We start from the raw sequence: 144,179 nt of genomic DNA on the forward strand, positions 1-144,179 counted from the left end.
GACCTCTTTGAAATGAGGTGCTTGTTTTCTTTCTTACTTGCATCCATTTAATGAATCTGAAGTTACAATTTGAGAATGGGATCAAAAATGTGATGCAAAGTTATCTTTGAAATAACACGTGTACACCACAGATGAATTTTAAACATGTTGTTGAAGATAAAGGCTGAAGAAGCTAAAGCAACAACAGCTATTTGATGCAATTCCACGATATAATAATTACATTTCTTCTAAGTCAATTCTATAGATTTTAGATGGATGACAACAGACTTAGGTGCTTTCCCCCCCAAAAAAAGCCCTTACAAAATCCCTTTAAAATTTCAATGAATTATCATTTTTAATGTGACCAAGGGGAAAATATTATTAAAGAGGTAAATTTTTCCTGCACATTTAATTAATTTCATTCCATTTAAGAGCAGCAAGCAACTATATTTAGTAATTGACTTCCAGTCTTCCAGTCAATTTAAATATCTCTTTAAGGATGATGCTGGGAAAATTAATATGTGATGATTTAGCATAATTCTTAATGACCTTGTACAGGGCTCCCCCTCAAGGGAAGACATCCACCAAAAAGCCTGTTAACTGTGATGCAGTGATATTTAGCAGGAAAAAGGAATTTGGAAATCCAAGACATAATAGCAGTTACATCTATCTTGAATTTATTTCCCATCACATATGAATGTTCACATCCCTCCTTTGAAGTTTTGATGGGTTTTTCTTGTTATCTTCGTATGAAGATCAAGGTTACTGTTAACTGGAATTTCTAGAGTTTCTTTATTTTCTGACATTTTAATAGTAGTTTTGTCATTATTGTCACTACAAAGCCAGCCACTGCAGGATGAAAGCTTCTGCATGGAAGACTACAGACTGTAAGATATCATGATGATCCAGTATAGGATGGGAGATGCTTGTTTTTTGACTTCTCGATATAGGGATGAAAGTAAGTGATTGGTGCAAAGTTATGTAACCAGTTTCCATATCTTAAGAAGGATTAGAATTGAGACTTCCTTGTTTCTTGTCCATCAGCCCATCAGCCACTATACTGGACTGTCTCTGACATCTAAACAACAAAGAGTATAAGGGGATTGGAGGCTAAAACATATGAAAAATGGTTGCAAGAATTGGGTATATCTAATTTAATGAAAAGGAGGACTAGGGGTGACATGATAGCAATCTTGCAATATCTAAGGGACTGACACAAAGAAGAGGGGGGTCAACCAATTCTCCAAAGGACCTGAAGGCTGGACAAAAAAAAACAAAAACGGATGGAAACTAATCAAGGAAAGATCCAACCAAAACAATTAACCAGTGGAACAGTTTGCCTCCAGAAGCTGTGGGTGCTCCAATGCTGGAGATTTTCAAAAAGAGATTGGATAGCCATTTGTCTGAAATATTATAGATTTTTCCTATTTGAGTAGAAACTAGAAAACTCCCAAGGTCCCAACTCTATTATTCTCTTATCCTTTGTATATATTTACGTGTAAATACTGCATTTGCTTGACCCTCTACATAAAGAATGACACAGAAGAATATACGGAAATCCTAGAAGATACTTGTTTTCCTCTGAAGCCCACAATTTGAGGATGCCCACGAAAATACTTCAGCTCGTAGGTAGCTCATTTTTCTCAATTTCCATCTGTAATGGAACTTGTTGCCTCCAGCTGACAGCAAAGGATGAATTCTTTTAGATGATCTGCCACTAGCGCATCTCTCTGGAACTCGTTCTGTCACTTAAAAGAGAGAATTGTATAGAAAGTTCTGTTCCCTATGTTGCATCTTCCCCCTCCCCCCTTTTTAAAAAAAGATATCTCTTTCAAGCTCTGGTATTCTTCACCCAAGCTTAAAGTGCCCCTCTATCCCTCTGAAGCCAATTTTGGGTGGAGAGCCCTCATTCTGGGAGAAGGAAGAAGACAGAAACCAGAGGTATTGTTAACAATGATGGACGTATTTGGATTGGGCTTCCTAAAAATAGCCAGATTAAGTTCTAACAGATGTGGGCAAGCTTTCTTTAATGCTCACAATGTCCCATTAAGTGGTGCAACCACTGAACTAGTCTCTCATGATTTATCTTTTAGTAAACAGAAATCATCTCCCAAAAGCATCAAGAGAAAACAAAGGCTTGCCAACACCAATGCTTGCCAACATTTTCTGGCAAGATCCTTAATTCTGTTTCTTTGGAAGAGTTTGAGAAGAAGTTGGATAACACCTTTAGAGCAACCACTGAAGTTTGGTTGGTCCTGAGCCAAGGACTGGACACAAGGGCTTCCATGTCCTCTTCTAATTCTAGAATTCTAAGGAGACATGCACAGAAGCTGGCATTTCTTGAAGTACATCCGAGTAAAGATTTGAAAGACCTATTGAAAGCTGGAAGAAAACTGGAGCAAAATGAATAGGAACTAGTTCAACTTATTCTTTGGGGACTTGTTTATTACGATTTGGTTATTAGCAGCTGTGTTTTGTCCTTTACTCATGATTTGAGGGATCACTTGAGGAAAATGGTTGGCAAAACTTAACAGTTTTGCACAGAGCAGTTGCCTGCAGAAAGTATAATTCCTGCTAATAGCGTCTGTGAATTATATGGCACCCAGGGGATTCAGCTTGTTATTTATGAATCTACCCACAGAAGAGGATTCAGAAACTCAAGGAATCCATGCTAGCTGAGGATATGGCAGTTGTATCAGTAGGCGAAAGCATAGAGGCTCTGCCTCAATCCCAAACAACATGGTAACAGAACAATCTTTTATCATAAAATAATAATGCAAGCTCAAATCTTATCTTACTAAATTTCCCAACCTCATTAAGAGTCACCACCAAGTGTGAAATCCATTGGCAATGCCCCTAACAATTACATTTTAGCTACCATGGATGTTGAGGCACTACACACCTACATGCTTCACAAACATGGATTTCAAATCCTCAAGAGCCTCATCTCTTTGGTCAACACCTTGCTGCAGACATCCTACCTTTGGTTGTATCATTGTTGTACAATGTTGTACATTTTTACCAGTTACCCATAACTACTTTACCCATGACAGCAACATACACACTTGCTTCTGTAAAGAGGAGAGAGTGCCCATCCTCCAGGAGAAAGCATGCATGTGTGATTGTGTGTTGGAGACCTAGAGCAAAGGGAGATGAGGCTCAAATTAACACCTAATAGTAGCTGCTTCTGATCTCTCCAAAGCTGTCACTGGCATGCTGTCACCCAGCTACATTTTAAATTAAAGCCCTTTAAGTGGCTCATTCTCTTTGTGTAGTGAAAGATTATTAGTTTCTGTCACCCAATGACTTGAATTCCTTCTCCATGTAAAGCTAGTGGGGGGCACATGACCTTTTCAGTTCAACCCTTGCTGACTTACTACTTATTCGGCTGTAATTTCTCAGCATCTCAATAAAATCTGGGTGGCTGGGAATTGGGAAATAGCAGTACAGAGAGAAGAAAGAAAGAAAGAAAGAAAGAAAGAAAGAAAGAAAGAAAGAAAGAAAGAAAGAAAGAAAGAAGGAAGGAAGGAAGGAAGGAAGGAAGGAAGGAAGGAAGGAAAGAAAGAAAGAAAGAAAGAAAGAAAGAAAGAAAGAAAGAAAGAAAGAAAGAAAGAAAGAAAGAAAGAAGGCTCTGAAGAAGAATCAGAAGGAAAGCAATGGAAGACCATAATCCCAAAGGAAAGAAAGAAGTGCATCAGATTAGCCAATTTGATGCACTTCTTTTTTCCTTTGGGATTATAAGCATCCGGCACCCCATTCCAAATTTCCATCAATTAACCATCCTCAAAGGATGGAAGACATCATGTCTTTGGTCTTCAGCACACATGCACACACCTTCTGGAAGCATTAGTATGAGGGGCCACCTTGGAAGACAACTCAAGTCCTACTGGTAATAGAGAAAAGACAAAGATAAGGTCATCATTTAGAAACCAATTTGCACTGGCTGTGGAGCCCTGGCGATCAATATATTTCTAGTTTAAAGTCAAGGTGCTTGGGAGTGTGAGACTTGTGATAATAAGTAGAAATGGGGAAGAATCTTCATTTCTAGGAAGCTAGCTTCTCCCACCACAAATTCTTTTTTAAAAAAACCAGTTTTTTAATGGAAACCCCCTTCTAATGCAACCCTCCTTCTCAAACAGGCCAGATCTCAGTGAATACATTGAATGATGGCTTCAAGGTTTACTGACTCTCATAGGCTGAACTTTGCTGGGAAATCCACCACTTTGGGCAGAAGACGATGGAGAAGGCCCTTGTTTTGAGGATGATAGCATCCTGCTTAAGGGAGCTGATAAAGAAAAATGAGAATCCAGTTTGAAGATCCAACACGTCATTGGCTCAATGTTGGATTAGAACCATCAAGAGAGATAGCAGTAGATAAGTTCGATCTTTGGTGCATCATGCGCAAGGTCTTTGAAACTGCTCTCATCCTACATCACATGACCTCATGTTTTAGCCAGAACTTAATAAGAGATCTGAGATTTCTCATGAAACCAGCTGTGATACCTATTCTTCGTTGGAAGAAAATTGAGCATCTTTCAAAAACGTCTAGTGGTATCTAAAGAAAGGTCTTTCTGCCTTTCTCTTTGTAAGCTTTCAAGGAGCACAGTAAACTCTGTGCACCTGACAAATTGAATGATGATCCACCAAAACTTATGCAATAATAAATTTGTTCATATTTAAGGGGCCATATGACTCTCTTTTAGATTTACTTAGTCTTTGCAATCATCTAGGGAGCCTCTTTTCAACAGAGGACAGAAAAATAGCCCCAGGCCATTGTTATGAACATGTAGGTGTCATATTTATGATGTACACATTTTTAGAACTGGTTTGCCTCTGGGTAGCTTAGAGTTCTGCCTTGGGCAACCATTGCATGTTCTTCTGCAGTTCTCTAACTGTGGGATAACCAAGATGTAGATCTAAATCAGGGAAGTTCAGGAATGTGTTTCAGGTGCATATTAATACATATTTAGTAAGAAAGGACATTTGCTTCTGCAGTCATATGACATATTACACACTCTTTACATGACCCTTCCATGTGTTACTTGAATGCCCCAAGTGTCTCATGATATCTGTGTTTCTCTCTTTCCAACATTCATTTTTCTCTTTGGTTTTGTTTCTTTTCTCTCTCTCTCTCTCCCTCTCTTTCTGTTGCTTCCTTTCTTTTTCTGCCATTCCCATCCTTCTCTCCTCCTCACTTTTCTTCATTCTCCATACCTACTAGATTACCTTACTAGGTTATCTTTGTTACTTTGAAATAGTCATTGGCAGAGAAATTTCAAGAAATTCTGGAGGATGTTTTAAGGGCACCCATTGTCATAGAATTAAATATTTCCTTCACCAGGAGGAGGAGAAAGAGATGTTTAAGGAGAAGATTAAGGAGAAGGAGAAGGAGAAAGTCAGGCTGAAGTTCAAAGTTCAAATTTTGGACTGGACTTTTAAGCTCTAATGCACTCCCCATTAACATTTGTGATGAATGGTGGCTCCACTTTGGAACAAGGTATTCAAGATTTGCAAAGAAAGCACCTTTGCCAGAGAAGTGTGCCATCCTTTAACATAAAGGATTGTTCCACACAAGGACTCAAAACCTCCTGCATTTAATTGAGTCCACAATATGAAAAAAATCCCCCCCCCAAGCTTTAGCAAGAAGAAGAGAAAGAATATCAAAAGACTCTAAAAAGCTGTCAAAAGACAGAAGAGGGAAAGGAGGAACTACTTGTTATAATACATAAATCAATTTTCAGAAACTGGTATTTTGGGAGATCAGAAAGAAACCAATGGGTTCAGCTAATTCTTGGAACATTGGATCCTGAGACATGAACTTGTAATGGCTGGTTTTGAAACGGAGCTTATTCCACATATTAATGTTGCCTTGGTCAACTCATTGTTTTTGTACACGCTTATGCTCTTTGGAATTATATACCAATGGTTTGGAAATTTTCAGGTGGACAACAGAAATGGATATTTTATCGTGGCTGCCTTTTGCACAAAAGTTATTTCACACGCTGATTTTTTGCTTCAGAGGGATCATTGGTTTTGGTAGGCTTTTGAATTATATACTAATGACATGGAAACTAACAGGAATACAATACAAATAGATACTGCAAGCTTTTATGATCACAGAAAATGAATCTGCCAGGTTGGACGGAATCCCTTTTCCATTCTTTGTGAAGACTTTGCTTGGTGTACTTCAAAACACATTTTGAGGCTGGGAGTCCCAATTAGAGGATGATTTAAAAATGCAAGCTCATCTACTGATGTATATTTTGAGATGACAGTTATTCAAACTGGGGCAGAAGCAGAGGAAAAAACCACAAGGCTGGTCATCTGAAAGCAACACAACATGAAAACAAGATCCGCACCGGGATGGCAAATTTGGAAATCGTAAGGAGGAAAACAGTTGGACTGCATGACCTACAAATGAAACGGGAGAATAATTTATCAGGTGTTTTTTTTTTCAAAAGCAATGGTTTCTTCATTACATAATTAGTGGTCAGGTTTTCTGATGTTCAGAAATGCCTATGTAGATTCTCAGTTATCCAAGTCATGATTGTCCCAAAAGTGCTTTTTCAAAAGGCAGTTGATCTTTATTTTTCCTTGCAGACTTTTCACTTTCTCATCCAAGAAGCTTCTTCAGTTCTGACATGATGTTCAGGAGGTTTCAAGCATGTGTGTGCATCTCTCTCTCTCTCTCTCTCTCTCTCTCTCTTTCTGCGTGTGAGGGAGGGATGGAGGGAGGGATGGAGGGAGGGATGGAGGGAGGGAGGGATGGAGGGAGAGAGGGAGGGAGGGAGAGAGAGAGAGAGAGAGAGAGAGAGAGAGAGAGAGAGAGGGAGGGAGGGAGAATAGGGAAACCAGATTGCTTTAATAATGCCAAACTATTTTTACAATCACTGCTGGAATTTTCCCCACCTGGTCACTGATTCATTCCCAATTTGCTTTTTGCAGTCATTTACAAGCTTCATCCCTTCTCCTCCCTCCTGTGAAATCAGTAATCACATCTTTTAATTTCTTTCCTTTCCTACCGAGATGACAAGTGTAATACTTTTTTTTCCCCTTCTGTTTTATTTTTTCTTTTTTTCCCACCCCAATGCCATAAATGATATTGTGATAAATTTCAACTAGTTTGGAGAAGGGAGAAGGCAAAATAATGGTGTATGATCACAATTTCCTGCAAAGGAAAGGGCTCCTTGCCTTGCTGAAGAACTTCAGTTAGAGAACACCACTGCGATAGCAAATGGAATGCTGAGTCAATCAGACTCATTAGGAAACCTCTGGTATCTGAGGCTGGATCCAGGTTTCCTTGCAAATCATCTCTGCTTTCCTTTATTTCTTCTTGCTGTCAGAACTTCCTAAAAACAGAACAGAATTTCCTAAAAAAAAAAAATCTTATGCATTTCATTAATGTTCCATATTTTAACCACGGACTAAACCCCCCCCCCCCGCTAATACAGTATCTCTGTCCACAGTGGATTGTCTGTTTTTCTAACCTTTCCACTTTGACCATCTCAATAACTTGACCCTTTTAAGGCATCCAGCTAGAAATCTGGAGACTGTGGATTCTAATTCCACCTTGAACATAAAGCCAGATGGGTGACCTTGAGCCAGTCATGTTCTCTCAGCCCTAAGATTAGAAATGTAAGGGCCAGATCTTCTGAATGCTCCAAATAGGTTGGATTTCAATTCTCACGATCCTACAATCAAATTGGAGGAAGCTAGTTTTCATGCAGTGTTTTGGAATTGGTTGGAATTATAGGATATTCAACAGCAAAACAAAAAACAAAAAATAAACCTCAAGCTTAATTGACCTCCATTGCATTTACACAGAAATTTGAATAAATTGTATCGTTGCTGGAAACACAATGAAATTAATGCTGCCTTTAAACATTTGTACAGCATATTTTAATTGTTCCATTTTTAGAATACATTATTACAAGTAATAACTCAGCATTGAGATATCATTTAATCTTCAGATGCTCATGTTCTTTCAAACTATGTACCTATTGCCTGGAAATTGAAATCTGGCCAAGGAAAGTGATTTTTTTCCCCTACCTTATTAACAGCTAAAATATATTCTTCAACATTTATAAGATAAATGTATGGCCCAAACTATTCAATGGATAGAAAAACTGCTTTTATTAGCAATTTATGAATGAATTTCATATGGATGTATATTAGCTATGGATAATCAGAATAAAATATTTTATTCTGTTTTTTGAAATGCTTATTGACTTTTACATTGCTTATTTATCCAGGTATATATGTCTTGTATGTTTTCGTTTCTTTTTAGTTTTCTTTAGGATTTATTTTTTAATTTGTGTATAACTTTCTGCATCATTCCCTTTTTTACCTTTTTGCTTGTCTTTCATAGTCAATTAATATTAAAAAAAATGGAGCAAGGGTCGAGAGTTCCATTCACTTTATCCTGGAAATAACTGCTATCCACAAATTCGTCTTTAAACAGAATAGTGTCAAGACTTCATGGCAAGATTTATATTCTGTCCCGTTGGTCAAATATTGCAGTCAGTCAATAGTTAGGTGACATGTCTTGTGTTGCTAAACCTCTGCAGTGAGCATTGTAATGAAAAGTCATAGGAGTGGGTCATTCAGCTATTCTTTACTTTCAACTCTTTTTATAGGAGGATTAGGCAAATGACCACATTCAGTTATGCCAGTTTAGCTGACCAGTAAAGTTAGTGGAGTCACGTCTGCGACTCTGCATTTGGTGCTGAATGGTTTAAATGACTGGGTCAAGTTGACCCCATTTTCCCATAATGCACTTACCCTTCCATTTACCAAGTTAAACATGTTGTAGAAACAGGTCTACAGTATGAATGAATGCTGATTAAAGTAAATTTGTGCTCTCCAGGGTACTGAAAATTCAACTATGCACTTTTTGAATTTTTATTTTCAGCTTTCCTACCATTGGGCAATATAATATTATAGGCTTTCATGATTTATTAATGTCACTGCTTGGTCAAAGATTGCGATCCATGGATAAATTTTGCCGTCCAAAACTATATATCTCTTTAACCCTCCTGATTTTAAAGATGTCGGTTGGGGAGCTATAGTTGGGAATCAAAAGGAGAAAATCTTATTGCATGAAGGAAGCCCAGTGGCTTAAGATTAGATCTGTTTGAAGTTTGTTTACAGTCCAAGACCAATCATTTAAAATGCATGAAATAGAATGTGTGTGTGGGTGTAAGAACCAAGGATAGGAAGAATATTGATGCTTTTGAATGTTGGTGTGGGAGAAGACTCTTGAGAATATCACGGACAGCAAAGGAAAAAAAAAAAACCAATGAACAAATGAACCCAGAGTTCTCACTTGAGACTCAAATTATAACCAGGCTCAAATTATCCTACTTTGGATATATTATGCAAGAAACCAGCTTTCTGGAAAGTTTCTAACGCTTGGAAAGATGGAAGGAAAGAGAAGAAGTGATGATCAGTACCAAGATGGATGGACTCTGTTAAGAGTAGTGATGGCTGCACTGTTAGGGCACTTGAAAAAACAGGTTAGGGCAGGGATGGGCAACCTTGGCTCTTTTATGACTCATGGACATCAACTCCCAGAATTCCTGGCTGGCTCAGGAATTCTGGGAGTTGAAGTCCATGAGTCATAAAAGAGCCAAGGTTGTCTACCCCTGGGTTAGGGATAAATCACTGTGGACAAAAGGCTGCTAAGAGTAGAAATGAGTTGATGATATGTATAATCCATTAATCAATTAAGTAATCAGATATATCTCCTATAGTTAGAAAACCAACTCTTTGTATGACCGTGGGATGACCTTTTTCCCTTTCAGAGAGCCCAAAGAAGATTGCAAAATTATCCATTGCTATGGCTTATAGAAGCCATATGATTAGACTTCAACCAATTTCAACCAGTTTCCTGATTCCGAAACAATTGGGTGGCCATCAAAACACACAATAAATGTATTATGGGTTGTGTATATTTACATCTTTTGTGTAAGGCACCAAAATGTAGGAATCCAAAATAAGGTTGATGACTATAGTGAGACATTACAACATGGTTGGTGCATTACAAAGATACCGTTTCAAAAATATTGTTGTATACACATACATCCCTGGGAAGTTGTATCCCACTGTGCTTAGGAAACCAAGAGGATTAAAACATTATTGGTGTCATTGCATAGATAAAAAGGGTATTATTGCTGAATGGTAGGAATTATTTACTCTAGAGATTTACAGAAAGAGAAAGCCAGCATTGCTAGCAACAATTCAGTCAGTCTTCAAAGAAGCTGGTGATAAAACTTTTGGCACTTCAATCTCTTTCCAGGAGTGAGAAAAACATAAAAGAGTAACATCTCAGGAGTAGCTTTTGTTTATTTTTGTAGCCATACAATTCAAGATACGACAATAAAATAGGATTCCATTTGTATAATAGTAACAAAACATTCTCCTGAGCTGCATCCAAAGGTTTATTTCTCTCTCTCTCCTGTGATTTAATTGGCTTTTCATGGATGTACCCAAAACTGGAAAGTAGGGATCCATCTAAAACCATATAGGCATCAAAATCTCCTGATGCTTATAAAACAAGTGGCAAACTCTGGCATTTTGTTGAAATATTTTTGTTTAAAATCAGCCCATTAAAATATTCTCTCCGGTTCTGTGTTTTTTTTTTAAAAAAATGATAATCACATGATGTCTTGCATGAAGGTGCAATGAGATAGATGAAACATTTGCCAGTGTGAAGCCAGTTTGATCTGGTGGTTAAGGCACTGGGCTAGGAATCAGGAGACTGTGAGTTCTAGTCTCACCTTAAATATGGATGCCAGCTGGGTGACTTTGGGTTCATCACCAGGAGACAGGGAATTCTAGTCCTGCCTTAAGTATGAAAGCCAACTGGCTGACTTTGGGCCCATCGCCAGGAGACAGTGAGTTCTAGTCCTGTCTTAACCATGAAAGCTGGTTGGGCTTTGGGCGAGAGTTCCTCTCTCTCTCAACCCAATTCATTTCACAGGGTTGTGGTGAGGAAAATAGAAGAAATATTAGATATATTCACCATCTTGAGGGGGTCTATAAAAATATTTAAAGTGGGAAATAAGTAAATAACAAATAAATCAATAAATAAAGCATCCCTCAGGAAGGGATGTAGCCATGGGGTTGCTAAAATGGCTCGCAATTCCTTTCCCGGTAGCTGGTCTTAAAAGATCGAGGATCTTTCTCCCTTCAAAAAACCAGAGCAGGGAGAGCTTGTGGGTTTTTATTATTTTTTTTTGTGTTTGTGTGTGTGTGTGTGTGTGTGTGTGTGTGTGTGAAGTCTCATGCTGTTGACTGGAGCATAATTCCAGGGGAGTTTGAAAAGGGTTGAAATGGATGACAGCATCTTTGGTCCCGCCAAAAGGCTTGCAGCAATACAAACCAAGGGATTCTTGAAGGAAAGATATAATGGAACCGTTAATGCTTTTAGTGGCCTGCTGCTGTTGTTGTTTTTTTTTCCTTCCACCAACAACAAACAAACAAACAAGCAGAAAAGCATTTCCATCTGGGATTCCTGCTGCTGTCACTGCTGCTGCGGGCGTAGATAGGAACAATCCATTCTCCAGGACTGCTAAATTGTCTTCCCTGGCCTGGAGATAGGCAAGCTTATCTTCCGGATGCAGACAAGAGCAGAGTTTCCGTAAAGGAATTCTCCCTCCTGCAATTACATCTGAACTTTTGAATGGAGAGGCCCTCTAGCATGCCTTTGACCTTGCAGTCCCCAAGGTCTGTTTCTTGGAGTACCGAGTCAGAATGCAGAAGGGAGGAAGGAATCTTGTGTTTTTTCTTCTTCCTTCTCCTCCTCCTCTTCTCCTCCTCCTCCTCCTCCTCCTCCTCTTCTCTTCTCTTTTCTTCTCTTTTCTTTTCTTCTCTTCTCTTCTCTTCCTCCTTCTCCAACTGCTCTCTTCCTTCTCTTCTTGTCATCTCTTCTCCTCCTCTTCCTCTTTTCCTCCTCCTCTTCCTCCTCCTCTTCCTCTCCTTTAAACTTTGTTCCTTTATTATTCAAATGGTACACCGACAAAATAAGGAATAGAAGACAGAAAGGTAGTTGTAGGTCTCAGGAGAAATAAACAAGTGTTGTTTTTTTTCCTCAACCGAGAATGAGAAAAATGTGGGATGCACTTCCTTCAGAATTTTTTATTATTATTATTCTGTACTCTGTTTCTTGAATCTGATGGAGGGGAACTCTTTTTATTTATTGATTTGCTCGGGGCTTTTTTTTATTTCTGGAACTGACACTCTTCCAGGTTTATCCTTTCAACAATAAAGCATTGGATATGTTTGCTACTTTGAGTTATTTGTAAAAATAATAAGGCGGGGTATAAATAAATAAATAAACAAACAAACACATGCATACAGTACATATATGACAGTCCACATGGATGGACTCAGTTACAGGGGCAATAAGTGCACAATAGACCAGATTAGGAAAGGATTGTTAAGGAGAAAGTCTATCGATAGTTGCTAAGAGCTGACACTGACTTGATGGCAGATAATCTGTAAATCACACTTTTGACTCTAATAAGAAATCAACAAAGTGCCCTGGCATCATGGCAGATATACTGACATCATTACAGAACAGGCCCTCGTTCGATTGGACCTAGCCAAATCCTTTTGGAAATAAATCATCTATCATTTTCACCCCTCTCTCGAGCGAATAGATCTTTCCTGTAAGGAAACTATTTTTCAAAACACAATGTATGGTTGCAAAGAGTCCACTAAGGAAATATGCATGAGTTTCTCTGCATTGTTAATTTTTGTGGCGTGAACAGGTGTGAGTTCAGGGTCTCTTCTATTGCATTTCTTGAAAGTAACTAAGGATGAAAATTTTAGTTACTAGGTAACAAAGACCTGGGTAGCCTATAAAAAGACCTAATCAAATACAAGAACAACAACAACAACAGTTGCAATTAAAGTATGCTAGCATCTTGGGCTTCTGTATAACTCTGCATACCTTTGTTCTACTCAACAAAGAAAATGTGGATCGTATTGTGATGCTTTGTTGGGAACAAGGCCAGAATATGAATATAAACAGAGAAAGGAATTTTCTTTTCCTAAAGTTATGACACTGAAGCATCTCTCTTCTTTTCTGAATTTCTTCTTAGATGAAAGAATGTAATAACATAGATGATTTTTAGAAAGAAAATGAAATGTATTCTTCTTAACTCTTCATTAATACTATTGTGAATTAAATTTGCAGTTCTATCATTGCCTTTAACATGTTTATTTATTTTTTATCACCAGAGATAAAATACAAAATAAAGAAAAAATAAGAAAAAAAAAAAAACAGACTAAGAAACGTCCAACACTAACAACAAAAAGAGAGAAAAATAAAACATGTGTACAAAAAAAGCAACGCTGGCTGGGGAATTCTGCGAATCTTAAAGTTGCCAAAGTTGAGAAGCACTGCTCTAAGTCATTGGAATAACTTTACTACAAAAGGCATTTTCAAAGCTGACTTGAAGTTTCATTATGAAGTGACGGACTCTCAAACATATCTTCCTTGAACGACATGGTGTGTAGAAATCGTAGTCTAACACAAGGGGAAACCACCAGCACTATGACAGCTGTTTGAATTGATGGAGGAGACTTGGGCTTGCAATCAAGCTGTTCCTAGTTCTGCTCTATTATTTATTGCACTAGGGGAAAAAAGAAAAAGGAATTAAAATCCTGTCACGTAAAATCCAGTCTTATGACTGTACAATGTTGATCCAGCACATTATAAATGGATCTACATCATTTTTTCCAACAAGTATTGACTGTTCATATTTCTCTATTGTCAGAATATGTTCATCAAACATAACCACATTAATTAATAAGCTACGCATCAGTATATTGGTGCCAATATATTACCGCTAGTATGTAATGCCAATCATTCTGTCAGGCCCCGATACAGTGAAAATCAGGCATCTTATGCCAGAAAGGCAGAACAATCTCAGGGGTTGCCACAAAGAAGAGGGAGTCAAGCTGTTCTCCAAAGTGCCTGAAGGCAGGACAAGAAGCAACAGATGGAAAATGATCAAGGAGAGAAGCAACTTAGAACTAAGGAGAAACTTCCTGACAGTTAGAACAATTAACCAGTGGAACAACCTGTCTCCAGAAGTTGTGAATGCTCCAAAACTGGAAGTTTTAAAGAAGAGAGTGGACGGCCATTTGTCTAAAATGGTATAGGGTTTCCTGCCTAAGGAAGGGGGAGGTGGACTAGAAGACCTCCAAGGTCCCTTCCAACTCTGTTATTGTTATTATGCTTAGAAAGATTTCAGCTTACACAGCACATAGGTAAGGACCACCTTGAATATTGCAAAGCACTATGAAGCGGTATATAAGTCTAAGTGCTATTGCTATTCACTAACTATATCTCAAAGTTAGCATGTTGACCTAGTAGGGAAGGGTTAAAGAATCAGAAGGTCATCCAGATGAGTTGATCAAAAACATTCCTAGGACATGTTGCAACCTACATTGTGTTTGCCTTTTTCCTTGTCTTGTGATGTAGTAGGCCAAAGTTGTACAAACTCCAGTTCTGCTTTTGCTCAGGGCTGCTCAGCAAATGGATGATTTTTTGCTAGGAGCCTAAACTGTTTTGTTGGTTGCATGCCTAATAAACTGATGTTGTATCTTCAAAGTGATTTGGTTGCTTTAGGCGAGCTGGTTTTGGCTACAACAATTGGCACAAATAAGACCGCTAGCAAGCAACTCCAAGTCAGTATCTTTGTAAGCAGTGGGGGTTGCGGGGGAGGGGGGAAGGGAATTGACATCCACTCAGGCTCCCAGAGGCTTAGTTGGCTTTTAATTAATCTGATTATTCTTAACAGATTTTCTAAATACAAGAAATTGGAGGTGGCACTTGACTCGGAATTAACTCTCACACTAATGAGTACGACAAAGGCAAGATGTGATTGCAGGTAATATTGCTCACTGTGAATTAAGCAGAAAAGTTGTAGAATTAGGAAAGAGTGGAGAGGTTCATGGATGAAACGAAGGAGGAGAATTTCTTTTATTTTTTCAATCTGCAGAAAACCTTCCTTTAAAGCAGGGGTCCCCAACCCTCAGGCTGTGGACTGGCACCGGTTCACAGCCCGGCAGGAACTGGGCTGCACAAGTAAGCAAAGCCTCATCTGTGCACACATGGACTGCAGGCAGCACACAAAACTGGTGCTGCTTTGACATCCATTATAAGGTCCATAGGTTTCTGAGTCTATTAAAGGCATATCTTTTTCTAAATTTATGATAAGAGTATTATCAGCATGAACAGCTGGTCAAGTGTCTTGGAGAAACAATATGGCAATTACAATCAGAGAACTGTTTAGCAGTTTTATTCTCCTGCTTACCCAGATAGAATATATTATTATTCTATAGCATTGGACTATGCTTATTTTATGGTGAACACCACATTTGGAAAACAGCAGGTGTCAATGCAGTATTGTGATTCTGTAAACTGTGGCTTTGTTCCCAGAATGGGCCAATGAAGTGCAGTAAAGTGGGCCATGCATGCTCCAAAAATGGCTCAGTTGATGCACTCAGTTAGAAGTTAAATTAATTCCAAGAACTCAACTAAATCTTTCCTTATCATGAACTAGTGACCAGAAAGGAATTCCTCCCATCTTCTCCAATCAAGGCAAAGTCCTAGAGAAGTCCTGAAAAAAAAAAAGAGACATCTCTAGACACTCTGTCTTTATGTCTGTAAGTTTCAATCACCATCTCAAAACTACACATAGGGTACAATTAGACTAAAAGTGGGTAGCTGGTGTGCTTGCCCCTCAAATCTTGTGTGTGACCCCAAAATCCTAATTCTACTAATTTCTTCCCTTCTGGAGGAAAAAAATAAAATAAAAAGACAGAAAATGGGAAGCAAAATGGCCATTCCCCACAGTGGTGGGAATATTAAAACATGATCATGACATAGCAGACTTCAACATCCCTTGACATGTGCTACACTAGAGTAGGTCAACTGAAATGCTGTTCCTTCTTTCTCAGATTGTCCTAAACTTCCCTTAATGCATGTTTTAAATTTTTATCCCTGCAATGAAAAGCACCGATGGTGCAATTCCTTTTATCTGTATATTAAATGCAACATTTCTAATTTTGCACTTCTACACAACTTCACCAAACGAAGACCCAGATATCTGTCTGAAATGCACAACTTCTCCAACAGAAGTTTTGTGTTAAGCATTGACTGCAAGGGAAAGTAAAGATAAAACTAGCGGGTGGATAAAATTACATCCAAAGCAAGCAAGAAGCAAAAAAAAACTTGTACAAGAGGAATTTGGTAAACAAAAAATGCACAGATTTGGAAGAAGTATCTCCATCTTTAGAGCCACTCCACTCTCTTTTGGCCTTTAGAAACAATCTTTTGTTGGTTGGTAGAAGATAGAGTGTTACTTTCTCTTTATTAGCAAACATTTCAGAAAAAAATATCAATGGTGGCCATATTGTTCTTGACAGCTACAGATATATAGATTAAAGGCTTGTTAAAAACAGCCCTTGACGTGACAAAACATAATGGTTTTGAAAGAGACATTGTGTTAAGTTATGGCAGAGAGAGTGCATGTTTCATGTTAAATTGCCTAGAAGGTAATAGCACACTATAAGGAATTGTAATGATCCCATTGAAACTTCATCACAACCTTCACTGCTTTTGTGCTTTTCTCATTTGTGACTATTTTACGTGGTTCTGTTCTTTAAAAGAGAAAGGGGGGGAGTTGTTTCACACAACGACAGGTGTGAAACAGGAATTGGATATTTGGGTTGTTATAATTAGCTTTTCTTCAAGGTAACTCAAAATGTAAACTTAATAAACATAGCTAGATTAATTTGAGACCCCTTCAGTCCACGGTCCTATATGAATGTGTTCTGGATTGCTACTTGTATCCCAAATTGCTCTTCACATTTCTTAATTACTGTATTTAAATTAAATTAAAAGGGAAAGGGAAGGAAGGAAGAAATCTAGATTAAGGGAAGACATTTTTGGTTTCACAAGAGGTTTTTTTTTTTCCATTGCGAAAGAGATTTCTCAGATCTAATTTTCCAGGTGCTTGAGGACTATTTATTGATTTGTCTTCTAACTCAAGTCAATCTTACCAGCTAGATGAGATGAAATATGCTGGGCTTGTTGGCTGGAAACCTGGCAGCTCAGGTTCGAGACCCCAGCTCCACATGAAAGGGTGAGCTCCCTTCCTCGCCTCAGCTCCCGCCAACCTAGCAGTTCAAGAGCATACAAATGCAAGTAGATAAATAGGTACCACTTTGGTGGGAAGATAACAGCGCTCTGTGATGTCATGTTGGCCACAGGACCGCAGAAATGTCTTGGGGCAGTGCTGGCTCAATGGCCTTGAAATGGGGATGAGCACCAATCCCTAAAGTCGGCAACGACTAGTGCAGGGACTCCTTTGCATCTCACAAGTCTAAAAGTACAAATCTTATGTGCAAGAAAGAGAAAGAGTGTATCTCTTCTTAGTCCTGTTCTGCCCATTCTTCTTCTTCTCTCATCTAACTGCCCCCTTGTCCGCATGTCTTCCCAAGGTCTTTTCTGCGTTCCGTTACACTGATTTTTTTTGATAATAGATAATGGTATTTCAGCTGAAGTGAAATTTTCCCATTTATTTTATTCCTTCCAGTTGTGGAGCTAGTGAACCGGTTTGGCTTAAACTTGCTAAAGGAGACCTCATTTGCATTCTCGCTTCTAGTTACAAATGAGTGGCCTTGGATTTCAGGATTTCTATAAGCAAATCAAATGGGATTTGTTTGCTGACATTTTCTATCCTTGACAAATTCTTTGCTGGAGTTTCACTGGTGCTCAGCCTACGTTTGTTAATCTTTGATAGGAAACTGAGATTCCGTGAAGACATTCAGAATGGGAGGGAGGGAGAAACAGAGAGACGAAGAAGGAGAGGAAGAGAGAGGGAGGGAGGGAGGGAGGGAGAAAAAAGACAGAGGGAGAAAAGGAGGGGGAGAAAAGGAGAGAGGGGGAGAGGGAGAGAGATGAAGAAGGTGAAAATAATGAGAGGGAGAGAGAAGGAGGGAGAAAGAGAGAGGAAGGGTTTTTCCATCAATGAAATCTTCACTCTGGCAAAGACTGGCATAGTCAGATGTTTACATAAGACCATCCAACATTATTGGCATAATCCAGGGGTCCACAATCACTGGTCTGTTGACTGGCACCAGGCCATGGCATGCCAAAACCCGGGCCGTGCACACAAGCAATACATGAAACCACGCCCCTTCTGGTCTGCATAAACACCTTTCTTCACAGAACCGGTCCCTGGTGCCCAAAAGGTTGGGGGCCACTGGCACAAACTATACGGGTATTTGTATCAAATGCATTGAAAGGGTGCAGCTAGCATTTTCTGCTTTTCTTTTTTAAAAAAAAAAAACCAAATCATTGTTCTGTTTGTCTTTCCTTAATTATAGCTTTTAGCCCAATGATAATCCTGTCTGACTGAACTCCTAAAATATCCAGCAAAGTGGGCTCTAATACTGTTGACCTTGCTAAGGTTTCCACATAGTGTTTGCAAGGGGGATACAGTCAAAATACCAAACCGGCTAATGTGAGTTCTGCCTTCCCCACTTTTCCGCTTGACATGCACTAACTTTAAAACCTCCTAATATTGCAAATTAGGAGACGAGGCGACCCTTGTCAAGGCTAGCATAGCATTGTTCAGTCAAGTACACCAAGTGTGTACATCTGTACATTTGCATGAATGGAGGAGGGGAAAAAATAACCTAAAAATACTTTCACAAAAGGGAAACGGTGGAACGGCATATATAACCTGATGGCAACTCCAATTATAGGTTTCAGCTCAGACTATTATGATCCTGAAGAGGAACAACACGGAGGTGAGAGCTAATTGCAGGAAAGTCAGGACTCTGCTTTCAGCTTCTAAGTAAGAGAATGTATTGGGAGAAAATGTGGATGCATTTCCATAGGAAAGGGGAACTTCTTGGAAAAGCACATTGGTGCATTCATGATTTGGGTTTGTGGGTATATGTATATGTGTATATGTAGGTAGGTAGGTAGGTAGGTAGGTAGGTAGGTAGGTAGGTAGGTAGATAGATAGATAGATAGATAGATAGATAGATAGATAGATAGATATTCTTGGGTGTGTGTGTGTGTGTGTGTGTGTGTAAACCAGGCTGAATATTGTTTCTTTATATTTAGACTAGCATTACTATTCAATGCAATCTGCCTTAGACTTGACCAGTGTTGTACTGCAAATTTTAACATCTCTTCTTTCATAATCTTTGTTTAGGTGTATTTTTTTTTTCTTCCTCTAGTCCTTTCATAGACAATAAATTACTTTGGATCCAACCCTAACCCAATGTTCTACAAAATACCAAAGAATGGCAGATTTGATGGCAATAGTCAGTTTAATATAAATGTCACTAGTAGGGATTAATTTTCTAAGGTGAAGAAGAATTTGGAGGGAAATACCATTTGTTTTGTCTCGAGAAAGAAAGGAAAAAAAGAAGGAAGGAAAGAGGGGAGGAAGGAAGGAAGGAAGGAAGGAAGGAAGGAAGGAAGGAAGGAAGGAAGGAAGGAAGGAAGGAAGGAAGGAAGGAAAGGAGCATTGGTTCCTGGATATCTCAATGAATTGATTAAATTATTGGAATCTATATATCAAATCTCTTGTGAATTTTCACCAGAGGACTGTTGACACATGAGATTAAATCTGTAGTAGACTGTGAAAGGATTAGAAAACTGCTTCATGAATCAGTATTTAAATCAGAGGGATGTCACTAGTGCAAGAAGGAGCTATCTCAATCTAAAATGTCCTCATTCATTTATTTAGACCTACTGACCCTATTAACCTGAAACAGACTTTCAGAGTAGCCATCACTCCTGGGTGTATTTTCAAATGGTCATTTGAAGTTATTGTAAAACAAAGCAGAACAAATGGCAGAAAGGCCAGCGTTCCTTAAGAGTGTTCTTCTCTTCAGTGCCAAAAAGGGGGGCAGAGTTTCATGCTTACCTGTAAAGTAATTCAGGTTTTACAGTGAAGAAGAAATGGGGCTGCACCAACAAGAGAAATATCAAAGACTGACAGATGGTTCAAAAGCAAAGGAATAGCCGGGTTTGCTTGACGGAGTCCAAATGCAAGTCAAATGTGTTCTGTGTGACATATAGAAACAGAAAAGAAAAAGCTTCCCATTTACTAAGAGGTAATTAAGATGTAAGAATGCATTTATTAGTGGATGCTCTGCAAAGCGACGGGCTAGCGTAGAATTGCACACTTTGGAAAGGAGGTTAATTAATATGGATTTTAAATCATGACAAACCAAGTTAAGGTAATTAACTTTTGTAGTGAAAACTCTATCATTATAAGGGACACTTGCATCCAAATCTTTAGGACTGAACAATTGGTTTTGACATTTGTGCCTTTGTTTTGCCATCTTTAAGTAGCAATTTAGACTTCAAAGACATTTTAGTTGTGGGCAGATAAGGAGGAAAAGTGAGAGAGAGAAAGAGGAAGATCTTCCTTCCTTCCTTCCTTCCTTCCTTCCTTCCTTCCTTCCTTCCTTCCTTCCTTCCTTCCTTCTCTTTAAGTTATCAAAGTAATCACAGAGAATCTAATTCTGTGAAGTAACAAAGGTTCTATTGTACATAGAAAGATACAGAACAAATAGACAAACCTACAAAGAGCAGAAAGTAATAACAGGGAAGAAAAATATCATGCATTTTTATGAAAATGAACTTTGAGAAAATTGAGCCAAAAATAATGGGGGTGGGGGGGGGTTGCAATAAGGCAGCCTGGTTTGAGAACAAACACTCTGAGAAGGGAAGGGAGTAAAGATTGAAAATTTTGAAGGGAGGGGAAGAAAGGAAGGAGAGGGAGGGGAGGGGAGGGGAGGGGAGGGGAGGGGAGGGGAGGGGAAGGGAAGGGAAGGGGCAACTGGAATGAGAGATTTTATCCAAATCAGGGATTATAAAACCCATTTCTGTTTCTTTCTTGGCAAGGCATCATATAAGTGTTTAATTATCTGTTTACAGGCCTACAATATCCTGGAGAGAGATGGAAGAAAGTAGTAAAGCTGAAAAAAAATCTCTGCAAAATTTGGCATTTATAGGGTACTTTATTGAATCAAATTTCTAAAGGCAACTTCATTGGTGGCCTTGTCTTATTTTTTAAAAATTTAACAAGTTTGCAAGCCATTGTCAATAAATCCTACTACTAGCCCTTTTATTCCATTCCCCCTCCCCTTGAAATAAATTGGGAAGTTGGTTTAGAGAACACAGAGTTTGCTTGTTGCCCAAAGGAAGGAAATATTTAGCATCATTTTCCCGGGCATTAGTGAGGAATGCTACATTATTCAGAAACTCATATGAAAATTATCATATTTCCAAAATGCAGCAATGCCTGTTGATCTAATTATGTAAATGTAATTATACAGGTTTCATAGTCATTAATAATGGTAAAACAACAAGTTTCTAGGAGGTCCTACCTTATTCCATTTTTTAAACCTATGTTTTTCCCTCTTCCCAGCACTGAAATGATTTAGAATCCTACCTACATTTCCACCCCCCCCCCAAAAAAAATCAAATGAATAAATTATATGAATACCAGGAAAGGTTAAACATGTTCAAGCCTAGTTGGAAAAAAAAATTAAAATAAAATCAGCCTGATGAATATCCTAGCAATTGCTCCCTCCCTCTGTCTCCTGCTTACCAATTCTCATTTATTTTATTGCCATTTTACAACATGCCTCAAAGCTACACGACACAGAACAAAATTCATTCTTCAGATATTTGTTTGCTAAAAAGCCTTAATATTTATTTTGTGGTTAGAAGAAGCAGCAGACAATCTGTTTCCCATCAGGTTTTCGACTGCATTCTGTTGTGCAATTGTATCCTGCGACATTGCATCGTTATAATAATTGTTGTGGTGTGGGATGATCTGCAGCCATTGCATTTTGATCCAAAATTTAGAGAACTAGAGATCAGCAAAGGTGTTGCTTAGCTCTTATGAGGCAGAATGCATAAACCTGTTTTTTTTTTTTTAAACCACCCTGTTTCTGACTTCCTTTTGCAACAGGACCCAGTTTTGCCCTGCCATGGTTCAGAATAGAAACAAACCCAATTTGTAATCAGACTATAAAGACTTTTGACAATCAGGTTTATTAGTGCCAGTGGCCAGGAGTAGTGAAATGATATCTTTTAACAATATTTAGGTTATTGGCTTATGTTCTGTAGTTCAGCATATACACGGGTGGTTGCTGTACAGGAGACTAATATAATAGCAGAATTATTCCATCAGAATGGAATAATCAATATCACAAATAAACACGCTGATCAATGAGAATTAATATTTATTATTCCCTGCCTATTAAGAAGAGAGTATTAAGAAAAACACACATAAAAGTCAATCAGAATAGAGCTGGAAGAGACCTAGAGGTCATTTAGTCCAACCCTCTGCTCAGGCAGGAAACCCTATACCATTTCGGACAAATGGCTGTCAGTCTCTTCTTAAAAACTTCAAGTGTTGGAGCATTCACCGCTTCTGGAGGCAGGTGATTCCACTGGTTAATTGTTCTAACTGTCAGGAAGTTTCTCCTCAATTCCAGATTGCTTCTCTCCTTGATTAGTTTCCATCAGTTGCTTCTTGTCCTGCCTTCTGGTGCTTTGGAGAATAGCTTGACCCCCTCTTCTTTGTGGCAGCCCCTCAAATATTGAAACACTGCTATCATGTCCCCTCTAGTCCTTCTTTTCTCTAGACCAACCAAACCCAAATCCTGCCTATAAAGCATAGATTGGGGCCAATTATTCCTCCAGGATGGCATATTCTATCACAAATGGATACCCCAATCAATAGGAATTAATATTTTGCCCATCAAGAAGTGAATATCTTAATATCTTGCCCATCAAATAGTGAATATTAGCAAATGTACATATATAAAGCCTAGATCTGGACCAGATGCATGCATAAGGGCACAGTTTCAAAATCATATGGGCTAGTTTCATACCAAGTAATGTATGCTGGAGACTTTGAGTAATACACTATGTAGTTTCGTTTCACTGTTCAGTGTTTTAATTTGTGGAGGGACAGAATCAACCTCGCTTCAGGCTTCTCAGCAATTATGCTGCTCTCAAAAGGGCAAACCGTTAAAAATAGAAAGTCCTTAAAAATAGAAAAGACCTCATCTGATTTGGTTTACTTGAGCATGGATGCTTGGTTCTGAAACATAAAAGAAACAACAGCAATTCTATAATGATATATCTTCGACAGGTCCCATCCCTTCATCATGTCCTGTCTTTTAAGCATTTTGAAGGACACTTGGGGGTTCGTGACCTCTTTTTTTCAGCCCTTAGAATCTTTTGAAGTAGAACAGTAAAACACACGAACTGACCATAACAGAGATCTGAGACATGTATGAGTCCAAGCAATTCGTATTCTCCAAATTATTATTTTCTTAAATGACAGAGAAAGAGATACACATTAAAAAAAAAAAATACGGTCTGGCTTTCAAATGGAAGACAAAACAAAATCATATTAAAGGAAGCCCTGGAAGCTTCTCAATAGAGCTAATATTAATTTTAATCCTACATCTTAAAATTGTGCTCTCTTGCTTTAATTTAGTTTAATATCAGCCCCTATTACTATATTATTTCTATTATTAAGAAAACAACTCACCAGCAAGCTAGCATTGTTACCAGTGTAATGACTAAGTCCAAATTCAACTGAATTTCAAGCCGTTCTGTGGAACTAATTGGCTATTCTTGCCAAATTAGACCCCTATTAAGGTTATGTAGCTGTAAACATTGAAGAATATGCTTCAGGTAATGAAAAAAATTGAGTGTCTCCTAGCAGTGAAGGAAAATTGATGGAAGGAGAAAGGTTGGGCATTGGGAACCAATAAACACTCAGTGCTGATTAGTGAGCTCTTAAAATTTCACAAATTGGGCTACAAAGCAAGGTACCCTCCGATTGCTACAAGAAGGGGGTTGTGGTGACATATGGTGGTAGGGAAATGCACCTTAGTCAATTTAATTTAGCTGAAGGACAGCAAAAGCTTAAGCAGGTTCAATGGTGGAAGGCCAAGAAGATAAGGAGTTAGGCTTATGATCTTATGTTCATGCAGGAATATGACTGTAGAAGAAAATAACATTGTCCATACTTACTAAGAAACAGATGGTGGAGAAAGAAGACTATAGAAACAACGGCAATACATATATTTTATGTATTTCCATTGTGATATGTATCTCTTCTCATCTTTCTCACCTTCTCCTCTTTCCTCCTTCTCCTCCTCCTATTGCTATCTTATGATTTATCACTAGTTCTTTGTATCTTATCACTTTGTTGTTTGTATGTACACTGAGAGCTTATGCTCCAGAGACAACTTCTTTCTGTGACCAATCACACTTGGCCGATAAAGCTATTCTATTCTATTCTATTCTATTCTATTCTATTCTATTCTGTTCTGTTCTGTTCTGTTCTGTTCTGTTATTCTATTCTATTCTTATTATTACTACTATTACTATTATTATTACAGTTATTTCCAACAATGGGAGCTGGTATCTGCCAACATCTAATGGAACAAGGTTTCCCCTTCTCTTGGTCTACAGAAAGAAAGGAAGGGGTCCTAAACATATGGATAACCAGGGTAACTGAGGAATAATTCATTGTGAATGATAGAGGAGAAAAATCAGGTAAATCAGAATAAATAGAATTAGTGATTGTACAGTCCTGTTCAGGAATCACTATTGGGAAACTGCCACCTAGGCTGGAAGGAGGAGTCAAGTGAGGATCTAGCTTGGAGTCATTGTGCAGCTGCAAGTGGAGTAAACCTGACCTCCCCCAAGATCCATGAAGCCTTATCTGGTCCTTCCCAGGAGAAGACAAGCAGTCTGGGGGGGATTCTTGTAACATACAATAGGTGATAGACAATAAAGTTACTAACTTTAGCTATTCACAAGTGGCTCTGGTTGCTTGTGCTTGACAGCCACTTTCATGAAGTGAATAGCTAAAGTTTGAAAGTGTATACTTGGAATTCAAGAGGCGCATCAATTTAATTATCTTACTTAAAGCAGAACAAATGGCACAGACTAACTGTTGTCAATCAAGGACAGATCTGGAAGGAGTTGCAAAAATGGGGGCATCAGAAGATAAGAAGTGCATAAAGATTATTTATGCATAACAATTTACATCACATGTGTAGCTTAGGAGACATGCTCCCCCCCAAAATGGGGTGAATTAAAGAAAACCCACAAACGGGTGCACTCTGCACCCTTTTGCAAGGCCTCAGCATCTTTTTGGCATCATAGTGACCAGAACTGAGTGAATTGACCTAGTTGATCTAGCACCCCATTGGTGCTATTGAAAAAGGATGCTGAACTAAACAGGTATTTGATCTGGTCCAACTTCCAGACTCTTTTAATTTTTTTATGGAAGAGTAGATTCGATTCAACCTCTCCCCTCTTCCATTTACTTGCTTGTGTGATCCAGAAAAGTAACTCTTATTCATCTGAGCCTATTTCATGTAGCTGTTCAGATGATAAAAGGAAAAAGCAGGAGACTTGCCTCTGCTTTTGATTCATTACGGAGACACTAATGAGCACAGTTATGCATGGCTTAATTTTTTTAAAGAAAATTCTGAATAAATCTTCATTAACTGCATTTGGATATGAGGCCATAATATTTTAGATGTAGCTCCAAGCTGGAGAAAATAGGGGTTTATACCCTTTGCACATGGTAGACAGGTTGGAACCCATTTAGGACTAGTAAGCAGGGGTCCCCAAACCCCGGTCCATGGATTGGTACCAGGCTGTGGCAGGCCAGCAACCAGTCTGCACAAAGTCCCATCTGTGGGATGCAGGCAGCACACAAAACCACATACTCTCCAGTCCACTGAAAAATCTTTCTCCGTGGAACCAGTCCCTGATGCCCAAAAGGTTGGAGACCTCTGTAGTAGAGAACCTAGAATGAGCTGGACCTTTGACCAAAGGCAGGGCAAGACACAGCACAGTTCCTAACACTGCTCTGATAAACCTATTTTTGCTTTCCACTCTGTCTGCCAAACACACTGTGTATTTTATTGACTGTTTCCATGGTAGAAGAAAGAGCTAAACACACAACAGTTAGCACCACCAACTGTTTTTCCATCAGAAGATGCCACTGTAATTAGCATGTTAATTGCACCCCAAATATGACTGAAATAATATCAACAAGTCACATTATCATATCTTGGGCAAGAGAAGAAATAATCTTCAAATTGTTTAAGTGTTTTCTGGGAGTGGGGAAATCTGATTGAGGCAGGGTGATAGCTTGAGAAAATTAGTCTCAGTGACTGCTGTTGTGGTTTTGTTTCTTTTTAATCTAGCGGTTTTCATGTTGGAGCTTTCAGGTTTATCATGCAATTGGAGAACTATGGATTAGACTTGTGTTGTTCCTTGTTGAGGAATATAGGATATTGTGTGGCTTCTCTTTTGGGTGGATGTTGTGCTCGGACTGAAGGAGAACAACTGAATCCATCTCCTTTTGTTGGATGATAGTGTTGTACTTAAGAAGGAAAGACAAATCCTACATGATGGTGTGGTGGCCCAGTGGTTAGAATGCAGTATTGCAAGGCTAACTCTGCTCACCTTGCCAGGAGTTTGATCCCTTCAATTCTGACCGGCTCAGGGTTGACTTGGCCTTCCATCCTTCCAAGGTCAGTAAAATGAGGACCCAGATTGTTGAGGGGCAAGATGCTAGCTCTGTAAACTGCTTAGAGTGTGCTGTAAAACACTGTGAAGCAGTATATACAGTAAGTCTAAGGGCTAGTGCTATTATATATATAAGACACACACATATATATACACACCAATATATATATTGGAGACCTCTGTAGTAGTATATAGACACATATGTGTAGTGTATGTGTAGTATATACACACATACAGAGAGAGAGAGAGAGATGAAGCAGGAGAATTTTCATCTCTTTTCTCTAGACAGTTATTCACATCTCAGTAAAGATTTCAGTCAGCCCCACTAGATAGACCAGGGTGGGGAATCTACTTCATAGGAAAGCTAAAACTATCTTTATTGAGATGGGCTATAATAACAATTATAAATATACAATTGAATGTCTGATTGTGCTGGATGATGTTCATCTATTTCACTTCAAATGTTTCTGGGCTTCCAAAATGTGTTAGCCTCTTTTGCCTTGGTTTCCATCAAGATGTCAGCCCTACAAAACAGGCCAAATCATAAAATAGATGTCCCAAAGGTGCTTTTTCAAGAGGCAACTGGACTTTTTCCTTGAAGACATTTCGCTTCTCATTCAAGAAGATTCTTCAGTTCTGACTGAATGGTGAGGAATGGAAGGATTTATATTCCTCGCAGTCACCTGGTCCTTCCATTCCCCACCATTCAGTCAGAACTGAAAAAGCTTCTTGGATGAGAAGCGAAACATCTCCAACACCTTAGAAGCAAGTATCTCGTAGAAGGAGCAGGTACCTCAAAAGGCATTCATCCTCTAAACATAATAAAAAATGTGTTTTCTAAATAATAGGACTGAAGTGATTACATTAGCTTAGCATCAATGGTCTTCTATTGTAGGTCATTTAACAGGAAGAACCCTGGATTGCTAATTGCTGTTAATATGCATTCATTACATTCACCATGACAACACTTTCAATATTGGGACAATGAACTGGATGAACCAGCTTTGTAAAGAATGAAGGGGTTTTTTTTCAACTGTAAATATGTAAATTTGGAAGCATTTGAATAGGTCCTGTAGGCCGTTTTGCCTCAATGGTGATTTATGAACTTTTAGTGTCCTGTCCTAATTACTAAAGCATCATGAGGCCTCCACGTTCTCCTGAAGATCAGAACAGGGTTAAAACTCATAATTCTTATTTGACAGGGAAAAATTCAGAGTCTGTAAGAAATTGCATGTGTGGGCTTGTTTCTGTCTATAAGGTACAGGAACTATTTGGGAAGGTTGATGGAGGAAATTCTTTTAAAGTGATCCTCTATAGAGGCAATCAAAACATGAATAAGGAAACAAAAAGGCTTGTTCCCCAGAACCCAATGCCCAGATAAGCAGAGATTAACCCCAAGATTAATAATCAAGCAGTAAACAATACCTTAATCAAAGAACTACCAACTCAGACACACAATTGAATGATGAACATTAACCTAATCAAGGAATCACCAAGAACAGTACTGAAAGGCAAACCACTAGTATTTAAACTGAGAGCAAACCCCACTCCCTTCTAGCACTGATGATGTTACCTAGTTGGGTAATGAAATGTCTACAAGAAAACAACCAAGCTCAGAGACTACCAAGGATCCCTTATTCAACCTGGAACTACAAATATTCTCTTCTATTCGATCCTCTACAGCAGGTGTGTCAAACTGCCGACCTGCGAGCTGGATGCATCATGTCAAAACTGCACCCATCTCATTGCTGGCAATGCAAAAAAAAGCTGTGATACGTTGTGACACGTCATGTGACATTGTGAGTTTGACACCCCTGCTCTATAGAAATGGTGACAAGAACATATTTAGGACAAGGGTTTTTTTTTTTTTTTGGCTACCTGAGGACAAGAATAAAATGATTTCCCCTTTTATGCCAAAAGGTAAGTGAAATAAAAATTCACATTTTTTTAATTCCAAAAGATAAGTTTGATTAGTAATTCAAACTTCCTTCAACATCAACACTAACACCACTTACCCTGAACAGAGAGGTTGACTCTGGCTATGAATCAGAACAGACACAATACTAAACCTATGTTTATACATCTGGTCCAGGGAAGATTGCAGAATTAGTGGTGATATCACCAAGGCAACTAGAATGACCTGGATTCATTCCCTGTTCAGAATTTAATACAAGCAAGGATCACAACTCTTTCTTTAGTGCCAGTGGTAAGCAATTGTCCTGTAAAATGTTGTCTAATTACCACACAGTTTGGCTTTTCTAGAGTAGACGTGAGAGGCAAATTGTACTCCCATTTTGTTCACAAAAAACACCAAATGACCAAAGAAAGAAACAAGGGGAGCTCAGCGGTTTATGTGAGTTCTGATTCACTGGTTTAGGAAAAAAATCAGTGTGGCAGGAAGGAAATTGCACTATTCAAGAAAAATGAGGAGTCTAATGTATTTCAGGAACTGCTATTTAGTATCCTTTCTGAATTATGTCACGGATTGTAGGAGAACAGCAGGTAGAGCTGAGAGGGCAGAGTTAAATGCACCATCAGCTTAGAATCTGTCAGTCCTGCCTTGACTTGAACCCTAGGCAAGAACGATCCATGACTTCATTTTAAGAGTAAGGTAGAGTTTTACTAACGACAAGTGAAGTACAGTAATGCAAAGCTAGGTCTGAGGTTCCTGTGACAAGTCCATAGTGAAACCCCCCTGTTTCTCCCATCTGGCCTCCCGTTAGTCCCTTTATATCCACTCATATTCATATAAGTAATTTTTGGGATGGTCATCCTTGACATGTAACTGCATACTTCTCTCTGGCTGGATATCCTTGAGGTGTTTCTCCAGCTGGCACAAAGTACTTGAGAATATCCCCTTCCCCCACTCCCAAATGGCTTCCTTCCCCCTAGAGCCTATGGCAGGCTGGCACTGAAGCAAGCAAAAGTGGGCATGAGGTGGCAGATCTGACAGAGTCGTTGAGTTCTCACACTAAGTCCAAGTTCAACCCTTTCTGAATTCTACTGAGCTTGATCTTAATTAGGTGAACTAATTGTTTGCGATGGGCCGGTTTTATCAAAAAGATAATACAGATCAGGGTAAATAATTCATTTGTGCCATAAATTATAATTTCTAGTGGAATCCATTCTTCTTCTTTAAACATTCCAAAGCGATTGTCATTTGGAGAACCTGCAAGATACAAGTTGGCATTTGAACTTGGCAAAAAATTCTGTCCCTTAACACCCGTTCATGATGTATGGAAACTCCTTGTAATACTTTGTTATTATATTCATGGCTGCTTTGACAGACCTTAGGCCTTGCACCAATGCCACATATTCTATGTAAGATCCTGGAAAATGATGTCTGATCAATCAGAATAGAGCTGGAAGGGACCTTGAAGATCTTCTAGTCCAACCCCTTGCTCAGGCAGGAGACCCTATACAATTTCAGACAAATGGTTGTCCAGTTTCTTCTTAAAATCTCCAGTATTGGAGCACCCACAACTTCTGGAGGCAAGCCGTTCCACTGGTTAATTTTCCTCACTGTTAGGAAATTTCTCCTTAATTCCAGGTTGCTTCTCTCCTTGATTAGTTTCCACCCATTGTTTCTTGTCTTGCCTTCTGGTGCTTTGGAAAATAAGTTGACCCCCTCTTCTTTGTGGCAGCCCCTCAAATATTGAATGATGTTCCCTCCTTGCCCTCAAACCAATTAATTAAAAAAAAAACCATGAGGAACATTAGCAAAGGCATAAAATGGTCTAGCCAACCTCAGCTGATCTCAGAAGCTTAGCAGGATTGACTCTGGATGCCCTTGGATGGAAACCAACTTAGAATTCCAGAGTTGTAGGCTAAATGGGGAAATTGAAGAAAAAAAAATTCTAGATTTGCTTGTTTTTTTTTGGGGGGGGGATAACTGTTGGTGCTGGATAACTACTTTGGTAGGCCAGCCAAAAAAAAATTATGGTATGAGCCGTCAGAAATCAAGCTTGGCTGGAGGGCATTTTTACCTTTCTATTTTAATTAGTATCCTCGGCATGTAACTGAGAAGAAGATAGAGAGATGCTGGCATTCAGAAGACACTTTTCATCAGATGGATTATTTGACATCAGAACACACTTCTGTGACCCCACTGATGAATCCTTCTTCTGATTTTAACCACTTTTTCTCTTTTGCTGTGCCCTCTGGTTCTCTGTTATCTACCCTGGTTTACAAAGTTCAGACCGGAGAATCAATGTCTACCTTAGGTAAACCTCAACATCCCTTCAGGATAAATTGAAGAGTAAGCATCTTAGTGAACATCTGATGCTTTGCTTTTAATATTAATGGGACAATAAACAGGATGATAATGATGATTAGATATTTTAGGTAGCAACAGCTTTACAGCACATTGGCTACCCAGCTGTAAAAGGAGAAATCGTGGTCTGTTTGTGGACCTAGGAAACAATTGGCTTGGCTCATTAAAGTTTCTGTGCCAAACACATGAAGTTTTAATTATGAACATTTTGAAATATTCATGTGCCTGGTTTTCCTTATTCTGGTACCGAAATGAGATAAAAGTTCTTTTGAAATCCGATGACATAAAACATTTGATACTGACACTGTGCGGTTACAGAGTTGTGAGTTAATTAGTGTGAGTGAATATTTATTTGCTTGTAGACTAATTCTCTCCCTTGGAGAGATCTTGGGCAAAAATAAATAAATAGAACAGGAGTTTATAAGAAATTGACCTATATTAACGAACAATATTAACAGGGAATAGTTAGGGGTACTATAATCCTCACTTTGAGATTTAAACCTTCTGCTTTCAATTCTAATTCCCTGTTAGTTTGATGTTCTTTGTATGTGAATTTTTTTTTTCAATAAAGCAGCCAGACCTTGAACGAAGATCTTAAAGAAAGCATCAAATAATGCCCCTTGAATGTGGAACGACAATTGGGGCAATGGGGCTTGGAATGTCTGGCAGGCAGGAAGAGGGCAAAGAAATCTCTCCCTTAACAGTTCATAGAAAATATCCATAAGAGTATAATCTATGAGACTATAGAGTGTAGTTATGCAGACAGTTGCTTTAGTCTGGCAAGATTCTGCCTGTAGGCGAACATCAATAAATAAATTTCACAACTTCACTTAGGACTCCAATCTTGCAAACCCAAAGTAATCGTTCTGGAAGGAAAGGGATGCATTTTTCCAAGCAAATGCATTGCAAACAAATTTGGATCTGGGGGGTTGGGTGGGATGAAAATCATTAGAACCTCAACACTTGGAGACCTTTCTCCCCTGAACGAGTTTCATACTCTGCCATTTCTCCGAAATAAAATAATAGCAGTGGCCCCACGTTCATGGGGGCATATCAGCGTCTAATTGCTGAAGTATTTCTGCCTGAAATCTTACAGCTGTAAAATGTCCTAGACCTGTTTTGTAATGTCATGTTCATTTAATGAACAATAGTTTGAGCACTGTTTAGTAAAAATCCAAGTCGGTTTTGTTCTTTCTAAGGCTTGCCCTACCAGCCATAGGCTTTCTACATTCAGGTCAAACTTGAGGTCATGATAAATAGCAGCAGCAGTGAAGGAAATGATCACAACATCAGAATTAGTGTAGTAACACATTAACCTTATTCTTACTATATATCTTACTATATATCTTCATTGTTGTATTACAACGTAATGCTACGCTAGTATTAAGAATGGGGTATGCAGCTTCTCATGGCTCAAAAGAGACCCAGGAATTTGAACAGCAATTATTGAGATACGCCAGAACTTGCGTGAAATCTCAGGACCCACTTTTTGAGGAAGATTCGAAGGTTCTGAGAAAGTCAAAAGGATTGTCAAACTCACACATGGCAGAGGGCCAAGCTTGATGACTTTAAGACCTGTGGACTTCAACTCCCAGAATTCTAGATCTTTCTTGGTCCTTCAGCTGATAGGAAAGCAAAAATTCTTAACTAGGGAATTATCTGTTACCTAATCTTAAGCTCCAAATAGACATTGGTACGGTACGATGGCCTAATATCCCTATTTCAAAACGAGAACAATATACACACCACAGAACAGACTCTGCTCTCTGGACCTTTCCCTGCTCTCATTATAACCCTTTTTATGAGCTATCACTAAGGTCTCAATTCTGGATGGACAACATATTGCTCTCCAGAGAGAAGGGATAATAGCATCCACAGTTTCCATCCATGAGTTATGATCCAGTATGTCCCAAAAATGCCACTTTAACTCCTGAACCTTCCTCAAGAATGGCCAAAGAAACTCATTTAAAGACTCAGCTTTAAATTTTCATGTGTTTCTCCAATTTCCAGCAACTCCCCCCAAACTGCCCCATAGCAAACAATGAGTTTACTTAAGGACCACGGTGTTTACTTTATGCCCACTGTATTCCTTTAACGACCATGGCAAAAAGGGTGATAAAATCAGGCACAATCATACGATGATCCATTTTAATGAACAGTGTGGTGGCACAGTAGATAGAATGCAGTATTGCAGGATAACTGCCCACTGTCAGGAGTTCGATTCTGACTGGCTCAAGGCTGACTCAGCCTTCCATCCTTCTGAGGTCAGTAAAATGAGGACCCAGATTGTTGGGGGCAATATGCTGACTCTGCAAACCACTTAGAGAGGACTGAAAAGCACTATGAAGTGCTATATAAGTCTAAATGCTATTCCTAACTCTGCCCACTGCTGGGAATTCAATCCTGACCAGCTCAAGATTGACTCAGCCTTCTGTCCTTCCAAGGTCTGTAGAATGAGGACTCAGATTGTTGGGGGAATGTGCTGACTCTGCAAATTGCTCAGAGAGGGCTGTGAAGCACTGTGAAGCGGTATATAAGTCTACGTGCTATTGCTTGCTATCGCTGTTGAACTATAACTGTAATTGCAGGCTCATTTATAGTCGTAAGTCAAGGACTACCTGTCTATGTAAGAAAGTTTTCATGTCCCGTCAGGCCTCCATCTGCTGCCTCCATTTCCCCCCATTTCTAATCACTGGGCGCATTGATTTCACCAGGTCACAGAGTGACACCTCCTATAACTAATGGCGGCGAAAGAGCTTTCGAACAAAAATAAATAAAAAAGCAGCAAAACGAATGCTTCAGGACTGATGGCCATCCATTCTTGAAGGGCATACTTCCGCAAGTATTATTCATGGAAAAAGTCCCTTTAAAAATCGATAATTCTCTAGGAATGAGTGATAGCTCCCCAAATGATGGATTCCGTGCCCTGGATAAGACTTTGGCAGTTTCTTGGGATTGCCTGTGAGCAATTTAGACTGATGGGGGCTGGGGGAATTCGCAAATCTTCAGCAGGTATCCTAGAGTCCCCTAATTTTTGCACAGGTGTTATCTTCGTCTGGGGATATTTGCATGCAGTGGGCTCACACAACCCAAAAAGATCCTTCTGACTATTTTACAAGATCCAGACATTACCTGCATGATATAGCTGTAGCTTTACAGAACTCATTCCATGGAGAGTTTTGGAATTTCCTTTGAGTCAACAGTTTCCTTAAAAAAGCAATAACATCATAGATATCTGAACTGATGTTCTGGATCAGAACTGACCTAATTCCTGTTGAGTACTGTCTTCTGAATCCCATCATTTTTTTTGCTCTTTCTTAGAGCTTAACTTTGATGAAGATTATTTTTTGATTTTTAACTTTTGGGCATTTGATTGTACCATGGAGATTTTATTGCAAAGTACTGATTGTCTTCCCTGAGGGACAACCGCTTCTGAGAAACTAAAATTGAATCATAGGTAATATACTTTCAGTATCATCAGCTGAGAAACTACACCAGAAATGGATTTTTTCCCCTTCCTTTTCTCCCTGTGAGATCCCGTATGCTACTGGATCACCACTATGCAATATGGAGCAGAATAGGTGAGTTCTTGGTTTGATCCAGTTTTAGGCTTCTTCTTGCATCTTAACATTAATCTGTTTGCCTTTCCCAGTGAATAAGAGATGAAAGAATATAAGGGAATGCTAAAAGTTAAAAATGCACATAGGAAAGCCCAGAATGTCACCCAGTAATTGCACTGTAATAAATAAATAAATAAAAATAAATAATAAAATAAATAAAATAAAAAATAATAAAAATAAATCAAATTTATTTTTGATTTCAAAAATAAATCAGAAGCTGAAGACAACATCATAAAAAGTAATAGATATCAAAAGAGAGCCAAGAATTCTAGATCTTTCTTGGTCCTTCAACTGATAGAGAAGCAAAAATTCTTAACTAGGGAATTATCTGTTACCTAATCTTAAGCTCCAAATAGACATTGGTACGGTACAATGGCCTAATATCCCTATTTCAAAATGATGACAAAATACAGACCACAGAACAGACTCTGCTCTCTGGATCCTTCCCTGCTCTCATTATAACCCTTTTTATGAGCTATCACTAAGGTCTCAATTCTGGATGGACAACATATTGCTCTCCAGAGAGGAAGGATAATAGCTTCCATAGTTTCCATCCATGAGTTATGATCCAGTATGTCCCAAAATTGCCACTTTAACTCCTGAACCTTCCTCAAAGTGGTAGAATAGCCAAAGAAACTCATTTAAAGATTCAGCTTTAAATTTTCATGTGTTTCTCCAAGTAGGATTTTCTGAATTACATTGGGGGGGGTGGGTGGGCGGAGAGAGACAAATATACAAACCCAGTGAAATAATCATCTCCTCATTTGTAGGTGTTCCTTCATCCGGAAGAATTGCTTGATGACCAATTGTCTCCCAGTTGTGCTGGTGAACAAAAATAATCAAATTTTAAAAATCCGTCCTGCTGCAACTACTTGTTTTGTGAGCAAGGTTCTGCATGAGACAGAAGCAGGGTACGTTAGGAAAACACTTCAATTATTCTGCTGGAGCACTTCACAACTCCCAAAGTAACAACTCTCCCCCCCCCCCCCCCGCTCCCAAGGATAGGATTTGTAAACAACATCATGCCCAATTCCTTACTTCTCTTTTGCAGAACAAATCAGTCATCCTTCACTGAAAAATAAAGGGAAGGATTTGCAAGGAAAAAGAGGAACAGATGGAAGAGATAGATAAATAGATGTATAGTGTGTGTGTGTGTGTGTGTGAGAGAGAGAGAGAGAGAGAGAGAGAGAGAGAGAGAGAGACATAGATAGATAGACAGATAGACAGACAGACAGACAGATAGATGAAAAGAGAGATAGAAAGAGAGAGAGAAATGAGAGAGAGATGAAATAAATAGAGATTATCTGAGATAGAGACAGAGAGAAAGACAAACAGACAAGCAACTCCATCTCAATATTTAGCATGCTCAACCTGCTTCTAGTAACCCAGCATGGAATTTTCATAAAACACACAGAGACTATCTAAGTGTGTTTTGAATAATGTACTTAGGAATGCCTTATTGGCCTTTTAGCATTAAACATATGATGGACTTTAGATGCATCAAAGCCTTATCTTTGAGCCTTCCTGTATGGCAGTTGAGCAGCTCCATGGGGGTAGATCAATACTGATGCACACAAGAGCGATTCAGGTGTTTTCACGTCACAAAAGGTTCCCAAATCATCCAACTGGCTAAAGTTGTTCTCACTGTCAGGAAATTTCTCCATACTTCTAGGTTGGACCTTCAACCTATTACTTCTTGTCCTGCCCTCAGGTGCTTTGGAGAATAAGTCAATCCCCTCTTTTCTGTGTCAGCCCTTCAAGTATTGGAAGACAGTTATCATGTCCCTCCTAATCCTTCTCTTCGATGGGCTAGACCAGAGGCCCTAACCTTTTGGGCATCTGGGACCGGTTCCATGGAGAGAGGTTTTTCCATGGACCAGAGAGTGTGTGGTTTTGTGTGCTGCCTGCATCCCATGGATGGGGCTTTGGTTGTTTGTGTGGACTGGTTGCTGGCATGCTGCAGCCTGGTACTAGTCCATGGACTGGGGATTGGGGATCTCTGGGCTAGACGTACCTAGTTCCCTCAAAAGTGGAGTGATTCACGTCTGGATATGGTAATATGTCTTCAGTATATTGCACTCCAGATATCTGAAATGTGGCTTGTCTCATATCTGGATGAATATCCATCCTTGTCTCTTGGAAGTCATACATTTCACAGACCAGATAATTGCTTAATTCCAGGTGCAAAACATGTTGTGCCTTCATCCAAGGAAGTGCTAAAGGCAGGATATGCTATTTGGTCTCTGAAGGATTGACTGAAGATTTTCATTTGTTTATTTATTTAGAGGGGTGGGGAATAAAGCAACTTTCTTCCTTTCTCCCCAGCAAATGTCTCTATTGCGAGTTTATTTGCCATCTCTGCTTCCCCAGCATCGTCCTTCTGCTCAGACGTATTTCATTGGCATTGATTTCCATAGCTACATTAGCTTGCAGTTCTTAAGCTCAATTTCAGTTCATTATCTTTGGGCTCCTGGCTCTCGCTCACTTCCTCCATACAGAGATGTGGTTTGCTTTTAAATCCAGAGAGTCGAGGGGCAATTGGGGCTTTTATTTCAAGAGAGGCTCTGAGCAATTTGAAAAGCCAGGGGAATTGCCTAAATTATTTTGAGAAATATGGATTTCATCTAATGGATGTGGCTTGCATCAGCCTCAACTGGAGAGTACTTTCTTTTATATATATATAAAACTGCTGGGTGAATTGTCTTATTATGGAAGTTGTTGGTAATTCGTTGGACGTGAGTGGACAGTTCTTATTTGCAACTTCAGAAAGTTAGGCTTTATGAAGAAGGAATAGAGTCATCATAAGCAGAATGAATGAAGTTCAGCTGGGCAACGTGCTCCATTTAACTTTGCAAAGTTTGGAAAGCTTTGCCACACTGGCCTGAACTAGCAAACTGATGAAACTGTGGGGTCCTTGGTGCTCTCGGAATTTGGTGGTTTTCTTGCAGATGTTTCATTACCAAATTAGGTAACATTATCAGTGCTAGAAGGGAGGAGGAGGAGGAGGAGGAGGAGGAGGAGGAGGAGGAGGAGGAAGAGGAGGAGGAAGAGGAGGAGGAGGAGGATTGTGGGGTCCTTGGTGCTCTCAGGGTGGTTTTCTTGCAGATGTTTCATGACCCAACAAGGCAACACCATCAATGCACTGATGATGTTTATATATTTATTTACTCATTACATTTACCTAGGCTGGTGTAATGAAACATCTGCAAAAAAACAAAAACAAAAAAACACCAAGCTCAGAGACCAGCAAGGACAGGTCAACCCTGAACTACAAATAATCTCTGCTATCCGAAACTGATAAAAACAAGGCTGATTTGCAATGACAGAAAGCTTTGAAGACATCTGATAAGTAGTCTGGGTGTAAACTAGATTTAGCTGTGTTTTTCTTATCACACACCTTTCAATCTGGGGGGAGGGAGGGCTTAAAACTTCTTATTGATTCTCCCCACTTTACATAATAACATCAGGAATCCCAAAAGAGACCAGTTTGATCTGTTTAGTCTGAGCACCCCTGTCAGTGGCAGGAAGTCCTATAGGATTTGGCCGAATAAATCAACAAATAGAACATGATGGGTGTATATGTATATATTCATGGATGCCTTCCTTTGAGATGCCAGCTTTATATGCTGATCTCTGGCTTGTTTTAGCATGATGAGCAGGAATGGGACATCTTATCCTTTCTTGGAGAATGACATAACCAAAATTCAGTGTCTGTTCTCCAAACAATTGGCCCTTGCAGCTTTTATTAAAAACTGCTGAAGTTTCAAGACGGGGGGCATTAAGAGAAACTAGTGAAGAAACGAATGGAATAAATGGCTTTCTGCAACGACTAAAAATGGAGCACAAATGTAGCACAGACCAGTGATGCAATAGATGGAGGTTCCTTATAATGCAAACCTTGGTGAATAAATGGTGTTCTTCAAGGATTATCTCCTGGGCCTTTAAACCTAACCATTAATTTGCAGTCTGGATCCTGTACACAATAATACTTTTTCAGTCATCATGGCTCTCCCACCGTTCCCCTCCCCTCCATTTTAAAAATTAAAGTGAGATGGGAAGCATTTAACCACATCAGTATGAATGGATTTTTCACATCACATTAAGCTGCAATTTAAGTGGCACACTTAACTTTGGCTCAGCCCTTTGTGAAAGGGGACTGGGCTGCAAAATTTCCGATCACTACTAAATGCCAGCAAAGGGGAGACAGAAAGTTTTAACCCTCTGGTGTCATTTTTGTTGCCTAGGTCTGGAAAGCCTAAAGTGAGTATACTTTGAGGATCATGGTTTGTGGTTTATGTGCCCTGTGAACCCAGCTTATCTAGTTTGTTTATAATTTATGGTTGAGGATTTTGTAGTATAAAAACCCACAATTTTATTGCATGGGATGTGTAGGATAGTGCAAGAACCACATACATCCTATGAGATATCTGCCTACATTCTCCTCGCCTTTGAAAGAAACTTCAACATGATATTGCATCAGAAGTTATATGGGAAGAAAACCAGGATATTTTTTTTCCCCTGCATGGCACGAATTTAAATTATGACAAATTCAAAATCTCCTCCCCATCGCATCAAAGTTCTGCATTCTCCAGTACATTGCTGCGCCTACTGCTATTAATCTATAATTTCCTGCCCCTTGAAAATCAATGCATTCACAAGTGGTTGCAGGTAGCAGGACAGTAATTCTTCATCTTTAAACAGAATGAATTCTTATTGTTCATTCTTCTTTTTCTCTCCCCCCCCCCCATGCAATGATATGAAACCTCAAATGCCATATTATCAAATAGAAAAGCAACAGGCCAGGACAGTTTGAACCCTCTAAACAGATGGAAAGATAAAATCATTTTGCCACCAGATTCAACACAGCAGAAACCTGAAGGCTGTGACGAAAATCGGTTCTGGCATCCCAGATTTCAAGTGTTGCACATGGCAGCACATCTAGCTTGTGATCCACATATATTTGCATCCTTCCCATATGTACGTCTGAATCAGCTTCCAGGTGAGGATTTATGATGGACTAGATGTTCCTGAAGAATGGAGATTGTCAACAAGAGAGAGAGAGAGAGAGAGAGAGAGAGAGAGAGAGAGAGAGAGAGAGAGAGAGAGAGAGAGAGAGAGAGAGAGAGAGAGAGAGAGAGAGAGAGAAAGAAAGAAAGAAAGAAAGAAAGAAAGAAAGAAAGAAAGAAAGAAAGAAAGAAAGAAAGAAAGAAAGATTACAAGTCTCTCCTTGAGGGGCAAATACTCTCTATGGCACGAAGGATTCTGGTTTGCAAAAGAAGAAGTGATAGGGGAGGCTGCTCTGATTGTCACCCAGCCCTGATCCAAAATGCCTGCCTGGACGTCTGATAGTTGTGACAAAATGCAACAGAAATCAAATTTGATGCAGCCAGCAGAGAATCGTAAAAGATATTGCAACATTTAAGGCTATAAAACCAAATTTCTTTTCTCTTGGGTCTTTTTCAAAAGCTGGTGTGCTTCTCTGAACCCCCAAGTATCTGTAAGGCTCCATTTCCACATTCTTCTAATGATTATAGAGGTTTTTTCTACAGATGTGGCAAAGTTATCACCACCTGGTGGTTAAAAAGTATATCATACTTCTCAAACTGACCAGAGATGGAAAACATGCAGTATCTATTACTCTAAGTCTAAGCTTACTCCAGACGGGACCTTTTTAAAACTTGGATAAACTTAGGAACATCCAAGTCTCTTTTTCTTAGCACTTCTTAAATGCACACACGTGCCCAGACTGCATAAACACACCTTGGTTCTTACTTTGTCCATTGTACTCAAAGACAGTCCAATCCTGATCCCATTTTCTGAATTTTATGGCTTGAGTCCTACAGAACTATCTCTCCCTGGTGGCATCTACTCAAGCTGCCATATCCAACAAGAAAGGACTGTTTTTTGAGTCCTGTTCATTATGGAGTGTCAATTAATGGGGCCCAGGATGGCAACCTTTTCTGTTGAGGTGCCCGTTCTTTAGAACATCATAACCCCCAGAGATTAGACTGACCTTATTTAACCTTCATCCTGGTGTATCTTCAGATGGACCTGAAGACCTGGGGTCTTAGATGTGTGGTTGAGTCCTTGCAAAGGGCTTTGCTAGGTGGCTCAGAATGCCAAATCTACATAGTTGACTATGCAACCAACCTTAATGATTACAACTGATTATTTGTAACATTCAACATGAAAAATATTAATTCACCTGATCATCTCAAATCCAGAATAATTGTCTTCACCTATAAGTTCTTACTTCTAGGGATATTATTGAATGTCTGGTTTCAAGGTCTGTTGACCTTTTCGTGGGATGAAAAAGAGTGAGTGACTTCCCCACAATTTATATTAAAAGTGTTACCATTTTAAAGTTCCAGGTTGCTCTTTAACCCAAAGGCAGTTGTGCAGCCTTACAGCTTAGGTAAAACATTGCAGATATCCATCATGAACACTTCATGGTGCATAATATCTAGAAGACATCCATTGACATTTTTAAAAAACAAGTAGGTGAAATCAAGCTATTCACCAAAGCACCAGAGGGCAGGACAAGAAACAATAGATGGGAATTAATCAAGGAGAAAAGCAACCTAGAACTAAGGAGAAATTTCTTGACAGTGAGAACAATTAACCAGTGGAACGGCTTGCCTCCAGAAGTTGTGGCTGCTACAACATTGGAGGCTCTGAAGAAGAGACTGGACAGACATTTGTGTGAAATGGTATAGGATTTCCTGCTTGGACTAGAAGACTTCCAACTCTGTTATTCTGTTAAATAGAGGCTCTGAGATTTAGCCTGATAGATGTTTAATCTGAATGCTAAGGCTTGCCTTAATGCAGAACCTTCATTTGGATGGGCCAAAACCCTGTGGCTTCATTAAGACAGACATACTTGCAGGGGTGTTTCCTTGCTTTGTAATTTCTTCTGGGGGCCATTCGCTAGAGATACACCCCACCTTAGAAGTGTGTGTTTGTGAATTAAGCAGTGTTGCAAATGCAACCTTGGCAATAATAATAATTGTTTTTTTTTAAAAAAAATATTTTCAATTAAATATAACCTGGGAGAGGGTAAACATTAATAGGATTCAATTTTGTTCTCTCCACTGCCAACAGAATCCCAAATGGTTAGCTCAGAATTTTGCTTATTTCCCTGTTGGATACTCAAGGGTTTTGCTTGATTACTGGATGCAGAAAAATATTTGGTTGATGGAGAGAGGGAGGGAGGGAGGGAGAGAGAGAGAGAGAGAAGGAGGAGGAGGAGGAGGAGGAGGAGGAGGAAAGCTTCTAGAGTTATATATACACTAAACCACAGCTGAAAAACATTAGACTTAAAATTTGGCAACCCAGTTTCGTGGTTGGAATATCAATCTTTTTTTATGAATCTGGATCCAGAGATGCCTTTAAACAGCATCCTGAAATGTCGGGCCTAATTTAAGGCCCCAAAGTTTGTGGCCTCTTAAATCTCGCCAATTGCTAACTAATTATCACTTTTAATGTGACAGGAGAGAGAAAATTGTTAAGAACCTCAGTTGGAGAGTGAGGAAACCAATTGGGCTGAGATATGTTCTCCCCGTGTGAGCAAGGCTGCAATTTTTTTCCCATAGTTTGGTTTTTCATAATAGGAGTTTTTGGAGTTTATTTTTTTTTTTCCATGAAACGAAAACTAGGCTCTTTCAGGGACTGCCCTGTTATTTTTTGTGTGTTTCCTGCTTCAGTGTGGCAGAAGAACATGGCACCAGGACAGTGGTGGGATTCAAATAGGTGAACAACCGGTTCTCTGTGTGGATGCTGCTTCTGGAAGTCCATTCTGGGCCTGGGCAACAAAAAATTAGCTACCAGTTCTGCCAAAATGGTGCGAACTGGCTGAATCTCACCAGGACCATTTTGTCTTTTAGAGGACTTTAAAGACATCAGTGTCAATCTGTGTGGGGATCTAGTTATGGTTTGGAGCTTGTCATATGGTTCTCCTGGTTGATCCATGACTTACACTGACCTAATTTTATGCTTTATGGTTTTAATTTGGTTTTAACAGCTATGTGTTTTTTTTATTGTTCTTCTAAATTAGGTTTATTGGTTGTGTTATTTAGTGGCTTTTAATGAGGGCTCCTTGGTGCTCTCTGGGCTTAATTGTTTTATTGCAGATTTATTTCATTACCCAAACTAGGTAACATCATGGATGCTGTGGTTTTTAACTATGTGAGATGGTTGGTTGGTTCTATATTGGATGGATGGTTGGTTGGTTCTTTGGATGGACAGACAGATGGAATCCATGAATTTGATAAATCAATTCCATGTATACTTAGCAGCAAAGAATGACCAAGATTGAACTGTCGGGAATGTCTAAGCACCGTTTCCTCTTTGATTTAAAGAGTTGGTTCTTCCAGCTCCTTGCTTTCTAAACAGATTTAAATCAGATTTATTTGACCCAGTGCTTACCAGCTATTTGGTCTTCCAGACTCATTCATACCCAGGACATACAGTATCAGGATACGTAGCTGGGAATGAGAAGTCCTGTAGTCCTGAAAAAGTTATCAACGAAGGGTGATTTTAATAGTCTGTAGACCTCAAAATCACTTTTCTTTGACATGTTTTCCACACATGCTAGTTTGTAATCTGTAGAAATATACTAGGGAGTTGATGCTTTCTGTGGGACATGCTGTCTCTTGAGAACTATGGTTATCTGTTGACTTCCATGTGTACCCTATCATCAATAATTACAATTCTAGCTTCTTCTACCCTACCATCAATGCTTTCAAATCTCTCTTCTTCTACCCTACCTTTTTCTACTCTATCTTCCACCCTACTGTCAATACTTACAATTCTATCTGCATTTTTCTGCTCCATTAAAAAAAGGACAGCAATGTTGGAACATTAATAATTGCTCTAATCCAAATGAAAGTTTTGTGAAGGCTGTTTTCTTTCATTTGGGTCTGATTTTACCAAGGAGTGAGAGAGAAAGAGAGGAGCACACCAACTGAATTTTTGAAACAAATCTAGGAAAACAAACAAAAAAAAGATGGCAACTGAAGCCTTGTGTCATCTATAAGGCTCAATTAGAAGGCACCACTGTCAAACGAGGACAGATTTTCAAAATAAAATAGAGCAGGAAGTCTGCTTGTTTTGACCTACGAAAAAGCCGAGCAAACAAATCAAATGCAATTTCTCATTTTCTCTTACCAAAATCCAAAGGTTTTGTTTTTTTCTTCCCTGACAACAGAATCACCCTGATGTGAGCACAAGAAAAAAAAAAACGGTCACGATTACAGCACATCATGTGCAAACATTTAAGGTGGAAATTATGATGTATGTAAGAGTAAGGCACTGTTGATCTACAGTACCGGTGGCTAAAAGCTGATTTAGAAGTTTACAAGCCTTTTCTGCCCAGTAACATCTCTCTGCCTGAACCAGAAGAATAGAGAAAATAGAGAATCTAGAATTTTGATGGCTCAAGAAATGAATAAATGAATAAAATGGTTAATATCTGCACACACTTTTTTTTAACTTAAGCTCTGATTCCACTCAGCCTAAAGATGGTGAGAAGCCATATCTCCAAGTTTCTAGCCAAAGTCTAAATCTACATCCCACAGCCAATATCCCAACAATGCTACTCACCTAGGAGATTTAGTTATCTGCTAATGGTTCAGATGTTAGTCCATGATGGGCAAACATTTGTGATTCTATTTGAAAAGCAATCAGAATCCTTCTTGGGACTGCAGAAAATATTCAGGACAGGCCGTTTCCCCAACCTCTAAAATAGAGGGGCCCAATCTTGTCCAACATCACGACTGGCTTAGGAATTCTGAGAATTGGATTCTGCAAGCCTTAAAGTTGTCAAGTTTGGAGACCCCTGCTGTAGAGAGAAGATGACTTTGAGGGATCTTTGAAGGATACAGCAGAAGTTCCTACGTTTCTCCATCAGGATCACCTTCCTCACTCTTTCCCAGCGTTTCTCAACCTTGGCAACTTTAAGACTAGTGGACTTCAAATCCCAGAATTCCCCAGCCAGCTGGTTGGGGAATTCTGGGATTTGAAGTCCACTAGTCTTAGTGGACTGGGGAATTCACCCCAGTGAATTCAGGTTGGACACCTTTATTTTAGAGATGGGGAAAAACGGCCTGTCCTGAACATTTTGTGCAGTCCCGAGAAGGATTCTGATTGTCTTTCAAATGTTTGCCCATCTGGGACTAAAATCTGAGCCATAGCAGATAACTAAATCTCCTAGGTGAGTAGCTGGCTGGGGAATTTTGGGAATTGAAGTCTGCTGGTCTTAAAGTTGCCGTGGTTGGCCAGCCTTACCCTAAAGAAATCTTAGCAAAGAGCATCCGAAGAACAAAAGAGGTATTTGATCAAAAGAGCACCTGGATAAAATTAGACAAGAATACCCAGACGCAAAAGCGTGAGAAGAAACCATTAAAGCGGAATATGACCAAGCACCTTGGCAGTTATCTTAATTGTCTTTTTCCTGTGAATGTTATCCCTGTAACATGAATTCTGATTAAAGGCAGCGCAGAGACGTTCAGGGCTCCCGGTATCTTCTGCCTGCAGTTTATCAGAGGAACATATCAGTTCTCAGACGGAATTAATGAAGAGCGGGAGACGGACTCACACAGTTTCGTGTCGTTCAGAAACCACAATCCAGCAAACATAACCAGGATCTTTGCTGCATTTCTCCAGAGTTGTGAGCAAAGGTTTTCACACCCTTTCTGGGGGGGGGGGGGATCGGGAATTTAATTTGAGACTTTCTGTTGGCAAGGCCTTCGTAATAGCTCTGCGTGCATAGATGCCCCGAGTGCGTTGAGAGGGATTAAAATTAAATGGATTAAAATATCAGAAGAACTCTTGTGCTTTTGGGGAGAGGTAAAGGACATGGTAGCTACATGAAATTACAATGTTAGATAATGGATATTGAGGAGTAGAATGGGAAACGTGGGGTTCTGTCTGAATTCTTCTGGCTGTTTTCCTGTGTTGCAGAGTTGAACACCATGTGCAAGCTTGTGTTCACTGCCTTCAAATATGGTGAAGGTTGCTGGAGTTTTTTTTTATTTAGGATAGCTAGCAAATTCATTCATCCCATCCCATCTTCTATCCAAGGACATAACACAATTCTCCCACTTCCCATTTTTCCATGAGGAAGCCCTTCCCTAGCCAAGAGTGGACCTCAATCTGGGTCTTCCAAACCTTCTAGCATCTGAGGAGGCTTTCTACAATAAGCAAGGTGGTAGACATGGTATCCTTCTACAAGACCTAACCCTTTTGTGTGCACATTGGCATCTACAAAAGAGGTTGGACTTCTATATATCCACCTTCTTGCCAGTACTCCACAGATGTCAATGCTCCAACACTAGTCCAACAGCTAAGCCACAGCATGACCATCACTCAATTCACCCAATGCAGAGGGAAACTCATCTTGCTTTTTATAGACTAGACTAGACTAGACTAGACTAGACTAGACTAGACTAGACTAGAATAGAATAGAATAGAATAGAATAGAATAGAATAGAATAGAAAAGAATAGAATCTGGAAGGGACCTTGGAGGTCTTCTAGTCAACCCCCTGCTTGAGAAGGTGACCCTATACCATTTCAGACAAATGGTTGTTCAGTCTCTTCTTGAAATCTCCCAGTGATGGAGCACCCACAACTTCTGACAGCAAGCTATTCCATAGGTTGATTGTTCTCTCCTTTAGGAAATTTCTCCTTAGTTCTAGATTGCTTCTCTCCTTGGTTAGTTTCCATCCATTGTTTCTCTTCTTGCTTTGGTGCTTCTGCCAGTAAAGAGTCCTGGAAAGGAGCACAAAAGAATTCTTACCTCTCTCTTCTGTGGAACAATTTGCTATGAATAATGGCTGCCGTGGAAGGCACACATATTGAATGTCTGGAATGAGGAACGTGTTCTCGCTAGCTTCCTTACCTTGCCAGCTTTCTGATAGGTAACTCTCTATCACTTCCAGAAGCCTTCTGCAGAAAGTGGAGGAAGCTGGCTGGAAATAATCAGAATCATGCAGAGCACCACAGATTGGACAACATTTCTTCTGCTTTATTTAGCACAGTGCTCAGTTGCCGGAGCTCAGGCTCCCGAATATTTACAGCCTCATGCTGCTTCCCTCACATCAGCCCTTTAAATGGTTGCCCATGCAGAGAGCTTCTATGCAGCTTTTTTCCTGAGCAAAACATTTTCTTCCTTCAGCCATCCATCCTTGCTCTAACTGGCCAGCTGAGCCTCTGCAGGCAAGAGAAAAACATTGGAAAGACTTACAGTTCCCTTAGGGCTTGAAAACAACCCATTTGGCCATCCAACCAATGGCCGCACTTCTTTTGAACTTTGGGGAACCACCACCATGCCTGCAGTCGGGCAGAAATTAGACATCCCCACCTTGTTAAACTTTTTGCCACGTAGGATTCATCTGGCAACTTCTGAGTTTTGTCTAAACTGCCCAATCCCTGGGCGGTCATTCAAATTACACTATCTGTTGGATATCTCTTCTAAAAGCTAAGCCAGAGAGAAAACATCCTGTAACTCGGGTGAACTCAGGACCGTTGGTGATTGGTGATTGTATTATTACAGAATAATAGAATTGAGAGGGACCTTGGAGATCTTCTAGTCCAACCAGTCTCTTTTAAGAAGAGACTGGACAGCCATTTGTCCAAAATGGTGTAGGGTTTCCTGCCTGAGCAGGGGATTGGACTAGATGACCTCCAAGGTCCCTTCCAACTTTACTACTATTACTATTACTAACCCTGCTCAAGCAGGAGATCTTATACCATTTCAGACAAGTAGCTGTCCAATCTCTTCTAAAAAACCTCCAGTGATGGATCACCCACAACATTTGAAGGTAGGATGAACATGTCAACAGTCCTACTGAAGTGTGTGTGTGTGTGTGTGTGTGTGTGTGTGAATGAATCAATGAATCAATGCATTGGTGGAATCAGCTCAGGTCCGTTGCTAAGTTGGATGGAATTGGGGAATGCTCCAATTTTTAGCCGAAGATTGAAGTTTTATCAGGTATCAGGACTGTTGGTGGTTGATGATAAAGGTGCCGCTGAGTGTAAGATGCAGAATACAGAACAATAGAGTTGGAAGGGATCTTGGAGGTCTTCTAGTCCAACCCCTTGCTAATTTGGATGGGATTTGGGAATGTTCCAATTTTTAGCAGAAATTGCATCAGGTATTAGATAGATGGAAAGATGTGGTTAGATCTTTCTAAAAGAGCGCAGACCTGACTTTGAGAAGCGGGAAGGTTTTATAATGGTTAAACTAAGAAGGTAGACGTGTCACCATTAGCTCAGTATGGCCAGATTAACTGGCTCATTCCACAGTCCAAAAATGGAATCAAGAGATTTTCCAAGCTCTTCCTAGAACGGTTAGGGATCAGCCTGGGATTGTGTTCAAACCAAGCAAGGGTTCTGCTAACTACCATTCTCCATTTAAAAAGAGACTTTGTGGCAATCATCTGTTTGTATTAGATAGTAACCGATGTATTCAAGAAGAGACTGTCTCAGCTTTGAGTATTTTTTAAAAGAATAAGAATATAAAAATATTTGAAAATGACTTTCCTTCCTTGTCAACATTCCACTAATGGAATGCTGGATTTGCTTAGGAGCTCTCTGATACAATCAGTGGTAATTCCTCCTGTGAAATCACCTGAAACTGTAATCATCTGAAAGGGTTCTTGTGATAGTCAGTCTGACACTTAAGAGAACTTAGATCAGGTACAATCCAAAGAAAAGACACTCTGATTCAGTCTGCCTTGAAACCGAACACCTTCTCCATTGCCAGATCAGACCCCAGCCCACTGGTCAGGCAGAGCTGGAATCCTAAATCATATTATTGTGTTATGATAAGGATGTCCAATCAGAAAGACTAACAAACCAATCATGTATCACCTAAGCTTCAAAACTCATTACAAATGTTCCAGGCTTTCTGCTGACAGCAGATCAACACCATCAACATCAGATGTTGTGATTTCTGTTGCAGCAGGTCCAAACATCTCTCTGTCTCTCTGTCTCTGTCTTTCCCTCTCTCCCTCTGTCTTTCTCTGTCTCTCTCTCCCTCTCCCTCTCCTTCTCCCTCTCTCTCTCTTTCTCTTTCTCTCTCTTCCTCTCTCAACATTCAGAAGGACAGCGTGACAGCATCTGTTGGCCATGAAAATGGAGAAGAACATCTCTCTACTCTGAGACACAATCTATTTTGGGGGGTAGACCTGACTCCTTTTTCTCTGTTCTTGAAAGCTGGCAAGGATCTGGAAGGTGTAGCAGGAGATCTTAGGTCTGGAAACCAGAGTGGGAAAACATCCCCAGAAAAAGAAGCAAGAGAACATGGATTTGTCCTGATACAACTCAAATCTACATTCAGTGGGAAAAATATTTTTCCTGAACTCTGGAAAGCAGCAACACCCGTGTTGTTTCCTTCCAAAGTTTTGCCCCCTTGCCTGGATTAAAAGTATATTTACATATTGGATCCTTCCCTTACCTGCACTTGTTTATTGTTCTTCCTCAGGGAAAACTGCTCCCCATTACTTGGGCAGAGATAATCCCTTGCTTCTTTAAATCCTTATGCCAAGGAGAGCTAATGGGGGAATGAGAATAAAAGAGCTTCTTAATGAGCTGATTCCAACTTGCATTAAAGGGAGGGGGGAAGCAAACACCATTAAAGATACAGAAGTTCTTAGGTTGCTCATAAAACCCAGCTGTTAACTGGGTAGCAGACGCAGTTGAATGGAGAGACTCTTCCTTCTTTAGAAGGGAAAGGAGAGAGGATCTGACCAGTGGAACCTTGGGGGGAAAGGAAAAGGAAATAAAAGAGGAGAGAGAGTAAGCTGTCCAGGCATTGATCTTCCTGTTTGGGGGATGCTGCAACGGGAGTTAATTTTTGGAGGCTGGTGGAGGGAGGAGGGAGGAGGGAGGAGGGAGGTTTCTGTTTGCCTTCTCCGCCTCTCACTCTCCCCTTAATTCCACTGTTTCCCCCTTTCTTCCCCTGCCAGGGAGATGCCACCATGCAAGGATCCAGAAGACTCACAATCGGAAAATATGATCCCTGGGGAAAGATCGGGATTAGTCACCTAGGTCAGTTGCCCTCTCCCCACCTGGAATAGCTGTGCATTGGATCCCCTTTCCTTTCCTTTCCTTTCCTTTCCTTTCCTTTCCTTTCCTTTCCTTTCCTTTCCTTTCCTTTCCTTTCCTTTGCCTTGCCTTGCCTTGTCTTTCCTTTCCTTTCCTTTCCTTTCCTTTCCTTTGCCTTGCCTTTCCTTTCCTTTGCCTTTCCTTTCCTTTCCTTTCCTTCTCTATCTCCTTCCCTTTCCTTTCTTTTCTTTGCCTTTCCTTTCCTTCCCTATCTCCTTTCTCTTCCTTCTCTATCTCCTTCCCTTCCCTTTCTTTTCTTTGCCTTTCCTTCTCTTTCTCCACGTCCCTTCTTCCTGCCACCTGACGACCTCCAAAACGACCCGTTAGGCTTCCCAATGGTTCGCCAAGGTGGCTAGGCTTAATCCCAGCTGCTGGGGGGCTTTTGACGGCGCTCCTTCCCCTCGCCCGCCCTCCCGCGCTTCTGCTATTTCGCAAGAAACTCAAACCGAGAACCGGCGAGGCTAGAGCGACGCCCGCACACGGGCTGGGACCGCGCGGAGAAGGGAAGCGGCTAGCGGGAGGCGCAGGGACGCGTGTCCGGCGTTTCCAAGCCTCCCCTCTCTTCAAACAATCCGCCGGCTCTTTTGTGCGCGCGCACGGAGGAATAAGAACCGCGTTTCGGGCTGGGGGAGAGCCAGCGTGACCCTGGCGAGGAAAGCTGCAAGTCTGAGCGGGGGCAAGCTTCTGCCTTGGCGCCCTATGGGGGCGCAAACCAGACGCGCGCGCCGGAGCATCTCCGCCCGCCTTGGCCGTGGGAACCAGGAGCCAAGCGCGGAGCATCCCTCGCGTGGACGCGCTGCCGGCCGGCGCGCGCGTGCCAGAGCGCGGGAGGTGGTGGCTGTGGCTGTGGTAGTGGTGGTGGTGGAGGAGGAGGAAGAGGAGGAGGAGGAGGAGGAGGAGGAAGAGGAGAAGGAGGAGCGCATGCGTGTCGCCCGGGGCCACTGCGCGGGTCGTGCGAACGCGCGGTCTTCCTTGCCTGCGCGGGCCGGGGAACTGGTAAGTAGCTTAGCCCAGCGCCGTCAGCCTTTGCCCAGCTTCTCTTTCCCGGCCGGCCGCGAAGAACAGCGGACGGATGCTGCCCGCTCGGCGCGGAGGGCGTAATTCAAGCTCATCGGGATCCGCGTCTAGGAGGCAAGAGCCGCGTTCCCACCATTCGGCTTTGCGCAGGGCTCCCGGGGTTGGGGGTGATGGGGGGGGGAAGCGAGGGGGCGCTTCTCCCCCGGTGGGCTCCGGTTCCTCTGCGGCGCCCGTCCGGAAGGGAGGGGGGCGCGTGTGCCTGAGTGTGAACGAGTGTGTCAAGGGGGAGCGAGCGAGGCGGTACAAGTTCCTTGCACGCTTAGGAGGCACCCCAGAAACTGCGGGCCGGGAGGAGGGAGGGAGGCTCGGGGGTGGGGTGGGGGGAATGGGGGGGGTTGCAAGTAGCGCCGATTTGGAACTGTCCTGCCAAGTGAAAGAGGGGAGGCTCCGACGTTGGGGATGGGGGGGAGGAGGAGGAAGGAGAAGGGGGGGCTGCGCTTCGCTCCTGCGGGGAGAGCTGCATGCTTTGGGGGGGGGAATGTGCGTGGGATGAATTCCTCCTTTGCCGATGGATCTCCGTCCCCCTCCCCTTTTCCTCTGGAGATCCACGTGAAAAGGAGATGCTGGATTTTTGGGGAGGGGGCGCCTCGGATGCCCCCTCCTTCTCCATCGCTACAAAAGACGCCGGCCGATGCTCCGGATCTTTTCCCGGGTGGGCCGGCTCCCGAAGGAAGCAAGGAAAGAAGAGGGGAGGGAGGGAGGGAGGAAGGAAGGAAGGAAGGAAGGAGGGAGGGAGGGAGGGAGGGAGGGAGGAAGGAAGGAGGGAGGGAGGGAGGGAGGGAGGGAGGGAAGGGAAGGGAAGGGAAGGGAAGGGAAGAGAGGGAGGGAAACACTACAGAAACCCCCATCCTACCCTGCGCTCTCCGTTTCCAGCGGTCTCCCCCCTCCCCTGGGAACTGCCCCCTCCTCCCCGCCGCCACCGGAGCCTGGCGATCCGGGAACAGCGAGGCTGCGGCATCAGCGGCGAAGCACTGCGGTGGAGGCCACCCGCGCCCCCCCCCTCCCCACATCGCCCGGGATCTCCCCGGGATGAGGTAGGGAGAAGCCAGCCCCGCGGCCTTCGGGCTTGGGGAGGTGGGCTGTAGGGCGAACTATCCGAATCTCCCTCCTCCGTTTCTCATCCAGGCTCTCCCGTCCCAGTTGCAAAGCGGTTATGGCTCCAGAGCATCCCCGGCTCTCTCTTTTTTCCTGATCGATGTTCGCGCACCCTCCTCATTTTGGCCAGAGAGGACCATTCTTCATCTCTCTGTGGTCTCCATGCTAATTCCAAATCCTTCCTTCCTTCTTTCCTTCCTTCCTCTCTCCAACCCATCTATTTCCTTCCTTCCTTCCTCCCTCCCTCCCTCTCCCTCCCTACTTTCCATCCCATCTTCAGCCTCCCCCCCCCCACACACACACTATTTTGACCTCTACTCCTGCCTCTGGTTGTTTGTACCCCTCTGCAGGTTTCTTCATTGGGATCTATCAAGTTCCAACCTTGTGGGTTTTTTCCCCCCTTCTGGTCCACCTTATTCCTTCTTTTTTTCTTCTGTGCCACATGGACACTTCAGGGGTCTCCTGAATGTTCCTCCAAACCTCTTTCAAATTCTTCTTGGCCCTCCCTGGGAGCCCACTTTTTCCTCTTAGAAATGTGATTTTTATTATTTTATTCTTGGGCACAAGGATATTTTTCCTCAATATCCCTATTGTTCTTATTCATAGATTCTCTCTTACACGTGATCTCTCCCTTTTCCCCTCCCTCTCTCCCTTTTTCTCTCTCTTTCCTTCTCTCTCTTTCCTTCTCTTTCTCTCTCTTTCTTAGACCAGTATTCCAGAGATATTCTAGAAATAAAATATCAGAAATATTCTAATTTGACTTTTGGCTCCAGTGGTTTGGAAAAGCTCCTGGGTCAGGCAAAGACATGCAAATTAAGGGCAGCCTATTTCTTTTAAGGAGATGTGGATAAGAGCCATCTGTCTTTGGATCAGATTATGTAAGAGGTGCATGGAAAAAGTTCCAGGACAGTTTCAGTGACATCACTCTAATGAGGTATGAATTCATGTTCTCCCTACCAATGTGGGTGTCCTTTCCAGATAAGCGATTGGTTTGAAGTTCTGATCATTTGATCCCCATCAAATGATGGATACTGCAATTGAAATGGGGATCTACTCTCTTCCCACACTGCACCATTTTTAAATTCTCCTCCCCTCAATATTAAAGAGTATCGGGCATGCATCAATGGCTGGCTTAGAACTCCTAATCAATCGAATCGATCATGTATTTATCATTCATCACCTAGAAGAGTGGGCTCCTGTGTGTTCACCCTGGATCCCTATCTTCCTTCCCTCTTTCATGGGATCTCTCTCTCCCCCCCTCCCCCCTTCTCTTGACTTTGGAATAGAGTGTGTGTTGCTTCCAAGGACGTGATCAAAATCTTTCAGGGTCCATGCAAAATGGAGGGCCGCTTTGGAATGCTAAGCATACCTTGAAAGGGAAAAAAAAGGTGGTGGAGGGGAAGATAAATGCCATTGGGGGGGGGAGGTTTGTAATGTTATTTGGCTTTGCATGCCCTCCCCAAAGCAGAGGCTTTGCATTGGGAGTTGTGCATTATGCATGTGTGTCAGAGAGAGAGAGAGAGAGAGAGAGAGAGAGAGAGGGAAGGAGGGAGGGAGAGAGAGAGAGAAAGAGAGAGAGAGAGAATGTGGCACAAGAAGAAGAGACGGAGAGACCCAAAGCAAAACAAACAAAGGAGGAAAAGAAGCAAAAATCGAGAGTTCTAATTTTAAATGCAGAGTTCATCTATTCCCTATATGAATTGTCTAGCCCCCTTCTCGTTTCTTGGCAGGCAGCAGCTCCATGTGTGCATAATAACAAAATAATGTTGAATTATTGAATGATGAACTCCCCACCCCAACCCCAGGTCTTATACAATGAATCCAACTGTAGAGATTACTGAGATTTGAATAGAATTACTGAGTTGGAAGGGACCTTGGAAGTCTTCTAGTCCAGCCCCTTGTTCAGGCAGGAAACCCTATAACATTTCAGATAAAAAAAAAAAAAATCTTCCAGTGTTGAAGTATCCACAACTTCTGGAGGCAAGCAATTCCACTGATTAATTACTCTAACTGTCAGGAAGTTTCTCCTTAGTTCTAGGTTGCTTCTCTCCTTGATTAGTTTCCATCCATTGTTTCTTGTCCTGCCTTCTGGTGCTTTGGAGAATAGCTTGACCCCCTCAAATATTGGAATACTGCTATCATGTCACTCCTAGTCCTTCTTTTCATTAAACTAGACATACCCAATTCCAGCAACCGTTCTTTATATGTTGTAGCCTCCAGTCCCCTGGATTAATAACTTTATTATTGTCTTGTCTTATCAGTTATTCCTTCCATTCCAGAACGTTGGTCACTAAAACCTATGTTCTTTGTGGGTTTTTTTTAGACTATCCATCTTTGTTCTGGAACAGTAGGCTTGATCAGTGACCTGAGAAAGATGCTCCTCTGGCTTTTTCTGGTGTTGTCCAGCCCAGCTTCCTCTACAGATCCAGAAACGGATGCCTTGGTGGAAATCTGCAATGTCTGCTCCTGTGTGTCGGTAGAGAATGTCCTTTATGTCAACTGTGAAAAGGTGGCTGTTTACAGACCCAACCAGCTGAAGCCCCCTTGGTCTAATTTCTATCACCTCAACTTTCAGAATAACCTGCTGATTATCCTGTATCCAAACACGTTCCTTAATTTTAGCCATGCGGTGTCTCTGCAGCTGGGAAATAATAAGCTACAGAACATTGAAGGAGGAGCGTTTATGGGTCTCGGCGCGTTAAAACAGTTGCACTTGAACAACAATGAATTAAAAGTCCTCCGAGCTGACACTTTCCTTGGCATTGAGAACTTGGAGTATCTCCAAGCGGACTACAATTTAATCAAATATATCGAGCGGGGAGCCTTCAATAAACTCCACAAGCTCAAAGTCCTCATTCTTAATGACAACCTGATTTCTCTCCTACCTGATAATATTTTCCGGTTTGTGTCTCTGACCCACTTGGATATCAGGGGGAATCGCATCCAGAAACTGCCCTACATCGGCGTTCTGGAGCACATCGGGCGCATTGTGGAATTGCAACTGGAGGACAACCCGTGGAATTGCACCTGTGACCTTCTGCCTTTGAAGGCCTGGCTGGAGAACATGCCCTACAACATCTACATCGGAGAAGCCATTTGTGAGACCCCCAGCGATCTCTATGGGAGACTTTTGAAAGAGACCAACAAACAAGAACTCTGCTCCATGGGGACGGGGAGTGATTTTGATGTCCGCATCCTGCCCCCCTCCCAGCTGGAGCCCAGCTTCAGTACCCCCAATGGTCACACCACACAAACTACGATGCACCGGTTGGTCACCAGGCCTCCCAAAACGACCAACCCATCTAAAATCTCGGGCATTGTGGCTGGGAAGCCCTTCTCCAGTCGCAATCTGAGTCAAATTGTGTCGTTTCAGACCAGGATGCCCCCTCTGACCCCTTGTCCACACCCCTGCATTTGTAAAACCTACCCTTCAGACTTGGGATTAAGCATCAATTGCCAAGAGAAAAACATCCATTCCCTGGCCGAGCTGGTCCCTAAGCCTCTGAATGCCAAGAAATTGCATGTTAATGGCAATTACATCAAGAATGTGGAGGTGTCTGACTTTGTCGACTTTGAAGGGCTGGATTTACTCCATCTGGGCAGCAATCAGATTGTGGCCATCAAAGGGGAAGTTTTCCACAACCTGAGCAATTTACGGAGATTGTATCTGAACGGCAATCAGATTGAGCGGTTGAGTCCCGAAATGTTTGCCGGGCTGCATAATCTTCAGTACCTCTACTTGGAATACAATGTCATCAAAGAGATTTTAGCAGGCACGTTTGACCTGATGCCCAACCTGCAGCTCCTCTACTTAAACAACAACTTGCTGCGAAGTTTGCCGGCTTACATTTTCTCCCGGGCTCCACTCGCTCGGCTGAATCTGCGCAACAACCATTTCATGTACTTGCCGGTGAGTGGTGTGCTAGACCACCTGAAAACCCTGACCCAAATCGATCTGGAAGGGAACCCATGGGATTGCACCTGCGACTTGGTGGCCCTGAAGCTGTGGCTGGAAAAACTGAATGAGGGCATTGTGGTGAAGGAGTTAAAGTGTGAGACCCCCGTGCAGTTTGCCAAGATTGAACTGAAGTCTCTCAAAAATGAGATCCTGTGTCCCAAACTCCTCAAGTCATCTTTCTTCACCAGCCCGGCGCCTGTGCTGACTTTTACAACCCCTTTGGGCCCTGTCCGCAGTCCTCCTGGGGGTCCAGTCCCCCTGTCCATTCTCATCTTGAGCATCTTGGTGGTCCTCATTCTGACAGTCTTCGTGGCCTTCTGCCTCCTGGTCTTCGTTCTCCGTCGCAACAAGAAGCCTTCTTCCAAACACGAAGGGCTGGGCAACCCGGAATGCAGTTCGATGCAGCTCCAGTTACGGAAGCACGATCACGCTGGCCAGAAAAAGGACACCTTGGGGGCCGAAGCCTTCATCCCCCAAACCATTGAGCACATGAGCAAAAGACATTCGTGTGGCTTAAAAGAGGCCGAGACGGGTTTCATGTTTGCTGAGCCGGTGAGCCAGAAAGTCATCTTGAGGAACAACAGCGAGAAAGAGAAAGATCTGCTGCAAACGGATATCCGAAAAAGACTGAGTACCATTGACGAACTGGATGAATTATTACCAGGGCGGGATTCCAATATCTTTATTCAGAATTTTCTGGAAAACAAAAAGGAGTACAACAGTATAGGGATCAGCGGCTTCGAGATACGCTATCCGGAGAAACAGCCGGACCGAAAAAACAAATCCTTAATAGGAGGAAATCACAGTAAAATTGTGGTGGAGCAAAGGAAAAGTGAATATTTTGAACTAAAAGCTAAACTTCAGGGCTCCCCAGATTACCTGCAAGTCCTCGAAGAGCAAACGGCTTTGAATAAAATCTAGGCCATGCAATCTGATTTCCTACAGAGGACTTTTATTTAATGATGCAAGTGCCTTTTGTTGACTTTTCATTTCCAAATATGATACTCTCCCGATAGGCATAGAGGCAGGCAATCCAGGGGTGTGTGATAAAATTATAGCTCCAAATAGATTTTATTTCTTAAAAACTCTGCCCCATGAGGAAACGGTAGGGAAAACTGCAAAGACTCTATTGCCAAGGTGTTGCTTTATACACATATTACACTGAATTTAACCTCAAGAGGAATATATATTTTCTACCCTAACTGCAAAACTTTCATGTCCTTGTGATTTGTTTAAACAAATGCACAAGAAGAGAGAGAGAGAAAATGGGAAACAGAAGAAGCTGTTTAATGACAGAAAGAGAGAGAAAATGGGAAACAGAAGAAGCTGGTCCCTATGCTGGTGAATTTCACGTGGATTAAAATTGCTAAAGGAACTGAAATCAGTTTCAACCCTATACAAAGTGATGGATCAGCAGCCCTGTTTTAGCGATTACCAGAGATTTTACAAACCACAAAAGCATGCAAATGAAAGAACCTTCGATAGTTATGTGTAAAATTGGTTACCTTTACAGTCTGCATCTTGAAAACACTGGATTTATAATGTTAAAAATTGTGCAGAAATCTTTTTTTAAAAAATTATCGTTCATTGCATCCACACAAAAGCAATTTTGACCATCTAATACACGCCAGAAATCTGCATAAAATTGATTCAGATGAAACCCAAGTGGCAACAAGGACTGGAAGAAAAATACTTGATGTTTAAGACAAACCAACCCCCACCCTCGTGAAACTCCTGTCAACCCCCCAAGGTTGTCCAAATTTTCAAAAATTTGCTTGCTGTGTGAGCGTCTCAGAAATTATTTTTGTAATATAATTCATATTTATGAAGTACTTTGTATACTAAATAGGGGGAAATTATGTACTCCTCATAATGTATTTAAATATGCCTGATTTGTTTTCCTGGTCACAAAGGTGCATTAATCATTCAATATAATTTTAAAAAGAGAACCAATATACCAAACAGAAACTGTTGATGAAATGTATAGATTTATTTGAGAGTCAATGTGATCAGGTCTAAGAATAATAATGATGATTATGATAATAATAATAAAACTATGTTCTGTACTACTCTTGTGAAAACAATGGGGGGTCTTATTTAGATAAGTGACACCCGTTTCTGTGTCATATGTCAGTTTTGCCTGTCCTTTTTTTATTATTAGTAATGTTGGAATTTTAGGACTCTTTGAGGGGGTTAGTTTGGATGTGGTTTAAGTTGATGGAGTCACTAACAAGACAGGTTAATGATGTGTACAGACATTTCTGATTGGGTTGCAAAGTTGAATGCTGTTGATTGTGTTTCAGCTTACAACTGTCTAGGCCAGAGGCAAATTTCCCATGACATTTTGTGGCCTGAAAACTGTTTAACAACTAGCCTATCTTTTTCAGCCCCAGAAAATGATCAAACTAGAAGGGCTGCCAAAACCCTACTCATAAGTTCTCTCTGCTTTCTGATCCATTCTTAATAGATCCTCATTCTTGTGTGAGTGTGTGTGTGTGCCCTTTGAAGGTGCAGTATTCAGATGTTGTGGTTAGTTCCTAGTTTTTTAAGGATTTGGCCCCCTCTGGAGGAAGAAATTTAGAGCTGTAGTTTTTACTGATGTTCAGCTTGTAGTCAATTACAATTCCTATAAGCTTCTCAGCATGCTAATGGTGGCTTTCAGTTTGGTGTCCTGGTTCCCTGATGTCCTGATTGACTTGATGGAATGCAATGGTCCGTAATGTCTCAAAGGTGCTTTTTCAGGAGGCAACTTTCTTGTTTTTCTTTGAAGACATTTCGCTTCCCATCCAAGAAGCTTCTTCAGCTCTGACTGGATGGTGGGGAATGGAAGGATTTATATTCGTTGTAGATAGTTGGTCATTTGCATTCTTTTGGAGAGCTGTTGAGATCACTTGGAGGCTTACCTATGTCCTCGGGGTCACCTGAGTAGTGCAAATGGGTGTTGAGCCTTCTTGGCTACAGGATGTTTTCTGCCCTGGGTCCCTTCCTGGTTGAAGACAGGTGCAGGCAGTTGGGGATAAGTCTGTGTTGTCTGCATCTCAAACTGAGATGCAAATGGCTCCTGTCATCTGCAGTGTTTTCTGGAAAAAGCACCTTTGGAACAACCATGACCTGGATGATGGAGAATCTTCATAGACAGTGGTCCCTAATGTTATTTGGTCATGTTCAGATACTTAAGTGTGCCTAGATGCATATTTTCTCCCATCCTCTACAGTTGTAATTGCTTGAGTTAAATTCCTTCTGAAATCCATCATCATTCGAAGAAAGTTATAATAATCTCAGGGAAGCTAGATAATTAGCTGAGCATTAATGAATGGAAGATCTTTCCGTTGACAAAAGCTTGGACCAGATGGTGCTTCGGGGATCAAAATGTCACCAGTGGGAATTGAAATCAGGTATCTGTGCCTGGGTTTTTCGCTCCCTGGTGAAACAAAAGAGATAAGCCTCAAATTGTCTTAATGACAGAAAATTAGAATATGGAAATTGCCTTCGTATATTCAAGGAGTTTTGAAATTACTTTTTTTGGATGGGAAGAATGCTTTCAATAAGTAGAGGTCCATCTGTGGTCTGAAGTGATATGAATCAGAGGTATCTTCACCATCTGGTGCTTGCAGGAACAATGTTTAAATAATTGAATGAAAATTGAAAATACTGGAAAAGGAGGGCATTTTCATCCTGTGTGTATTGGTTTGTGGCGTCCTTGAATTCTCTCCCTCCAATCCAGGTTAGAAAGATTGGTTTGTTCAGTACCTTGTACATTGCAAAAGGCAAATATTAACAGGTGAACATGGAGGAAAACCGAACAACTCATTGGCCTGATGGACACACAGTAGACTTTGCTTTTATGTAATACAATGCATTGATTGAGGCATCCGGGTTTAGCAAAACAGGCTACTGTGGCTTATTCAAAAATCTGGTTAAAAGAATAAGGACTTGGCATCAATTGATGTATGTATTCAGGCATTGTGGTTTAGAATTATCAAGGAACTAAGTTTGCTATCAGATAGGAAAAATTCTATCATCTTACTTTATACTTATTTACAAAGAAGCTCACATTGAAGGAACACATCCAACGCAATGTTAGTGAATATTATTCAGTTTTGCAATGGGGGTGATGGAAGATTGGTGATATTTTTATCCTTTGTTCTCAAGAAATGCCAGATATCCAGGTGCATTCTTTGTACATTGTATTCAACATTAGACAAGATGCCATTGGATTCATGTAAGCTGTCAGATAGTCATCATGTAGCTCTCGAGGCCTACAGCCTTACATGGAGAATCCTGTCAACTCCACTCTCCAGGACTTTTTAGTGCTTTTTACTCATTTGTCAAAGATGGGTAAAATGCTGAACAAATAATATTGTCTTGCTTTCTCCTTCTTCTCCTCCTCTTCAAGTTCAAGTTGATAATGCTGTTTCTCCTTCAATTTAAAATAATTTCCTATAACGAACAGTTCCTTGCCCTTGCTAATAACTAGATGGCCCACGAGTGTGTCTGTGTGGATATTTTTGTCTTTAGAGTGGCCAAATTCTTTGTCTCCTCTGGGGTCTACAGCTTCCTTGGCTTCCTTTATTTCCATTGAATCCTTTTGGGAGGTTTTGAGGAAATGGCTCCTTTTCTTCTGATGTTCTTGCCTTCTTCCCCTGCAGAAATTTGTAAAAATAAAATCATCTACCCATTTTATCTATCCACAACTTTGTAGGAGTAATTTAAAAGTCCATGTGTGTGCTCCTCTGGGGATGCAGGAACATGCCTTGCAGTCTTTCCTGAAGGACTTGATGGAGTTGGATCCAGGATGGTAGAGATGGCAAAGAGGAAGTTGCTGTCTGGGAGATGTTCTCCCAGGAATTCACCTAATCTCCTAGAACTCAAAACCAGCAACAGGTACTATGTGAAAGATGTGAAAGAAAATAACTGCTCCCCTCTTGAAAGGTTGAGTCATACTTACATATATTACTGAACAATCATATCAGTCGGTTGATTTTTGTAGCTATTTGGTCTGACCTGCCTTGGTTTGGTTCTGTTCTGGAAACAGACAGCTTAACAATATGAACACACTGCATGGGCTTCCAGCCATTAATGGAGAAAGGTGCACATGCAGCATGGGCAAATTCTCATTGGTTATCAACAAGGCAGCACATTGCTTGGATTTGGAAATTATGGTGCGGGCTCTGTTGTTTCTCCACCTCCCCCTTCTTTTTCCAACTGGATTTTTGAGAGGTGACTATGTTGCCCCTGGTTTGGCTTCCTGTTTGAAATAATTGCTGTTGTTAGTAGTAGTTTTTCCATGGATATTGTAAACCATCCGTTCTGCAGTCTGATGTTGAAATATGCCATATCAGGCCATAAATGTAATAGCAGACTGTGATTATTGGTATAATGTATGTTTAGAATAGAATAGAATAGAATAGAATAGAATAGAATAGAATAGAATAGAATAGAATAGAATAGAATAGAATAGAATAGAAATTGGAAGGGACCTTGGAGGTCTTCTAGTCCAGCCCCCTCTCAAACAGGAGACCCTATACCATCTCAGACAAGTGACTGTCCAGTCTCTTCTTAAAAACCTCCAGTGATGGAGCACCCACGATTTCTGAAGGCAAGTTGTTCCACGGGTTAATTGTCCTCACTGTCAAGAAGTTTCTCCTTAATTCCAGGTTGCTTCTCTCTTTGGTCAGTTTCCAACCATTGCTGCTTGTCCTGTCCTCTGGTGCTTTGGAGAATACAGTAGTTTGACGCCCTCTTCTTTGTGGTTACATGTTGTGTTACAATAGGGGGGAAGGATGCTCTCTTTGATCTGCATATCTGTAATTATTAGTTCTGCATAGTTGTAATTCTTAGATCTGCATAGCTGCAATTCTTAGATCTGCAGAGGGAAAATGATTCCAACCGAACATCTATCACGCTAGACTTGAGAAAACCTGATGGCCATTGGTTGTTTTTCTGGATTGATGCCAAGGTCTTTAGAAACCAAACATGCAAGTTGCGTAACGTCTTGTCTTTTTTGGGTCCTTGGGGGTATCAAACTAAACAATTGGGTCATGGTAGAAAACAAACCTTTAATCCAGTTCCTCAATTTTCATCAGCAAATATGCCAGCAAAGGCTGACAGCGGTGAAGCTTTTGGGAAGCTAAGTCAGCACTTCTCCATGATCAATTGCTAATTTCGGAGCTTTCAGATTTTCACTCAGATGGGAGCTGTGCAGACAATCCTGGGCAGAAAGCCATGGGGAGAAGGGTGCTGCTGAATCAATCCAAAGGTCCATCTTAGTCAATATCCTGCTGTCAGAACCAGCCAGATTTCAAAAAATAATTGAATGTATAGCTTGGGAAGGTAGTTGCTTTGCTTTTTTGTAGATTCCTGGTTATAGATTTCATTTGTAAACAAAGCTAATAGTTATTGATAGATATGTCCCCTGACTCATCTTTTCAAAGTCAAACTCTGCAACAGGAGTTGCCAGACTTTGTTTAGCATCTACTGTTGATGTATTGTTGTTAGACTCTTGGGGGTGCATCGGTCAGCATGATTCTACTCTTTATAGAATCAGAGGAAGGTCCTGAACCCAGGGCTCTGTGCCAAATTTGATAGTAATATCAGGTTAATCATATAAATATCAGGTTTACAACATCAGAAGAAAACTGATGGACTTTTCATACACAATAATTATTCCGGGATCCCCTTGTCCATTTTTGAGAAGAGACCTCTTTTGTGGCTTCTGTTGTTAAGGAGTTTGACATCCCATCGCAAAAGGATCTTGGTTAGTTAGAAATGTAGATTGAAGAATATGGGAATTAAGTAGATCAATGCCTCTTTGTGACTTTTTCTATGAGGTCAAATGCCTACGTAACAGATGGATGGACCTGGTCTGCTTATAGTGCGTAGAAAAACAATCCTTGAATTGTAGATGATTAGAAGTGGTCTATGAATCACCAGTATGATGAAGCTGCTCAGAACACAAGGTTTTGGACTGCATTGGTGGAAATATAGTTTCCTGATATGAGTAGTAACGGTTCCAATTTATTCTGCCTTGGTCAAATGTCACTCTAGTAGTGTGTCCTTTTCGGGGAATCATTATTTAAGAGTCCAACAGTAATAGCATAATTTGGGATAATGGTGGGCTTGGCTATGCTGGATGGATTCCTACTTTGAGAAGGAGCTTGAGGTTCATACTTTAATGATCTCACCAATTCAAAATTCTATGAAGAAGTGCAGAGATCTGTCTGTAGTTCCTCTTAATAGACCGATGAGTACAATTCAACAGTGTTTTCTAGACTGGTAGAAAATGGTGGAAAGAAAGATTAAAAATAGGAGGCAGGTGAAAAGTAGTAGGAGGAAGCATTCAGGCAATAAAAGACAACTTTCATTTAGAAACGAAGGAGTTCTTCCCTGTAAATCTTGATCTACCTTGATCTACTTCCTACCTATATAGCTATGGCTGGGGAATCATAGGTTAGTGATGTGTGAAGTGCTTTAACAACCCATTGATGGGCACATCAGGTTGAATATAGCCACATAGTGGAATTGAATAGTAGAGAACAATGAAAACACAATGTCTCTGTTGTGTCAGAAAGCCAGTCTCGAGATGACATGTCAAAAGAAAGAGCAAAATTAATTAGCTGACCTTCTGCTAGACTCACATATTTGGAGGTTTAATGTCTCCACAACTGTTAGGATAAAGAAATACTCTCCCAGAGTACAGGGGAGAAGAAAGGATGGTCCTCACAATGGATTTTATTCATTTTACTGTTTCTCTGCAACTTAAATGTTAAATGCAGAAGGCTGGGAAAAGGTAGTCATCAGTTCCTCTTAAGCAGTGCTTCTCAAATAGTGGGGCGCGCCCCCCAGGGGGGGCACGAGGCTCCGTAAAGGGGGGCTCGTTTGACCTCAGCAAATACTGTCATATTGGATTTCTAGATCGGATCATCCGACTCACTCGCAAGCAGCAGCCCGACGCGGAGGACAACATGACTGCCAACGCACGTGACACATGCAAAGGACCCGATTGGATAGACATGATGCTCTATCCTGATTGGCCAAACCCGCCCTGTGACTTTTAGACCCGGAAATCGGTCCTCTGTACAGAAAAAAAAATTTTACAGTCGCGCGGGGGCGCGAAATGTTTTCTTCTTCCTAGGGGGGCATGACAGAAAATAATTGAGAAGCACTGCTCTTAAGCAAGAATGTCCAGACCCCTGGTTGTTATTAGGTGTGAGGAAAAAAATATGCACGCTTACATATATACCCAATAGTGAGGGTGTAGAATCTGAGATTTTTGCTTCTCTCATTGTGTGCTAGATGATAAATTCTGTTGCCTTTAGGGAAGGACGAGGGTTATAATTTAGCCAGCACATCTGGAGGTCCAGCTAATGCCTTAGAATCAGCAGCTCTGCTCTAATCTTTAAGACATGCTGTCTGGGTCTTGATCATTAATCAAAGCAAAAATCAGGAACAATTTTTTAAAAGCATCACATAAACAGTGGATGATTTGGGAGGCGAGATTCAGACAGGGATATTTAGAATAGGAAATAAACATTTGAGAAAGATACAATAACCAAAAGAGGTTCTGCTTGGAGATGTAGGCACTTGGTTTTTGAACATGTTGCTCTCCTTGTTTGCTAATAACAGAACAGAAAAAGAATAGATAACAGAATAACAGAGTTGGAAGGGACCTTGGACGTCTTCTAGTCCAGCCTGCTGCTCAAGTTGGAGATCCTATATCATTCCAGAGAAGCGGCTGTCCATTCTCTTCTTAAAAGCCTCCAATGATGGAGCACCCACAACTTCTGAAGGCAAGTTGTTCCACTGATTAATTGTTCTCACGTTAGGAAATTTCTCCTTAATTCTAAGTTGCTTCTCTCCTTGATTAGTTTTCATCCATTGCTTCTTGGCCTGCCTTCGGGCACTCTGGAGAATAGCTTGACTCCTTCTTCCTTGTGACAACCCCTATCATCTAGATCTTCTTTTCATTGGACTAGACAAACCCAGTTCCTGCAACCATTCTTCATATGTTTTAGCCTTCAGTTTCCTAACCATCATTGTTGCTCTTCTCTGCACACTTTTCAGAGTTCTCAACATCTCTTTTTATAATACGGTGTAGTTTTGTTCACCATATTATAATCTTGATATCCACCTTGAATAGCATAGATGACTCATTAGAAAACTCCAAATACTTTCCCAAAAGAACTTGTTTCATGTTCTTGGCTTCTAATTCTTGTTTATTTTCTTCTTCCATGCCTTCCCTGCATCCACGTGAATTTGCCTTTCCTTCCCTTGAGTCCTTGTCTTCTATCCATGTCCTTTGCTCTCCTTCATTTCACTGATAACATTCTCTAGAATATTGAGATTAAAAAAAATAGTTCTTTGCCCATTGAAAGCAGGTGGTGAAATTATTGCTGCTAAAGAACATTCACTGCTGAGTGCTGCAGAAATGGGAACTCTGTTTTTATGAGATCCAGGCTTTGCATGCCCTCAATGTCCCTCAAGCTTTTTTTAAAAGTCCTTTCAGCTGGATAATAAAACACTGCAAAGAAAAATGAAAGCACTGCAAATATTCTAGTATTTATTGGCCTACCAACCAAGTCTTTATAGGGATGACCAGATTGACAAGAGGGACGGTATCCATTATGAGTCTCCATCACAGTGTTTCTCAACCTTGGCAACTTTTATAAGATATGTGGACTTCAGCTCCTAGCAGGTTGGCTGGGGAATTCTGGGAATTGAAGTCTATATATCACAAAGTTGCTAAGATTAAGAAACTCTGCTCTATTAACCTCTCTGCCTCACTGAGGTCTCCTGGTGATTCTAGTCTGGTTGTGGATAACACTATCAACTTTCCTTTGTCAAATAAGCTGCTGAAAAGACTAGGTTTCCACATTATTATTATTATTATTATTATTATTATTGTTATTGTTATTATTGTTATTATTATTATTATATTTTGCAACTCTGAACCTGTGATTTCTTATTTATTTTGCATGAGCAATCCTTCATTGATGAATTGGTTTAATTTTGCTTTGCTTATCTGTATTTGGCACCAAGTCATATCCGCTTGCTCAGCCTTAACAGTTGCATCCTTAGCATAATTAGTCAGGACTTTAATGGAGCTTATGGCTAGGTAAACACAGGGTAGAAGTCAAGTTGTTGAAAGTGATCTCAAGAAGGCTTCCAAATTCCTGTTAACATGGGGAAAAATCCCTCACCACTGCAGATTATTTTTCCTGAGTTTCACAGTTGATCCACAATCTTTTATTGATTCAACTCTGCAGAGATCTATTCGCATTCACCGATACACAAAACTGGGACTAACTGACACCAAACTCAGTCGTATTATTAAGCAATCATGATAGAATGCAATATTTTCTCAGTGGCAACACCATCAGAGGTTTTAATTCTATATCTTTCCTCTTAGGCAGTTAGGCTCATGTTGTTTTAATTGCATTCTAGCTAAAAAGCTATATAGAGAACCAGTTTGGTGTAGGGATTAAGGCAGAGGTCCCACCCTGTGGGCTGCGTGAGTGGCTGGTCAGTGAGCATGTGTGTGTGCAATGTGCACTCAGTCCCCCCACTTGTGCTAGCATCACTGCGAAGGTCAGCTCAAAGGTGATAAGTGTGCTAGTGTCACTGCGAGCATTGTGCGTGCGCTCATGGCCCCATTTGCATCATTCGTGTGCTCGCATCCCTGTTTCCGGTACTTATGCACGGCCCTGTTCACATGTGCATGTTCACATGTAAAGACACCTGCCCCTCCCTTTCCCTCCAGGCCATCAACCCAGAAAGGTTGGGGACCTCTGGGTTAAGGCACATGGGTAAAAACCAGGAAACGGTAAGTTCTAGTCTCCCCAAGGCATGAAGCCATATAGATGAACTGGGGCCAGTCACAAGCTCTCAGCTCTAGAAAGCAGGCAATGGCAAAGCCACTTCCAAGCTCCTCCCAAAATACTTGCAGAGAGTTACTCAGGCAAGCCCCCAGGAGTCACCACTGACTTAATGGCACACACATAAAATCGGCTATTTACTAAATATTTAGCACAATCGTAAGTATGTTATTTGATGTAAATAGAATTAGAATGCAACTGAAAACAACGTTGGCATATCCTTCACCTCGAATTTGTTTACCAGGTGTTTTGCCTCTTTAGATATGTGTTGTTGAGAATTAGAGGCATGCCTACATACCACAGGGGGCAGATGTGCAAACTTCAAGACTTCTTGACAACGTTTACAGATAGCTCAATAGAATGATTATTTTTATCCCTTGCCTTTGCCTCCTTAGCAGTACGGTGTGGATTCTGCAAGGCCTGTCTTTGGCCCCTGAATAAAGATAGATACTTCAGAGTTGAAGTCCAACAATAGAGGCATCCATGCAATTTTCTTGGGGAAAATTCAGACATTTGCCATTACTTTCTTCCATTGACTTTGTACAGCTTCTCAGTCAAGATTTCAGCCTAGGTTTTGGTGCTGCCTTCCATCCAAGCTACTCACTAGTCCTACCCCTCCTTTTAAACAAGGCCAGCCTGTGACTGCTAATCAATGAATGCAGATTGTAAGCCAGGAAGTAAATCTCTATCTCTGCTGTCTTCTAATGCTGGCTGGTTTATATATTTACCGTCACAGCTTTGAGGAAGCTAGGGTAGGGGAAACGAAGGAGGAGAGGCTTGCCAATTGTCTCCCTATTTAAGAAAAAAGTAACATGAAGGATAATAACAGTCAACTGGTTGAAATGGGCTGGTAAGCCTTCGTTTATATCGGCAATATTTTTTTAGATGAAAGTGCTATGCAAATAATGAATATTGTTGGCATCCGGTGAATTTCCCAGCAGGGGTGCCACCAACTTGTAAAAGGGTATTTTTTTTTTTCATAAAAAGGCAAAGCAGAGATGAATGGATTGCTTCTGCCCATTTTTTTTCCTCTATGCATTTGCTCGACCCTTTATGAACTCAGCATACTTCATTATATTGAGCAATATTCTACACAGATGGGGGTAAAGGAAGGTGGCAAAGAGAAACTGTGTAGGTTTGAATGGAATAAAGAATCCATTCTCCATGAAAAATACAGGGTATGTTGAAATATTGTCAGGTGCGAACAACCAGACCCACACATGTAAGGTTCAAAATAGCTACTTTATTGTACTCTGCCTATAATACAGGAATCTTCCCAGACTGGCTGCTTTTGCCTGGGAAAGACCAGATCAAAAACATTTAGGTGTGTGTGGGTGTGTGATATTTGGCCCTCTTGTGTTTACGTAGGGAGTCCAGGCTGATTCCTCACTTGAACCCTCCTCCCATTAGGAATGGTTGCTCTCCAACAAACATTTGTGCATGGATATCAGGAGGGGAATTGATTTAACATTTGATAGAATCCTAGCGATTGCAAAAGATGGGGATAAAGAATGATAAACGTTGTGACTTTGCATGTTGTATAAACCCAGCAAAGTATTTGTTCAGTATCTCATGGCTTAGTATGATTCATGAACCCTTTCATGTAGATCACAGAGTTTAACTGCTTGTTGTGGCCACTTAATGTCTCATGAGAGCTACACAATGGACTGATGGTACCTTCGTATGAATTAACCCCACCTGGCTTTCTCACATTCCCCAGGGTGTCCACACAGGACAGCTCTACACAATCCTTCACACAACCCACTGCAACCTCCAGAAATACTGAATTCTGTTACAACCACTATGTCAATGATAACAGCTGTAGTTAATCTTAGATCTGCGAAGGGAAGTTGTATGACATGCATAAGTTAGAGGAGGACCCATTTAGCATTTCAGAATTCTCTACTCACTGAGAAATTGGGTGGAATATCTCCAGGTATCTTCAGGAGGAAGAGAAATTCTTCAATTACTTCTCAAGGAATCAACTTTGGCTTAGCCATAATATTAGCTCTGTTCCTGCATACAAAAGCACACAAACACACATGCGTACACACAAATGGAAAAGTTCCATCATGGGGTCTTAGCTTGAGATTCATTAGAAGTGTGGAAAGTCCAGGAGACATTAGACCGCTGGAGAGATAATTGCATAATGAAAGATAAGCCACACAAACACACCCGAACCCCCAAAATCCTTGACTACCTCATCCCTAATTAAATGCAAGAGCATGGCAATTGTCTCGAGAGATTTTCAGCAAATTTCTCTTCTCCTTTGTAAAGTCTTTTAAAGCAAATTCTCTTTTCAATCAAACCAAGTGAGAATTGTTGGGAAGAGAAGGGAACACACACACACACACACACACACAGAGAGAGAGAGAGAGAGAGAGAGAGAGAGAGAGAGAGAGAGAGAGAGAGAGAGAGAGAGAGAGAGAGAGAGAGAGAAGAATTGCTTTGCCCACTGCTTGCGCAGAGCCGTGTTCAAAATAAGAGACCTCCTTTTGCTCATGGGAAAATAAAAACATAAGTTCTCCAAATGTTTTCCATGAAATTAATTCTCAATATGCCTAGTAACAAATGTGGCAAGCATTCCTAGGGCTTGTTCCCTCCCAGGCATGCTGATACATAGACAATGCCTGGCACACAAAAAAAGAAAATAGTCATTGACTTTTACTGTTATATTTTTAGCCCAAAAGACAATTGCATTTATGCACCTTGTACACACACCCTATAACTGTCCTCTTTCGCTCTTGATAAGTTGCCATTTGCATTTGCAATTTGCTATGGCAACTTTCATGAAATCTTCCATTTTTGGAGAAACTACCTGCTCTGCAGTTGCTACTGCTCCTGGGTTGTTGTTGTTTTTTTCATTTTATAAGCTGAGTTTCCAAAGGCATTTGACACACATCTAATTAATTTCTCCTCTTGGGGTATCCTTCTCCTTCTCTTTCTTAAATCAAGGAGGACAAGCGGCTGATAGTTTTACCGGGATTCCAATTCAGTAACTCCAAGTCAGACAGCAACAGTGCAAAACCGTGGGAGGCAAAAAACAGGGAAAGAGGGCATTAACAACAACAAAAAATCTACTTTGTGTTAAGTTAACGCTCTGAAGATGGCACTGTAGCAACAACCTTCATCCTAAAATGGCTCAGCACTTGCCGGCTTTCTGTTTGGGATCTCAGAAAAGACAGTTTAATGCATGTCTTCCCTTCAGTGATATTGAAGCTCGGTTGAAGACAGAACATTGATTCTACAATTGGTTATACAATTAAGACTACTTTAGGCTTGCTTTGTTTACACCTGATGCCCATTGAGTTTGCACGGATGGAGGAGATGGCCGATCACCTTGATTTAACATCACATTTTTAATGTCTTTTAAAGAAAACAAAACACCCTTCTCCTGATTGAGTCAACGGGCTGATTCTCTGAAACAAAGGAACAAAGAGAAATAGACAAAGACATGTTTTATCTGACATCACTGATATGTCAATCCAGAAATATGGGCAACCCGCAGGGTAGAAATGAGGTCGAAACTTAATCTCACAATTGAAGGTAATAATAATAATAGTAGTAGTAGTAAAGTTGGAAGGGACCTTGGAGGTCATCTAGTCCAACCCCTTAAGTTTCTCCTTAGTTCTAGGTTGCTTCTCTCCTTGCTTAGTTTCCACCCATTGCTTCTTGTCCTGCCTTCAGGCGCTTTGGAAAATAGCTTGACACCCTCTTCTTTGTGGCAGCCCCTGAGAGATTGGAACACTGCTATGATGTCACTTCTCGTCCTTCTCTTCATTAAACTAGACATACCCAATTCCAGGAACCGTTCCTTATATGCTTTAGCCTCCAGTCCCCTGATCCTCTTTGTTGCTCTTCTCTGTACTCTTTCTAGCGTCTTAACATCTTTTTTACATCGTGGTGACCAAAACTGGATGCAGTATTCCAAGGTGAATATATATGTCTCAGGATAATGCTGCAAGATCCTCATGGAACTCTTGTTCACACAACATGCTTAACCATGTCATTTAAAAGATGCAGGGCTACATTGACACAATGTACAGAACATACACAGTTAGTTTCTTGTGAATTGCATCCATCTGGTTGGGTTGTGATTCACTGCACTGGATGAACTTAAAAAATATTCTGTGCAAAAGCAATCACAAACTCCTTTAAAGATGATTGTTGTATCCAAGTCTCATTTTTTTTAAAAAAAAGTTAATTAATTAGAAAATGGGACATGCTCCTCATTACAAAATAGATACTTTAACTGATGTTATAAAAGGGAAAATATGGAACTGGATTGGGAAACGGATGGAGGATGCCTTGTTTTCTTATTGCCTCTGATGTCATCAAGTGGATTCATGAGCCATAACTTACCCCAGAAGAAATGGGTTAATGGATGAGGCAGCGATGTAGAATAGAATTCTTTATTGGCCAAGTGTGATTGGACACACAAGGAATTTGTCTCCTGTATATAAGCTCTCAAGGTACATAAAAGCAATAAGTGATAAAATCATGATTCATCACTTAATTATTTTTATTTTTTAATTATGGGTAATTAAATTAATTATCAGTTTAATAATTTGACTCCCTGGGAAGATTTAAGACTACAAAAATCTCCATGATCACTGGACATCAATGGTTAGAGGTCAACTGGATTTTGACAGCCCAAATCTGGTAGTATGCCTGTACAAAATGCTAGTTAGAACAATAAGGAAGGACTCACACTTGAGAGATAGAGTCTCATGTTAGTCCAACAGTTGCAACTGTATTATTTGTAGGTACATGACTGAATTCGCAAATGTACAGAGAACAACAATCTGCCCTTTGGTCTTTCTACATATTTTATACAGCTCTCTTTTTATGTCCATAAATTATGGATGATATTTACTCTATAGCAGTGTTTCTTAAACTTGGCAGCTTGAAGATATCTGGACAGACATTCCCAAGCTTTGCTCGTTGGGAATTCTGGGTGTTGAAGTCCAGACGTTTCCAGGTTGCCAAAACTGAGAAACACTGCTCAAGAGAATCTATGTAGAGTAAAGGTAGCATTCAAGAACAAAAATGACTGCTGCTTAAATTCAGACAACAGGTGAAAGAAATATGGAAGGTTATCCTGACTCCAAAAATACCTAATCTGGTGCAAAAATTCCTAGTTAATGAATGACTGTTTGCACTGAAAAATGTAAAAAAGAAAAAAGAAAAAAAAATCTACTGTTGTGTATAGAAAGCTTAAGATATCGATATTTTTCAATCTAGGAAGACAGTCAGAAACGCTGATAGTATTAGTGCTGACCAATAAAACTCTCAATCAATTTTCCCCTCCAGCTGCTACCCTCCAGATATGATGGAGTTCACCTTTAGAGTTTTCAATCAAATTGGAATTGGAAGTCCAACACAAAGAAATTGTGACTTCAAGTCATGTCATTGGGGCATCATCCAAGGCGTTTCCTTCTAATGTTCTTTTCTTTCATCTTAGTCATTCCAGAAATAGGTCAAACTCTTCGTGACAAGACTGGTCTCAGGAACCAAGGCAATAAATCTGAGATATTCCTATATTACCATTTCCCCCCCTCCAAATACTCCTGGATAACCAAATAAACATATATCAAAATGCCAGAAATGCTTTTGAGCTTCCTCCTCCTCCTCCTCCTCCTCCTCCTCCTCCTCCTCCTCCTCCTCTTAAGCAACTCCTGGTGTCATGGTTCCAACAGATGAAACTCTTCAAAAGAATTTCAAGGCATTGTTTAGCTTAAAGAATCTTTCGTTTGAGAAACAAAGTATTGGCACTACATAGTCGAAACCAAAAACTAAATTCACCTCCCCTGGATACAAAGTAACAAAGCACAATTCCCTCCTCCAATAAACAGTCATAAATCACATTCCCCAATTAGCTTGAAACGCCCGGCTTTCTCCCCAGCTCTCCAGCCCAGCAAAACTCTATCAACTCTGGGCCCAATGACCTTGGGTTCCCACGGCTGAGTTATTATTGTTATGACTAGCTGGACTCTCATCCCTATTCCCCCTCCCAGCATCAACTAACTCTAAAAGCAATAGAGAAAAATGGCTGCATTTCCATCTGAGGACAAAGCAAAAACATCCAATGTTAGCAGTGTTGACACCTGGGTTATCTGTACTCCTGCCACTGATGTGATTTATCAGAAAAGATTTCTTGGTTTTTTAAAATAAAAGTACATAAAGCCAGTGATGAAAAAAACAGTCTACTGCCTACAGCTAGAGAATGACTCTGAATGCAAATAACAAATCCTAAAAGGAAAGCTCAGCCTACATCCAGAGACTTTCAGTAACACCAAGATGATACTAACCTATCTAACATAACCCACGCTGTATTCTTCTTTCCTGATATGCAAAGAAGCCTTTAATGTTTTTGCAGCTTTTTGCAAATGAGAAGTCAGCCAATGTATTTCTGGTTGCATCAATAAATGCATAATTTTCTCTTAATGGAACTGTGGTGGTACAGTGGTTAGAACGCGGTATTGCAGGCTAACTCTGCCCACAGCCTGGCATTCAATCCTGATGGGGCTCAAGGTTGACTCAGCCTTCCATTCTTCCAAGGTCAATAAAATCAGGACCCAGATTGTTGGGGGAAATATGCTGACATTGTAAACTGCTCAGAGAGTGTTGTAAAGCACCATGGAAGTGGTATATAAGTGTAATTGCTATTGTTATTGCTATTAACCCCATTCAGTTCTATGTTGGTTGGCCCCACCTTAAAAAATGTCTTCGCTTAGGCCACCACAATGCAAGAAGGAGTCAGATAGACTACAACATGTATGAAAAAGGATAATCTATGCATTAGAAACCAATAGTGAAAGTCAAGATCTATATTTTTAATCATTCTGGAATGCAAGGCACAGAGTACTGGTATTAATAAAATAGAATATTTGTAGCTCAGGTTTGAGCTGTGGGGTCCTTGGTGATCTCTGAACTTGGTGGTTTTCCTGCAGACATTTCATTACCCAACTAGGTAACATTATCAGTACTTGATCATGGAGTTAGATCTTCATTGATAATGTTTCTAGTTGAGTAATGAAATGTCTACAAGAAAACAACCAAGCTCAGAGAGCACCAAGGACCCCAAGCACTGATATTACTTACAGGAAGGCTATAATGTAACCCACTCCCAGGTTCTAATTTTAGAATTAGCATCTTCATGATCTTTGGGGGCCTGGAAGAAGCTGGTACCTGTGTAGGTTAAAGGGGAGACATTTCATGATGCAAGTTGGCTAAGAACAACAATATAATTCACTCGATATGTTCAAGGTCTTTTCCTGGGGGAAGAAGAAAGAGAGAACTAACAATAGCAAGAAGACTCCTGTAACACTGGAAACAGGCAACATCTAAACAAGATGATGGATTTCTACAGCAGGCAAGGGCTGCAGAGAGAAAGTAGAAAAATAGCACTGGAAAACCAATTTCTCCTACAGGTATCACACCTAATTCATTTCATTCCTGTTTTTGCTAACAGCCACACCTCTCTCTCTTTCTTTTAGCTAATGAGGAACATGTTTCTCTGCAAGTGTTTTTCTCACATTTCAATTTATCTCTCTAGCATCTGGTCTCCCTTTAGAAATATGTTGGGTTTTCCAAACAGCCGAGTTATGCATTGTTATAACTAATTACTGTTATAGATTAATTGTACAAAGGAGAACTCAAATGCCCCAGTTTGAAAGGCTTGTGAGTGAAGGCCAGGTTGGTGTTGGGGAGGAGAACATTTCTGTATACACTGCAAATTTAATTTGAATTTAGCTTTTGTGGAAAAAAGGTGCCACGCTTGACACAAATTAATTCAACGGAAATGGTTTTGGAGGGTAGCATTAATTAGTTTGATTTATTAATTCATGGCTAGGACAATGAAATAGATCTTGTTGACCATGGTTTCTATGGGTAGTAATATTAACAGTCGATTCAATATTACCAAGAAAGTATGGGCATTTCTTGGTTCATATATACAGATAAGAACTCTAAAATTTCATAAAACAGATAGAAGGAAACACGAGAAAAATGACAAATTATTTACCCTTACCTTAACCTGAGCAAAATCCAGATGTTTGGATTTCAGCTTTCATGCCAGAGTTGCCCAACCAGTATGGCTATGCCAAGAATGTCGTTAATGTTGGAATTGAAGTCCACCAATCTTTAGGGAGTCCACATCTGGGAAAGTCTATCTGGTCAGAAAAAAGTTAAAGCTTTAACTCTTAAAAGTCTGTTTTTGAATCCCTCCAAATTCAACCATCTTCTGATAGTTGTTTATTTCTCCATCACCTATCATTGAAAGCGGTTTAAGATAGTGTTTGAATCTGTTAGATTTTGCCAGTGAAGATTATTTAGCTTTTTAAAAAAAACAAAACAAAAAACAAGCAGTGACCAAATTTTGCAAATGTGGTTCATAAACAGGGTGGAAAGTAGTGGAGAATTAATACATTTGAATGTAGAAGAAACAAGCTTTGATTGATTTTTCTCTTCCTACAAAATGTTTAGTGAGTATAAAACTTACTCAGACCCAACCTTGTGGCATTCTTTTTTTTGTTTGTTTGTTTACTTGCCTCTTCTGTCTAGGAAAGATTGATTTACAAGGAAAATAGACATTTTTGCATCTGTTAAAGCTTTTATGTAAATGTCAGAGGGGTCACAATTTATTTATTTCCAACCTCACTTCCTAATTCATTACTTCTAACAAACTTGCAGGCATGGCCTGCCAATTTAAAATAAAACTCCATCCATCTCATCACAGTCCACGCTGATCCCTGAAAGCATATACCAAATTGCATTTCTTCATCTTTAAAGCACCTCCTTGTCTTTGCCTTTAATAAAAGAACAAACACCAACAGAATGAAGCAATAGACAGAAAAGTCAAACAACTTCCACTAAGAACAAACATGTTTTGACTGAGCAAAATTCTAAATATTCCTCAGCAACTTAATTACATATGCATTTCTTGGTTAAGGAAAACCCTAGCTAAAGCTTTTTTAAAATAAATAAATAAATAAATAAATACAAGATAAGAGTGCTACTATAAATTAAAAAGTGAAACCCACAGGATAGTGGGCGGAAAACCTTTAGAATGCAACCATGCTAGTCTGTGATAGGAATAAACATTGATTTAATAATGACCAAATCAATCAGATCTGAAACTCAGCTTCCTGCTAAGGTCCCAATGATAACTACTAACCATCGTAGGAGAACGTTGGTGGCTGGGAAGGTGTGGGGGCTAAGGGAAAGGATGAAGTTTGACTAAAGAGCTGCCACGTGGTCCAGGTTGCCATAGCAACCATTTGCCTTGGTGGTGGCAGCTCAGTTTGTCTATTTGGAGATTCCTTCTCTCCTGGCCTTTTTGAAGGATCCAGAATTTGGCAAATCAGTTAACTGATTGGGGAAGAAGCGGTTGCAGAAAATAGAAATTGCTTAGAAACAGACAGCACATAAACAGAAAGAGAGAGAGAGACTCACACACAGCTATAGCACTCATGGAAGGACCACATGACTCTTTTTTTAAAAAAAAAAAGAATCATCATCATCATCATAATTATAGCATACCCCAAACGCACTTTGGGGATTTAAAAAAAAGGTAGCTCGAGAACAGTTCTTCACAATTGCTTACAAGCAGCTTTTCAAGCACAAGGCCACTGTTCCTTCCCTGCTGATGCTCTCAGAGAAAAGACAACATCAACACAACGGGGTCTGTGCTTTCACTCAACCACCACCCCTTCTTCATTTTTTTCCCCTTTTCACTCCTGAAGGTTTGTTTATAGAGCTAGTTGTGTGGTTGTTCCCTTGACAACCAAAATGAGCATGAATTTGGTTAGGGATGGATTGGGCTGGGTTTAGGAATCTCCACCAAAGGAGATCCTCTCTTACTTGAAAGGATGAATGCCTAGAAAACAGGTTTTAAGAGGCATCCGAACAAGGAGAGCCCCCGGATTTGCAGAGGGGACTCTTCAATTGTGAAAACTGGAGGGATTTCTTCTCATGTCCACAACATTTGTGCCGGGTTTCATACCATATATATGAGCACAGCCAGGAGTAGCAGTATAGAGTTAGCTGGATGCCTTCAAATTAGACTCCATTCTTAGAAAATTATTGATTAACATCGCTATCGTGACCGGTCTCTAGTAGCTTGTAACTCTCCTAAAGACCTCTTTGATTCCTTACATCTGCCTCATCCATTATCAGCCCCTCTACTTTACCCAACTTTGACCAACATATATTGTTTTCTGGTCCATCATCCTGAATCAATGCACTTCAAGATTAAGGCATTTTCTTTCTTAAAATTATGGACTGTGATCTAGAATGTTGGTCCAGTGATATAGAGTAGAAATGTCTAAAAGAAGCCAACTGGGTGAATTTGGGTGAATCACTCTCTCTTGGTATTCACTTGTATTGCAAACACCCATGCCAGAGATGCGGAGAGAGAGGAACAGAATATGGGAGGAGGAGGAGGAGGAGGAGGAGGAGGAGGAGGAGGAGGAGGAGGAGGAGGAGGAGGAGGTTTTCAAGAAAAGATTGGACAACCATTTACACCAAATCCAAATGCTGCACATTTTTACAATAGCCGTGTTGGAAGTTGAATGCTATTTCAACTGGAAAAAAAAAAGGGAAGAAAGTTTAGGGATTTAGTGTATTGAGAGTATTTAGTAAGAGCTTAAAATGAAAGAACAAAACAAAGGAAGACAGCAGATCTCACATCAAGCATTGTCACGGTTGAGGAATCTGCCTATCCCTTTCATCAGTCTGTCAAACTTAGTTTTCTGGAGGAGTTAAAACTGACACCAAGCAAGAAAAATATGGGGGGGTGGGAGGGAAGGTGGAGGGAAAGAGTAAGGCCGTAGAAGTAGAATTCCAGGTTTGCTGGCTGTGTGATGGAATTTAGGGTGAGGGATCTCCAGGAGGGAGGGGGTACATTCCAGAAGAGTAAGAGGCAACTCAGCCAGGATACCAGGTGTGAGAGAAAGAGGGTGAAGACAGCCCTCCCTAATAGTTCACAGAGTATAGGGTAGACGCAGATAGCAGTCCTCATTACCACCGGCTTTCTACCAACTGAGCCCAAAGTTAGAAAGTCACTTGCGTCATGAAATCTGCCTGAATTGAAAAGAACTCGCAAAACTAATCTTGGGCTAAAGTAGTGGGTAATTGTCCCATTTCCCAAGGGTTTTCCTGGAAACACTTTCCTGCTGCAAATAGAGCTTTAGAAACCTTTCACTGCAACAGGGCAATAAAATTTAATTTTACCTTTTTCACCCTCTCTCTCCCCCCCATCAGGACTCAATAGAGACCAAGGGTGGTTTTAAATTGCTACCCTCCTCTAGCCATTCTTTTTAACTGGGGTGACCTCCAGCTGAATATGGCAAGTTCACATGTTAAGGATGGTTTTTATGTCCTCCAAGAAATGAATGAACAAGGAGCATTGAGTGATACAGACGGGAGATGTGCTAGTGTCAACCAACAACTGCACATTTTGCTGTCAGCATAAGCATCAATCATTACTGATGAAGAGTACAGCTGACACAGACACAAAAGATGACTTTTAAGTCATAATGTTTGGGTGGTTGCAAATGTAAATGCCTCTGTAAACCAAGGAGAAAGGAAAAGAGCATTTATTACCACTAGTAATAACTCATTTGATTTCTATAATGTTCCTTTGCCCCTCTCCTAATCAATAAAGCAAATTTGGCACTGAACTCCTGCCCAACCTTCTCAATCTCGATCAATAAAAGTAAACTCTGTACTGAAAGACATATATATATAGAACTAGCACACATTTTCCAGATAATGGAAAATATCCAGCTAATTGTATTTTTCATCTACAAGCAGAGATAGACTCAACCTGACAGAACAATCAACCACTGGAAACACTGGTCTTCAGAAGTTGTGGGTGCTCCGTCACTGGAGGTTTTTAAAAAGAGACTGGACAGCCATTTTTCTGAAATGGTATAAGGTCTCCTACCTGAGCAGGGGTAAGACTAGAAGACCTCCAAGGTCCCTTCCAACTGTGTTATGTGGCATGTGAAATGTTTTCAGTGTTCAAAGCTACAATAGAAGATCTAAGCATACAGACAGATGATTGCCAAGTGATATTTCTCTTTAATTTCATTGCCTCCCAACTCTTTCCAAGTTTATTTGCCTTCCCAGACGAGCGCTGACTCCAGACAAGTGGGCATGCTCCAAGGGAATAATAGGAGACACAACTGTTGTTGTAAGTGCGGTCATGTGATGTTGCACCTCAGCGTCACTTAGGGATGAAGTTCTTGGTCCCAATTAACCTTTGATAAACAAGGACTGCCTGTAGAACAAAATCACAAGTGGTCTGAAATTCCTATTCCTGGAAGGTTAGCCTCTCAAAGCTTTTACCAAAGCAGAGCTGTGGCTTTATCAACTTAAGATATTTATTCCACCTACTTCAGTCTTTCATTTCAAAAAAGAAGAGGAGGAAAAAAAATGTGGTTTGATATAAATCCAGGCTGTTTATTGAGATGGTAGCAGGCTTCTTAAAAATTTCTGACTTGAAAAGGTCAATAAGAAGATAGTGGGGTGTTTTTTTTTTTTAAATATGCCAAGCGATTAAGGAACTTGAAGCCATTCAGAATTTTTAAAAGCTGCAGCTTAAAAAGACAGCTTGTCGTTCCCATTAAGTGACATCCTTTTGCTCTAGAGCTAATTATGCATTTTCCTAGAAGAGACCAGCATAGTTTTAATTCTCATTCTGCATTAAACATCTTACTGCAGTATACCTGACTGGGATTTGATATACCCTCTCTATTTTCCCTCTTTCCACTGGTCGATAAAATATGGTTTTTATGACCCAAAGTGCTTTTTCAAAAGGCAACTGGATTTTCTTTGGGTTTTTTTTTTTTTTTTTTGTGGACATTTCATTTCTCATCCGAAGAAGCTTCTTCAGTTCTGACGAAGTCATCAAAACGGTAGCAATCAGAACTGAAGAAGAGATGTCACAACACCCAATGATGCAAGTCCATCATTTGTGTCCCTTGTTACAATTACATCTTGACCCACGCAGCCCCATTCTGAGGTCATCAAAGCTTCTAGGATACTAACATTTGCACACATGCACAAACTAAAGAGGGACAATAGAAGCGGAAGAACACACACCTACCCTCTCTTGTACTGTTTCAAGTATTTACACCAAGTCAGAAAAGCCGAAAGCTAATAAACAATGCCTGAGGAATTACTTCTGGAAAAGATACACGAAGAGGGAGTAACAGAAAAAACTACTTTCCAAACAAGGCATTTTTAAAAGAAAAAAAAGGGGGGGGAATGAAGTGTGAAATGAAGGGAGGAAAGGAAAAAAAGATGGGGGAGAAACAAAATTGGAAGGAGGAACTGGATAAATCAAAAGGAACTTGACATGAGAATATTTGTTTTTTTTTTTTTTTTAAAAAAAAGATGATTGTTTTCTGGAGAAAACACCCAACATGCCCACTCAGTCGAAAAAGATCATGAAAGAAATGTATTGTACTAGTGACAGCAACATACCTCCCATCATCTCTCCAGCCTCACAATCTGCTAACTTGCCAAGGGGCAGAGATTAGGGTATCTTATCTCAGTTTATCTTTGATGGATGACTTCCTTTTTGATTGCAAGTCTTCCCTCCCTACTTTTTCCTCCAGAGCTGCTTCCTGAACCAGTCCCTTGGGCTCAGCTTCCCAACCATCTGTGAAAGATGGAGCTCCTTGGAGGTTAAAAAAACAAAAACAAAAACAGGGAATCTAAATTAACTTCTCCTCTATCAGCCTGAGTAATTTAACAACCCTCCTACTCAACCCATTCCAAATCACGTTCAGGATTTGTGCCCTACTGGACACACAGTCCTGAAAAGTAGCCGGGGAAACAAAATAACCAGAACTGATTGAAATCTAGGAGTATTGAAGCTGTCATTTTTTTCCCCAACCACTCAGCCATTCCTGGTCAGCTCATTAGTCAACCAGACAGTAGCTAATTGTTCATGCTGGCTAAACTATGGGGACCTTTTTGTTCTACATGAGGAAAGAGATGGTAGGATTGCACCCTTAGGCTGAAATCCATCTCCGTGCTACCAATCCTTTCCCCATTTGTTCCGCTAAAAAAAAAAAAAAAAATCAAGGGTGTGGAAAGTGCAATGTGGTTTTTTTGTATTGTTAGGTACTTTTCTCTTTTATACTTGGGGGGTGGGTCGGTGGAAGAATCAAGACAGTTTTGTTATGGCTTCAGGCTAGCATTTAGCGAATTCAGGTTATTACAGCACGCACGGCAACCTGGGATCTCCTCTAGAGGAATTCCACCGAAATTGTCTTTCTCAGCTTGTGAATATTACATCCTTCATAATTTGGCTAGGGACTTAGTCAACTACTTAACAGAGTTGTCTGGAAGAATGCCTGAGAAGAACCCAGGGTGCTCCCAAATATTCTTATTAAAACAAACCAATGCAGTTTTTATGAAGGCCTACTACATCCCTTAAGAAAAAAGAAGGGTCTTCCATCAGTTATTTTATGGTGGGGGAAAATCTTGCCTACTCCTGTGTCTGATCAAGGAGAGAACCAACCTAGAATTAAGGAGAAATTTCTTGACAGCTAGAACAATTTATCAGTGGAACGACTTGCCTCCAGAAGTTGTGATTGCTCCAACACTAGAAGTTTTAAAGAAGAGACTGGACAGCCATGTGTCTGAAATGGTAGAGGGTTTCCTGCCTGAGCAGGGGGTTGGACTAGAAGACCTCCAAGGTCCCTTCCAACTCTGTTTTTCTGTTAGATCTATCTGGAGATCAGTGAGAACTCTGGGTAATGTGGTCTCATAACCTACAGAGGTTACCAGATAGGGCGAGAATTGTTTAGACAATATCATACTAGCTTTCTTAAGTTTGAGTAGCAAAACCGTCCTCTTCTACTCTCGGACTACATAATCACTAGTCATGGGGGGGGGGAAATCTCATAGCTCAGGAACATCAGAAGCTGCTGGGACTTGTTGAGGAACATCTACAGGCTCTTCCATTATTGTTCCAAGTTCTGGATTGGAATGAGGTCAGTATAAAAAGGCAGAGCCAAGACATAGCAATGAAAAGAATACACACATTTTATGTTGATTTTTTTCTGTGTTGTGTGACTCAGCTGCATAATTGTGATTTTTATTCTCCTTTGTTTTTCTCCTTGATGTGTCAGGATTGTTGTTTTTTTTTATCTAGGTATTGCTATGAAGTCTTGCTCAAATGCACTAACATTTGCTGTTCTCCCCCATCTCATCTCCCTCCTAAAAAAAGAATTGGAGAAAGCAAACTTAATTGAAGAGGGGAAGTAAGGATCTAACCAGCACACTGTGTATAAAATCAATTCCAACCAGTAATGAGGTAAGCAGTGGTATCTCTCCACTTCAAGCTGTAATTAAATCAAGAGTTGTGTTTGTCATGCTATTTTTGAAACTGTCACACACTTCAGAAATCAGAGATGCTACAGCCTAAGATTACTAAATATGAAACAGCAACTTCAGTATACATCGGCAATAACACCTGGCTGAGTGGATGGTGCTTAAACCCACTGAGAATACTGGTTTGCTTTGCTTTTACACAACAGGGACCAACAACCGAGCTAGTGGAACCTGTCACTATCAGCTGAAATGTCTGTGATGAGCAAAACAATAAAGCCCAGTGGTGACATTCCAGATGTTGATGTACAGTTCCCAGCAATCTTAGACAATGTAGCTAAGACTGAGAATTGGTGGGAGGGATAAATGATCTTTTCAACACCATCTTGAGTAACATTTCCCAACGTGGGCAACTTCCAGATATGTAGTCCAATTCCCAGAATTCCCCAACCAGCGTGCCTATTGTTGAAAATTCTGGGAGTTGAAGGCCACACATCTGAAATTTATCCAGGTTGAAAAATGCAATCACAAGGAAAGACCTCAAGGAACTTTCCCTTCCATTGTTACAACTTTGGTGTTGCCAGCACTGATTATGTTACTTAGTTTGGGTAATGAAACTTCTGCAAGAAAACCACTCCAGAGAACACCAAGGACCCCTCGTTTCAACCCTGAGCTACAAATATTCTCCTTTATTGGCATTATTACTTCCTCTCTCCTCCCCTTCCTGTTTAGGAAATATGGACACCCAGGAGGTCTTTGCAGTGATGGGAAGATACTCCATTGAAACCAAGACCACCATCAGCAACTATTTCCATCTCTTTATCAAATCCAGTTGGCTCAAGACAAAATGAATTCTCCATTAGCTTGAGATCAATTCAGACATCAGAGCCTTCTTCTCCAGAAGAAAAAGGAAAGTCCTTTTTCTCACAACAACGTCACCTTGGCAAAAGTGAGGTCATCAAATTCCTCAGCTACCATCAATACATCCCCATCATCTTCAATGAAACATTGAAATCCAATCTCAGAACAGTAGAGAGGGGTTTACTGAAGTTGTTGGTTCAACAATGAATTACTCCAGGGAAAGAAGATAGAGTAAAATAAACCAGGGAGTTATTGTCTAATCTCAACACTTGTTCAGATTTTGTAAGTAAACATATTTCACTTGTAAACATTCTTGGTACATCTCAAAGCTTTTAGTTGTTCCCCTGGTGAAGGGTAATACATTTTGAGAGAAGGAAGAGGTCATTTCTGATCCATAATTGTGCAAGATGCACCAATCACGTTCAGGTATGTCTGGTAAAATATAAAGAAGGAAAAGAGGAGAGATGATTGCAGTGTTCCAAAATTTGAGGGGCTCCTACAAAGATGAGGGGGGGTGTAAGGACCCACCCCACTTTGCATCTTAAGAAGACAGAACTCTTGGAATAGCTCTTCCAACAGGAATCCTTTATTAAGAGAAAATGGTTGCAGGCATGCTAGACAGGACTTGGGGTTCAAGCTCTCCCATTCAAGGTTTTAAGGGGTTCCACAGTAGTCCCACCCAATCAACCCCCCTTCCAGTGATAGTTTCAAGTATCACAATTCCATCCCCTTTCTTCTTCCGTCTGGATGGAGACTTCAGATAACTACATGAAAGGCAATTACTCTTCTTTGATATGTTAATTAGAGGCCACAATAAACACACATTCCGTCCTTTGAAGTGTGCTGAAGGAAGTGAGGGCCATAAAGCCCCTTTGCTCTCCCCCTTTTCTCCCTCTTATGGCAGAATCCAGAGAAGGCAGAATTGGGAGTTTCTATGTTTGATAATTAAAGATGAAATATAATTGGATTCTGACAGGGGGGGTCAAACTATTTTCCAAAGCACTAAAAGGCAAGACACGAAACAATGGATGGAAACTAACTAAAGAAGCAACCTGGAATTAAGGAGAAACTTCCTAACAGCGAGGATAATTAGCCAGTGGAACAGCTTCCCTTCAGAAGTTGTGGGTGCTTCATCACTGGAGGTTTTTAAGAAGAGACTGGACAGCCATTTGTCTGGAAAGGTATAGTGTCTTCTGCTCAGTTAGGAGATGGACTAGAAGACCTCCAAAGCTCCTTCCAACTCTGTTATTCTATTCTGGACAAGAAACAATGGATGGAAACTAATCAGGGAGAGAAGCAACCTAGAACTAAGGAGAAATTTCCTAACAGTGAGAACAATTAACCAATGGAATAGCTTGCCTTCAGAAGTTGTGGGTGCTCCATCATAGGAGGCTTTCTGCCTAGAATCCAATTGTGTTCCTGTTTAAATTTTGAATTTAAATTATTTTAGGAAATAAGGTAGCTTTCTCCTGCTAGCGGCTTTTTTACCATTTCTATCACACTTGACAATAAACCTTAATTAAAACTTGGAAGAGTAAGGGGGGGAAGCACAAACGCATTATACTTTTTAATGGAAGAATATTTGAATTAAAAAAGAGATTGACATTTTTAATCCGCTCCATAACCAGAAACTACTGGAGACTTTTAATTGCATGCTTTTGTGCTGTTGTGTTGCCAGAGTTGTATACCAAACTGGGCAAAATACATCAAGTCTCCAGGAGAAATTGATATTTCAATGTAAATATAATCTTGATTAGATTCCCTTTGACTGAATGCATTTTTCATCAAAACCTCTTAAATTATTTGATTAATTTCCATTCTCTATTAATATTAATGCTGGCAGAAAACCATAAAAACAGCAATTAAACTCAGGCCTATTAATATGATTAGAATCTATTGAAATGCCACATACCTTGGAATACACTTGGCTAAAATAGAAGTGTAGGAGAACATAATACTTTCATTGATGTAAATCCAGTCGGCTTCAGGATTAAGTGTGTCAGCAGTTGCTAAATCACTGATCCAGAACTTATACATTTAAAATGAATTAGGGGAAACCTTTATCTGCTAATACTAAGGCTAAAACTAACTTACTTGTATAGTAATACAAATCTCCAGCCAATATTTATAAAGCATCAAAAATGAATGCAGGATAGTCATCACCTCCCTCCCCAAAGGAAGGGGCAAATTTCTTTGTAATGATCTTATAGTAAACCAAATTTTAATGCTTAAGATAGAGAGGGGGCCCCAACCAAAATAAGTGGAAATATCCATTTGTTTTCCTTCTTCTACACACATATTTACCTGTAGTGATGCCCTCTGTTTCTTTTCAGTCTTCATGAAGCAGGCAAGAATAGATGGTTCTTTATATGATGTCTAATCTGAGCTCTTCTGGCACGGTACGTAGCTTTTTAAAAATAATAATAATTGTTTTTATAATTATATTTATACTGTCTGTAAATCACCCAGAATCACCTTATTGGTGAGATGGTGTCAGGCGTAAGCAATCAGAACAGCATTGAGGCTGACCTCAAGATGAAGACCCAGATTGTTGGGGGCAATATTCTGACTCTGTAAACCACTTAGAAAGGGATGTAAAGCAGTGTGAAGCGGTATATAAGTCTAAGGGCTAGTGCTATTGCTAACTCTACCCACTGCCTAGAATTCTATCCTGACTGTCTCAAGGTTGACTCATCCTTCCATCCTTCTAAGGTCAATAAAATGAGGACCCAGATTGCTGGGGGGCAAGATGGGTGACTCTGTAAACCACTTAGAGAGGGCTGTAAAGCACTGTAAAGTGGTATATAAGTCTAAGGACTATTGCTATATCATTTTTTAAAAATGGTATATTGGAGAGAAGAAAGATCCATTCACTCCTAGATTTTCTCAGCAAGATCTTTTATACCTCTTTTATAATCACAACAATTCTTGAGAGCCTTATCATCTGTCAAATACAGTCGAGGGGTTTGTCTCTGTTATCCTTTCCAGGTGGGTGTTTATAAACTATAAATCCTCCCGATTGTCCTTTTAATCTGCCAAATTCACCAGGAACCTACAAACGTTTCCTCTGCTGCTTTTCCTCTGCTATCAAGGAACTCAATAATGTGGAAATACGAGTTTTCCTGCTTTACCTGTGTCAGATATTGGTAAACAGAAAAGACTGCTATCTTGAATCACAGGCTCTTTCTTCCTGCGAGGCTCTTTCTTATCAGAATTTTTAATTGGGTATAAAGTCAAAAGGAATTGTTTTGTTTTTTTTTTGGCATTGCTAAATTGCTATTGTGAACACTAAAAATAATTGTTACAAGCCTGTTCAAATATTTGTAATCTGTTTATGGTCAACCCAAGGAGGTCTGGTCTTCATGCAAAGCTAAGATTGTCAGAATTTCATCAGTAAAGCAGAAGGGAGATTGAACTGTCTGTCTGTCTGTCTGTCTGTCTGTCTGTCTGTCTGTCTGTCTGTCTGTCTGTCTATCTATCTATCTATCTATCTATCTATCTATCTATCTATCTATCTATCTATCTATCTATCATCTCTTTTAAAATACTAAAGATGTGAATCCTGGGCATTATGCTAACAAATAAAAGAAAAAACGAACACCAGGATATAATAAACCAGCCTGTTTAATATAAACAAGCCTGTGGTTAAGAAGAGTTACTAAGCTTTCGTCCGGCCAAAAAACTGCCAGCGTCATCAAAGTTAGAATAGCAGGAGATTGGGAAGGCAGCTCATATAGCTTCCTGCCTCTGCGCCCGGCTCCTTGAGCATGTCATCGGCCCATTGATTGTGTTAATCCTTATCCCACTATCTATCTATCTATCTATCTATCTATCTATCTATCTATCTATCTATCTATCTATCTATCTATCTATCATCCCATTCCCCTGGATAGTGAACATCAAATTGAAATGCAATTAAAAATACAATCAATACAACAATATAGTAGACAATCAAACAGTGAAATATCTGATTCCTGTGATAGACATCAAGACTGAAGAATGCTAATGTTTCAGTTCATGTATTAGTCCAATAAATGAGATAGAAGCAATTTGCTTAAACTGAGAAACAAATATAATATTTAAAAATCTCCAATTTGGGTATTTTAAAACTGTAAATTTGCAGTCTTAATCTCTCTTTCTTTCTTTGATTATGTCATTTATTACCATTCTGGCTCCACTAAATGGAAGGGGGTGAAAGAAAGTACCAATCATACAGTAAAGTCACAAATAGTTTCATTTTTGAGTCCTGTTTCCTCAATATTAGGAGAATGGAATTAAAATGTGTTCTGCGTTATGATGAAGACCTATTCAAATATACCCAGCTGTCATAAAATCTTACTAATGTCCAATGGAGACTGGGGCCACCCTGGAAACCAATGTAGATACGGTACAGGGTTGGACACTTTTCCCTAGTTTGTGATTAAGCTGAGCACTTAACTGGAAATGAAGAAGTATTGGGCAAGAGAGACTCAAAGCTGGAAAATACAGTGAGCCAAATGGCTGCATAGTAGTAGAGAATTAGGAGTTTAAATGAGATTCATTAGTTGCAGATGTTGTTGCAGCATTGGGGCCTGAACTGCCATTGTAGCTTAAAGCTCTAGTGAGAAAATTGTTATGTATATTTCAAGGAAGCATGGGAGATGAACATCTTTCCTTCCTTCCTTCCTTCCTTCCTTCCTTCCTTCCTTCCTTCCTTCCTTCCTTCCTTCCTTCCTTCCTTCCTTCCTTCCTTCCTTCCATCTTCTCCTCTCCTTCCTTTCATCTTTCCTTCCTTTTTTCCTTCCTCCCACCCTCTCCTCCTCTCCTCCTTCCTTCCTTAATACAGAGACTATTTAAGTAACATACATCCAGACAACTGCTGCCACACGCCTATCATCTCAAGTGATAGCATCTTCTTGTCTCACTGTTTCCACAGTCCTCAAAGGTTATTGGTGGGGACAGTTGGACTGCTTTTGCCCTTGATCCATCAGAATCTATTTTGGCAACCATTGCCATCTCCTTCCCTGATTAGTCCGGTTGCAATTATCAGCATTTATCAGGATGAATAATTAATGCCTTTGCTTACTTTAATCTATTATTGATTCCTGTCCACCTTTTCCATAATGCATGTGACTCTTAGGCTGATTTGTTTTGTTTTGTTGATTTATTTTCTGAGGCTTCCTTCCCTTCTGAGCAAGTTTGGTACCATCAATGGGACCAAGATGTTTGAATTGGTGAAACCTATCATTACAGCCAGCATATATCTTTAATTTTGGATATGGTTGATTGTGCTGTCAAGTGTATTGATTATTTTAAGGCTTGTATTGATTATTTTACTCAGTTTTCTCCAGCTTTCCTAGTCCTTAAGAGGTTTCTCCTATGGAAAAGGCTGGTTGGAGAAGACTTGGAAGCAGAGCAACCTGAAGCAATATAACCACTTCCCTTTGCTTTACATTGTTCCATGGTGAGCTTTGCATTCGTGTTGCAATCAAATATGTGCTTGTAAAACTGTATATCTTGTGCTATGTTCTTGGTACACTTGAGCATTCCACGTGGCTTCAATGGATGATAAATTTAAAATTTAGCAGCCTCCAGTTCTTAATAAATGCATTCAAATAGCGTTTGAAATGGACATTTCAAATGGACATTTTCTCATACCCCGATTCTGCTGAAGGATGTATATTCAGCTATAGAAATCTGCGTTGTCTGTACCAGATGTCTCTTGGTAGATTTAACTTAATTTAGTTTGATTTAATTTTAGTGTAATTTTACAGTTTAGAGGCTGCCTGACTACACAAGACTCTGGGTAGCTTACAACTTTAAAAAGAAGACAAATAGTTTAAAATAGCTAAAGTCACCGATATCCAAATAAAATAATTCATACCCAATGAAATGAGTTAAGCTAATGAACTATTAGTAATCAATCAGAATAGAGATGGAGGGCATCTTGGAGGCCTTCTAGTCCAACCCCCTGCTCAAGCAGGAGACTCTATACCATTTTTGACATGTGGCTGTCCAGTCTCTTCTTTAAAACCGCCAATGATGAAGCACCCAGTCAAGCTGTCCCACTGGTTACCATAATTGTTCTCGCTGTTAGGAAGTTTCTCCTTAATTCCAGGTTGCTTCTCTCCTTGATTAGTTTCCATCCGTTGTTTTGTTATCTTGCCTTCAGGTGGCTTGGAAAATGAATTGACCCCCTCTTCCTTGTGAAATACTGCTAGTCCCCCCTAGTCCTTCTTTTCTCTAGACTGCCATAGCCAGTTCCTGCAAACATTCTTCATATATTTTTGTTTCCAGACCTTTAATCATCCTAGTTGCTCTTCTCTGCACTTTTTCCAAACTCTCAACATCTTTTTTTGTAATGTGGCAACCAAAACTAGATGCAATATTCCAGGCGTGGTCCTCCTAAGGATTTATAAGGCAGTACTAATTCTTCACGTGATTTTGATTCTGTGCCTCTGTTTATACAACCAAGGATTATATTAGCTAATCTTCCATAATAACACTACTCTTAACATCGAAAAATTCCATTCTTAGTTCTAACATCCTATCCATTTTCTCCAGTAAAAGGCTATAATCAAACAAGTATAGTTTTATATGACTAGAGCAGTGGGATAAAGAAGAAAGATGGAGGAAAAAATATAAAAATCTCAGTTGACAATGTATAGTAATACTTCTATTTTCTGAATGACTCTAGAGAGGGCAATTTAATCTAGAGCTCAATTGAAAAATTAGCAATGCTTCTTCTGAGTTGCCTTTTTAACATGACAGAGAGTAGGATAAGTGCCACATTTTAATGTAAATTACTGAGATTAGATCCTTATCAATTTAATCATTTGAAGCCTTGTCATTGCCATCACAGTATCTATGAAATGATTTAAAGTCAGGTGGGAGAGGAATATGTTCCAAGGTGTAGGGATGGCATTTTCTGAATATTCATTAATTGATTCCAGCAGATTTTTTTTTAACCACTCATTTTCATCAGAAAGATGTTAAAAGCTGACAAATATTGCAAAACAGTCATCGTGGATATTAAATCTTGGATTGGCCAGGAAGGACTAGTCTTTCCACCTGGGCGACATCATCGGCTGAATCTCAACCTTTCATGTATACCATTAGCTCTATTATTGAATAATGGACTTTTCTGTACAGGAATATGTAACTTAGAATTCAGCAGTTTTATCGGACCATCAAGACTGTGGGGTCCTTGGTGTTTTTTGAGCTTGATGCTTTTTTTGCAGACGTCTATGGAAATTCTCAATTAACCAGGTCGTGGTTGTCCCAAAGGTGCTTTTTCTAAAAGGCAACTGGACTTTCTTAGTTTTTTTCTTTGAAAATATTTTGCTTCTCATCCAAGAAGCTTCCTCAGTTCTGAAAGACAACAGAAGAAGCTTCTTGAATGAGAAGGGAAACGTCTTCAAGAAAAAGCAAAGTCCAATTGCCTTTTGAAAATGCATCTTTGAGCTTTCAAAGAAAAAACACACAAGAAAATCCATTTGTCTTTTAGAAAAAGCAACTTTGGGACATTTTATTGCAGATGTTTCATTATCAAACTAGGTAACATTATCGGCACTAATGATGTTGCCTAATTGAGTGAGGAAACTTCTGCAAGAAAACCACCAAGCTCAGAGAGCACCTGAGCACTCCCTCAGGAGTTTAATCCTGAGCTGCAAATATTCTCTTCTATCCCGCCTTTAACAACAATAATGGACTCTCATTTGCTGAAAGTTTTCAAATGGGGGATCAATCAATCCCTATCCCTGGTGAGGACACGTGGGGACTTCACTGGAGGATTCACAAGATCCCTTTCATCTCTTCCATTCTATGATTTGATAGACAATCATCTTTATTTGATAATACCCCATGTTTAGCTAGATTTTCATGACTAAGTCATAGTTTTGGGCCCTATACAATAGTTGGCATTTCCTAACCACTTCTGCTGGTCATATTTCATTCAAAGTTTGATAGTCTATCTTCCTTGGTGCCAAGCAGGTTGGCCACTATAAAATGGCACAAATGTTTGCTTGGAAAGAAAGCCCACAAGTTGTTTTGCACATAACAATAACCATCATATCCAGCCTGAAGGACTTTGGTAAAGAGTCTCTCTTTTCGTGAATGGTCCTGTCTCAGTTTATTACAAAGATACCATCATTGTATGTGGAAGAAATCCTTTCCTACTACAAATCCTTCTGCGGTTAGAGTGAAAACTAATACAAATTGACACTCCAGCATTTTGCAAAGAGAACACCACCACTTTCAGAAACTAGCCCAGCACTCAACAAGAGAATTAGTGATGGCTTTTTGCATGTGGCTTTGTGGTTTTCAGATTTAAGAGAGTAGGCAATAAAAGGCTGTTTCAATGTGAGCGGTGCAAAACCAGGCAAACATTTCATATCAATAGTTCCCTTAGCAGGTCGGTTCAAAATGACACCATCCCTTTCTCCTCCACCAGTTTGTTTCTTAAATTTCTTCCAAGCAAATGTATAATCAGGAGTTGTATTCTTTTCATGTCCTTGAGATGGAATTAATGGACACTGAAATGAGGGCTTTGCACATCTGTTCTTCTCTCAACTAGTCGGAGAGTTCTGTTCAGGCTCTTCAAGGTTTTTGCCTAGTGTTATGTTTGCCTCGTTCTCAAATTATTTCATTTCTACAGAATTTCAGGATTTCAGATCAATTTCCCCAGTAGAACAAAAAATAAAAATCATATAAACCATAATAGATTATTTTAATTAAATCAACTAAAATTTAAACAGCCTATCAAAATAAAGTATCGTATAAAATACCAAAGATCCCACACAATTAAAGCCAGCAGATTAATAATGAATCTGTCCTGAACACGTGGCTTTGCCCACACGTGGTTGGTTTTTTTTAACCTTATGAAAAGAATGGAATATTTTATTTGTAATGCAAATTAATCTGAAGCTGTTAACTTAAATGAAGCATAACAAATTCCAGCCTTCTAAACCGACAGCTCTATACTTAACCAATATTTCACAGTTTTGGACACTGCAAGGACTTCTAATTGGAAAATTATCCATTCTGGTCTGATCCAATATTATTTAATCAAGCCCTTAGCCATCATGGCTTGCTTATTTAACACTATTTCTGGTATCTCTAGTATCATTGGGATTATTACTGTAATTGTTAATATTGCCATTCTCAGCACCACAAATTACTGTTTCTTTTGCAGCAATGGCAAGTTCACAAAATATTTTTTTTTGTGACACAAAAAGGCCTTTTCTGTTCCAGTTCCTCTGCAATACCTCAGCTAACTTCTCCTTTTTCTTGACGGTTGAGCATCATTTCATTGTTTTGAGTTGCAACCAACCTTGAGTGATATTTCCTAAGTTTGCTTGAGGAACTTGAAGAATTTTAGAGAATTAAAAGATGATGCTTGAGCCTAGCCAACTTAATTTCCTTAATTTCTCCCTCACCCCGATTCAATCACTTTTAAAGAATCTATTTAACAATTAGATCAGGTTGGAAAGGAAGCTTGGTGAATAACCAGGAAGATATCTAGGGGTCACCTCTATGGATACCCCCTGGGCCAACTCTGCCCTGCATTGCTTTCAACTTCTCTTATTTGTCTGCCCTGCAAGGGATTTTTCTTCTCCTTCTAAACTCAGTGATATCACCGCAGAGTTTCATTACTGGAAGAATTCCATAGCCATGTTTTGATTATTCTTTTGAGGATAAAGCTTAGTGATGGGATGAGGGCATGACAAAAGACAATTGAAATTTAACACATATGTAAAGAACAAAACTGACGAAGATCAGATCTCTCTCTCTCTCTCTCTCCCCCCCCACATCTCTACTTCTCTATCTATCGCTCTATCTCTCTATTTTCTACCTCTATCTCTCTACTTCTCTCTCTACCTCTCTCTATCTCTCTCTATTTCTCTATCTCTATCTATCTATCTATCTATCTATCTATCTACCTATCTATCTATCTATCTATCATTCAGGTTGCATTAGAAGTTTCTTCGATAAGGAAGGCCCAAATAACCTCTTCCATAAACAGCATGATCATTTCATCAATAGAGAAACAGACTAGCCATGTTTTCCAAATGTCACAGCGTGTTTTAGCAGAGCACTGGACAATTATAGCAGTAGACAGAGAAAATAATTTAAAAAACCAACAACAGCTGATCCATCTTTTTTGGAATACCAAAAGCAGGGGGGAAAAATCCCTACATTTATTGAAAGTGAGGTAAAGAAAACCTTTATTCCCAGTTGCGTACTTCTTCAGTTATAATTCTTGCTCCCAATAGCTTCCAAACATGTGCTGATGAGAGACTCTGTAGAAAAACACCAGGTGTGCGATAAGTAAGTTATGAAAACAAGAATAAATGTGGAAGGGGAAAAGAACAATACAACAAAAAGGATGTAAATCTGCAGTTTCCCCAAGGAACCATTAGTGTGTATTCCAGGATATGATATCACCAAATACAATATACCATATATGTGTGTTGAAAAACTAAACTTTGAAACCCATAGAAATGGATCAGCAACTGCTTGCCAGATGGTTGCAAAACACCATCACGTGAGCCCCGGGGATGCTGCGACCGTCATAAATATGAACCAGTTGCCAAGCATCCAAATTTGTTTACATGACCATGGGGATGTAAGTGTGAAAAAAGGTAAGAAGTCACTTTTTTTCAGTGCCATTGTAACTTCAAACGGTCACTAAATGAACTATTGTTAGTCAAGGATTATCTGCAGAGCTCTTACATACCAACCGTCTAAACAGGATCATCTCCCTGGATTCCATTTGTTTTTTAAATAGCATCTTCAACCTGGTTAGTCGTGCCAAACAAAAAGATTGCTATTTTACAGAGAAAGGTTTCATGGAGGTTCTGAAACATCTGAAAAAAGTCTGGTAGCTGATTTTTTGTTGCCCAGACCCAGAATGGACTTCCAGAAGCAGCATCCACACAGAGAACCGGTTGTTCACATATTTGAATCCCACCACTGCCAGGAACCATATTTGTAGAGCAGATTACATCTGCCACCAACCACTCTGGAGTTTGTCTTCCTTTTTCCCATCAGATTTCTTGTCTATTAAAAGAAAGGGAGAGGGGGATAGCTCAGGCACTTAAAAGATAAAGTGATCACAGTGCCTTGGTTGAAATGCTTTAAATTTAGAGGGATTTTTTTATCACGTCTTGTTATGTCTTGTCATTTCTACCGCGAGGGTTTATCAGCTTTTCAACTGAAATCTCTCTTTTCTCTAATACCTAAATAAGCAGGACTACAGAGAGCGCTTTTCACCTTGGCATTAAGGATGCACGTCATTAACAGCCAGTTAGTAAATCCAGCTTTTCACCACAGGTAAGCCATTCAACATCTCTAGCCCTGGTTTTGCATATTATGTTCGTCACTGAGTCAGCCAGATGTTCAGACTGAATTTAGCACTTTTGTCCACCTATCGAGTTCTTCCCAAGGACCTGGGATAGGCAGATGTGGATGTTTGATGGTCTTACAGATATCATCGCAGGATGTCAGCTGCTCCGAGCAAAGCTGCCTTTTGCAATTGACCAATGCTGATTCTGTCAATGCCAATGCAAAAATGACAATCAATTGCAAAAGGCAGTTTTGCTCAGAACAGCTAACATCCTGCAATGATACTTTTAACACTATCAAATATTGAATATTGTTATCAAATATTACTATCAAATGTATCTGCCACCTATTTCGTGGTTCGAGGCATATCGAATTGCCCAATGCAGTTTCGATGTTAATTCCTATTATTTGGTGGCAGCCTGGTGGTCTGCTAACCCCACCACCACCATCATCACATCCTCAATTAAGGCCAGAATGGAGATGTACTTGGGGCTGCCAGGATGGACCAGGCTCAGGTTGCCTTGTATGCTGACTGTTCATTCAGCAGCTGTTCAAAGTTATGATGGTACTGAATGGGGTGAACTCTCATTACTTGCCCCAAATCCTGTTCACCTCGCAGTTCGAAAGCATGCAAATGCAAGTAGGTAAACAGGTACCACTTTGGTGAGAAGGTAACAGTGTTCTGTGCACTTTTGGTATATAACCATGTTGGCCACATGACCACAGAAAATGTCTTTGGACAATGGTGGCTCCATCAGCCAAGAAACAGAGAGGAGCACCACACCCTAGAGTCAGACACAACTGGACAGGGAAACTTTTACTTTTATCTTACTTAATATGCATTTCCCAAATGTAAAGATGGAATAATATTTGCCCATCAGGACCATCGCTCTACAAAAATACAATTTACCAAATAAGATCACAGCAATTCTTTTTTCCCTCTCCTTTTGTAGGGAGGGGATACTTCCAATAGCTTTGCGTATCAACTCCGGGGAGATCAAACGCTGAGTCAACTAAGCTGGGATTCTAATAAAGGCCTTGATCGAATCATTTAAATTGTCAACTTCTCCTGCGCAGTGGTAATAGAATAAAAAAAAGCAATAGGGTGGCACATTGCTAAAGTAGGGTTCATTGCTGAGAAATCTTCAAGCTCTGCAATCTATTTATAGGGATTCCTGGCCTGACAAATGGCAGGAAGCCATCTATGAAGATGAATTATGGAAACTGTATACATCAACAACATCTTACCAGTATTTTCTGTTGGGTGGGGAAGAGAGGGAGAAGTAAGTGTTTCTGACATCTAGCAAGGAGAGAAGGATGGGTCAATTTCAGCAAAAGCACTATGTATATATATGAGCTAACAAAAGGGGAAATGGATTAAGATGAGAAAGAAAGACAAATTAAATCCGGGCTAGGTCTTCTCCTTTGCAGAATTCAGTCCCAGGTGGTTAAAAAAAACATGCATTCAGTTGTCTGTTTCCCCAGACTTCTACTTTCAGTGAATTCCATAGAAAGACATTAGGAAGGAGTGTTTTCCATACAACTTTTTCAGAATCAGAAGCAAAAGATTGAAAGTTATCTAAAAGAATATTAGCAGTAACCCCCTCTACCATCTCCAACAAGGACAAGGAAGGAAAAAAAGAAGGAAAGAAAGAAGGAAGGAAGGAAGGAAGGAAGGAAGGAAGGAAGAAAGAAAGAAAGAAAGAAAGAAAGAAAGAAAGAAAGAAAGAAAGAAAGAAAGAAAGAAAAAGAAAAGCAGCCAGAGAAATTAGACATTCTAAAACACTGATAATTACATAGAAAACTGAAGCCTTCTTTATAGAAAGAGGATATTTCTGATAGACTGTAAGTCTTTCTTCTCCTTCTTCTCCTTCTCCTCCTCTCCTCTCTCCTTCTCCTTTTCCTTCTCCTTCTCCTACACCTTCTCCTTCCCCTGTCCCTTCTCCTTCTGCTTCTCCTTCTCTTTCCCCTGCCCTTCTTCTTCTCCTGGTGTCTTCCGGTCAGTGTGAACTCCTGGTGACTGCCTGACCATATCCCTGAAGTTTTCTTGGCACTATTTTTTTCAGAAATAGTTTGCCGTTACCTCCTTCCTAGGGCTGAGAGAGACGACTGGCCCAAGGCCACCCATCTGGCTTCATGGCTAACGTGGGACTAAAACTTACAGTCTCGTGGTTTCTACTCTTGTTGCCTTAACTATTACATCAAGCTGTCTCCCAAATCACTGACAACCCGATGCAAAGAAGTCTATATTCTTCAGGAAAGAATCTCATTATTGAATGACTAAATTCAATGTTCTCCAAGTTACATTACGGGGGAAAAAAACCAATCTATGCTGGTTACAAAAATAACACAAAATCCCCAAGTCCAAAAATTCTCATGGTATATGATCTTTAAAAGTTGTGTACTGTTTTGCACATCTTCAGATAGTCTGTTGAGGCTTTCACTCTCCTATTGATTTGGGACTCTTATCAACTGATAGTTCTGATGGCAGAAAGCTATTACTTTTCTACATTGCAGCCCAGGAATCCAAAGATATTGAAAAAGTCTTCACTCTACAGTTATAGATACATAGAACAAATGGAATGTCTATTCTTTATTATCTTGGAGGTTGTTAACTTCATGAATGAAAGACCAAGCAAAGAAACCTAACACGGATCACCACCTTCTTTTTAGAAACAATTTTCTCCCCTTCTCTTTTCTTGTACCTGTCATGAGAATCAAACAGATTTTTGATAGCCTAACTGACCTCTGAAATATCACCGTGTATTTTCTTTCAGCACGGACTTGTCTTGCCTACAACACTTGTTTCTTCCTTTTCATTGTGCTGTAGTTTTGATACTCACCTGAAAATAACACCCTTCAAACATTTCCTGAACACAGTAAAAAAAAAAAAGAGAGAGAGAGAGAGAGAGAGGGAGAGAGACACAGAGAGAGATGTCTTAATTTCCCTTGGCTAAATTGAAAATAGGGATTTTCATTATTTAAAACCTGAAGGATTAATAGAGCACTGCCTGTTTGAATGATCAGGTATTATGGCTGGAAGGGTGTAGCTCCTCCATTGATCCAAACCCTTCATTCAATTCAACATATTAAGTTGGCTCAAACTGTTGATTTGATTGGAAAAGTCCATTTGATTTACATTTGAAGGGGAGCATTTGAATTAAAAGCACCAATTCAATTAATCAAAAAGCATGGGTGGGTATGTGTGTGTGTGTGTGTGAGAGAGAGAGAGAGAGAGAGAGAGAGAGAGAGCACACGCATGCACAAATGGCAATCAAATCCCTAAATTGACTCAAAGGCATCTAATTAGATTCAACTCATTGAATTGATTTAATGGATTCCCTTTGAAGATTTGGACCCTTTGGCACATTATTATTTTTTTTTTCCTCCCTAAAATTGTTGTCTCAAACTGCCGATTGGCATTTTAGAAGAATGTATCTGTTACACACAGATGCACAATCTGGAATGCACAACAGTTGGTGAAGATTACACATACACACACACACACACACATACACACTTTCTTTTCCATTTCATCTTCCTTCTTATTACATTCTTTCAACCACCTCTTACGGTGAATGTTCAGGAATTTTGTCAGCAGCTGCCCCCTTCTAGCTCATTCTGGAAGCAGATCACAAGTAATATGACACATTTTGAAGCAGTGTGTCATTGTGCTTCTATTTAGTTCTGGGCAAAGCTTTATGCAGAACGTGACAATTTAACTCCTGTTTGCATCAACCAAATACTTTCACCGTAATGTAAATCATATTACAGTGTTGATTCCACTCTCAGCATCTAAGAGAGAATAGCATAAAATTTTATACCTCTTTTGGCTATGTATCTATCCATCTGTGGTGAGCATCTCAACATTGCCTGAATGCTGTTTATTTGATTTACAAGGCTTTGGCATTTGGAATTAGTGACCCCAAAATAATAGTTAGAAGCACATGGATTTGTACCATCTGAGCAGCTGAACACAAGTAAAATTATATATGTCCTTCCCCAAACAGTATAGGATTCCCCATGGTTGGAGGTGACCCCCTTATTAGCTATGGTTTCATAGATTACTGCCGTGAGCAGGGAATTGGATAATAACATTCCAAAACACTAAAAATATCCTGGCTCAAGATATGAACTGGAACTGATTTACCCATTTCTTATTCTGATGCAGATTTTGGTCCAAAATAAATTGTATCTTTTCCCTTTCCCATAGCTTAATTGAAAAAGCAGAGAAGGGGAGCTCATGACCAACTATTTGAAATTTTGAAAAGTCATGTCTTTGTAGGAGAAGGACAGGCAGAGTCTGGGGGCAGAGTCTGAGGGCAGAGTCAAGAGAGGAATCAGCCTGGAGTCCTTATGTTCCCACAAATGGTCTAAAGCAAACCCCTCTTGAATTCCATTGACTTATTTAGCACCAGTTTAATGATGACCGTTAGTTGACTAGATTATTGTGTATGGGCATGAGCAATAGATCAGCTTAAGTGGAACTCAATGTGTGGTCCTGATTCTTCACTCCTGACAGTCTTAAGGTCATCAAGAGAGTTGGTGGCTGGAATTTGAGATGGGGCTGAACTCTGGATCCTGCAGAAAGTTTTCATAGCTGTTGCTTTCCCAGTACAAACGTAAAACGTTTAATTGGATTCTAAACTGGCCAGTGAAAGTTAATAAATAATATACATCCACCTTTGTCTGGTACAAGAAAGCAAAGGAATGATTATCTTAGCAATTTTCTGAAGTTTTCTTGTGATAAGAATAATATATGAAGAAGGGGGGAAAAAGGAGGGGAATGTCAACAGGTAGATCATATCGCTGGAATTGGGAATTAATTTTGTAGGCTTTCCAGCCTGATATGCATAGAAATAAATCTAAGAGAAGGCATCGGAACTTCATTCTAAGTAAATAAGATTTGGTTTGTAGACCTCCAAGCAAATGCCAGAATTCAGCTCCATCATTGACAAAATCTCAGACAATGGGTGTCACACTTTTCTGAAAGCCATGAGGGTTGTTTTTGTTGCAATTATTATTATTAAGGAGCCATGGTGGTCAGTGGTTGGAATGCAGTTTTGCAGGCTAATTCTGCCCATTGCCTGGAGTTCGATCCTGACCGGCTCAAGGTTGACTCAGCCTTCCATCCTTCCAAGGTTGGTAAAATGAGGACCCAGATGTTTGGGGACAAGATGCTGACTGTGTAAACCATTTAAAGAGGGCTGTAAAGTACTGTGAAGTGGTCTATAAGTCTAAGTGCTACTGCTATTGCAATTCTTTCTATTTTCTACTGCTTTTCGTCCACAATCACAATACTTCCTGCTGACCAACGACACCCTGGGAAACATGCCAGTGTTCTGCAGACTGAAATTTAGCATTCTATGACTGCTTCTGTATCTGTTTTCAATGTACAGGTATTTTAGTAAATGTAAATCTAAGAGGGCTAGCTAGGAATTATTACTATTATTGATCATCGCACAGTCAGCCAGATGTTCAGACTAGATTTAGCATTTTGTCTATCTATCGAGTCCTTACCCTATTATTATTATTATTATTATTATTATTATTATTATTATTATTATTATTATTATTATTATTATTTTGCAAGGAAAAGGCTCTTGCAACCTGGTGTGATTTGAAGCTGACTCAGCTGATGAAAAAAAATATATTTGGAAGAAGGTGGGGATAATTTTATGCATCTGAAGAGGCCCTGAGGAAATCTGAACTCTCAGAATGATAAATTATAAGTATCCCTCAGGCTTGTTCGGTTTCTCTCTTCCTTCTCCTACATTCTGAAGAACTAAAATTATCCCTTTGAGCTATGTGCCTCTTCTGTTCTTGCAGACTACTTTGGCGATGTGAGAATGTTAGCAAAGATGTTGCTGGATTGGGCTAAAAGACACTCGGGTCCAGCATCTTCCTCAATGCAATGGCCATGAAGATGTGATAGAAAGTCTAAAACTAGGATGAAAAAAAACCCCATCTCTGACTCTTCTTCTCTAATAAGAGATATTTAGAAGGATAGTTCTTGTGACTATTTATGAAGCATGGATTTCAGCCAACTTTTAAACAAAAAGCAGTCCCATATTCAGATATTTTGGAAATCACTCCATTGTTATCATGGTCCTCTCTGTATCTTTGAAAAATAACATCTAGGTTTCCACTCTTAGAAAAAGCAGAAATGGGGAATATCTGTCATCCCAATTATGTTGATAAGGACACGTTACTCTGATATTGAGCATGGCCATAACTGATGCTGTGCCCAGAGCCTAGGTGGCGCAGCAGTTAGAGTGCAGTACTGCAGGCCACTTTAGCTGACTGTGTTCAGCAGGTCAGCGGTTCAAATCTCACCGGCTCAAGGTTGACTCAGCCTTCCATCCTTCCGGGGTAGGTAAAATGAGGACCCAGATTGTTGGGGGCAATGTAAATATATATATACATTGCTTACTGGTGTACACCGCTTAGAGAGTGCTTGCACTTAAAGCGGTATATAAGTCTCATAAATAAATAAATAAATAAATAAATAAACTGTCCTCCCCTTCCTCTTCCATCATCACCATCATCATCTTCTTCATCGTCACCATCATCTGCTGGTCACTATCAATAACAATGATAAGGATCTGGAGGCTAAACTGTAGAATAAATGGTTAAAGGAATGGGTATATCTAGTCTAACAAAGAGGAGAAGCAGGGTGTCTTCCAGGATTTGAGGGGCCGCCACAAAAAAGAGGGGGACCACCTCTTCTCCAAAGCCCCTGAGGGAGAATAAGAAGCCACGGATGCAAACTAATCAAGGAGAGAAGCAACTTAGAACTAAGGAGAAATTTTCTCACAGTGAGAACAATTAATCAGTGGCACAACCTGCCTCCAGAAGTTGTGGGTGCTCCAACACTGGAGGTTTTTTAGAAGAGGTTGGACAACTACTTGTCTGAAATGCTATAGGGTCTCCTGCTTGAGCAGAAGTTTGGACTAGAAGACCTCCAAGATCCCTTCCCACTCTCTTATTCTGTGTTCTATGTTCTAAAATATCAGTTTTGCCCAATGGTAACCTTGCAACATTAAACTCCACATTCTTATACCCGTGTGAGGTCCACAGCCTATCAGTCATCATATGTTCCAAATTAATGTTTAAACAGGAGTTTATGTTTAAGCAGCTTGGATGTCAATCTATCTTCCTTCTCTCCACTTCAGCGAACTCAGATGAAGTTATGCAATGAGAAGAGAAATTATGTGGAACTCTTTGTTTATGACTGATTGGATGGTAATGTGCAAAAATATATTTTGGGAAAAAAATTCCCAGCTCCCATTCAAATCACAGCGGTTTGTTTGCCTTTATAGATCTGGGTGCCTGGTGTTGTCAGGCCGTGCCTGTCACAGCCTAGAAAGAAGGAGGGGAGGAAATGAAAAATAGGTTTGGAGCTGCTTTTTAAATGTCAAATTTACATTTTAAAATATTTGATCTTGATGCGAGTCATAAGCCTGTACTCAACTTTGAAATGAGTAGGCAACATCAAACATCTCGGGTAGATATATTCCAGAAATAAAGTTAAGTGTAGACCAAGAACACATGAACTCCACAAAACTGGTTGGCCGAGACTGATGATAGGATATGTCTCTGGAAATTCTCAGTCATCCAGGTAGTTGTTGCCCCACTGCGTACATCAACCAACACAATATGCATGCATACTTTAAACCCAAAAATACTCTACAGCAGAAACTTGTCCACCCCAAGGTCCACTCCGGACCCAAACTGAGCAATGTGATATATGCAGCACAATGCAGTGAGCCAGGTGCAGATCTGTACATTGGAGAAACAAAACAACCACTTCACAAACACATGGCACAGCATAGGAGAACAAACTCATCAGGACAAGATTCAACTGTCCATCTTCATTTGAAAACAAAGGCCCCTCTTTTGAAGACAGCAAAGTCCACATTCTGGACAGAGAGGATTGCTGGTTTGAAAGAGGGGTCCGAGAGGCCATGCATGCAAAGACATGTACGTCTGACATCATCTATCTCCAGTCTATAACACAGTCTTTTCAGCAGTTCCAAGCAGGGTCCACACTCATTTGCGCTATTCAGGTGACTCTGAGGGCACAGATAAACTTCCAAGTGGCCTCAACGACTCTCAGAAAGAGGGCTAACGTCAGAGGACTGCAAGGAATAGAAATCCTTCCATTCTCCACCATTCACTCAGAGCTGAAGAAGCTTCTTGGATGAGAAGTGAAACATTTTCAAACAAGAAAAAAGAAAGTCCAGTTACCTTTTGAAAAAGCACCTTTGAGTTGATGGTAGGATACTCCACACAGTTGCATTATCTCTAAGAGTGATTAGATTGTGGTTGGCTAGCTTATAGAATAATGCTGAGATTAATTAAACAAATAGGATTGAGGGCCCACAGTCTCTTCTTTGTCATCCCTTTGTGTTTGCCCTGGTTTCTTCATGGATTATTTACCTCCTTGCCGTTGCATGCCCTGTTTACAGAATCAGGAAAAATGCTGTTTCTTCTACAGATTTGGCCACGATGCCTGTGGTGATAAGAGCCCCGATATTTTCAGCAGGAAGCAGCTACGCTCTTAGGCTCTGGCCTAATATAAATTTTAAAATAATTGTCTCTCACTTTGAAAAACCCATCTATCTAACCATCCATCCATCCATTTATTTTCCCTTCTCTGCGTAAAGAGATTCACTGTACATACATCTAGGTTCAGTAGAGTAGAAATGGAAACTATAATCCACTGGTTTTCTTCTTGAAGAAGAACAAAACGCTTCCTTGAATGTGCAAGTTGATTTTCCACTAAAATAATAGAGTTTCTTTGACACTTGATTTCTCCTCTAGAAGGAGATTGGATCAGGCAGGGGCTGAAAGGATGGTGGTGGGTTCAAAACACTGATGGCTAATTTAGAGGGTGGCAATTCTGCAGGACCAAGTCAATTCATTATCTCAGAGATGTGTTCCTGGCCCATAAGGACACAGTTTCAATTTCACAGGTAGCATTGAAACTTCTTCCAGATTACATTACAGATCGGTTGAATTTATCTTGGCTTGTCGGCTTTAATTATGGGAAATCTAAAGGCATTATTAATACGATTCATGCACAAACACAAACCATTTGGAACGGTCAGAGGGAAATTAATATGTAAAGAAATGTAATTTGAATGCAATTCCTCTGATGCTCAGGTAGGTGACTGGACTGTTAATTTCCAACTGCAGCCACTGAGTAACATTAAGGTTTATTTTGCTGAGAAAGGGGGGGAAAAAAACTGGAGTCTAAGCAGAAATGGCAGGTCTGGAATTTGTGCTCTATAAATTATGCTGATAAAGAAAGAAAACACGGCTGGATTCTCTCTCCCAGCATTCACAGGGCTGGGATATAAAATGGGATGGTTACAAATGAAAGTACTCAGCATAGAAGGCACCAGACTGGATTTGGTCGCAGGTAGCTCCTTCTTGCTTTCAAGAGACCACATCACAGAATTAAAACAAAATGGATCTTGACAAGAATAATAAGGTTCTTGCTGGAAATCTCATGCCACAGAAGTAACTCTTGGTTGAGCAATGTGATCAGTTTCCTTTGGTCAAGCATGTGGGCTGTTTATACTGGAGAGAGAGAGAGAGAAAGAGAGGGGGGGAGGGAGGGAGAGAGGGAGAGAGAGAGAGAGAGAGAGAGAGAGAGAGAGAGAGAGAGAGAGAGAGAGAGAGAGAGAGAGAGAGAGAGAGAGAGAGACTGATGACTTCCATTAGTCAATAATTGGCCATGAACCAAGAGGTCCACATTTCAAATAATGATGACTGGTTAACCAGTCTATGGAGATTCTCAGTCATCCAGGTCATGATTGTCCCAAAGTTGCTTTTTCAAAAGGCAACTGGACTTCCTTTGTTTTTCCTTGACTGAACTGAAGAAGCTTCTTGGATGAGAAGTGAAACGTCTTCAAGGAAAAACAAAGTCCAGTTGCCTTTTGAAAAAGCACCTTTGGTTAAGCCGTCATTGTTCAGCCTTATCCAGTTACAATCTGACCTGCTAGACCACAAGCACAGTCCAGTCTCAACATCCTGCAAATGGTCTCTTTTCAGAGGCTGATTATTTTCTACTCATCATGAAATAACCTGTACTTGTTTATCTCTGGCTATGGCTGATTCATAGCCTATTGATTTACATTCTAGCAGCCAACCATGCCAGCACAGAAAAATGCTGGACACTATGAAGACTGGATCTGAAGATGAGGAGGAGAATTGCCTCTGGCACCAATTCAGCTTGATGTCAAGCCAGCAACTGGCTTCACCAGACCTGATGAAGGGTAGGTGTCTCCTCCACCCTGCTTTGGAGAACATCAGCAGGTGAAGATGGAATATCAAAAGAGAGAAGCACGGAGGTGCTTGTCTAAGTCAGGAGACAGCTGGACTTGACAGGACTGCCCAAGAATGACTTCATGAAGGAAGTCAGCTCTGAGAAGACCCTTCTGTGTGTGAGTGGAGTCAGCGTCAGTATGTAGACAGGACCTTGGACTTGGTCAAGTCATTGGAACAAGTCAGTAGGTCTTTGTATCTTCCCATTCATAGTGATCCTATCTGAAATAGGATTGTTGATTGACTGATATTGTTTCTGACTTCTCCTCGTATCTGCTGCTTTTGATGCTGTCTTTCTGGTGGGTCTGCTTGTGTATAGAAACGCAGGTTAGATTTATGACTTCAAAACAAGACCAACAGATTTACTACCAACCTAACACAAATAAAAACTGGGTTTTTGAGATCATGACAAACGCTGTCTCTTAGCCCAATGTTCTTCACAGCAGTGATGTGGGGGAAATATTTGAAGGAAGGAAGTGTATGATTTTCTAGGAAAAAATGAGCTATTCATCTAATAAATGTATATAAAATAAATATAAGATAACCTTTATTGTCATTTCTCTGTATACACGATGGAACATATTAAAATGAAAATCCAATGTCCACCACCTACCAAATAATGTCACCATCTCAAGGATAACAGCAACAACAATAATAACAACAACAATAACAATAACACATATTTCTATACTGTCTGCATTTTGTGAATTTGGAATTCCTTAAACGTATGCCTTTTTACTAAGCAAGTTCCCCATATGCAGGTTTTTCTGCATAATTTTCCAATATATGTATTATTTATTCTGTCAGAACTTTACCTTCTTAATAAATATAAATTATATGAACATTGGAAAAAATATACACTGTTTTGCCAAAGAGACACTGATTTTTATGAACATTGCTACCCAAGAGTGAATGGTAGCGTCAGATATTTTTCATTGCTGCTCTATAATCAATCAATCTATCTATCTATCTATCTATCTATCTATCTATCTATCTATCTATCTACCTATTTATTTACTTATTTATTTCACTTGTATCAGAAGCACTGAGGCACTTCCAGGTTAAAAGGATTAGTCAGTGATGTCACTGTTGCCCGAGGAACACCCAGTTGGGGGCTCCTTTCATGTCCCCGGCAGGAGCTGGAGCAAAGAATAGGAACTCAACCCTTCCTCATGGCAGCTCTCGGTCTCAAACGTGGCCTTGCTTACCTCTTGCCCAGCGTTCCATCCACTCAATCCACCGGGCTCCAATTCCTTGAGGAAAGAATGAGATAAAAAAAAGATGACAGATAAGATCAAAAAAGGAAAGCCAAAAGGTGTTTTTGTTTCTCACTTCTCTTGTGTGTAAGTATATATTTAAAGAAGCAAAGCCAAGAAATTACTCCAAGGTGTTATCAGATGCTCAGTGCATACCACGGCTACTACTACTACATTAATTTTTTAACTTACGGGTTCTCATCTTTTCAGTTTTGCCAAACACCTAAGCACCTGCTTTTCCTAATTAACTGCATCTATTAGTGAAAAACCACATCTCTTCAAACTTCACTAATCTGGTTATTACACTCATTTATTCATCTTAACTTGTAAGCCACCCCAAGTCCCCTTGTAGGGGATTTGGGTGGCATGAAAATTTAATCAATAATATATATAAATAAATAAAATTATTTCACTTTCTCTACAACGCAGTTGATACATCTGGAGTGGCTATGTATATACGTACTTCAGTTGAAAGACACTTTCTAATCCAGCATTAAAGGCAACCTCTGTCTTTTTAAAAGGAATCTCTACACGGAAGTTGAGTCAACATTTAGTGACTAGACCCCAACAATTTTTTTAAAAACCCAATGCGTGATCCCATGCAAATGACTTCCACAATCTGGTGCCATTCTGATTAATTTTTACCTGTAAGTTTTAACTTGATTTTAGCTTTGTTTGTTAAACCAAACTTTTATTCATGTGTTTGCATGTGTCTTTTTATGTCCTTGCAAACTGTCAAGAATCACTGAAGCTGAGATGGGCAGTGTAGTAGAAATTTAATAAATAAAACAAAACAAATAAGAAATAAACATTGAGCTGAATGTTTAGTGTTCCAACCCATCTGATTCAAAAGGTTTTCCTTTGGCTCTTGATTATTCATTTTAGGTTTCTTGTTTTTTTAAAAAAAAAAGAAAAGAAGAAGAAGAAGAAGAAGAAGAAGAAGAAGAAGAAGAAGAGGAAGAAGAAGAAGAAGAAGAAGAAGAAGAAGAAGAAGAAGAAGAAGAAGAAGAAAAAGAAGAAGAAGAAGAAGAAGAAGAAGAAGAAAAAGAAGAAGAAGAAGAAGAAGAAGAAGAAGAAGAAGAAGAAGAAGAAGAAGAAGAAGAAGAAGAAGAAGAAGAAGAAGAAGAAGAAGAAGAAGCAATGTTCTACGTTGCTTCTCTCCTTGATTAATTTCCTTCTAAATCTATCCCAAAGAATTAATGTATCATGAAAGCAGTGGTGTGCTATATAAAATTATCGGGTGAATAATTGAGATAAAGAATGCAGCAGTGTTTCCACAGATGGCAACGAGCAAAGAATTCAGACATTTTCTTTCCTTGTCTGTCTTTGGCTTTCTCTTTCTATAAAAGTGTCTATGTTGGAACCACCTCTGGAGACGATTATCTCATTTACATTTGGATTTATCTGTCACTATTAAATTAATGTAAAATTTAGCCTGATTCATTCAGTTCCATACTTCATCCCAAGCCACCCCCTCCCTTTAGGTTTTATTTTATTTTCTTTTTATTTTTTAAGTTTAACTTTCATCCATTTAAATACAAATGAGCAGAGGAGGGCAGGGAAATGAATTTCTCTGTCTTTTTGTCAATTAAATGGAAATCAACGATGTTCTCGGCCATTTTAAATTAAAGCCCGGTTATGACAAAGATGATGCAGAAATGTTTCAGGGAGTATCCTTGAAATTAAAAGCTTTGCTGGCTCAGGAAGATGGCACTGTGTCAGCACAGGACTGGACTTCATTATCTCTAGGTAGCAAGGAGGCTCAGCTTCATTTGATTGCCTTAAGAGCTGTCGCTGGCCTATTTGCATAGGGGAGAAGCTTCTGTGAGGAAGATTTACATTTAGTTGCCGTGGAAAGATGCCTTCATCAAAGTGGCACAGGAAGTCAAAGAAGCCCACAAACTAGAGAAGCATCTCATTTTAGTTCAGAGAAGTTTCTGCAAAACCTTCCCTCTCCAGCTGGGGTCCAGCTGCAGGCTCCCACCGTCTGCTGATGCTAGGAGCATTGTGGGAATTCAGTTAGTTTGTGAGACTTACAAGAGTTTGCTCCCATCGCAAAAAAAAAAAAAAAATAGATTTTTCCATCATGGATGATAAGCATGATCAAATAGGTGTATTCATGACCTCCACTGCAGTGGTCTAAAAGTTTACATTCATTTGAGGTATGTCTAGATCAATGAAAAGAAAAACTAGGGGTGACATGACGGCAGTTTTCCAATATCCAAAGGGTTGCCCCAAAGAAGAGGGGATCAACCTATTCTCCAAAGCACCTGAAGGCAGGACAAGAGGCAAAGGATGGAAACTAATCAAGGAGAGAAGCAACCTAGAACTAAGGAGGAATTTTCTGACAGTGAAAACAATAAATCATTGGAACAGCTTGCCTCCAGAAGTTGTGAATGCTCCACTGGAAGTTTTTAAGAAGAGATTGGACAACCATTTGTCTGAAATGGTACAGGGTTTTCTGCCTGAGCAAGGGGGTTGGACTAGAAGACCTCCAAGGTCCCTTCCAACTCTGTTATTCTGTTCAGTTGAAAACAAAGAATTGCAGGCCATTTGCTGAAGCGTGAATTCATAAAGATAGCCAGTTGTTCCCTTCTCCCTCCCTTTCTTCCAAAATGCATTTAGTCTAAGCACTAATAGACTTTGGAGAGCCACACAGAAATTTTCAGTGTTCAGATAAGGTGATTCCCTCCAGAAAGCGCCATGATAAGGGAGCCAAAGAGAAATCCTGAACTGAAAATGAGGCAGGCTGCCACAAACATTTGTTAGATAGCAGAGCAGGCTGGGGGAAAAGCGTGTTATTAAGAAGGAAAGGCAATAGATGCACTCCGATGGTGATGGAATTGTCAATATTAAGGGCACCAGCGTTCCATGTTTGTGTTCAGAAGGAGGAAAAAATGAATTAGCAGAATGAAAAAAAAATGTAATTGGGTGGCAGCAAAATAACTGAACCCATTAGAAAAACCGCAAACTCAGTGAGCTGAAAACACAGCGGGAGGTTTGTATTAATCTTAATGTTGGATCGCTGTAAAACAGGGTATGTGTTTCATTGCCTCCAAGCCAAAGTGAAATCACAAGACATGTAATGCCAAATAGGTATTCTTACTCTCAGCAACCCTCCTGAGGGATGGAGATATTCCCAGGAGAGCATTTTTGCTGTGGTTTCTTAGAAATTGAACTAAGTTTCTTTCCATCCTAGGATTCTTTAATTGTTGGGGTAGCAGTAGAAATCCTTAGTGGGGTGACATTGTGTTGAGTTTCCTACTGAAACAGCCACAGAAGTAAAGTCAATTCTCATGTCACCACAGGGAGTCCTGAAATAGTAGGAAAAAGCCCCTCTATATGTGAGGTTTTTTCTTCACAGATCTTGCTTTTCAGCACGAGACAATGTATTTGTGTCCAGAAATGAAGTGTGAATTCACCAACATCTGCCAATGTTGACTTTTGCCCAACAGCAAAAGCAAGAATTGATCTGCTGGTCATGTAAACATGCCCTTCTCATGATGATCTGAAATGAGTTGAAGTCCTAAAGACTTTCTGGAGAGTCTTCTTCAAGTAGAATTTGCACATCCTTCACAACAGAAGAGGGAGAAGATCCTTTTGAGTCTCACTCCAAATAAATCCCAGCAGAGTTGAAACCTGGAAATTAACTTTCTCCTTAGTAGCTCCCTAGATGATGCCTCCTAAAGTTTGGTGTACCCCCCATCCTGATCATGTTTTTTGCAGATGTGAAGCTGTCAGGCCCACGCAGAACTAAGAATGCTACATGGAATTACTTCTGAGTAATTTTCTTTACTCTTCCTCAACTATTGACAGAAAGCTCCCCAAACCAAAGCAGCTGTTTGCATTACTAAAGAGACACTCTGAGGACATCTAGGGAGAAGACCTCTTAACTCTCTTCCTCCTGACCAAACAATCTAAGCTTTTTGCATCTCCTTCCTCCCTCCTGGGAATCCAGGCTACATTCCACCACAGAGGCTAATTATCTGAAAGGAAAGGTTGCTTCTGATTGTAAGCACATCCTTGATCTGATTTCTATATATGCATGTCCTTTGTTCTATGAAGCACTAAAAGCAGCTTAGGTTCCAATATTCCAATTAGAACTTTAACTGACCTTGCCAATTGCTTGACCTTCAGACCGGCATAGTTTGGCAGTCCTCCAAAGAAGAAGGAGGCTGGGAGTCTTTTTGGTTGATTGGTTTTTCTGCTTGTTTGCTTTAATGATGATGAGGGATGTTTAATCTTTCTGAGTGCTCCACCTATCCATGGAATCGTGGATTCAGTACTTAGCCTTGTGAAATTCAGTTCTGAGCTAAACCAAATGATAAAACTGTAATAATTATCTGTCATTTCCTCTAAGCACTGAAGAGGCCACATTGTTCTCCCAGTTTATTATTTGATGCTGCTAAAGATATTCCATTTTCAATCCAGCTGGGAAGCTTGTGAGAAGAGAGAAATTGAGTCCAGCCTTTTTCTACTACCACAGCAATTAATGCCAAGCAGGATGAGAATCGTCTAGGGGAAGACTAGATTGTGCTCTATCTATACAACAGATCCCCAGGTGTGCTTTGCTACAATAATCTCTTCTCTTCTAGCCTGCTCTGATAACCCAGAAGATATTTTTATAGCCAGCTAATCAAATGACAAGATTCTTTGATGCGGAATTTTTGCCTTGCATATCCTGAATGCACATTGTATAATTTCGCATTTGTCTCTAAAGATTGGAAGTTTATTATATTGTTATTTGAGTCTGTGAAATTGTCAGTCCCTAGTATGGAAAAGAAATGGAACCATAGCATGAAAAAAAATAAATGGAGACCTTTCTTTCTCTCTTTCTTTCTTTCTTTCTTTCTTTCTTTCGATTTTAAGGGATCAGTGTTTGCTGCTAAATGTCTGCTGATAAAGCTCTGTCATTTTTAATCCTGTGTATTTTGGACCTATCACTCTGTGTCTTATAGTATAGAGGACCATTCTCTATCTGTTTTCAAGATGGAGATTCCCACACAGCAACCTCAAAGATATCCCTCAATGCATCTTAGAATTGCAGTTGATGAGTATGAGTCAGTGCTACCCTAGTTGGGTAATGAAACATCAGCAAGAAAACCATCACGCTCAGAGAGCACCAAAGACCCCACAGTCCTCTCCTCCTCCTCCTCCTCCTCCTCCTCCTCCTCCTCCTCCTCCTCCTCCTCCTCCTCCTCCTCCTGAAAAGGGTCCCAGATAACTCTTCCTCATTTTCAAGAAGTTTGGAAAAACTGCTTCAAAATCAGATTAGACCAAAAACGAAACCCTTCCTGCCAGAGCCCCATTTTTACAAGACAAATAGCTTTCAAAATGTTTGGGAGAAAATATAAATATCTAATCTTGCTGATGACTGAAGAATAGCAACTGAGGTGGAAGGGAGGTGTTGATGGTGTTGGAAAGGGAAACAATCAACTTACATTGCAGGGACTCTAAACCTGAGCAGGAATTCAGAAGAGGGATGTGAGCGGAATTAATGAGAAAACTCATGATTGGTTGCAGAACTCTCCAGCTCTTCAGGAATGCTGAGTGAGTCGGATATACAAAAGACTGAACAATGCAGGAGAGAATGGAGATGCAAGGAGGAAAAAAAAAAAAAGAATTTCCCAGCCTGTCCTGAAATAGGTTCTCCCAAACAGAAAATGCAGTCAGAAGCCAAGATGCAGGATAGATTTATAAAAAGGATTGTCCCTCTCGGTGCGATGAAGGAAATATTCAGTATAACTGATCTCAAATCCATCTTTCTGGTCTGCTTGTATTGGGCAAGGGGTGAAGAGGGCAGGGCTGCCTTCTACCTAATCCTTTTTTAAAAAGAAAGAAAGAAAGAAAGAAAGAAAGAAAGAAAGAAAGAAAGAAAGAAAGAAAGAAAGAAAGAAAACCTACTCTAATTAAAAAAGAATGAATTAAAATATGTTCTTCCTGAGGTTGATTCATCTAGAGCAGTGCTTTTCAAACTTGACTACTTTAAGAGGTGTGGAATCAACTCTGAAAATTTGCCTGGTTTGAAAACCACTGATTTAAAGTCTGATGTTCTATCACTCGCTCAGTCCCAAGTCATTTAGAAGTTGGGCACCCCAAGATTGAATTCATCTATCCATCCATCCATCCATCCATCCATCCATCCAGAGCTTCCTGGTATTCTGATCTAGAAAAGTTCCCTTCTAGAATATTTCTTTGGGGTTGAATGAAAATGTGGGAATTCAGGGTGCCTATGGACCATCTAGAGATGTTCAGTCTCTCTCCATCACTCTGAAAACTCCCTGGATGCCCCCACTTTCCTATTTTGAAAAAGCGCCTAGAAAGAGTGTCTTTTTGTAATGAGGGAAAGGCACTTTCAGAGTTGCAAGATTCTGTTCCTCTAACCTTATCATAAAAGTAGTTTTAACACTCATGATTTAGGTGTTGTAGTCTACCTTGTAGAGCCCACACAATCTTGCAGCTCCAAAATGCCCCTCTCTTTGCTTTTCTCCCAAAGGCATCTTTAAAGACATATGTTTGGTCCACCAACTGCCTCATAAGGCCTCTGGTGTTAAAGAAAATGTGGATTGTATGCTAGTTGTAGCTCACAAATAATTATTTCCTCCTTAAGGAAAAATATATATATATATGGATTATTTTTCTTCAAACTAAGTCATGCATGTTCAGACTTTTATAGCTTGCTCCAGTTCTTCTGTCCAAATTAGTGAAAATATCTTAAGCATTTAAGCTATTCATTCAACTGAGCTTAATAATTGTTCATTAATCACATTCCAAGTAAGAAATTAAGTGCCATTTTGAAATTTAAAAAGCTGAACTGAATGTGCATCGCTATCTAGAGTGGCAGTTCCCATTAAATACAGGAAAAAGTGGGAGTTTGGAATTTAAGAGAGTAAGAAAAGCCAAAAGCCATTCCTTGTCTTCTTTGCACATCTTTCCAACTAGGAGACTGTGAGTTCCGATCCTGCCTTAGGTTCAAAGCCAGTCACTCTGTCCAAGCCCTAAGAAGAAGCAAGCGAGAGCAAACCAACTTCTGAAATCATGCCACAAAAACTTCAGGGACTTGTCCAGGTATCAAAACTCTTTGTGATAAAGCAATCAATAATATTACACAAAAAGAACGATGGAACCCCATTAACAGGCTCACCTAGAGCGTTCTTAAATCAGCACAACACCTTGATAGTCTTAACAGTTAGCAATGGAATTAGACCCATGAACACACAGACACACATACAAGGAAGCAAGACCAAACTAGATCATCTCCACTTGTCTCTGCAGATTCTTCACAGGCCTTTCCAATGGAAATAAAATCAGCTGTGAGCTTGGCTTTCCGATCTGGGCATCCACAAAGACAAAATCCTGTTTGCTTTTCATTTATATTTGCTATTACTGCTCGTTTGCTTAATCCTCCTCCTTTTATTGCCTTTCATGAACCAAATAGCTCTATTGCTTTCTCAGGCTTTAAACCACAATCAGGAAAAGTGGCAGTTAAACACCATCGTGCAGCTGTTGAAACTGTACAATCTATTTGGCATTAAGGCTGTTTCTTCGCCATTGACGCTGATTATTTCAGCAGAGGGGGAAAGGTTGCCATGGTAGTTGAGGGCATGCTCACCACCCTAAGATGCTGGAAAATGTCAGGAAAATTAATAGGCCGATAGACAAGTTGGAATCCTCTCGATGAGATGGTGATGCTTTACAGGCAGTGTGGATCTTCTTGTTTAGGTGACCAGACAACCATGAGGTTCTTCTCTACTCCAAACTGCATATCAAGCATGTGCAGAAAACTTGTTCCAATAATAGAGAATATCTGTAGCTCAAGGTTGAACTGTGGAGTCCTTGGTGCTCTCTGAGTTTGGTTATTTTCTTGTAGATGTTTTATGACCCATTTAGGTAGCATCTTCCAGGCAAATTTTCAATGAAGATGTTACCTAGCTGGGTCATGAAACATCTGCAAGGAAACCAACAGGCTCAGAGAGCACCAAGGTCCCATAGTACACAACAGCCTATTTAAGGAACCACCAAGACCATTCTCACTCACACTGACAGGGCAAGCCATTGAATATAAACAGAAAGCAAACCCCACTCCCTTCTATTACTGATGGTGTTACATAGCTGGTAATAAAACATCTGCAAGAAAACTAGAACCATTAACCAGTGGAACAACCTGCCTCCAGAAGCAGCGAATACTCCAACACTGGAAGTTTTTAAGAAGAGACTGGACAGCCACTTGTCTGAAACGGTATAGGGTTTCCTGTCTGAGCAGGGGGTTGGACTAGATGACCTCCAAGGTCCCTTCCAACTTTTTTTATTATTATTATTATTATTAACCAGGCTCAGGACTCTACTTTCCTGGTTATTGGACTTGTTCAAGGGGACTTCAAATCAAGGCAAGGCTTCACCTTTAAAGGTGAGGTAGTCATGTTCTTTCATGGATCTACTTTAGAAGGGGGATTTGTGAGAAATTTCAACCAAGCAAAGATTTGCATAACCCTAAACTTTGATCACAGAGTTATTAAAATAATTTCCTCTCTGCCTGCTCAAGAAATCACTTTATTTTCGATTTTTTTAAAACATATATTTTGATTTGCTTGCCAATTAAAACTTTGCAATTGCATTGAGTGAAAGAAACATGTTTTTTTTTTTCAAATTTCAGAAGACTACTGTGCAACTTTCATAACTTCCTAAGAGGTAAGAACCAGATTTGGGGGGAATTAGTATACTGTAAATCCACTTTCTGTCTGTCTGGATTAGTGAAGCATTATTCTAGTTCACCTTTTATTTTAACAGATTTATTTCAAGAGAAAACCAGAACAAATCAGCTCACTTTCTATATTAGCCGTAGCTCTTCTGTGTAACCTCCCTTATCATGCACACTTATTAATATGCCATTCTCAAATGCTCATTTTTAATATAAATACTTTCAATGAATGCTGACTTTAATATTCATATTCCGAATAAATCATTTTTCTTTTATGAGGGGAAGGAACTTTGAAGGTATTTTTAATTGCAAATGGAGTTTTGTGTAGTTCATACAGCTGAGTTCATTATTGCTGTTGGGCTTATAGTTATCCAAAGTAGATTTCTTCCATATTTTTAACCAGTCATCTTTGTACCACTGATGCTACTCTGAAGGATGCTGGCAGGGACCAACAGATTCACATTATTAAAGATGTACTCTCTTAAAGAACAGCAGAAAGTAACCAACTGTTTTTCACAGCTCAGTAAATCTTCTGAATCTTCTGACTGTATATAAATAATCCCGGGGAGAAATGTTTTCATATTATGTATTTCCTATACATAGACACCCAAAAGGTGAAATGAGAATACTTTTCTTGTTTTCGAAATACTAAGCAGCATGATCTGAACAAATCAATGTGTTCTTGTTTCCCTGGTTTCAAAGACATTATTTTTTTCTCCATCTGAAAATAGGTTGAAGAAGATTCTCAATCATCCAGGCACAGTAATCTGAAAGTTGAGTCACTGCGACTGGACTAATTTTTTTGTTGTTAGTTTTATACATTTTGCTGCTCATCCAGCTTCAGCAGTCAGAGCAAACCAGTTAAGCAGACAATCATTGGAATGTAGCAACTCCTGCTATACCAAACTCAAGGATTTCCTGTATGTTGTAATGTGTCAAAGAGGTTTCTCAGTCATCCAGGCAAAGTTGTCTGAAGGTTGAGGCATTGCAACTGGAATAATTTTTGTTATTAGTTTGAGCTGTTTCGCTGCTCATCCAAGCAGCTTCGTCATTTGAAAACCTTAGTCCTTCAGGGATCAAGAAAGCTAGAGATTCAGCCAATGGAAGACATTCCCATGGTCCTCCTTGTCAATGATGTCAAAATCTAGAATTGATTTTCTTTCACTCTCATCTCCCTAACTCTTAATGAAGTAGCTTGGCCTGTTGAAGGTCAGGGAGATTTATTTGTTCTACAGAACTTAGCATCAAGATGGGATGTCAGTGGTTCCTCTGCTCCACTGATTTCATCCACGAAGCAGAAAAATGAGATACAAGGCTGAAACTTCATACATCACATCTGGAACATAGGGGTGAAATTAATGTCAACTCAGCTTTAAAAGGAACAATTGTACTTTACGAGCAAACACATTGTAATAAAATGGAACTCAAGATAATTTACAAGAATTATTCAGCAAAAACTGAGGCACTGCTTTTGATAACCAAATCATTGGATCAGGTTAGATGTTGCGAACTGTCTGCTCCTGCTACTCCACATATCCAGTGGTGAGCTATATGTTTCCCAGATGTGAATGTAGAAGAATTTTTAAGCTCATAACTAAGCAACCTACCCAGCAATGATAGCCAAAGATCTTGACAAAGAAGGAAGAACTAAAACTTGCCAAAACTCAGGCTTCAAATACATAAGATTAATTTTAGAACCCAGACTTGTTTAAGACTGCAGCAATAAGTGAAACACAGACCGATTACAGCTGATAGGAAAATTACTTTTGTACAAGCTCAGTAGAGTTCTCACACTTATTAGATCTCAGTGGAGAAAGAGAGAGATTTGCCTTAAGCTTCTTCCTGGCTTTATGCCAGAATGTGGCAGACAGAGCTGATGGGAACAAGCTCCTGGCTGTGCAGCCATTCACTTTTGAATTTGGTGTTTGACAATGACCTACCTACATAATTAAGGCAAAGATGACAGAAGAGGGAAAGAAAGAAAGAACCGTCTTTGATTGTGCAAATCTTGGAGGTACAGCAGTAATTTAATGAGACAAGATATTTGCTTCTCTGGATATATATTTCATGGAATATTTACTTATTTATTATTTACTGCCTTATTGCACAGAAAAGGAACAGCAAACATTGCTTAGAACTGGAATCTTATTTAATAGCACCAGAACCCCTTCAACTCTATTTTCATAAGCAAATGCATGTTGTTCAGGATACTGAAATCTTCTGGCTTTTACCTTGACAATTTCTCCATCAATCTGACAATTCTCAAGCTGTTCCTCCATCAATATTCCTGAGTCAAAAAAAGAAAGGCTGCTTTTGAAATTCACTGGTGGGAGAGGATGTTCTTGCATTTATTTAATAATGAAGTGCTAATCAGGTGGGTGTAAACGTCTCCTTGTCTTTCACTGCAAATTATTTCCCCAGTCCCGAGAGAAGACATCAAGGAGTAATTCTTCTCACAGAGCTTTTTTTTCCAGTAATGAAATTCCTGTCACTGCTAAGGGAAAATCCTCTCTGGGAGAAATTGTTGGAGACATTGTTGTTCCTCCTCTTTAGACATTTGGAGAATGCTGCCATCCAATTCATCTGTACTCCAGTTAGGTGGAAATTTCCCAAGATTATTTGTTTCTAATTATGCAAGGGACATGCAGCTAACCATTTATCAAAGCAAAAATGTAAATGGCCCAACTTCAGCAATGACCAGCTGTGGAAGGAAGACAATAGTATACACACATCTGTTCTTCCACATCAGAAAATGGTATCAGCCAGCCTCTAAATCTAGCAGTTGGCTGTCAAAGCAAGTTCTGTCTTCCATGAATCTCTTACGATAAGATATTTCTCTCCTGTCTTCTGCTCTCCTCACTCTCCTTCCCTCCCATTGCCTTCCCTCCCCTCCCATCTCATCCCCTCCTGTGTCTTCTCCTCTCCCCTTCCTTTGCCTGCCCTCCTATCTCATCCTCTCCTCTTCCCACCCTTCCTCCTCCTCCTCTCCTCTCCTCTCCTTAAAAAACAAGCAATCCAAGGAGGCACTGTTAGATAATAAGTCTTGATGAAATATCAGTGGTAGGGGGTCATACTGCCACGGAATAGTCCATCAAAGGATACTACATGTATTTATAAAGGTCCCTTAGGTTCATTTGGAAAAGCTTTATGTGTGTCTACAAGAGACATGGGTTCTCTTTCATAATTCTTTCATCTTCGGTAACAAAGATTAGTTTTAGATGGGGAGTAAAAGTCCCCCTTAAAACATTTGATAAATACATTTTGATAAACACAATCTCATTTATATAAAGCTATAGCTTTGGTGAGATTTTGAAGCCATTTCTTCATAATCTCACCAAGATGTCCTGAGATGTTTTGGATAGATCCTGGGCATCAGACATGGAGTTCTGTCTTTGATTTAGGAGCATCCAGAGGTGGAAGAGAGGGGAGGAAAAACAAACAGTCAAGATGGCAGCCATGACCTCATGGTCATCCTTTGCACCATTTTTACGAGTGATGCTTATTTGTCCTATGTCCCAAAACAAGGGCTGTCCCTTTGATGAGAAGGTTGTGATGACATTTTGACCTGCCTGGCAGATGACCCAGAGTGGACAGCTTCCCTCCAAAGATCTACTCAAAAGGATAAGAAGGTAGATAGGTTAAGCCCAGACTTTTGGGGTGCAGACTTGGGGGACAGGCGGGTCAGGAAGTTCAGGCTCATCATGGGGTAACCTTAAAGAAACTGAGGCCTCCCCAGGAGATTTTGAATTGTTCCTCTTGTTTGCAGCAACTACATTGTCTCCTTCCTTGCAGATAAGTCTCGCCTGGCTTTTTTCCTTTCCGAATGCAGTTCTTTTTTTCTTCAGCCGCCAGTAGATCTCATATAATAAATAAGTTAAGAATGAAGTGCCGTCTCTCTTTTTTCAACAGGCCACCTTCTCTGAAATCAGAGGTAATTTGTCTCTCGGTTGACAGAGGAAACAAAAACATATTGGCGAGACTTGTCATCAATAATGTACTGGATTTCCCCAGCAGTGCTGCTCGGTGCCACGTGTGATGCCATGCGCAATGTTTACCAGAGGTGTACACACTCTCCGATTTAGCACAGTGGAAAGGGTCATTTCTATTGTTTGTGTGTTTTTTCTCCTTTCTTTTTTTCCCATTGGCAGTTAGGGCACATGCCCGTGAGGTTTCATCAGGGTCAAACCAGAAAAGGACGATCCTCTTGAGAACTCAAACAATTTGAGTTGTGCTTATCATGTCATCCACAGATTTCATCCACAGATGCAGCCAATTCCTGGATGGGGGAGGGGAGTGGGAAAAGGGTGGGGGTGAGGGTGAGGGTAAAATGCCATTAATTTTGTCCTGGGAGGATTTGAATCAGCTTCTGCGTTTACTCCAGCCTCCAACAATGCAAGCTAAATTTATAGCATGTCCTCCGGGCTTCAAGCAAGTCAGCAGAAAATGAGACATGGGCAATTCAATCACAGGCTGGGTTTCACTCATGAATCAAGAAAGATGTGGTTGTTTGTGCATGTGTGTGGGGGGGGGAGGCAGAGAGTGCAATCAACTTTTCAGGATTTTGTAAGGAGAGGTTTTAGAAGGCCAGGTAGAATAATCCTGGTCCTTTGATGAATAGAATAGAATAGAATAGAATAGAATAGAATAGAATAGAATAGAATAGAATAGAATAGAATAGAATAGAATAGAATTAAGACTAGACTAGACTAGAAGAATAGAATAGAATAGAATTAAGACTAGACTAGACTAGACTAGACTAGACTAGACTAGACTAGACTAGACTAGATTAGAAGAATAGAATAGAATAGAATAGAATAGAGTAGAGTAGAGTAGAGTAGAGTAGAGTAGAGTAGAGTAGAGTAGAGTAGAGTAGAATAGAATAGAAGCTGGAAGGGGCCTTGGAGTTCTTCTAGGCCATCCCCCCACTCAAGCAGGAGAACCTATACCATCTCAGACAAGCAACCAGCATGTATTTACTATGTTTTCAGCATCCTAAAGTCATGTGATCACCATGTGTGGCCCTCCCAGTCAGCTTCCAACCAGCAAAGTCAACGGTGCTCAACCACCATAGCCAATGGTGACCAAGGGGATGCTGCCCCTATCCTAAGTGCAAGGACCAATGAGAAGTCATCTTTTTCAGTGCCTTACAAATATTCTCCTTTATCAGTACCGAGGCTAAATCACTTTTTTTTTCAGTGCTGTTTTAACTTAAAATGCCCCCTAAATGAATGGTTGTAAGTCAAGGACCACCTGTAAGTAAAACACAACCAATGTCCCAATATTGATAAATGAAGCCTACTTGGAAAACATTATCTTCGCCTGCAATTATTCTCTACAAGACCAGCTCAGAGCACGAGATGAATCTGAAACCTGAAATTTGAACCTATCACAAGGTTAAGTTGTTCCCGCTGGGAAAATCATATCCTCCGAGACTCTGGTTTAAAAAGGTCAGATGCCTCAAATTGCCCACTATAAAAATAATGAAGATGTTGGAAGGGCGCTCAGCTTCCTATCAACCAGAGCTTTGCAAGCTGCTTAAGAAATCATATTGGCTCTTTGCATGATGGAAGTCTACCTTGTTCCTTCTAAGTTAAGAGTTAATCTCATTTGAAACTGTTGATCTATTTAAGCCACAGTGACAAGGAACATTTTTCAAGGTAAGAAGCTTTAGACACCTATTTGTGACCACTGTCAGCCCAAATTCCAGCACTGTCACTCGGAGGAAGAGCTAGAAAAGCAGAAGTCTCCGGTGAGAATTGCATGCCGCTAATAAAGCAGTATATTTCTATCAGTTGTCAGCATGTCAGTTGTGAAATATTTTTCCCAGAAGCACAAGGTAAGATTTGTGCCAGGGTGATGGCCATCTTAGAAAAGCATGATTTTATATATATATTATTCTCTTCCTTCAAGTTGGCCTCTACAGAGAGGGAGATGGGGATCCTATCTCTCTCTAGCCAACACAAAACATTTCAGGAATTAACTTTTATCCTCTAATATTTTTACAGAGCTGAAGCCTACTTTGGAAGAGATGGTGAAGCTCCAGGTATTAATGTTTGCTTTGTAGTCGCTCTTACAAAGGAAAATGTTTAAAGTAGGGCAGAATGGGGCATACCCTTGATATGAGCATCCAATATCTTACATGTTAAAAGTCAACAAGCAAATCTATTTTTGTCCTGGTGCCATTTAAAGACAAAAAAACCCCACCTGTATAGCTGGTATTGTGTTTAATTCTGACACATATGAACAAAATTTGCTGGTGGGGTTGCCTTTTCTATTACCCTTTCTAATATTTTTACATATGGAGATAAAGAGAACATGCTAAGGAGTCCCCCTGAGGACTTCTATTGGGGGTTGGAAAACCAGGGAAGCTGCAAAGCTGCTGGAAACATGATTTCCAATGATGGACAGGATATCCACACACACACAAACATAAACACACACAGACAGACATGTTTTCTCACCCCAAGGCTTGCAAAAGAACAAAAGGCAAGCCATTAACATAACTTTAAAGCATCAGACAACAAATTAATGACATGAGCACATAGCAATTACAGCCCACTGACAACTGAAAATAAAAACAGAGCAGCTGGGAAACTGTCACCTCAGACGAAAACGGACTTGAAGTTTGAGGGATCAAAGGACTAGCATGGAGAAATAAAGGAAGTAAGAAGTAAGAAAGATGAAGACATTTAGAAGAGATTCACAGGATCAAGTCAAGGCCCTTGGTAGTCTGGTATTTTGGTATTCATATCACCCAACAATTAGATGCCTCTGGAAAGCTCGAAAGCAGAAGATGGAAATATACTTCTTTCTTGACATTGTTGGAAATCTCAAAGGAATTTTGGGACTTCAAGGCTGATAGCTCTTGACAGGCCTGATCTCCATACATTTAATTTATTTTCGTTTGAGTTATCCTTCAAGTTAGTGGCCATCAGTCTGCCTTGTAGTCATGAATTCCATAAGTTAATTATGAGTGGTTGAGAAGGAATATTTTCATGTTTTTCCACGGAAGATGGAAATATGCCCTTTTCTCCCCCTTGATGGACACATTTGTTCTTCTCAGTCAGGAAGGTACCGTGAAATTTCAAGACAGGTAGCTCTTGATAGACCTGATTCCCACAAATTTACTCCCTTTTGAAGCTATCTAAGTTAGTGGCCACCTTGTAGTCATGAATTCCATGGATTAATCACAAGAAGAAATGCTTTCAAATTTCTCTGTTCTAAATTTCCTTCCAGTCATTTTCATTGGAAGACCCGCTACTCATAATGTCTTCACACAGCCCTGTCCACTTTCTCCATACCGTCTATGACTTTAGGTAGGTCAGTCAGATATTCTTCCCCTTTTCTCATTTAAAGGAAAACAATTAGGTTGGGAAGGAGTCGTTGGAACTGGTTGGAATTCATGGAGAACTCCTAGGGAGAAAAAAAATCGACCAATTTAATCTTTACTTTTATTAGCAAAACCATTTGGCTCACCAACGCTGTATTTCAGCATGAGATGCTATATTAAGAATTTTTCAGATATATTTATTCATTTTTTTTTCTAGCTGGGATGCATATCAAGAGTATTTTGATTCTTGTTCAACGAAAGTCAGAGATGAGGTTGAATATCTAGAGAATTGGAAATGATGGATTGATCCCCAAAACCATGAAATGAGGTAATTAGCGGGACAAATGCCACCTGGCATTCTTTTTGGACACGCTTCTTATGATAACCAGCCTTGTCATTTTGCTTCTTAATAATTAGGGACTGGTAGCCAGCCAGGATTGCAAAGTGACTTTGCACTGTGATAACATCCTGTCAATATGCATCCTTTGTGCAAAATGTGGATTACAAATTGAGGACTACTTAGTATTTTCCCAAAGCTTAGATATTGTGGTTGGATTTTTGAGTTTGAAACCCTTGAACATCTTTCATTTATAAGCAGGGGGAAAAATACCAATAGTAAAAAAAAATCTTGGAACCCACCAAGCAGGATCAAACAATGCTTTCTGTGGCTGGATGGCAAGGAAAACAAGTGAAGAGGTCACCAAGAGTTTGATTCTGTGCTAAAAATTAGATTTATTCAGAAGAATATTAAGCATCTTATGTCCAATGTTCTTTGGCTTATACTTATGGCTCAAACATTGTACATACGTCACACAGTATTTCTGGAATACAAATTAGAGCAATAATCAGGGTTGTTATAAGTCAAATTACTACACTTGGACTGGGGGAACCTTAGTTTTTATTTTAACTTAGTTGCTATCACTGATACTCCTCCTGTTTTGAAGTCCCAGCTACTTTTCTTGATGTCTCACCATCTTCTTTATTGGATCACACAGAAGAAACAAGGTTCATATATGAAACAAGATCACATCAGAACACAGCTCCCTAGATTGCATTATGTAGTGACATCACAGAAAGTAAGTTGAATTAGCAGGGAGGGAACAAATGTTTAAGCCATCCTGACAATCCAAGCCAATTGACAATCCTGCAACAAATCGGATTATGTCACAATATGACATAGCTCAGTTGACTTTATTAAGTTCTCAAATCACTACGAGTGGATAAGTTCGTTTTATGAGAATTATGCTGAGCAGGGCAAGATGTGCTGTTGATTTTTTGGGGGGTGGGTGGGAGAAGGTTCAATCGTTTTTTAAAGTTATCCCTCCTTTTTGTCCCCAAGGAGAAACAAGAGTCAAATTAGACCCCCCCCCCATAAGCATGCAATCAAAGCCCCGTCTCTTGTGTGTGTGTGTCATTATACACAACCCAAAAATAAGCAGAGCTTCAATCACATGCTTACATTTTGGAATGGCTTGCCTGAAGAAATTGTGGGTGTTCCATCACTGGGAGTTTTCAAGAAGAGACTGGAAAACTATTTGTCCAGAATGTATAGAATCTCCTGCTTGAGCAGGAGGTTGGACTAGAAGACCTCCAAGGCCCCTTCTGTTATAATACTTTGTGTAGGAAAAGCAGCATTGTTCCAGACTGATGGTCCAGAGTGTGTTCAGTCACTTGAGCTTGCAAGATACACATTTAACACAGCCTGACTAGGAAATTCAGGCATACGTTTGTCTAATTCAAATAGACAATGGACATTCAGTGAATGCATATGGCGCCTGGTATCTGTCTCATTAGAGTAGCTCCATAAGCATCAACCTCAATTAGTGTCATCCTTCCAGAGGGCAACTCGTGCTTTGTTTCAAATGCACTGACTTTGTTTTTGAACAATTGCAGAGGGGGAAAAAAATCATTCCAGATCCAAGTCTTCTTGGAGGAGGCAACCCATACATTTAATTCATTCTGCTCTCCCATAATTAAGCTTCTCTTTTGTGCTCAATGCAAGAATGAATTGCAGATGGGTTAAATGATGGTCAGTTACAATTATGTACTTATTTTCCTTGGATCAAAACAACGTATCTGAATCTTTTGAACCCCTTTATTACTTAATTTGGATGCTTGATGTGCACAGTGTTGAAAATTAAAACTACCAGTTTCCTTCCTGGCTTCCTTCTTAATTAGCTTGCAGAATTAAAATCCTCGATTTATTTATTGCAAATATTTGGGTTTTTTCCTACTAACCTTTACACACCAATATTTATTTTCTTCGGCTTTAGACCACTAACCCGAATGTACAATCAGGTGCTTTGAAGCTGCTCTAAATTTCCATCTATGCAACCAGATGACTCATAATATCTAATGATTAAACACCAGGCAATCTTTCTGCAGGTTTTAACAGATCTCACAAAGAAAAACAAAGACCAACAGAGCTTAGTGCCATTACATTTGCTTTCTGGAAATTGCTCAAACTTTGCATGTCTACATGAGAATTAAGACTGTGTGTCTTTCCATATAACCAGGCTAAATTTAGGCACATTTTAAGTATATAAAATTATGCACTGCGAATTTGGAAGAAAGCTATCCATGTAGTAAATATGATCTGAAGAGAAACCAGAGCATATATCCGTTGTTGTAATGCTGATTATCTGTTGATGTTCGGTTTGTTTGCTTTTCCACAACATACTGTTCCTTTACAGTTTGCTTTGTACAGCTCTGTGCTGATCTTCAGATGTCATGAAGTTTGATTGGATATAATAAATGAATAAGACTTTGGAGGGGCCACATTCAGGATCCTGAAGGCCAGTTCTAGTTTTGAGCTCAGTGGGTCCAAAAAGGATTGCAAGCCAAAAATAAATTCAACATTAAAACTATGTTGGACTATGTGTTTCTATTGAAACAATTGATATAAGCTTCCTAGGATGAGTACAATAAACTATTTTAAATGCATGTCAGGAAAACAAACTTTGCATCTATCTGAAGAGCACTCACCTGGGAAAGTGCCTGGAATTTTGGCGTTCCATAAATAAAAGTCCATCTGCTACCATAAGGGGCTGTCTTAATTCTCTAAGGTTCCTCATCAGATGCCAAGATGAAGTCAATCAGAGTAGTAACTGTGTAGCACATTTATGATCTAAGATGAAAAGAAATCTGTTATTGAGGCATTCTGTACAACAGAACCATGTTAGCTAGTTGAATATGGTCAATTTAATCATCTTGATAGCGTATGCATTTACACCTGCTTCTCTTTCAATGTTTTGATGGTTTCTCTACTTTTGACAGAAAGAGACTGTCTAATTTTGCATCGAAGTATGCATCCTCCATGTCACAACCCCAATGGCATTTGGCAAATGCCTCTTTTCTACAGTGAAAAAACCAAGAGTGCTGACACAGAAATACATCGGGCAAGATTAGCACCTCTTAATTCTACCAAGTTCAAGCAAGAGACTGAAGGGTGTGTGGAAGTCAGGATTTATATGAATTGTTATTGCTATCCTCTCGGTCCAATGTACATAAGCCACACAAGAGCTCTCTTACTGCTGAAAAATATCAAGCTATTAAAGACAATTTATGCTTACACTTATCCCTAGAGAAAAGAGCTAAAGACTCCCTGTGATTCATGCTGGAAACTAGGAAGCCACTATGGATATCAACCTAATGAGGAGCAGCCCAAATATTCATATCCATGCTCAATTTCCATTAATTATGAACTCATGGCAAAGAACTGGTGGTTTAGCTCTCCACTGGGACATTTACACCTCCATTAACATGTCCTAAACCTTACAAGGGACATATGTTGATGTAAAGAAGGGTATCTGAAAATCCTTCTTGATCCAATGGGATTAGCCCACTCTATTCACTCCAGTGGAAACGGCTTGCTTATGGGCCTCATCCATGAAGGAATTCGGGCTGATCGGGTCCAAGAGAAGAACCTGTGGGACATTCTATTGCCAATGGTATGATCTGTCCCGCCCATCTAGAAGACTTTAAAAGTAGGTTTTTCTAGCTAGTTTGGGGCTGTGATGGGGGTGTTCTTGTTGGGAAACACCGATCCAGACAGGGAGGAGGAATCAAGTATGGAATTAGTCTTGAATCGTTGCACAGCTGCAAGAGATCCAAGGCTGGCTCCCTCTAAGCTCCAGGGAACCTTATCTATCTGTTCCCAAGGGAAGGCATCAACCTGAGGAGGTTCCTGTATAATAAGCAGAATACAATGAAGTGGTTAGTTGAACTCTACTTATGTGGATCTAGTTGCTTGCACTTGACAGCTCTTCATTGGAGGTAAGAAGAAGATGGAGTCAAGAAAAGATTGGACAACCATTTGTTCAGGATAGTATAAAGAATCCCACCATGGGTAGTCTATGGTTCTATGACCTCTTAGAAGTGGAATCCTCTCATTCACTCAATTTGTCAGCCTTCTCATCATTCACTTCCATCTCCGCCATAAATCTGGAAGGATAAAATATGTGCCACACTTGCAAATTACCGCCAAATGCCAATACCCATAACCACTTTATTTTACACCAGTCTGCCACTTATTTCATCAGCTGTCAAGTCAGATTCACTCAGAGCAGCATATCTGCACGTAGTTTTGATGCAACGTTTTTTTTTAAATTCAATTACACAATGGAAGCTTAAACATAATGAAACAGCTCTGCAGGCATTCATCCTTTATACCAATCAGGTTTGCAACAATTAAGGTGCCTGTTGGAGTCAGAGAGCTCAGCTCACCAACAACATGTGTGCCTCTGAGCAGGATGATGGTATTTTGGAAAGGAAGTGATCCGTAAGTGCAAGCAACCCAAACAAACATTTTCCCCCCTCTGGAAAAGTGATTTATTTGAGAACACACATAACCCAGACTCACATTACACAAGTTCCAAGCAATGATATTTTTGATTACCTCTTTCTCATGCCAGCCAGCCTTCATGATCTGAACCAACAGACTTTTGATTCTACTCTCCTATTTAACTTTTGTTAGCTATTATGGTTTTGGAAGAATTTGTCCATGAGGCTGGACGGCTAGGAATGAAAAGGATCTTCAGTATTGTTTGTTCAATGTTTAAAACACAGGCACTCACAAGAGAAACGGGCTTTTTTCCAAGATGCAATTATGGTTATGAAAATGAGATCAAGCAAACCATGGTTTCTTTAGAGGTGTAAATGGATGGTCCAAATTTGCAGTATGGTAGCCACAAAAGATCAAGACTATACATTAAGTTGCATTTCTGAAGATTACTTGCTCAAGTCTATGCACAAGATTGGACTTAGACCATTTGTGGGAATGTAGTGACTCTAGTAGATGAATCGTTTAACTCCATCCCCAGCTCTGCCTGCTCTTCTACTACAGGTATGGCATTAAATTCTATAAAAGATTGTACAAAAACTTGGGGTTTAGATGACGGCAGCTCATCTGTCATGAGCAACTTAGCAAATTGTCACTTCGAACCCTTGAAAGGATCACAAGAATATTTTGACACAATTATTCTTTCTTTTTTCTCTTTTTTTTAAAGAAAAAACGGAGGGTGGAAGTCCTGTCAACTTTTGCTTGGGCTTGGCTTACTTCTTTGCCCCCAGAATTTGAGAACTTCTGTGATATGTAGATTAATCCTTATATACAAGGCTTGAGTGAAAATGAATTCCTCCTCCTCCTCCTTCCTCCTCTTCCTCCTTTTCCTTCCTCCTCCTCCTCCTCCTCCTCCTACTTCTTCCTCCTCCTCCTCCTTCTCCTCTGGCTCCTCCTCCATCATATGATTGCTTGAAGAATTTTAATAAATGAAAAGGAATATCACTAATATTTTATGCAAGATTGTTGAGATGGTTGCTGAACTGTGACATGAATTGTCTTCCCAGGGGAGGGTGTGGGTGAAGCCAGGGCTTTTCACCTAGACCCACTTTCCATTTCATGACACCAGAACGGTGTCACATCTATGCAAGTGTGAACTGGACTTTTTGTGTTGTGCTGTCAAAATATGAGCGGCAGCAAGGTAGAATATCCCTTGAAATATTCACCTTGTCATATCACCATGCCTTGCTTAGCAGTTGTGAATCTTGAAAACGCACATTACAATCCCGAAGGTGGGTTTCTTTTTTTTTTCTTTCTTTCTTTCTTTTTGGTAAAGATGAGATAAAACTATCTGAAGATTACCTTTTCGCTTCTTTGCCTCAGCATGATAAGTTTACACTGCAACAAAGGACATGTAAAGGACATCTCTAGAAAAGGGAAAGAGACAGGAGAGAGACAGAGGAGGAAAAGAAGAGATAGATTCTTTGATTCTAGTTTCTAAACAAACAAACACAACCGGAATGCTCAAGAGGAGATAGTTTAATAACAGGACTAGGGTAATAAGAACATGGTGAATGTCAGCTGTTTGATTGCCAGGGATGCTGAAACAAAAGAATTAAAGCTGTCATTTTTACCCCATGTTTGACAGCAAAGGGGACGCATTGTTATCTAAACAATCAGCTTCCCTGGAGCTTTGCAACAGAGGACACTGATGATAATATATGAGAATTAATATGTGGTGATCACAGCAGGATCCCTGTGCCACATTCCTGGTCGTTTTTGAATTATTCCTTTCCTTCTCGCGTAGACACATATTATCAGCTTAGGAAAGAAGCCAAATGAGTCTCTATTTGCTCTGCCATGTCACGGAGACTAAATGCACCCGAGATACACAAAAGATCAATGGATGCCAGTATCTACTGGATCAAAGTGTGGTGGCCCACTTATTGGAGTAACTACCCTTTCACAAGCCTTCCATCGCTAATCAATCAACAACACTCTCTGGTCCAGAATATGTTTTTCCTGCAATCTGTCTGGGACCAAGAGATGAAAAAGAAAGGAAATAAGGATTTGCTAGAAACTCTGGAATTCAAAAGGTAACAGATGCCAAGCAAAGCCATTTGTAATGAGGAAATATGCAGATGACCATTGAAAGTGGTGGGCACAGTGGTTAAAGTGCAGGATTGCAGGCAAGCTCTGCCCACAGCCTGGAGTTTGATCCTGATGGGCCTCGAGGTTGACTCTGCTTTCCATCCTTCTGAAGTCAGTAAAATGAGGACTCAGATTATTGAGGGCAAGATGCTGAAATTGTAAACTGTTCAGAAAGTGCTGTGAAGCACTATGAAGCAGTATATGAGTCTAAGGGCTATTACTAAATGCTATGCTAATAATAGAGAAGGTGTGTCCCTTTCATTTAACAATGGCAGAATGCATGGTCTAAAACAGAGGCACCAACTTTTTGGGCACCAGGGACCGGTTCCGTGGAGAGAGGTTTTTCTGTGGATTGGAGGGGAATGGTTTTGTGTGCTGCCTGCATCCCATGGATGGGGCTTCACTTGCTTGCGTGGCCCAGTTGCTGGCATGCCGTGGACCGGTGCCGGTCCATGGACCAGGGGTTGGGAACTCCTGGTCTAAAGAAGCAACACTCTCTTTTTAACTGGAGCTGATTGGTTAGTTCTTCCATCCTGGAGATAACAAAGGACTGATTGAACTGTATTGTCCATGTTATACCTCTTCATATATTTAGAAAACAGCTATTTGTTTTAGCTATTTATGGCTAGAGATACCTAATCCCACCAATCTTTTTTCCCCCACAGGATGACCTGCTATTCTTTCATCATAACTGTTGCTCTCCATTAGGCGAATATTTATATGCTGCTGTTTTCTCATAAAGCCCAGCGTCTGCAGCTGGTTGGAAAATGCTTTATGGGCTACAACAAGATTAAAGAGATCTAGCTAGCTAACTTTCTATCTGTTTGTTTACAACAAAGTAGTAAAATAACACAAGCAGATGTCACTAAATCAATGAGACAGCTTTTGCTAAAATAAACCAATCAATAGAGATGAAATGTAGTTAAAAGGAATGGATAATAGAACAGTCTTATTTTCTGCTGGAAAAGTGGCAATAAATGTTTTTCCAACTCAAGAGATGTTCTAAAGAGGGGAATTACCCGTGAAAAATATCAATCACTCCATAATTCTAACTCTCAAGCAAGTGGAACACAAAAGAAGTATGAAATATTGTTAACTTTTATAACAAATCCAATTGGGAAAAGGCTAATTATTGCACTGAGCATGGCACTATTAAACAGTACATTTATTCTTCCATTTAATTTATATAAAATCTGTCACTTAATTTTTTTTAAAAAGTTGTGCCATTTAATTGTCAGGACTTTCTAAATTTATAGCCAAGGAAGTCGGTCACATATGCATCATTCTGAAGACCAGGGATAAGGAAAACGACGACTCAATTCACATTTCAGTGAAAGCCTCACCCATTCTTACAATCCAGATCCGTATAAAAATTATAATGCGGTTGAATGCCCAAATTCTGCAAGGCAACTTGAAACTTTAAAACATTGTGTGCGTTTCAGGAAATTGTGCCTAAAACTGAGCACAGAATGACCTTCCGTTGTCATAAAGATTGTGGATCTTGATTAAGCATAATTCACATTATAAAGCTCATTCCCCAGAAGGTTCGATAGGACTCTATTAATAAGAGTACAACTTGCAAAATCTAAGTGTAAATATAAAAAGATGCTCTAAGATTTCATATGAAAGTGAGAGAAAGTGACATGAATATGAAAGTGAGAGAAGTGGAGAAATGAGAAAGTGACATCCTTCTCAAAAGTCATTAAGTGATGTTTATCCTTAACCTACAATAAGTCAAATCATTCTGAGATTTTAAAGTACATTTACAAGGACTCAAGAAGGAAAGAATGAATGAAGCATTTGTGTCATTTGTTCAAAATGTGTTCAAAACTAAGGAAAATCAGGCTGTCCGGTGACAGATATCTGCCATTGTTATCATCCAGGAATACATAAATTGGCTCTTCCCTTGCTACTATGCCAGCTTTAATTTTCTTGTTGGTTAAATGATTTCTTTAGTAATTTTTAGTAGGACAAGTGTCTAGAAGCAATGGGGGAACCAGTGGAGTGAATTTAGGATAGAGGTCCCCAACCTGTGGTCTGTGGCCAGCACTGGTCCACGGCATGCAAGAAAAAGGTTCATGCAAATAAGCGAAGCCCCCATCCGCGGGGTGCAAGCAGCACATGAAACCATGTCCCCTCTGGTCCATGGAAAAAACTCTCTCCATTGAACTGGTCCCTGATGCCCCAAAGGTTGGGGACCTCTGATCTAAGAGGTTCCTGGAGACTCACAAGTGTTCCTTTTGACAACATCATTTCTCTCTTTCGCTTCTTTTGTTCTGAAGACATAGACTTATTTTCTAATTCAATTTGTGTCATCGTAAACTAGAGGTTGGCAAGTGAGAAAAAGAAGGAACTCAAATTTCCTAAAGCACAAAAAGATACAATGACTCTGATAATAACCAGCAACCCAACAGAGTGCTGCTAATAGCAAACATTATTGGTCCATCCTTAATTAAACAAATTGACCACTCATTTATCATCATACTTCCAGGGCATCATCCTTTGATTCGTGCTATGTTTTAAAAGCCTGATTTGATAGCTTCCAAATATTTCAGGCTACTTAACTAAATTATCATCTTTGGTAATCTACAGAGACGTCTCCTATGGTTCTCATAAGGACCTGAATAGCTTTATTATTTGAATTAGGAATAAATCACCCCAGGCCATATTGTTCTCAGGGTGTTCTTTCACTTTTCAGCACTTGACTTTTCCTCCCAAAAGATGATGTCACATCCATCCTTTTAAAAAGGATATTACCTCATGTCCAGTTCCTTGATGCCAGCTTCTTGGTTGCTTAGCAAAGCATTTAGTACTTGCTTCATCCCTGGATGAACAATTCTTTTTTCTTTTAAATGCAAGAGGAGGTGGAATTGACACATTCTTGTTTCTAAGCTTGTTCACAATGTGCTCTTTGCTTCCACAGCTTTATCAAGTAATTTAGAAGTCAGGCAGGAAAGAGAAAAGTCAGTCATGGTCCACGGGATGGTAAATGGCTTTTAGGGAAAAAGAAAAAGAATGAAATGATCAGAAAAGTTGCTGTATTATGTGCAGTTAGATTAATTTCATGTATAAGTTGGTGTCCTCAGGTCTCCTCACGTATTACGAGATACTTATGGGAAGACATGCTCATTTCACGCAGAACTTTATCTAACCCAATATATTGTAGATGCAGTGGTGGCCATCCAGCAACTTTGGTGATCAGAAGCTCATCACTATCTCCAGAGCTTCCCACGAGAAGCATGAACTCCATTAAAGAGGAAGCATGAAGACCATTGCTTTAGTTAGTTTTGTAGCTTAAAAGGAAAAAAAAAACCCCTGCGAACAAATGGAATATAACATATCAAAAGTAACACACTTATTATTCCAGACCATCTGTAGCCTTGAACAGAAGTTAATAATTATCAAGCTACAGAACCAGACACATTTAATTGAGAATTAAACTTAGGCTTTTATCTCTCCTCCGTGTCACTACACATACATTTTAGACTTGTAGTAAACTATCTAAATAGTTATAGCTTTTTTCCCACCTGACAATGCCCAGAAAATGCAAAACCTATAACTATTCAATTTTAATGATAGATAAAATATATTGATAGCTTAATTGGTCTACTGGGATCAGGGTGGAGGAGCAGGATGGTTGCTGAAAAGAATTTTTCAGGATAGACCATCTGGTGGAGCTTAATGAAAAAGAGAAAACACATCTTTTGTCTTCCTTGGTCCTGAATTGCAAAGTCATACAGTCAAGTTCTAATGAGCACTCAATGAAACAGATGGAGAGGGCTACCATCTTGAAATCTTCTTGGAACAATAGCTCTCAGCAGCTGTACAAATTAAAGCAACTGCTTATAATAGATGGTCCAATTACAGTTCCAATGATGGCTTTTCCTCCATTTATCAAACACAATGGGAGATATCACAATCATCACATAGTTAAACTGTTTCCACGTGATAGTTCTTCCTTAATAATTCCTGGGAAGGACATCCTGTTGTAGCAGTATTTGATGTTTTCACATCTTAAGTGTTTCACATGCAAGGATCTCCAAATTATCTGGCCTCCAAATTATCTAGTATAATTAAAAATAAATACCTTAAAAACAAAGGTATTTATTCTCAACTTAAACTTAACCCAATGTAACATCTTGGACAGTTGCAGGCAGTTATTTTAGATATTATTTGGACTTCCCAGGACAGACCTGGATACCATAATAATCCTCCACCAAAGGACTAAAAAAGTTTCCATCTAAAATTATACTTAGTCAACCAGAGTCCTAGCTTTCTGTTTCAAAACATCCAAGCACAGCCCTGTTCGGGAGAATTTGGAGTTCATGACAAACCGCTGAACACTCAGTATGCACATGCCCTTGGTGTGAATTTTCGTTTTCCTTTTTATTAAGATAGATAGGCAAGTGACTTAGATGCATTAAAAGCAATTTATGCAGTATTCCATTAAGGCAGTTAAACAAGTTTTCTTCTTCGTCTCCTTAAACTCTCCTCCTCCTTCACTGCAGCAGCTGTAAAGAAACAGGAACATGGCAGTGATTTATTGCTACTTGCATCGATATATCTAAGCTAACTGTTTCTCTTTGTCTTATGTAGTTAAGCTTACAGTTATTTAGATATATATTTTCTTCCTTCCACAGTGCTAATTGCAATGGCTGGTCTTCTCTTTTAGCCTGGCTGGATCTGATCTTCCTTCTTCAGCTTCTCCAAGACTACCTGCTTCAGAAGACATGTCCTTAGTCAGGATTTTTCTCTTCTATGCTCTCTTGTATAGAAGGACCTGAACTGTAGTTTTCCAAAAACAATTGTAAATGAAGACTTTGGGTCACTCTATGGATGAAACAAATCTGTTGCTTTTTCATTCATTTATGCTTCAGAACAAGTTCTGAAAGCTTGCAGTCTCCATTGCCTTCTTCTTCAGTGCACGCCCTGAATTGGACATTTATTAAGAGTTGGTTTCTCCCATCTCATCATATAAAGTGCAAGTTGTGGGAAACAGATGGAAGGGCATATTCTGATTTGATCAAACATGGGCTAAAATATGTTACTTATTCCCAGGCTGCAATTTCCATAAGCAAACCTTCACAACACGCCCAAGAAATGTCCCCTGAGGAGGAAGTGTTGACGGTTTTGGACTAGAAAATCAGATGGAACAGGAAAATGGCAAATGTCCTGGAGTTTTGCCTCCCAGGCATTTTTAGGCTTGGCAAGTTCACTTGAGTAACTTCTGGGTCCCGTTTATTATTTTTCATCCTCAAAAATGACATGTTTTTAGGTACTCAATTTTATTTCTAGCATCAACTTTCTTCTTTTCTGAGCATGCATGTCCTTCTTCATAATTTCACCCATCCCTTCCCTTTATCATCTATAATTATATGCAATTAAACTACTCTTAGAACTATTCATTCTCCCGCTGTCTGCCCCATTTCTAAAATGCCTCTAAATTTACCTTGTGTTTTCCTCTGCTATAGTTCAAAATAATGCTTTTTGTTGTCTCCAATCTCTACTCCGTGGCTGATTATGCTGAGACATTCACCATCTGGTATCTATTTGCCCCACTCTGGTTCCAAGAGCCAAGACTTTGTGAAACAATGATCCATTGTTTCCTGTGGTGTTCAGATTGAGGAAATGCCACCTCCAAAATTGTGTTTCTGATATTCATAGCTCAGGCCACCCCCAACCAATTATAGAAGGGTGTGAACAATAAGCTTACTCACCTACGCAGGGGGGGGGAGAAGAAAAACAGAAAAGAAACTAGGGGGGTTGAAAAGTTCCAGAAATCAGGATTATTCCTCTTATTCTAGATAATAAAGATCAGATCATACAATGTGCCTCCAACTAGCCTTAGCAACCTTTGAAACCTGTTAAGTCTTTCTTCGGTGGAAGATTAATGGTTTTTCTTTTTATTTTATGTTGCCCAGAGTCAACATTTTGTGAAATGGGCAGTTACACAAATCTGATAAATAAATAAATTATTTGAAATGCAACCTGGCAACAACAGCATCAAAATCTCACCAACATGGCATTAAAATCTCAACATGCCATGAAAAAGAGGTGGTAATGTTTAGCCTGATGTACAATTTAAAGGTGGTTTGATCGAACCTCCAAATATGATTGAGTCTATATCTACTGACGGTAGGTGCTTCCAAATCAATTGGATGACCCAGAAAGTTACAATTGATTTTCTTCCGAAACAAATCCATGATCCAAACAGAATCCATAGGCTGAATCAAACCAGCTTGAATTACCAAACTGAACTGGTGATTGGAACCAGTGGAGTTGGCTTATTTACAGATTCCTATTACAAAATTCTTCCTATTTTTACATTGGTCCAAAAACTCATAGATTATTTCTGACCAGGCTGAACTAAAATTAAGTCTTGATTTTAACTTAGACAATAGTTTATCTGCACTTGCTCTACAAATAGCACTTTTCTCAGCTAATTCAAAGACTTGCTCTGTTTCCTACCTTTGCAACGTACTTTCCAATCCTGGTGGCATTCAAAATTGCCCCCACACCAAACCCCCGCTACTCTAAATAGGGTGATGTCATAAGATGCTGCACAAAATAATACATTTTAAAGCTTTAACTATCCCCACATATGTTCATATCCCCACCTTTATTATTTCCATGTATGAAAAAAGTACAATATGACCCAGTTATTAGTTAAATCATATCATTTCAGATAAATTTCCTTTCCCCTCACCTCATTTGATGAAAACCCCAAGACTTTAATGAACACTGTTGAGTTTAATTCAGTTTTGAGGCATACACATTTTGTGGAAATAAATTGCTCATGATTATAGACTGGGCATTGTCTTTGCAAATGGATCTGAGTTTATTAGCTTTTAAGGAAGATTATTAGCTTTTAAGAAAAATTACAAACTTCACATTGCTTTAAGTAGTGAGCAGATTATTTGCAATGTCTACAATGTGTTGCAAAGGTAACTTAACTGAAATGGAATAGGAAACAGGCTGGGAACACAGTAGAATGTAGTTTGAAGCAGAACACAGGACATAATCTGCAAGGGTTACTAAAATAGACATTCTGATTCCCTGGTATTCTTAGTTAGTTAATTAAAGTTTATTACAGCCATAAATCAGCATTGTAAAATGAATAAGCATATTGAAAAAGAGTATGTATATAAACAATATAAATCATAAGCATAATACAGATAAATGTTAAACAGATAAAAAATTTCTATAATATGGGAGGAATGGAATCTAAACATAAACTAAAACAAGTCAGTTTTTAAAAAAAAAAAAAAAAAAGTGACAGGGCTATCAGCTGGATCAAGCTAGCTTGTAATAACCCTGAAGCGAAGCTTAACAAACACCAAATAATGGTATCACAAACCTTGCACGTAAACTCCAGCTGTGCTTTTTGTCTCCTCCACAAAGAGGGATGTTACAACCAACCAAAGTATTCCTTCTCTTTGATATAACATATCTTTGAACAAAGCACCAACATTGAGAGTTGTCAAAGTTTACAGTGATACATAGCTTGTGTCTTGAAATCAATTCTCTCCTCCCCCCCCCACACACACAGAGAGAGAGAGAGAGAGAGAGAGAGAGAGAGAGATGCACACATCATGGCTCAGTTTTGTACGAATGAGAAAGATGCAAGAAAACATCACTTGGAAAAGATAGGATCTCCAACATCTCATACTATTAGTCAACCTTCAGACTGTGGGACTTCCATAGAACTATGACCAGGTAATTATGCTTTGACTTTAAGAACAAGACTAAGTCTCGTTAGTCTTCAAAAGTCTGCAAACTTTGAGAGTTGATTTGTATTTTTTCATGTGCAAATTAAATATGATGTGGTAAAAAGAAGAAATATCTATAACTTAGTTATAGAAGCGGAACATGTGGTGCTAGATAGATAGATGATAGATAGATAGATAGATAGACAGACAGATAGATAGATAGATAGATAGATAGATAGATAGATAGACAGATAGACAAGGTGATGATAGATATTTGATTGATTGATTGATATAAAGAGCTCAGAGAGGTGGCATACACACAGAACCCCACCTGTTTGAATTATCCCCAGGGAAGGTAAAGTGTTGGTTCAACCTGTTTTATCCCTAGCAATGCTGGGAAACGTACAAGACTGTGATCAAACTTGTCACTGCATATATAATAAAATAAAACAACAAGGCAACGATGCACACCCCCATCCCCACACTCACCCACCCACATAAAGCAACAGCCATCCTGTGAAACAGAAATTGATCATTTATAATTCATATAAATGAATTGAAAGGTGTGAGCTATTGGAGTCTGGCACTAAAGAGGCAGCAGTATTAAGCACCATCACAACTCAACAGGGAGGCTGGTCCTGAATCAAAAATAGAGAGTGTTGTGTTTTGTGATGAACTTGTTTTATAAAGCGCGATCTGTGTGCTGCATAGAAATTTTAATTGAAAGCAAAATTGACTGTGGCCTTCCCACTTCAGAATACCAACTTATTGCAAAGTTGATAGCTGCCACTTTTCTTTTTTATAATCATACTTCATGGGTGGACAAAAAAATCTACCTGAATTCAATCGTATCTCTTGTTATTATTTTTAGAAAAGAGGCTGATTCTGAATATAACCCACAGTCCCAATGACAAAAATGGTTGATACGTGGGGGGGGGAAGAGGAGGAGGATTGGCTGGAGGAAGAGCAATATGAATTCTCCTTCTGCTTCACCCACTGGCTATAGGTGAGCAAGGTCTTCCAGGGCACTTCCTGAAAATGTGTCGAGTATCCACAATCATCTGGGTGAGAATGCAGAGATCCGACGGGGGTGAAAGGGACAGAGAAGGACATCAAGTAGCCTCTGGAGGTGGAATAAGGCAAGGAGAAGAAAGTTGACAGGTTGACAATACGCTCGTCAATTACTGGATGCTGAATGGTTTCCTCTGAGAATCTTATACCGAGTGAGAGAAAGAAGCTTCTGATTAGGACTGGGCTCACAGCAAGGGCAAGAAGAATGCATGGGAAGGTTTGACTAGTTTTTAATTGGACACTGGTGATGGAAGAACACCTCAGCAATGGCCACAGACTAGGATAGGCAGCAATGCACCAGTAGAATATTCATAGCTCAGGGTTGAATGATGGAATCCTTGGTGCTCTCTGAGCTTGGTTGTTTTCTTGCAGACATTTCGTTACTCAATTGGGTAACCTCATCTTTGTTAGAAGGGAGGGGGGATGTGGAAAGGAGGAGGAGGAGGAGGAGGAGGAGGATAACAATGACGACGATGATGATGACGATGACTATGGGGTCCTTGGTGCTCTCTAAGCTTGGTTGTTTTCTTGCAGATGTTTCATGACCCAACAAGGTAACATCATCAGTGCTAGAAGGCAGTTAGGTTTGCTTTCTGTTTCTATACAGAGAGCAACTCCCCTTAGCAAGCAATTTCCACTCTGTTTTAGCACTGATGGTGTTACCTAGTTGGGAAATGAAACATCTGCAAGAAAACAACCAAGGGCCCCTCAGTGCAAGTTGAGTTAATTCTTCCTGGCTCAAGAATTCTGGGAGTTGAAGCCCACAGGTCATAAAGGCTCCATAGCTGCCCACCCATGTTCTACCATCTTTTGCTAACAGAAACAGATACTTCTAATTGCTTGATGTTAGGTTTAGATCTATTTTAATTCTACACATTTCACCCTCCATTGATTCATTCAATCTTTTTTTTTTCAATTTGAGCAGATTTTCATCTGTTTATGGGCAACCTACCATGTTCTTCAAGAGCCGGAATTCTTAACCAGGAGAAGGGAGAAGCAAGAAGTCACATTTTATTCTCAAGTACAGAAGGAAGATATACAGTATGTGAGAAGTTGGGAGGGGGTGATGCTATATACATACATACATACATACATACATATTTCTCTCTCTTTCTCTCTAGGGCATGAGATATAATTTCTTCTTGGTTGTTGTTGCTCAGGTTAATGCTTATCATTAATGTATGGTTAACATGTGGTGGAATGCTATAAATTCAATCAAATGTTAATGCAAGCATCTGTTTAGCTTCACTTGTAAAATGAGAAAGGGAAAGATGTTACATTTTAAAACCCAATTGAAAAAGGTTGCTTTATTCTCAAAAAAAAAACCAACCCAAAAATAAAACCACAGTCTGAATGATGATGGAAGTAGCTAAATGATGAAATTAGCCATCTTATTAGACATATCCAAGATGTCTAACATATCCTCCTCTTCCTATTTTCCACACAACAACATGCCTGTGAGGTGGGTTTGGGCTGAGCAACAGAGACTGGCCCAAAGTCACCCAACTGGTTTTCATGCCTAAGGTGCAACTAGAACTCACTGTCTCCTAGTGATTGGTCCAAAGTCACCCAGCCAGCTTTCATGGCTAAGGCAGGACTAGAATGCACAGTCTCTTGTTTGCTAGTCTGGTGCCTTAACCACTAATTCTCTGATCCTGATTTAATGGAAACTGGGAGCTTAACAGTCCACAAGAGGTATATTGTACATAACTTTCTCTCTATTACACACAGAGAAACACACAATCGTGCCCATCCTTTGACCATCTCTTTGCTAAATAAGAGCAAGAATACCATCCCTGACATTTCACCAAAGTTATGTTCTGAAACACATTTCAAAAGCAAATATTCTCTCAAGAAAGTGAACTGATAGGAGAAAATCTTATTGTGATTCTAGTTGTTTGTTTAAAAAAAACTAAAGGAAGAAAATCAATGTAGCGATATCTTGGACTCTGTTATACTGTAAAAGAAAATTGAAAATGGATTAGAAAAAAGGGGGAGACCACTTAACGCTGCTAAACATATGCTGGTTTGTAATAGTAATAAAGATTTAAATGGGATAAGAATTTGCACAATTATACATAAGCCTTCACCCAGCTGACGAAATAAATCTCATTTATTTAATTCTGCAACTAGGGGATATACAACTGAATGTATTTCAATTTTTCAATATACTAAAATTAGTGCTAACAACATCTGTACCCAAACCACCAGGGTTCTAACTTTACCTGGTTTCAAATAGGCTACGTCTTTGTTTATTTACAAAGAATGATATCAGAGCAATATTGCATTTTCATCTGTCAGGCAATGACTAAGGTAAAATATCAATTATATAAAATCATGCAAATGAGTTGAACATCTGTCGAAACAATTATGGAAAAGCACTAGAAACATTTTGAATTCAGTCTGGAAGATAGTTCAATAAATTATATTTGAGCAGCTAGTTTGCATTAATTATTGAACATAAAAAAAATATATCCAAAGTGAAAGGAAAAGATGGTTACAAGAGATGGATCAAGTATTGACTACAATGTCAAGAGAAGAAGTGATGAGGATTCTGGAACAGAGAGAAGGAAATGTTAGTGGGTCAACTTAGATGTTCTCCATAGTCGCTCAGCCATGAATGTCTATGGAGATTCTCAGTCATCCAGGTCATGGTTGTCCCAAAGAGGCAACTAGACTTTCTTGTTTTTCTTTGAAGACGTTTCACTTCTCATCCAAGAAGAGTCTTTTATTAAGATTCTTTATTCTATTATACCTATAGATACAGGTAATATAGAGAGGGAGGCCCCACCTACTCAGAGATCCAAGCAAGGCAACAAGTTTTCAAAGAACTTAATTTCATTCATTGATTTGAATAAAACTAGCCATATTTATTGCTTACTGATATCTAGCCAAGTAGTTGATTGTCATCTGGATCCTATCGTGGTTTTTTTTTCCTCCCCATTTCAGACTTGGGGAATGCCTTTCTCCTACTAAAAATGTTATTCTTTAGATTTAATAGGATCAGTCTGGCAAAGACTTTCTATTTAAGGAAGCATGAGTGAATGGAGAGTAGAGTAGAAAAACACAGTCACAGGAGAGATTGTTAGATCACTCTGCAAGTCAAGTCAAAGAAAGAAGAGAAAAATACAAGATTTTGATTATGATGGGGATATAATTTATCCACAGTTCAACCAACTAGGTGAATGAAAACTCAATAACATCTTTATAAAATAGTTGTATATACATAACATTTTTTATTTCTCTCAAATAATACCATTTGCGTTTTGTGATGACATCATGTAGATGAATCACAGTGTCTATCTAATGATCTGTTGTCTATCTTGTGGTTTTACCTGAGTGGTTGACCTGTATGATTATATACACAAGGAAGGTAGAAATAAAAACCAATAAAGAAAAGAAGAAGTGAATAAGACCTGCTTGCAAAAAAAAACCCCCAATACAGTAGAATAGAAACAGTGAATATCTATAGAATGCCAATTTCAAGGGTTGTTTTATCAGACCCCTCCTCCTGGATCCCCAAATTAAAAGGAGAGAAATTCCAGTTGATCCTTAAAAACGTGTTTCACACTCTCAATTTTTTTTCAGTTTTTCAGTCATAGAAGCTAATGATTGAAGGCATCATGCATAAAGATAATGACGTTATAAATGCATAAACTAATGTATAGCATACAAATTAGCAAGATCAAAACTTTGGCCAAGAAAAAAGAATCTAAGAATACTTCCCTTATATCAGCCTCCTGAACTAAATGGTGCCCTGGCTACATGCCAGAAAACTAACACATTCCATAAAAGAGGATGGTCACTAGCATAAAAAACAAGAGAAAGAAGCTATGGTGAGACTTACAAGTCACAAACATTGGTGCCCTCCATATCATTAGGGGCATACAGTGTAGAAACTATTGATATTATTTGTTGATGAAATACATTATCCCACAAAAGGCCAGGAAAGGAAGCATATCAGTTTCTGAGTATGTATGCAAGTTATTATTTTACCACCATTTACAAGGGTCTGTAAATAATTGGAAGCTAATATGAATTCTTACTGGAGGTTCTAAATAAACGAAACGATCTATTCAAGCTAGGCTGACAGAGATCATGATAGAAAGTCTAAATGTCTTGCTAAGTCATTTATACTGCTTCAGAATGTAATTAAAGAACAAAATTTGGATTGGCAAGATCTCTCTGTTTCCTTGGAGAAAAATAAGAAATTCACAGAGGCAGAGGAACTTGGGAGAAGTTGGCAAAATGGAACCTCATTAGGTCAATTACTTCATTGACTTCTGCCTAGAAACAGTGTATGCCCAAGGCTTTTGGCCTGTTGACTGAAACATTCAAGGGAGTGAACTCTGTTTTTCTTTTCGACCATAACTAAAGACATGTCAGTGTACAAGATGAGCCGTTGAAACTTTTCTGAGAAAAAGAGAGAGAAGAAGAAGAAGCAACAGTACATTTTAAGTTAAAATATTGAAGTAGTTGGCTGTTGTGATATGGACCCCAGAAATATTTCTATCTGAAACTTCCACTCATTTCTTTTTTCTAACAATAGACAAGTTATCCTAAAGTTGAACGTGAATTAAGGTACTAGCTCCCAAATCCCTCACCAATTATGAATTATAGCTGGCAGTATTTACAAATGCAATATGCTATTTAGAGGTACTGTTGGCCAAAGAAAAGAGATTACAGATGTGTTGACTAGATGCTTATACATCTTTCCATAGTTGAATAAATTCTATGACTGATTAATAGACTAATTGAAGACTAATAAAGCAAAATGTGTGACTGGAGAGCAAGATCATGATCAGAAATCACTTGCTCATCTGTAAATCTACATCTGGATGAATTAAAAAAACACAAATCAGCCTTCTAAATGAATGAACACAAAAGTCGTATCTCCCGTTTACCCTTCCTACTGATCCAACTTCCCCCTTCCGATTGGATTGATTTAATGAGATCATCTTTTTTAAAATCCAGGTTTTTGAAATTAAATTAGTACTGCTATGACTAGGTGAATATTTGACAGGCAGCAAATGGTGCTTGTGTGATTTTTCCAGGCTGAAACTCACCATTTTATTTTTATCAAAAGTTGACAACGCTCCAGGATAAGTTTCAGATCATCAGCACCATGGACAGCGATCACGTTATGGCTGGAAGCGAACCAAATTGAACAGTCCCTGGGCAGAATTTGTTGGAATCTGCATTGGCTTGCTTTCTGGAGATCGATGGTGGTCATTGGATTGAACAAGGCTTTCCTGGGCAACCAATAAAATCCCATGCTGGCTAGTTAGGAATCCTAACAAGCAGGAGACTGATGAGAAATGCATGCTTAAGCTAAGAGCGTATCCCCAGGGAGGTGGCTTAAGTGGCTTAAGCTGTGAAGATATCTCCTAGCCTGCTAAAAATAGCACCACAATTTGGTTTCTCAGCTACTAAGGTTACTTTGCAGTGTGCAACCACCTGCACGAAAGTCATGGGGACACAAAATCAATTCTGACTTCCGACTGCCTTTCCGTGTGATTCTTTCTCTTTATTTTAAATCAGGCTTGGGTTATGCGGCTCCAGAAATTGAACAGACTCATCTTCTATGAACTACGGCTTGCTCTTGGTATGCCTTCTCATCTCCCACCATCTCATCCAGAGGACCTGACCCAGCAGAATTTTCCTGACATAAGGAAACTATACTCCTGGGATGGATGGGTGGTTCATTGATTTGCAGGTCTCTTACCTGCTCACTTCTAACTTCTCAGGTCCTTGGTATACAGACTATCAGTTCCTGAAGACCTGTCAGCAATGTTTAATCTGACTCCTTCAATCTGCATTACAGCACATCAATCTGAAAGTAGAAAACCAGAAAGATATTAAAAATTCAAACGCTAGAGAAAATTATCACACTCATTATCTAAATTAGTTTATTAAAGCTGCAGGAAGCTCCTTCCATGAATGCAAGGGAGGGAAGGAGTAATATTCTCTTTTTGGAGGATTATACATTATTAATTGTCATTTCTCAGAGAGGAACAGAAGCTGCAACGACTTTCTTGAAGGAAACTCAAGGGAACAACACAGAACAGATATTTATACATTTGTCTACATTGGTCTTCTCCAGTCAGATGCTGAAGAATTCTATTGTCCACAGCTGGCATGGCCCTTGGGTTATATGGTATAGCCCTCCCATGACTCAATTTTGTTTTCCTTCACATTTGGTGCGTTGTTGTTAGGAATAGCACTTAGATTTATATACTGCTTTATAATGCTTGATATCCCTCTCTAAGCAGTTTACAGAGCTTATTTTCCCCCAGAAATCTAGGTTCTCATTTTAGAGACCTCAGAAGGATGGAAGGCTGAGTCAACCTTGAGCAGGTCAGGATTGTACTGCTGGCAGTGGGCAGAGTCAGCCTACAATACTGCATTCTAACCACTGCGTCACCAGTTGTTGTTTAGATAAAGATTTTTCTGTCTTGCAAAGAATTTTGTAAATCAAGAGTTTTCCTCAAGAGGGTAGGATAAGAATGATGTGAAACAGACAATGGCAATCTATCAATAATATAAAAGATCACCCCTCGGTGACTCTCATAACTAAGTATGGGTTTGAAAGACATGATGTCTTTCAAACCCATGTCTAGGGGAGACATGATAACAGTGTTCCAATATTTCAGGGGCTGCCACAAAGAAGAGGGGGTCAACCTATTCTCCAAAGC

General features: G+C 39.9%; 1 protein-coding gene and 1 long non-coding RNA gene across 5 annotated transcripts; one reads left to right on the forward strand and one right to left on the reverse strand.

Annotated features, from left to right (window-relative positions):
• Positions 1-13,286: 13,286 nt before the first annotated feature.
• LOC120313121 lies at positions 13,287-49,054 on the reverse strand. The gene is made up of 5 exons (XR_005558061.1): positions 48,964-49,054; positions 35,248-35,329; positions 19,947-20,086; positions 17,059-17,175; positions 13,287-13,619 (listed from the first exon to the last, which is right to left on the reverse strand). It is a non-coding gene; the product is annotated as an uncharacterized LOC120313121 (long non-coding RNA).
• Positions 49,055-49,210: 156 nt separating this feature from the next.
• SLITRK4 (SLIT and NTRK like family member 4) lies at positions 49,211-93,394 on the forward strand. Of its 4 annotated transcripts, none has more exons than XR_005558071.1 (7): positions 49,211-49,556; positions 54,109-57,493; positions 60,446-60,627; positions 81,793-81,954; positions 82,701-83,111; positions 85,163-85,228; positions 93,309-93,394. XR_005558071.1 is itself a non-coding variant. In XM_039354713.1 (2 exons), the coding sequence occupies exons 1-2, from the start codon at positions 50,535-50,537 to the stop codon at positions 56,662-56,664; spliced, it is 2,631 nt and encodes an 876-aa protein (XP_039210647.1). In that variant the 5' UTR covers positions 50,517-50,534; the 3' UTR covers positions 56,665-57,731. The 4 variants fall into 4 exon arrangements, 1 of the variants encoding a protein (XP_039210647.1); XR_005558069.1 differs by lacking the exon at positions 49,211-49,556 and adding an exon at positions 50,517-50,609; XR_005558070.1 differs by lacking the exon at positions 49,211-49,556 and adding an exon at positions 50,517-50,609 and having other exon boundaries at positions 81,868-81,954.
• Positions 93,395-144,179: the final 50,785 nt, after the last annotated feature.

Source organism: Crotalus tigris, unplaced genomic scaffold (assembly GCF_016545835.1).
Source record: "Crotalus tigris isolate CLP2741 ecotype Arizona unplaced genomic scaffold, ASM1654583v1 scf7180000018585.330925593:3314079, whole genome shotgun sequence".
NCBI classification, from domain to species: Eukaryota; Metazoa; Chordata; class Lepidosauria; order Squamata; family Viperidae; genus Crotalus; species Crotalus tigris.

Coding starts and splice junctions, on each gene's coding strand:
- SLITRK4 (XM_039354713.1), top strand. CDS start 50,535: ATGCGTGTCGCCCGGGGCCACTGCGCGGGTCGTGCGAACGCGCGGTCT. Junction 50,610..54,108: donor CTGCGCGGGCCGGGGAACTG/GTAAGTAGCTTA, acceptor GGTTTTTTTTAG/ACTATCCATCTTTGTTCTGG.